Source organism: Oryctolagus cuniculus, chromosome 15 (assembly GCF_051225735.1).
Source record: "Oryctolagus cuniculus isolate XC-2025 breed Fujian yellow rabbit chromosome 15, ASM5122573v1, whole genome shotgun sequence".
NCBI classification, from domain to species: domain Eukaryota; kingdom Metazoa; phylum Chordata; class Mammalia; order Lagomorpha; family Leporidae; genus Oryctolagus; species Oryctolagus cuniculus.
In genome coordinates, this window is record NC_142881.1 from 22,355,025 (window position 1) to 22,499,203 (window position 144,179).

At 38.7% G+C, this 144,179-nt stretch overlaps 1 long non-coding RNA gene across 4 annotated transcripts; it reads left to right on the forward strand.

The window, feature by feature from the left end:
• Positions 1 to 9,421: 9,421 nt before the first annotated feature.
• On the forward strand, positions 9,422 to 68,721 carry LOC127484242 (uncharacterized). 4 transcript variants are annotated; one of them, XR_011382713.2, is made up of 4 exons: positions 9,422 to 9,810; positions 13,850 to 13,960; positions 61,407 to 61,519; positions 68,637 to 68,721. It is a non-coding gene; the product is annotated as an uncharacterized LOC127484242 (long non-coding RNA). The 4 variants fall into 4 exon arrangements; XR_016221175.1 differs by lacking the exon at positions 68,637 to 68,721 and adding an exon at positions 64,760 to 64,917 and having other exon boundaries at positions 9,424 to 9,810; XR_016221177.1 differs by lacking the exons at positions 61,407 to 61,519; positions 68,637 to 68,721 and adding an exon at positions 31,210 to 31,276 and having other exon boundaries at positions 9,425 to 9,810.
• The last annotated feature ends 75,458 nt before the right edge of the window (positions 68,722 to 144,179 follow it).

Sequence of the window (144,179 nt, forward strand, 5' to 3'; positions counted from 1 at the left end):
GCACATTTCTTTCCTTCCCTCATCTGTATAATCATTTTCTGTTACAGAACCCTCATCTACACATACTTCCCTCAACTATCATTATATGTAGAACTGCAGTATGTCTAATCAAACATACTTGCTACATCCAATTATTTAAGTCTTTATTCACAACTCCCAAGAGGTGTTACTGACTCAACTTGCATCAAAGCTCAATGGATAGGTCAACCTGCTAAGGCCACAATGAAAGTGACACTTGGAAGTACCAACAGTGTTTAACTAAAAAAATTAAATGGACAAGTTAAATCCTGGTTGTAGTGGAATCTATGCTATATGTTGTCAAGTAGCCCATTTCACAGCAATATTTCATGAACTCTAGTGTTTTGATAATTGTGTATCCATCATTGCCAGCCCATCTTAATAAAGCCAACACTATGTGCAAGTGAAGGCTGTATGTGTCCCCTCACTTGTTGGAAAAGGCAACAACTAGGTTTTCTAATGTGTTTTCCTTTCTTTTGCATGGCATTTCATCACATAGTTAAGCCTTTGAGGAAGAAGCCCCTTTTGGCACAAAAGGGATTCATTTTCTGTACCAATTTTCTGGAGTCAGAAAGGCTTATATCTAAGACATGACAGAAGGGGAGATAAGTCAGTGTGCCAAGTGGAAAGCTGGAACTGTGCCTGCAAGCCAAACAGCAGGAAACAAGGCTCTGTAGTGCAGAATAAGGGAGGGTTTTTATAAATACACACCCAGGATCTAGTCTTTTTCATAATTTACCATCAGTAAAACTCAAAACCAAGTTATTTAACATTGCAGAGGCCATATTCACTTTAGAAATAGTAATCCAGATTTTCAGGATAATTTCAGTAATACCCATAATATTTTGATTTCCTCACTTGTACTATCCAGTACCTCAACAGAAACTGATACTTACATTTGGCTTTTAAATGCATTTAACAAAAACCTTTTCTGGCTAATTGCCAAGAAACATGGGAAGGATGGTCACTCTTTAGTTGAACAGTAGCAATATTAGGGATAGTATTTCTGTTTGCATGCACACACAAACTAGATTTTTCCACTGATTGTAGTGACAAAGATTTTGAGAGCCAGAGTTAAAGGAGGAGAGGCAAAACGAGAGAGTCTATCTTCTGGTTCACACCCCAAATGACCACAGTGGTCAGGATCAAGCGGAAGCCTGTAATCCCACTTAGGTTTCCCACATGGGTGTAGGAGCCCAAACACTCAGGTCATCCTTATCTGCTTTCCCAGGCACATTAGCAGAGAACTGGATCAGAAACAGAGCATCCAGTGGCAGTTTAACTTGCTCTGTCACAATGCTGGCCTCTAAAATATTGCTTTGTCATGACATTTCTATTTCCATTTTAATCTTTCTACCTCTACTATAAAGATTTTATAAATTCTGTCCATGTAAGCCCAGCCTACAATTTGTTTTTCACCATTATGTTTAATAAAAGCCTTTATTAAGTAGCTCAATATTTGTCAAGGCAAAACAATAGTAAAACACGCATTTACTGACTTGTTCATTTTCTCAGTGAACAATTTTTTGAGCTCAGAGTATCTTGCACTGGGGAGGATGCATACAAATGCAACCTCCATTCTTAGGGAGCTCACACAGGACGGCTTACCAGTATGGATTCCCAGGAATGGAGCCTGTTCCTTTACACATGTTGTGTTTGTATCGCCAGAATATGAAATATCAAGTGATTTAGTATTTAATCATTGCTTGATGTGTCTACTCCATGCCATATGAAAACTTATTGCAAGAAAGGCCATGGAGGAGGGATGCTATGTGTGTATCCAAGTCTTCATAACACCTGCTTTGAAAATAGTCTTGTTCTAATGAGTTTCAGGTTGTTCAAAGCCACGCATACACTACCCCCTCTATGACAGATCTGAGGAAACTCCCAAGTCTGGACTCCTGAGGTGGGGTTTAGTGCCAGCACACAAGACAACGCCAAGGATTCAGTGCCATCAACAATGTGAGCACATCTCTTCACAGAATGTTTAATTGTCCCTTCTGGCTGCAATGCAGAATGATAAATCCAGGAAGAGGGAAGATGTTTGCTTTAGTTGAATCAACTCAAGTTCTGCTATATTAAGAGGCTTGTCTGAGTCAAAATTAGCAAGTGAAACTTGATCAATAAATATTTCAACAGAATGTGAGCTAGCATTATGTGTTAACTGCTTTGAAACTTATCTAAATGTTGCTTTCATCATGGGGTGATTTGCTTTATTGGTTCTTTTTCCCAGTTTATAGATGGGTTTTAGTCCATCTTTACCAGATTTTTTACTTTGGGGGGATCAAGGTGTTTAGTTTATGTACATTACTGTTGTGATTAAAAATTGGAGATACTCCTGGAGTTGAATTAATTGAGGATGCTGAGCTCACCGTGGGCATCACCTCAACCAATTTGAGTCATTCACTTTTCTTCTAGTTGAGTCCCGAGTCACAGCACTCCATAGCACTTTTACTAGGTTTGCGATCATTGAGGACAACAGTAGTCTTATTCATTATCATTGCATGTGTTCAGTTAGTGTGCTTAAGGAAGACGTCTCAAATATTTCCATTTCAACGCCACACATTTAAGGGCAGAAAAGTATTTGTAACTTATAGCCTGTGTGCATTGAAATTTGATTCTGACTTTAGCCTTCCCAGTTGTTTCACTCTTTGTTGTCTTCAGACAACAGCATGTTTTCAGTCATCCTATGAAGCTTTGAGGGAAAGTATTGGAGCACACCTAATTTTCTACCAGGAATATTGGGGAAAATAAAGACAAATCTGGTTTAAGACAAAAAAATAAAAAGACTATGAAGGCGGTATGACCTTCTCCTGCTCACTGTCCTATGATTCTCTACCAAATACAGACAAGATTCCTGTCAGAGGATTCTCCCTTCTGCTGTTTACTCCATAGAAACAGCATTGACTTTTCTGTCTGGACGCAACTGCACTGAAATTTGTCTTCTGAGGCAAGATGTTCCAACCAAAGGGACAAAAAAATTGATTCTGGCATACTCAGCCCCAAACTTGACTGTTTCCCCATTTCTCATTTTCTAAAATTCAAATTCTTCTGAACTTGGAAGATAATCCTAAAAACCCTGAGGTCAAGTACATTGAAACGTTAACCCCAAGACTGCCTTCAGAGGTATGGATAGCCCATCTTCCTTGCAAGCTAAGATAAATGTTGATCTATAAGACAAGGACAAACCTAGTATTTAAGACAAGACACTTGAATAAGGCCTTGCTCCAAACCAATTCGGATGACACTTTGAGGTAACTCAAATCCAAGTTCAATATCTACAGTTTGGCATTGGGGAGATTTTTCATGGAATAAAGTTTCTTAACTAAGTAACATCTATCTGCTAACAGATGAGTGATAAGTAAACCAGAGTTAACAAAAGATGCAACAGGAAATTAAACCATTGATGGTAGACCAAGACTCACTCTTCACTGCTTTATACCCCTGGTGTTTTCCACCCCAAAGCTTGTGCTTATGCTGAGACCCATCTATGGAAACCCCTGATATTCAGGTCCTATTGCACATGTGCCCACACCTACCCATTTTTAATGGAATGAACTCAGACTTCCTAATTTCCTACATCTTATCTCACAGGAATATTCATTCAACCAATATCCACCCATTCTCACCTTTATACCAGCCATGTTAGCCAGTGGCTGTACTTGTATCAAACAAAGGTATAAAGTTCCGACAGTCTACTCTCCAACTGTGTCTTGTGTGTGTATAACACATGAAGACATTCCATTATTCACTTAAGTATATTTACACAAACCTAAGTGTATTACATTTACATATACACATAGGATTTTTGGACAGGGAGAGTTACAGTGAGACAGAAAGGTCTTCCTTCCGTTGGTCGACCCCCAAAACGGCTGCTATGACCGGCGTGCTGCACCAATCTGAAGCTAGGAGCCAGGTGCCTCCTCCTGGTCTCCCGCACAGGTGCAGGCACCCAAGCACTTGGGCCGTCCTCCACTGCCCTCCAGGGCCACAGCAGAGAGCTAGACTGGAGGGGGGCAACCAGGACTAGAACCTGGCGCCCATATGGGATGCTGGCACCGCAGGCAGATGATTAGCCAAGTGAGCCACGGTGCCAGCCCAGCATAGGCTATGTTGTTAGGAACATACTTTGAACAGAACTGACCATGAAATCAGATTTGTACTACTGCTAGTCTGTTCCGGTACTTTCATGAACTTCAGTTTTCTCCACTGAAAGATGTTTACCACCTCATGGTGAGCACCAAATTCAAGCATGTGAATAGCTTGATCTGTGTGTAAGATAAAGAATCAGTAACTAGATGCTAAAAATCTGATTTTTAGCAAGCTCAGTTTTGCAATCTGACACTCAATTCACTGTTTTATCAAGATTACTTCAGCTTGTAATAATCCTAGGTATTACCATCTGCCTTTCATTTCTTTGAGGGTTGTTCTCAAAGACCATGCACACAAGAACCCAGTGTTCATAGTGAGACTTATTTAAGGAATATCTGTTCTCAGCTGGATCAGTCTCATGGTGGAAGAGTTCTGTATGGATGTATGACAATGTCAGATTATTCATGAAGTCAGAGAGTTCTTTGAAATTACTATCTTCTGCCTTAAAATACTTCCATCATTCAAGTCCTCTCTATAGATTTGTCTTCCATGACACCAAACATTATAGATAGATGTTACCTGTGGTCTGGGGATTCATAACAGGCAGTAATTACAGGTTAAGAAAATAAAACCAGAAGAAGTCGTTTTAAAGTTCTGAACAGATACAGTCAAAGGTTGGAACTAAACTAATTGCTTTCCTGATAAAGGTTTCAACAGTGGTTCTGAGATCTTTTATTTTAATGAGTATTTGCCAAGATTAGAGGTTTCTTACGCTACTGCCATCTAGTTAACATGGAAAAAGGCTGAGGAGACTAAAACTAACAGCCTCAGGATTTGTTAAATCCAGTAGGGATAGAATACCAAGAATTACATTGCATTGCACAGGTAACTTGTTTGCCCTTCTCCAAGGCTACACCCAAGGGACCTTATTTTATGCATGGTGCAGAGACTCCAAGTGGATGAAATTTTCTCTATCAAGTTTCCTAATGAGAGGTGAAGCTTTCTGATCTCAATATCTGAGCTTCTACATATAATTCCACTTAGCCAGCAACTAATGAATCTCTACGACTTTCAGAAATGAAATTTAGGCCCTGTCAAGAGTTAATGAGTCAACCATTAAAAGGTGTTATCAAAAGCTCATTGCATCCTTTTCTATTGGGGAGTTAGGATGTGGATATTCAAAATGTTACTTTGTGTCACAGGCAGTAAGCATAGGCATGAACTGTGGAAACTAGTCCCCATATCAGTGGTTTTGACAGAAAGAGAAGCCTTCTAAAAGAACATCACATCATCCAGACCTAGTAGATGGTATCTGTTACTGTAAAATCTTGAAAGCTTAACAGTTTTAAAGTTGTTGTACTACCCAACACGTCCACAGTTTTTCTACGCCAAAGTTGGAGTCTAATTACACGCCCCTTGGAAATGGCCTGGTTTTAGTGACACTTTATAACCAATAGAATGTGAGAACTGACGAGTATGTCTCCTGAGGATAGGTGATAAAAGCTGTGACAGCTGCTGCCATAGCCCTCTCACCAGGCAAATATATCTGGAACCCTGTTCTGTATAAAATCGTGCTTACAACAGCTGCTAGGACCACATGGACAGACCATACAAAGACATGATGACTTGCAGAGGCAGAGCCAACTCATCCCGACTTGTCAGCTCATATACCCAAACTTACAAATACAGAAACTTTCAAGATGGCTTCAGTTCCAGCTGCCACTTGTTCTTAATTGTGAAAGGAAAGCTTACCTTAGACACAAAAGCTCTGAGAATGATTGCTGCACCTGCCATTAAGTATGGGGATTTCACAGAAAACAAAGTTATGGGGTCACTCGGGTTGTAGAAGAGGGCTTATTATGAGAGATGAGTCAAGAAAACTGGAAAGCCTCCTGATGGCAGACTCCAGAGACCTTGAGTGTGTGCTTTTAATGCTTAGCTTTTTTTGTTCATGTAAACCTCTGGGTTTCTTCAAAATGTCAGAGTAGCGGGAGAGCATAAAGGCAAGAAGTGCTGACCAGTAGTACGGTAAAAGCCCTCAAAGCAGAGAAGTGGTAGAAATAGATACAGAGATCATAGCCACACTTTTCAGGTGGGCCAAGGGCTCATGCCTTAGTCTCAATTCCTTACCCCTGCCTCCTCCACACCTAGAGTAGTTTATGAATACTGTAGCACATAGTGGGCTCCAGCAGCTATTTACAGGCGTGAAGTCATGCGTCGATAGAAGCATTTTGATTGAAACCAGGAACTTATTTGACTTTATTTCAAAAACTTACCCAGCATGTAAAAGTTGGCTAAACTCCAAGGGGCTAATTTCTATTAAAATTGGAATAATATCTGCCCCATTAGATTTCTGCAGGCACTGCATCTTAATTTTAAACTTCTCCCTTGTCAAGTGTAACAATTCTCTGGGCTTCTGTTACTCTGAACAGATTATTTGAAATGTAGTTGGCTGAATTATTTTCTGAATACTGACCAGTAGACTGATATTCCCATCTGAAATGGCCATAGACAATTCAGAAGTCAGCATTAAATAACATCTGTCCTTGTTCTAGACATCCCTTGCTTTCCACTGGTATATTTTCCCAAGTTTTCTGGGAAGAGGTTTTAACCAAAGCTAAACTTTGATGATAAACTAGTTCTTAGAGATCAGGTGAAAAGTATATACATTGCAAACTGTCAGGCACCACTTCTGCTCCCCACCCTCAAAAACATCTAACTCCTCCAACCAAACTTTGGTTTCGGTTACCCTATTGCTGGTTCTGTCTGAGTGCTTTAATAACTGGAAGGTTTTACTGTAAAATGTATACGTGTCATGAATTTAAAAGTCAGGCCCATACTTATCATCCTCGGTGCACCAACAGCCATGCTACAGCTCAAGAACACTTAAGCATGGTGCTAAGATACCACATTGAATATTTTAAGCTCCTGTTTGTAAACCATCTCTATTTCCTAACAGAAAAACATAGGCAACTTCCTTAGAATCACAGAGAATTCTAATCACAAGGGACACAGGACTCCAAGGTATTGACTTGGATGTTGTTTAAAGAAAAAGCTACTTAACAGTTTAGTCTTTCAAGATCTTAGTGCATATGGATTCAAAACAAAAGATAAGAGGGTGTAATTGCTATCGTTTTCTCCTGCTGAGGACGTCTTAAACTTGGAAATGGATACCCAGCTTCTCAAAGTTCCCTTAGTGAGCCTTCCTCAGTGATATCTCTGGTCAAGCATAACCCTTAGAAACTATTACAAAATCAATCTCAATTAAGATCCCAACCTAGATAACAGTTTCCCTTCTAGCCAGAATGAAACTTGTACTATGGCCAGCGCCTCGGCTCAATAGGCTAATCCTCCACCTAGCGGCGCCGGCACACCGGGTTCTAGTCCCGGTCGGGGCGCCAGATTCTGTCCCGGTTGCCCCTCTTCCAGGCCAGCTCTCTGCTGTGGCCAGGGAGTGCAGTGGAGGATGGCCCAAGTGCTTGGGCCCTGCACCCCATTGGAGACCAGGAGAAGCACCTGGCTCCTGGCTTCAGATCAGCGCCGGGTGCAGCGCGCCAGCCATGGCGGCCATTGGAGGGTGAACCAACAGCAAAAAGGAAGACCTTTCTCTTTATCCACTCTGTCAAAAAAAAAAAAAAAAGGCAACTTGTACTCAGTGTTGGCTTGATACATTCTTTCAAACAAGGAAGAGCAAACAAGTTGTAGTCATTGCAGAAGCAGCTGTCTCAGGTCATTGGGGTGCAGAGTTTCTAAGACTTCTTTTTTTTAAGTAGTTTCTTCCTTTTCTCTTGCTTCCCTCCCCCCACCCTTTTCCTCCCACCCCTCCCTTTCCCACCCTCCCCTCCATTCCTCCTTCCCACTTCGTTTTTTGCAGCTTGATCCGATTTACACTTGGCAGATCTGGAGATAGCTGGGACAGAGCCCAGATTTACTGACAGTGACTCGAAGAATTATAAGCTGATGGAAAAACACGAGCCAAACTCTAACCTGCACAAAAGGAGACAAGGTTTGACGCTACCTAAGACACCACCTGCTCCTGTGGACACAGCTCTACTGCTCTTCTGCTTTTCTGGCCATTATCTATGTGCCCCTGTTGTCAGCGGCCTCTGGCTAGGTACTGGTTCATCTCCTTACTAACACAAAGAAATTCAAAGTCGAGATGGAGATAAAAATCACCAAAGAACCAAGATTTACTAAAAGCCAAAGACCAGCAGCACACAAAAGTAAAGACAGACAAACTCCACAGAAAGAGAAAAATCTCACTCAACAAGACGCTGGCTTTCCTTTTATATGATCTGGGGCACAGGGCGTGGTGTTTGGGATGGGGCTTAATTGAATATTCAAAAGGGTGGGGTTTGGGGTGGGGCTTCATTATCACCTGTCTCCTTAACCTGTTTTGGAAATCTCAGAAGGGTCACAACATCAGGGGTATGATGAGATTTTGGTGTTGGTTATTATAATTACATTATAATGAGATAACAAGAACTACAGGTCATGTGGAGAAACAACCAGCAGCTGTAGTAGATAGTTTTAGTAGGCACCGCTTCTTTTTTTTTATATTTATATTTCATTTTATTTAATGAACATATATTTCCAAAGTACAGCTTATGGATTACAGTAGCTTCCCCCCCTCATAACTTCCCTCCCTCCCACAACACTCCCCTCTCCCACTTCCTCTCCCCTTCCATTCACATCAAGATTAATTTTCAATTATCTTTATATACAGAAGATCAATTTAGCATATATTAAGTAAAGATTTCAACAGTTTGCACCCACACAGAAACACAAAGTGTAAAATACTATTTGAATACTGGTTATAGCATTAATTAAACACCTAAGAGTAACTGTGTATTAATTACAGAGTTCAACCAATAGTTTTAAGTAGAACATAAAAAATACTAAAAGGGTAAAGTATTAAGTTCTTTTTTTTTCTTTTTTTTTGTTATATAGTTCTTTTTTTATTTAATAAATGTGAATTTACAAAGTGCAACTTTTGTATTGTTGCGGCTCCCCCCCCACCTCCCTCCCTCCCTCCCTCCCGTCGCCCTCCCCTCTCCCACTCCCTCTCCCACTCCCATCCCACCCTTCATTGAGTTTCATTTTCAATTACCTTCATATACTGAAGATCAACTTAGTATATACTAAGCAAGGATTACAACAGGCTGCACTCACACAACCGCACAAGGTATAGGGTATTGTTCGACTAGTAGTGTTGTTTTTAAGTTTCATAGTAGAACACATTAAGGACAGAGATCCTACGTGGGGAGCATGTACCCAGTGACTCCTGTTGTTGATTTAACAATTGGCACACTTATTTATGACGTCAGCAATCACCTGAGACTCTTGCTATGAGCTGTCTAGGCTATGGAAGCCCCTTGAGTTCACTGACTCTGAACTTGTTTAGTCAAGGCCATATCACAGTGGAGGTTCCCTCCTCCCTTCAGAGAAAGGCGCCTCTCTCCTTGATGGCCTGTTCCTTCTGCTGGGGTCTTGTTCACCAGGATCTTTCATTTAGATTGTTTTTAGGCACCGCTTCTTAAGGACGACACCTGGCCCCTGAGGTTTGCACGGGAGTGGGTGGAGCTTGGGCAATGCCCACGCGGCTGCGGCCCGGGGCACACTGTGTGCAGTACAGGTACTGGCAATCCTCAGCTCGTGTTTGAAGCTACCTCCCTACTTACATCAGAGATTCTGCTGCAGGTAAGTCCCAAGTATAAGAAACTGTCAGCTACAAATGTGTACTTGACATGAAACAAGTAAAATAATTTTTCCACTCAAACCCCTTCAGAAATCCATCCTGTAAAAGCTGGCTAAAAGGCCCCTCCATTGTAATAGAAAGATTGGAAAATTGATGCTTACTAATTGTAAGAAAATATTTAAGTGCAGTTCAGGGCAAATACTGAGCAAAGAGAGCCATTTAATAACTACCTTTGGTGAATTTTATTTATGCTAAGTAGCTAATATAAAATAGAGCCTCACCAGAATGCTAGAAACAATTATTTTAAAAGCATGGGTTTTTTTTTTGTTGTTTTTGTTTTTTTTTTCTTTTTACGTAGAGTTATAGACAGTGAGAGAGAGAGACAGAGAGGTCTTCCTTCCATTGGTTCATTCCCCAAGTGGCCGCTACGGCCGGCGCTGCACCGATCCGGAGCCAAGAGCCAGGTGCTTCCTCCTGGTCTCCCATGTGGGTACAGGGGCCCAAGCACTTGGGCCATCCTCCACTGCCTTCTCAGGCCACAGCAGAGAGCTGGACTGGAAGAGGAGCAACCGGGACAGAACCCGGTGCCCATATGGGATGCCGGTACTGCAGGCAGAGGATTAACCAAGTGAGCCACGGTGCCGGCCCCTAGAAGCATGGTATTTCTTAAACACAAGAAAGAGGAACTTTAATAGGTGAGAAAGAGACACCCTGGAGTGGCAGAACTGGAAATGGAATGAGCTGCTTATACTTCAGTACCATCACAGCACCTGTATTACATCAACTGCCGTACAGAACATGGAAGTCTCTGGAAAAGCTGTACAACTGGTTTCTGGAGAACAGTGAGAAAAATCAAACACTGGAGGCCATTTGACCTGTGAAGGAAGGAGATGGTACTGTGTGTTCTACAGATCCACAACCTTGGGTCACTTCACACTCCTGGGGTGTGTGTTTGTTGAAACTCATGTAGAAAACTCCAGGCTCCTGCAGGCTTGTTGGTTTAATTTGTTAAGAGGCTGCAGCTGAGATAATGGCAGGCAACTGCAAGACGGATCCTGTGGCAGAGAGAGCCACAGTGGGGCAATCCCCAAATGTATGCACGAACTCCTCTCATATCTATGGCTGATGCCAATGTTTCACGTCTCCCAAGGGCCCTGCAGGCTGCAATGATGGAGTAAAGGAAAGTCTGGAGTAGAAATTTCAATGGGTCACCATGGGAGAAGAAAGTTTGTAGTTTGAATTCTACCAGGTTAGCCAGGTATAGTAATCATCACCCTGTGCTTTTTATTGGAACTCTAGAAGGGCCAAGCCTTAGGAGTAAAAGCTAGGTCCCACAACTAAGGTTTCACATCGAAAATCTTAAGGAAAAAAAAACTAAAAAAATAGTCAACTGAATACTGCACAGGTTCAATGTGCTTACCCAGTACGCTAAGTGTTTACTGGAGTGGAAATGAATACTCTTCGGAGGAAGGAAACTGAGGTAAAGTGTACTATGGAGCATTCGTTCATTGTGTCCAGTAAACAAAGTTCACCAACTATGTGAAGAAACAGGACAACATTAGCCAAGATTAAGAGAAAAAGCAGTCAGCAGAAAAAGTGCCCGTGTGTCCCAGGTGGGATTAGAGAGCTGAAGAAGTAATCTCAAAGTGAAACTCAACATGTAACACGTTATTTTAAGAAACAAATGGAAATGATAGAATTGCAAGGTAAAATTAATTAATTCAGAAATAGTCATAACCATCAATTGGAGAAGTAAAATAAAGTAGTAATAAAAATACCAATAGAGGTGCCAGCGCCGTGGCTCACTTGGTTAATCCTCCACCTGCGGCACAGGCATCCCATATGGGTGGCTGGGTTCTAGTCCCAGTTGCTCCTCTTCCAGTCCAGCTCTCTGCTGTGGCCTGGGAAGGTGATGGAGGATGACCCAAGTGCTTGGGCACCTGCACCCCCATGGGAAACCAAGAGGAAGCACCTGGCTCCTGGCCTCGGATCGGTGCAGCGCCGGCCGTAGCAGCCATTTGGGGGGTGAACCAAGGGAAGGTAGACTTTTTTCTCTCTCTCTCTCTCTCACGGTCTAACTCTGCCTGTCAAATAAAAAAAATAGAAATAACAATTTGTAAAAAGTGAAAAGACAATGAGCAGGGCATGAGTGATATGTGAACAATACCCAGTGTTTCAGCAGAGGTGTAACAGGACTCCTAAGAGCAGATGACAGAAAAAAAACTGGTGGCTTATTTATTTGTGGCTGTGATAATTGTCACTAATATTTACTGAAAATTTACCACCTTCTAGGCATTATGTTAAGCCCTTACATTACAAATCATCAATGTAGTTACCTTAACTCTATCACTTAAGTATTAGTAAACAACTGATTTTGTGTATGTGTAAATAGAACTCAAAGATCTTAACTGTCTTTCCTAAGTTCCCAAAGTGTTAGAGAAATCCAAATGCGGCCCCATAGATCTTAAATCGTTCTGATACCTACATGACTACTCCCAGCACATCTTACCTTTCACCTCTAGGTGTTCCATGAAATTTTTCGAATATTCTAAATCTGCCTCCCTCCTGTTTTGATAGAGATGTTCTATATCCTCTTCTAACGAACAGGAGAAAATGTTCCAGACATGATCATACCATAGTCATGTTTTCCATATTGAAAAAGGAGAGGGGTAATGTTTCTAAAACAGGTAATACAAGCCAGTGGAAGCAATTCTCTCTGATTTATTGAAAACTTGCTTACAATACGACCAGTGATGTGTTAGAGCCAGTTCTTTATGGCTTGCAAGGATGTGCGTGTGTATTTTCCAGACCTGTGTTCAGTGACCCCAAGCTGGTAGCCTGAAGTTGGTGTGGAAGAGGACACGACAGAGATTAACAAACCCCATAAATCAGCGCTTTACCCTCCCCACCAGCACACCAGAGAGAATTGATAAACATTTGCCAGCATACTGCTGACATGTACCAACATGCCACGGAACCCTATTTCAGTGGCTTAAAATAAGACTTTATTCCCTAACAAAACCACTTGAGAAAGGTAAACTCAGTCTAGTTGCGATGCATGAATCTGGGGCATGCGATTTCATCAGTTTATTTTCTCTCTATATGCAGGCTTAACTTCTGTCTGCATTGCCCCATTCTCAGTCTCTTCCTTTATAATGAAAAGATGACTACAGAAATTATAGACAGGAAAAAGGGCATGTGCCTTTCTTAGTCTTCCAGATCACATCTTAAGACTGGTTTTTATCAGCTCCGATTTATTTCTCCCTCCACCTGTGCATGCAATTTTGTGGTCAAAGGAAAGAGTTAGGCTTCTTTTCAGAACTGGATGTGGTACTATCTCTACAGTGTGGCATTAGAGAAGCTATGGTTCATTAGAGAGGAAATAAGTGCATTTTTTAACAAGGGAATGGATTCTAACTTGTGTGGCTAAAATAATAACATATATATTCTAAACTCCTAAGCTACATGGATATTCCAGGTTAAACTATGGTGTACAATTGTAATCACACAATAATTCTCAAACCAATGCGTGCACTAAGGATGCTGATGACTTTCTATGATTATGGAGTTCTTTTGTTCTTGCTATGCATGTAATTATTTTAAGTTTACCAAAGGCCTTTGTCAGGAAATTAGTACCTTCCTTGCCAGTGAACTATTTCCCTAGGATTCCAACTGAATTCCTTAGCACCTAATCTTGTCTACAGTTGCTTAAGATAACTCACTGTGCCCCCTAACACTGTCCCCTAGCAGTGAGAATGAATGGCATTGCCCTGGTTAAAAGATTTAAAAAAAAAAAAAAGAAGGGGGAGAGTGTTAGAAATGTTATTTTTCTGATGTTGCTAGAGCATTAAAAGAAAAAGAAAAACCATGAGTTTAATCTTCTGTGGGTTTTTCAAGTGATCAGGGATTTAGCATAAGAAATATTAAATGGAATCTGAGACCTTGAGAAGAATGTGATTCTATGTTTTAGTCTTATTTAAAATGAATGAGGCTGCCAGTTTCCATTTCAGCAACTATATTTTATAAAGCTGTGCTTTGCAGGCTGATGGCTGATCCTGCTGCATACAAGGATTACTGGAGAGGTGTGCTGTTCAGCTTTCGGATCCTGGGAGAAGCCCCTGGAGACACAACTAAGCAGACAAGCAGAGACAGGTAAAACTCTGGCTTTCAACTTATTTTCCTCTTTTTCACTTTCCCCTGTTCTTTGAACAGGTTTATATCCCCATCAAAAAATGCTTCCTTCTATCTTGGATGTGGTTTCCCTATCCTTGTGCCCAAAGTAAAGCTGGTCTACACATTTCCAGATCGGTGTAGGTGGAAAAGGGACTCTGTTGGTAACCACTGGTCACACCTCACAGTTAACAGAAAGGTTTGCATGTGCTCTGTGCTGCATCAAGAGATCCCATTTTCATGCAAGTATATAATGTACTTACAGAAAAGATTTATTTCTTCACTGGAAACACAAAATGATGGAGAGAAAAGGATCTTCTATCAAGTAGTTCACTCCTGGATTCACTGTAGCAGTCAGGGCTGGGTTGAGCCAAAGCCAGGATCCCGAGCTCCCACACAGGGAGCAGCCGAGTCTCCCACACAGGGGACAGGGACTCAAGTACTTGGCCAGCTTCCATTGCCTTCCCAGGCACATTAGCAAGACACTGGATTGGAAGCGGAACATCCAGGACTAGAACCAGCCTCTGAAGTGGGATGCCAGTTTTACAGGTGGAGGTTTAACCTGCTGTGCCACACCACCAGCCTCAGGGCAGTTTGATTTGTCTCAGGCCTTGTCTTTATTACTTTTTAGAGCACCCTCATGCATCTCTGTCCTTCTTATCTTCAAGTCACCTTCTCAACTCTCTATTACTCTAAATCCCATCTTTATGACTATCTCATTTGTTCATATGATCCCCATGTCCCATCAGAATTTCTTATTCACCCAAGTAACTATTGATCTTATATTAAGATCCACCTTATATCATATCCCCACTGTCCCAAACTATTTCCTCCATGTTTACTTGGCTCACCATTGAAGCTGTGTAGTACACATCAGCCACATAATCCAGTTCAATACATAACCATGAAACTACTTGTGTTCTTGTGTATTTTTTATTTTTATTTTTTACATGTTTATATTTAAAGCAGCTTTAACATTCCTAGAGCACCATGGCCACAGTTTTGTACTCCTCATATATCTAAGTTCATAGCAAAACTTGTTGCTGCAATGATCCCAACTCTCTCTTCAACTCCATAAGTAGTACCTAGGCTACCATATTTCTCCTAGCACTAATTTATTAATTTTCAGACTTAAGTGTGCTTCAGTATTATCTACAGGATTTGAAAAAAGAAAAAGACACTCTTAGAATCTACTTCTGAGTTTATAATTTAGAAGGTGTTAGATAGATTCAGATATCTTGTTTTTATGTTTATAAGAGCAATCCACATTATTCTGAGGCAGGTGATACAAAACCAAACTCTGAAAACTGTTGGTGAGGAAGTTTTGAATGATTGTTTCCAAAGCTTTTCCGAGGCATGAGATAATGCTATGGGCAGAAAAAAAAGGCATCTCACACAAGCAAAGCGTCCCCAACATTCATAGCCTTGACAAAAAGATCCTCTGCCTGAAGATGCTGAGTGGCCCTGGTTTCTCTGACAAGTTATTTTTCCAGGTTGAGGATTCAGCAGTGGAAAGCCATGCACATGTGTGTTGACAAGCTCTATGAGACCCTGAGGGTTTGCAAAGGACATCCATCAGCTAGTATACAAGGCTACTCATTTACCTAACAAACCATGTAGTAAGATTCTCTCATGTTTTATTTCTTACCAGTTGTTGTTAAATGAACAGAAAAGCATGTGATCCTACCCACAGTCCAGCTTTTGTGAATGATCAGGGGTCATCTCCTGTAGCACCTTCCTCATGCTGATCCTGCAAATGGTTCAGCTGGGAAGCCTGGAGAAGAGATGTTTCAGTGGCTCATCCCGTGCAAACCAGCACCGCAGTGAGGAGTTTTCACGTGAGGCTCCAGTACCTGGGGTAGGGAAGCACATGAGAAGCAGCTACAGCAGAACGACACAATAAGCCCTGTTCCATTTGAGGTTAAGGGAGTGGAGGTTCTAGCACCTAATCCATACAAAATAATGGCAACTAAATTTATTAAACCCTTTGCTTAAAGTTTTCACTCCATGCCTATTCTCACTTGAGCTTCCCAGTAATGTTAAATTGTTCATTTGAAAGATGAAAAAAGCATACTTCATACAAAGTAAATGATTTGCTTGATATTTCAGAGTTTGTAGGTGACAAAAAGCAGGTTTTAAGCAGGAAGGCTGATTTCAGAGATTACTCTGAACCACTAAAACCGTGTGCTACTACTTCACATGTTCGGGTTATCAGCTTAAACTCTACACAAGTATTGGGGTATAAGGTTATACCCCAATAAGCCCATTGTACTTTGAAAATGTGTTGAGCCTACTGAACATGATAGCTGAGCAACACAGTACACTGTAGAGTGTCAATTGCTCGTCATGTTGTGGCTGACTAGGAGCTGCAGCTCACTGCCACTGCTCTGCCTCACAAGACAGAATCATACTGAATACCATAGCCCAGATGAAGATCAAAATTTGAAGTATAGTGTCTACTGAAAGCATATTGCTTTAGTATCATTGTAAGGTTGAGAAATTATAAGTTCATTTTTAAAGAATTATTATTTGAAATGTGGAGTCAGAGAGAGAATTTTCCATCTACTAGTTTACTCCCTGAATGGCTATAATAGCCAGGGCTGGACCAAGAGGAAGCCAGGAGCCTGGAACTCCATCCATGTCTCCCGAGTAGGTGGCAGGGACACAAGTACTTGGGCCATATTTTGCTGCTTTTCCAGGCACATTAACAGGAACCTGGATTAGAATTGGACCAGCCAGGCCTCGAACCTGCACTCTTGTGGATCCTGGCATAACAGGCAGTGATATAACCTGCTTCACCAAAATGCAAAGCCCTGTAATTGAATTTTTTAAGTTGTCATTTCTGAATATCATGTAAGATGAACCTGCAGTTCAATTTCAAATACACATACAAGAGGCAAGTTAAAATTAAGGGCTTGCAGTGTTTTTAGGTAATACAAAATATGTATTTACCAAATAGCGTATAACATTTACTTTTAACCTACTGTAATTATATGGGACTGCAGAGTAGTACATGAAATCCTTCACTTTTAAATATTAGATGAAAAATTTCCATGATGAATAGGAAAATATGTTTTTGGCTGCTAGCCTGAATTAAGTGAATCATATTCACATATTTTATAGTAAATAGCATTTGTGCTAAAAATAATATGAAATTACCTATTCTACCATTCTCTGATATCTTATCTATACAATGGTTCTAGGAGTAGGAAATCAAACCATATATTTAAAAAGTGCCTTCAACTCTACAGAATTTTAAATTATTAAATTTTCTTGTGAAAAAATTATTGTACTAAAATTTAGCAACTGCTAATATGATTGAAGATATGGGAATCATATACATAAAAACAGACCTGAGATTCCTTTGCAAAGAATAAGACATAAGAATATATTTCCAACTCATTAGGAGAAGTAGGGAATAGGACTTTAGAAAAACAAAACTTCAGGATGGACTGTTACCAGAGAACTGCAAGGATAAGGCCACTGAAATTTTAATATTGACTATCCATTCAAGAAAATTTAGTAAACCAGAAGCTGGGATTCTGGGACTAGGACTTTTTTGGGATGCACTATTTACATGGGAAAAAAAGTCAAAGGGAGACTTTTTTTCATGCAACTGTAGTGTTTTGGAAAAGGGAAAAGGACTAGCTTCTATCAGTGGAAAGTTTGGAGGGCTGTCTTTTTATGCATGGAGGGAAACATTTCTCAGATCTGTCACACTTAGCATCAATTTGCCATCACTGAAGACATTGAAAGAGAAACTAGAACACCCAGAGGGGTTCCTGAAAGAGGGCTGTGCACACTGGAAAGTGGGGTGATAAGCACGGGTTCTTGAACCTGCTTACTTATCAGAATCATCTGGAAAATACTGAGACTTGAAAACATGAGACAGTCTGAGTCTCTTGCTGTGAAGAGAGCCTGAGAACTTGTGGTTGGGGCACGTAACCCTAGCTACTCTGCTACCGCCACCTGCCAGGACACCCACTGGACTGAGATCTCCTACGGGCTCATTCAGATTTATGATTATCTAAAATAGTTTTGAAAATATGGACCTTGTATGGAGCACACAAACTGTGTGAAAGACTGTGCCATTTGCATTTCATTATTTATGTTTTCAGATGTGTGTTGCATCCCATGGGTCTGATTCTCTTTTATAAATGACTAAAATTATATTTTGTGAGGTATTGTAGTGATGAAGTAGAAAATCCACAACACATCCTCCCCAATCCACATTTCCTTGCAGTCAAGAAGAGAGTCCCTGGTGGAATAATGGCATCTGGAATGCAGAAGGGAGGTGCCTCAGGAAGGTAGTACCACCTGTGCCAATTTTATAAGCTAGAATACCACAGACAGCATTTCATCGCCAGGCTCCCAAACCACCATGACTACTGAAGTGCCTCCTGTAGTACATGACTTAAAATAACTCAAGGAGCAGGAATAATGGGGTAGGGGGTTACAAGAACAAAATTGGGGAAAAACTATTTTCCAAATGGAATATTTGTCTTATTAAAGCCTTGGGCTCCTGCCAATCTTGAGCGCATAACTACACATAAAGCCAAACAGAAATTCCTCAAAAGAAGCTGGTTGAACAGGAGAAGATAGGAAATATAAAGCAAATGTGGTAATACAATCAGTCAGTATGACTGGTTTCTGACATGGGACAGTGCCCAGGGTATTAATAGCTTAAATTTCTGATCCTGCTGACCTGAAGAAAGATACAGCAGGCACATCGTTTATTTTTTCTTCCAGGATAGGATAAGAAAGAAAGTCATTTTTTTCCAATTCAAAGCAGCCTACATGTTGCTAAATTAAAATCATTTCTGGATAAGGTATACGTCACTCAGGTCTTCAATCTCTTCCTTCATTAGCAACAAATCAATATCCAGCACAGTTGCTTGCAGCTTTTTAAATATCAAACACAGATGCTAGTGGATGCTGTCAGTAAGGCCAGTGAGGCAGGTACTATATTACCAGAACCATAAAAAGCCAGGGCAAGAGCCAATTATTGCATTGCAAGAGAGGGAGAGGGAGATGGAGGAAGAATATAATAGAATAAAATAGCCTTCTGGCTATAAAATAATACTATTGGGGTGGGAGTTTAGCACAGTAGACAAGTTCCCAGTTGAGACTCTCACAACCCATAGTGGAGTACCAACTTTCCAGTTCTTGTTCTGCTGTGGATCCCAGCTTCTTGCAAATGCATACCCTTGGGGGCAGCAGGTGGTGGCTCTAGGACTTGGGTCTATTCATATGGAAGACCCAGATAAAATCCCCAGCTCCTGGCTTTGGCCTGACCCAGCACTGGCTGTTGTTGACATTTAGACTGTCAACCAGCAGATGGGAGGTGGATCTCTTTCAGCCTTCAAGATAAATAAAAATAACTAAACAGATTATTTTTTAGAAATAAAACAATTATTGACACTGGAGATAGGGAACTTTCTGGAAATAACAATAGGGAACTTGTATTTTACAATTTTGCTCATTCAAGTATTTTGTGTTCTTCTGCAACAAGACAATAAATACCATAGGTGACTTCTGTGATGTGATACAGTAGTTCTTTCTGTAACTATGAGTTGGTATAGACATACTCTGATACAAAATATCTGAACTATCAAGAAGAAACACTTCAAATCTTGTCAATAAATGTAAAGTCTATGGTTTAGAAGAAATTAGAAGGGAGACCAAGAAAGAGGCACGTGAGCATAGTTGTTTATAGAGAATGGAGAGAACAAGCATAAATACGGGCATGTGTATTGTGTTTATATATGGTATGGAGGCATACTAAATGTGTTAATATGATTTTAGTTCTCTGCAATCCTAACTAAGAAAAGCCTGGTCTACGTGAGTGTGTAAAAGAAACTGGACATCCATGTGCGTGAGTGGTTCTTCACTCTTATCCCTCACTGTTTGAGCTTACACTATGATTGTAACTTGTATCCCAAATTAATTGAATTTTCATTTATTTTTAAAAAAGATTATCTCACTAAGTATAAATCAGAGCAGTACAATACATTATTATATGAATGTTATAAAAATATACTATGCAAAAATACAAGGAAAAAGGCAATGAGAGTTAATTATTATTACCTTGTAAACTTCATTCTTTAAATAGTTTATCATTCAGAATAAAATAGAATATGGGAACCCAACTAAAGCAAGCCATTTGTCTGTCTAGTAGCAAGAGTCAAGGTCACTCAGTGTTACTCTTTTTACCTATATCTCTTTGTTCTTCCTGTTCAGGACCCCAGAAAATAGCCTGCAGATGGTAGCCTGCAGAAATTGAAAGAAATCAGAAGTGATTTTTTTGAAACAAATATTTTATATAAACCATGTTTTCTAGGATAAAGACAAGCAGATAAAATGGATTACACTGGAAAGATTTTAAGATAGATAAAAAGATAAGCAAGGAGCAATGTTTTGAAAGACAAGCTGTAAATTGGCAGGCAGGTATTCTGGACTTCCTCAAGCTCCTGGGTTTACGAATAATTGTACCACTAATTGCCACATAAGTCAGAGCAGTCAGGACAAAGAGCTACAGCAATAATTTAGAACCAATAGCAAGGATTTATGAAAATGAGATTTGTGCTTGAAAATCCTTCTAGAAAGTCTGAAGTATGAATACATTGCTAAAATCCAGCACCTCACAAGATTCCCTGATTGTATAAATTCAAGGAATACAGATAAGAAGTAAAAGGGGATACATTTTCTCTTTCAATTGCAGAAGCTACCTCAGTATTAAAGAATACATTCTTAATTCTAAAAATAGTGATCTTTCTAGATAGGTCAAAGTAGTTAAATTAATAAAATATGTATTTTAATTCATCCATGGCTAAGATGGGAATTGGGTCTCAATCAAGTTTAGATTTAATAATATATGGTCATCCTGCTTCCATCAGACATTGTTGTTGGTAACTTTCCCCAAATTTTGGTTTTCCAGTGTTGATATTTTTCATAACAAATGGGCCTATACAGGATTCATTGACTGACACTGGGTTTGGAATTAACTAAATGGTTTAGAATCAAAGGCAATTGTCCTTGTCTTAAGCCAAGTCTTGGCTGAAATCACCATTGTTTTAATCTAAGGTTTTTTAGAGGTGCCAAAGATACCAGCTGTTACGTTGGTCAATTCTCAACTGTCAAGATATAACCTGGAATTTGAGTAAATAATTTCCCATGAGCCAAAAATTTCAATTTCCTGGCAATGTGCCCGCCTATGGCTACACACAGTAATTTCTGCAAATACTGAGTCATGATTCTGTAACTTCAAAATAGAAACTCACATTCATTGTGCATTTGTGGTGGACCAGACACAAACAAAAGGAATTCAAAGCGAAAGATGACATAGCTAAATATGACGTTGTCCATAGGTTGCTTACAGTCTGCTAAGGAGCAGTAGCTATGGGGAGGAGGGGATTGCCATCTTATGTAATAACTGCATATTCAATTATGCAGTTTGAATATTTGAATGAGTAAAATTGGTATAGTATAATTCTATTCTATTCCAAAATGGATGCTCCAGGATGCATGATGTATAAGGACTTCAGTGATAGAAAAAGTAGCCTATAGAAATACTAGTTTCAATACTTCACACGGTGGAGTACTTATTTGTGCTAGTAACTATGCTAAGTTATTTCCATACATTATTACATTTTAAATCTGAAACAAATTTATCAGGTAGAGGTCATTACTATTTTCATTTTACTGATAAGTTAAAGGGCAGTTTAGTGCCACTAAGTGGGAGCCAAACATTAAGAATTGGGCTACACGTTTTCTATCGAATATGATAGGCTCTTCTCCCAGTGATGATGCGGGGTTGGGGTGGAGACTGGAACAACTGGAAGCACCTGTGCTTAGTAGGGACTGGAACAAGAACTCAGCAAAGCAAGCAAGTGTAAATCCTCTAGAGTCAAGAAGAGATCAGATCAGAAAACATTGAGTGCCATAGTAAGATGCCTGGGCTTTTAAGTGGAAAGCAATTAAAGAAGACATTTAATAGAGAGATGCAATGTTCAGATTTGCATTTGAGTGAACATATCCCAGCAGAACTGAGGATAAGTAGATTAGAGATAGATGAAACTAGCGATAGAGTTGGGACAGCAATGGCAGTGTAATGTAGAGTGAAAGCAGGACATAACTATGTAAAAGTAGAGTTGTGGGACATTTTGAAGAACTCTGCCAAGATGATAAGTGAGATCAGGAATCTCTGATGCCTCTGTGGAGTCACAGGTAACTAAATAGGTTGTATCACTTATTGACATATTGCATACAGTAAGAAGTTGGGAAGTTTTGGTATGTATTTTTTTGTTGTGTTGTGTTTGTTTTTGTCCATGTAAACTTGGAGGGATTCTTAGGCAGACATGAAAACATGCATTGGCTTATGTGGGTCTAGGATTCAGCCGAGAGGGGACCCAGAATACACTGTGATACATCTTTGAAAGAGTCGCCTTGGTGGCAAAGTGAAGAGGGAATTAAATCAAAATAGCAGGGTTTGATTTAGATACCACAAATGTTGTGTTATTACATTATAAATGTCAGGATACAGTACCAGAATATTTACTGATAAGCCTGCTTGCATTTTGACTAACAGTGATGATAATACACATGGGATTTAGATAAAATAAACAATGTCCACTATGCTAGATTGATTTTTTAATGGCTTCCATTTACCGAATTCTTGAAATGTGACTCTGTAACTCCTCAATTACCTTCAACGAATGAAGAATGTTTCTTCAACCTTTGAATCTGGAGTACCTTTGAATCATATGGCCCAATAGAATGTACAAGTTCTAAGCCTTGATCACAAGAGGGCTTGCATGCTTCTACTTTCTCTGTTTCTTGGAATTCACAACTGTCAGGGTAAGAAACCAACCCTAGTGGTAGGCATTTGGCCTGTTGTAGTCCTGCTTCAAAGAGCCTGGGTTTGGTATCTGTCTTCACTACTGACTAGCTTCTTCCTAATGGAGACCCTGGGGGCAGCAGTGGTAGCTCAAATGATTGGATTGTCTCATTCATGTAGGATACCTGGGTTGAGTGATCTGGCAGATGGGAGCTGGTGCACTTTCCACTCTAGCACTCTATCACTCTATTTCTCTGTGCCCCTCAAAAAAAATGAGCTTACCAATTAAAAAATTAACAAGCACTAACCTGCTGGAACATGAAAAGTAACTTGAAGAGAAGCTCCACTTTTTTTTACCCAAGGCCTTCCAGAACAACAAACACCAGATACCACATGCAGAACTGGGTCCTGTGGAACTTCTCACTAACCAGTAGAGTCATCAGCAAAATTTTGTTGTTTCAATAAGCTGTATTTTGAAACATCTTGCTAACAATAGCCAAAAGCATCCTTTTAAACTTCAGATTATTTTTTAAAGTTGCTGTAGGAATGCAAAGAAAAAATAAGATCTGAAAATATTTCCGTAATATTAGGTGTACAATTAAATGAAAATTTGACATTTGTGTTTTACTATGCATATAGTTATTTAAGTATGCCATTTATACTTATGTGGTTTAAGCCATGTAGAGGAAAATAATATCACCATCAAAAAGGGAGCTTTTATCCACAGTCTGATTCACTTGTCATTTAGCCAGGGTGATAACAGTGCAGGCTCCTGGAGCAGGCAGGTAGAAAGCTAAATCACACTCTACACCCTCATTATATCATGACTCTGGGCAAGAATCCTTGCTCCCCATTTTCCTCTAAGCTCATGTAATTTTTTCTTTCAAAACATTTGGACAACTTTTTAAAGAAGAACAAATATATTCAGATACACTTTCATCCAAATAGAGAAAGATTCCATCCTGCATCCTCAATATTCTATCCTTCCAAAACTTACCTTTTTAAAGATTCTCACGGAAGTTATTAGATTCGCTACACTGGGATGTCTTTGAGGAAGAATCATGAAAGCAGGACTCAGGATTTCAGTCACTGCACAGCTTTAGGTTCTATGTTTTAGATCCATTTGGGCACATCTGACTAACTTGGAAAGGACTGTTTATTTATTTATTTTTTCAATAAAAGATCTGTGGCATAGTGGGTTGAACTGCTGCCTGTAGCACCAGCATCCTATATGGACACTGATTCCAGTCTCGGCTACTTCACTTCCAATCCAGCTCTCTGCTAATATGCCTGGGAAAACAGCAGAGGATGGCCCAAGTACTTGGGCCCCTGAACCCACATGGGAGACCTGAAAGAAGCTCCTGGTTCTTGGCTTTGGCCTGGTACAGCTCTGGCTATTGTAGTCATTTGAGGAGTGAACCAGAGAATGGAAGATTCTCTCTCTCTCTCTCTCTCTCTCTGCCTGTGCCTCTCTGTAATTCCACCTTTCAAATAAATAAATATTTTTAAAAGAGATTTTCAAATTCAAATCAGTTTGCCAGGCTTTCTAGGCTGAGCTCAGCTGACCTATCCAATATGTATTTGAACTGCACTGAACTGTTACTGTCATATGAGCATGATCTATTCTTCATCACTACTCAGCCGGAACTGCAGAGTCTAGATCATTGATTCCTGGAACCTCACTTTCTGATGGAGGCCCCAGCCTGTCGAGATGGACAACCCCCTGTGATGAGGACACAGAGGGAATACTCTCCTCTACTCATGTCACCATCATTCTATTGAACTGTCAGATTCCAGTCTCTCTGGGCTTGAGAATACTGTGTATTTCCTCATCTGCCTTTGTAATCCCAAGTCTGAATGATGCATTTCATAGTGGTAAGCACAAATATACAGGGTCTTGGCACTCACAGGGCTTGTTCCTGTTTGTAAGATAGGATTAACTTGCCTGAAGGACATTTTTGTGTTGCCAGAGGGAATGGCAAACTCCCACAGATGCTAGCCTTAACACAATTTCATGTGTCCAAGAACAGAAGTGAAGCCTTATCATTGAACTTCTACATTATAAGCAGGTACAACTGATTTGATCAAAAGCCCAAGATTTTACTATGCAATTCATATCTAAATCTGTTTTTTCTTATTCAAAAACATTTATCTGACAAATTAAAATTGTACATATTAAGAGGGAATTACCACATCCAAATTTTTACAAAGTCATTGTTCTTCACAAGGCAAAATGGCAGGTAATATCAAGTCTTAATAATTATTTTCAGAAATTAGAGAACTTGTACACTGAGGATGGGAATTTTATAGGGTATGGCTGCCTTGGAAAGCAGCTGCGAAGTTCCTCAAACAGTTAAACATGGAGCTACCATATGATCCAACAACTCTTTCACTAAATATATACCCAAGAAAATTAAAAATTAATGTGTACACAAAAACTTGTACATAAATGTTCACAAAAGCATTCTCCATAAAAGTACAAATCTACAGCAACACAAATGTCCATCAGCTGATGAATGGCTAAATAAAATGTGGGATATACATGTGATGAAATTTTATTTGGCAATAAAAACATGATGGGCTGATACATGCTACAATATGAATGAACCTTGAAAACATTAAGTGAAAATGAGAAGATATAAAAGGCCACATATAATATATACATGTGAAACACATATTTGTATGAACATACAATATTATATACATGAATATACATAAAATATCAATAATAGGAATATCTCTAGCCAGAAGTACATTACTGGGAAAGAGTGCAGAAAGAGCAGATTTGTTTGATGGCTAAGGAATGCAGAGCGTCTTTTCTTTGAACAATGAAAATATTCTGAAATTAATTATGAAGGATGCTTCATTGTGTGAATATATTAAAAGCCACTGCATTATACATTTCAAAGTGCATAATTTGAAAGTGTATAATTGTACAGTATATGTGCAATGTCTGCATAAACCTATTTTTGAAAATAAGGAAACAAAAGGAGTCTTAAATTTTCAGATTATTCACTGCAGTTTTCCCAAAAATATTGAAATGTCCTACAGAATTACCCTGATGGATATAATCAGATTAAGTTTATAAAACCTGTTACTCTTGCACAAAGCAAGGCCCTGCAGTGTGAGGAATGAGTGGATTACATTGCCACCTGGGATCCAGCAGGGTCTCTTTTTCTCAGAGAAATTCCATAAATCTGTCAGTCTTTGTCCCCACAGGACTTTCTGGAGTGCAGTAATACGCTGCTCCAGGAAGGTTTCTTACAACTACCTCTCTGGGAGTGAGCCTTTGATGGCTGCCCATCCACCTTTAATGACTCTTGATAGAGAATTAGAGAATTCAGCAAATACACAGACAACCCTAAGATCTAGGAAGACCCCACCACTGGCAAAACTGTGCTACCTGCAGCTTTTAGTGCTTTTTTAAAAGAATGATGTTTGGTTGCTGTACCCCCAGAGGATGGTGTCTCTTCCTCATCTAAATTTGCAGACTTAAAAAAAGGCTATGGACCTCAGGAAAGACGATGTGTGTGATCAGGCTGGGGAAGCCACAGTATGGAGAGAGTCTGGGCCTAAGGGAGGTGCTGTCACAACCCAGCCCATTCTGCTCACAGAGATTTAAATCTGTCCATCATTTCATTCCTATGGAAATGAATAGATATTTAAGGCTGTATGTTTCCAAGGAAAGTTTGGCTCCAGTTAATACTGAGTTTTAAATAGCAAACCTTGGCTTTGGTGCTTTATTGGAAATATCTCCAATTATTTTAATATCATTTGTATTTTGAGCTGTCATGTGCTAGTAATGTGAAGAATACAAAATATAAAGACCTTGCATGCTTCAGGAAACTCTTCAACACAGATACAGTTAAATCTATGGATCCAGATCCATGGTGTATGTAGATCATCACTGCCTAGTATCGTGGTGCACTTAGCAGTCACTGATCACCAGAGAAAGTTCCCACGTTCTCTTCTCCAGTATCAAGCACATGTTCTTAACTTTTTGGGTATCCTTCTTACATAAAACCACCAGCTTTGTACTGTACTCTGACATCTATGTGGGAAGAGGATGAGCAAGAGAGAGAGTATCAAAGGAATAGGGAAACTAAAGTTGTTTGGAGGTATACTAAGAAAATCGGAACTTAGAGTCCAATAAGCTGAACAGTAAAGCATCTTGAAGTCATCTTGAACTTTGCATCATCCCTTAGTAGAGGGATAATATAGAAATAGCCACTTTTTCCTATAATTCTCATTTGTTTGATTTGAGAAATGGCCATCAAGATTGTATCACTGACAGTCTGGCCATGAAGATGAAGAAATATAAGATAGAGGAAAACATTGCAGATACAGGGCAGCCAATCAGAATAGCAACATGCATTCCTCAGTTCAGCTTTGTGTTGATCCTAACCAGGGGTATGATTCCTCAAGTGTGTGGTACCCTATCAGTGACTGTTTTCCTACACAGAACAGAAGTCGCCCTCCATTCCCACAGTTGTAAACCATAGAGTGATGAAGGCATGCTCTGAGCATCCCAAAGTGTGAATCATCACACCACTTTCTGCTCTCTTGTCATTTTCAGTGGGATTCAGGCAGTTGACCATCTTGGAACAGATTTCAGTTGTAAAGCTAAATTATATGAAATATGTATCCTAGAGTATTTGCAACTGCCTGTGAAGGAAATTTGGGAAAGTGGATTGGGAAACTGGAATGAAGTAGTTAAATCCTGCCAATTCGCATATTCCATGCTTCTAGAGAATACAAACTTTTTTTTTTTTTTTTTTTGTGGACAGGCAGAGTGGACAGTGAGAGAGAGAGAGAGACAGAGAGAAAGGTCTTCCTTTGCCGTTGGTTCACCCTCCAATGGCCACCGCGGCTGGCACACTGCGCTTATCTGAAGCCAGGAGCCAGGTGCTTCTCCTGGTCTCCCATGTGGGTGCAGGGCCCAAGCACTTGGGCCATCCTCCACTGCACTCCTGGGCCAGAGCAGAGAGCTGGACTGGAATAGGGGCAACCGGGACAGGATCCGGCACCCCGACCAAGACTAGAATCCGGTGTGCCGGCGCTGCAGGCGGAGGATTAGCCTATTGAGCCAAGGCACTAGAGAATACAAACTTCTTAAAGGATTAATACATGAATGATAATAACATAAAAACAAAATGGTTTTATCCCCTGTAAGACTTGTGCTATTATTAACTGCATTTCCATAAAAAAGACCAATCTGTTCCATGCAAATAGCATTCAGCTGTCCAAATGCACATGAACATATCATCCCCTTGTCCCACTGAAAGAGCCATGCCAAAATATGGCATAAATTGGGGTAGACAGAGAAACTTGTTAGACATCCCCATAAGGTTTGATTACTTGGGCAGTGTATCTCTACCATCAGTTAAGAGTGTAACATGCTGCAAGAACATACCCTGGTTTAGGATGGCTATATCTGAACCTAATTTTAAGATGCAAATACAGTTTTCTATCAGCAGATAACATGATTTATTATAAAATTTGCAAGTGATGTCTTTGAGATCCGGAGGCACATCTCAAAGATGCTGTCTCTGTGATCATGAGTCTGTCTCTCCTATCAGTCAGTTTGCAATTTCCTTCAGTTTTTCCTTTTTCCAACTTAACTTTCCTATTCTTGTTTACCTTACTCCTACTAACTGAAAAAAAACCCTGAAATAATATGGTAAAAACTACATGCCTTTACAGTGACTTTCACTTAAGCAGAAGGAATCACTATGACAGCACCTGAGTTTTTTTATGAGCATCCACTCAAAGAGGTAGTGATGGTCTGGAGAATTTTATTAACAGAGATCCTGAAGCAGCATCTAAGTTCAGAGCAGGAAGTACATGGCAGTGAGGAAGGTACAAAGATCACTCTCTGTGGCTACTGTATTACAACTTTAAGCTACATGTGAAAGGATCTTCTAATAGATTCCTCCGTTTCATCAGAGGGAAATATGAGAGCCACATGTTGTCATGGCTGCCACAGATGGAACACTTAAAAGGGTTGTTCACAAGCTTTCAAACCAAAAGAATTCTACTTCAAGGCAAGAGCTCAGTTTGCCGTCATCAGAATTTATTCAATCATAGCACAAATCTTATCCTCAAAAAACAAAATTGTATTCTGTACCTTTCTTCTGCCACCCCTTAAAAAGCAGCCTTCTTTTAAGATGTGGGTCCAAGGGCTTTCTGCTTCAGTGTGAATCATAGGAGGAAATGTATGATATTAAGGACGTTTTCCATGTGTGTTAAACCTGCCTGGAGCGATGTATTGAGGAAAACCTTAAGAGTGTGTGTGTTGTCCTGCCTTAATCAATGGATTATCAGCATCTACCTTAGGAAAAAAATGGGGAGTGGGAAAACTGATGTCTTATATTTTTGATTGATGTGTAGTGAGACATCCAGAACTGCTTTTTACGAATTGTCTGACCTTGGTCATGTGACTGGGCTATGATCCGGGCTAGAAGACTATTTACTAAAATGCATAGGAATGAAGAGTATTTGGTGTTCTGTTAAACTTGATTTGAGCATAATTTCAGACTTATAAAAAGTTGTAAGACTTGCCCAATGAAGTTTCACATATACTTCACACACATTTCTCAGATGTAACATATTCACTCTTATGTTTTTTTTTTTTATTATTGTTTGCAGTAATCTAAGGATTTCTCTCTCTCACTTGCTTTCTCTTTAGGCCTTCTTCCTCCCTACTTTCTCTTTCTTTCTTTCATGTCTATCTGCATGTCTATCAATATCTACACACACATGCACATTACATTTATTGGATAAACTTAGTCACATTTTTACAAAATGTATCACCAAACTTACAAACGTTGTCATTTCTGGGAATCAATGGTAAGTTTAATAGGGCTTCCCTGCCCAAATGAATTGTGCTACTATACATATATATATATATATATATATAAAAGGAAATTAGAAATCTTAATAAAAGATTAAAAATATAAATTCTGTATTGTTCGAGAACATGGGAGGATATTTTTAGAGAATGTGGGAGGTTATTGTAATTTTTCTAAAGGAAAACAAAATGAACTGGGATTTAAAGGATGAGTAGGCATTGATTAGGAGGTGGTTGAGAGGGAATACAAGAGTGGGCCACAAGGATGACACTACATCTGAGAGATTCTGATGGATGTAAGAGGCATAAAGCAGACTGAGGTTTGTCACAGCAAGCAAAAGCAAAGTGTAGAATGTGACAGATATATAAAAAGTAATTTATGTTGTTATTAAGGATCAAAATTTTTTAAGTTATTCTACCTGGAAAAGGGGAATGATATCATTGGAACACCCTTTTATAGAATAAACTGTTGCCCAATTCTAGAATAAAAAATAAAGACAATTAAGATCATCAGAATAAAAATTAGCAGAGACATAATCTTATTTTGTGTAAGGCATTGAGTTTAGTGGTAAAATAGAAAGCTATTTTTAGTGGGGTGAATCTGGATTGAGGAGACCAGGTCAGAAGTTCTTGCCTCAGGCCAAGCTTTTACTGGATCATGGGTGATAGGTATTCTGTAATACAAAATTTAATGTTGAGTTTCTTATATGCCAAATCCTGTGTTAGGGGATGAAAATGAAAAGGGGTGTGTAGATACAAATGATATTTAAGAAATGAATTGATCATCTATGTTGACATATTGGATATAAAATAAAGAGGGACTATTTTCAAAGTATCAGTTAAGTGTCAGACTTGTGGAAAAAGAAATATAACGCTTTTAGAGTTTCCACATTCAGGAGGAAACTCCAGTACTTGGACTGGACAATTAGTAAATTTGTGAAGACCTTGAAATATATTTTGGTAAATGTCACAAGCCCAACTAGTCAAGTGAGTCTAGAGCTTTGAGAAGAGGACCAAGTTGGAGACACAGGGCAGTTTGTAAGTGATCTGCAAATAGGTGGCATGCAATGTGATAGGTGTAATGAATTCTTCTGAGATGAGAGAGTAGAAGGAGGTTAAGGATTGAGTTCCTACTGATCCTTATCCTCAAGTATTTAATGGCTGGTTTGAGAAGAATGAACTTGGCAAGAGATATACAGTAAGTAAACATAACAGCATGACTTGTGGAACTATGGTTTTTAATGAAGCCAGGACTTCCAATAGTGTCAAATAATTATAATATGGCACATAAGCAGAGCAATTAACTATTCATTGGACTGTTGACATGGAACCCATGGTTTTAACAAAAATGTTTTGCTTAGAGTGATGGGACTGTAGCTAAAATGTGGTTTGCTGGGAAGGGGCAGGTTAAAACATCAGGGAGATTTTCTAGTGAAGTTGACTACAAAGAGAAAAGAGGAAGATTAGACCCTGGATAATTTCTCAAAGGAAATATGTAACTGCCCTCTGGGTCTAAGACTAAGGTTTTTCTTTTCTTTCCTTTAGATTCCATGCTTCAGCAAACCACACAGGTGCAAATCTCAGGTCTTCACAGGAGGTATCCTCAGAGGTCAGTTAAGAGAATCCATTCTAGTTCTGAAACACAAAATGATCATCTCACATAAACAAATTTCTCAGCGAATAAGTGCCTAGGTTGCTGTTGGAAGGGTTCCCAGGATGGGACGATAACATTTGACAACCACCATAGGGATTTTATCTTTATTAACCAAAGTGCAGCTCTGGGGGATGTCTCAATATGAATAAATGATGTTTTTGCTAATGCAGCCAGTATTCAAAAGTAACAAATCCACTGCTTTACATGGCAAGCAATAGTGACAGTTTTGTTTTCCTAAATAATCTGTCTCATTAACTGAAGCTATCTACTTTCTTAGCATTACCTCACTTAATGCTGCCACTTGGATAAACACAAACTGCCTGAAACATATATATTCTTTATGATCCCCAAACTCTGCTCCTCTATGGCTCCTTTTGTTTTTATTGAGTGCATTTTATGGTGGTAAAAGGGTACAGACTGAACCATCACTTTCTGGTGGCTGTAATTTAGCCTTTAACAAGCAAAGCTCCCAAGTCCCAGAGAAGTGTAATAGCTCAGGAGCGGATGCTGGGGGCGCCAATGAGGTTGACTTTGGTAAAAGCTGATCGCTACTCAGACATGAAAATGAGGCTGCAAAAGCATTCTCCAATGTGTACGTGAGAAGGAACAAAAATGGAATGCTAGACGTAGATAATTGGAAAATTTTTAGCTAAAACAGAGGCAGCTGATGTCATGGTAATAATCAAATAGCAATCATAATATTGGTAACAGCTCTCATTCATCAAGTACCACAAAGTATGGTATCTTGTACGATGCTAAGCACTTCTCAAGCTCAACTCATTCTGTCATTACCTTATGAACTGCACAAACCTCTTAGTCTTTAAGATCTAGTTTATAAATACGAAAATTTAAAAATAAGGATGAAAATCACAAAGCAATTTCAAGTCATAGAGATGGATTTTAATTTGGAGTCTATTGATTAACCTCTTAACTATTATGTTCATTGTTCAACTAGTAGTAAGGATCCTTCCATACATGGCTGCAAAGTAACTAGATTGTTCCATGTATCTTTTGATTATTAAACAGTGGTTGGTTATAACCCTGTAAATTTTGGTTTATATTATTTGAAATATCACTTTCCATAGAGTTATATTTTTTTCTATGGCTGATACATGCATTCATGTGTCTGTACTGAAAATTTTACAGTCTTTTTCTGCCAGAAATTCAGGTATGCATTGGTCCTGCGTGAGCATTGTGTTAATATGTCAAATAGAAACTTCAGATTCATGTGATAGTCTTACAAATGTGAGTCACAAGTCATTTGTTGTCCAGCGATGAGTAAGACTTTTTCAGGTTCTTTTCAAAAGCTCTTTCTATGCAAATACTATCACAAGCACTGGTTATTTCAGCAGCAATTAAAATAGGGATGATTTCATCAACTTGGAAGAGAGGGAAGATGAATATCGGAAGTAAATTAACCAAGGTTATTAATAATCTGATAAGAAAATTTCAAGAGGTTAGCCTAAATTTATCAGCTTTTAGTTACTTCATATGAACTCATGACATAAGTGGAAGGCACAGTCAGTATGGGACAAAGGATGAAGATGAAAAGTATTAATTAGCTGAAATCTTAAGGAAAAAGTATGCTCTATACCTTTTGAATGAATAATTATGTCCTTTGAATTTCTTCTAAGGATAAAATTGGAGATTTGTGTGGAGATATAAGAATGTTTATCACAGAATTGTTCATAATATTGGGAAAATTTCAAAATAAGTTTCTATTAATAGGTACAATGGAATATGATAAAGCTATTTAAATGGCGTTATATAAATCTATTTGCTGAAGTTTAAATATGTTCATAGTTTTTAAAAATTGCAGTTTTGTATAACTCCATTTGGAAAGAAAAAACTGTAGAAATAAAATATATATAATTTTGGGTATCAAACTTTATAGAGCTTATTTTTTGACAGCTGGTTTATGAATACTTTTTATTTTATTCTTCATGCTTACCTTGAGCTTTTGATTTCCCATAATATCCATGATAATTATACAATAATACAATTTAAGAGAATGAAGTATATATTAATGATGGGTTTAAATGTTTAAATTATTTTTCTGAGTTGGATTTTGCTAGAATTACTGCTTACAACTGGCTAATAAATATGAAAACCTAGTATTATATGATTCTATCCTTTCCAACTGACAACCACTTAGTCAAGCTAATTTTCTGCTTTTGGAATTAAACTATGATCATTTGAATAATTCACAAATCAGTTTTTTGTGCTTCCCTGCTGGGATCATGTAACCACCAGTGGGCTGACCAGAATGTGGAGAAAACAGATAATGCCTTCCTTTGGATGGATTGTCATCTTAATTCTCATTGTGAATCATTTTGCATCCACTCAAGTCTCCTCCTGACACAGTTAATGCTAAAGCACTCCTTTTGTGGGGTTCTGATTACACAATGTATTACCCTTTAAGTCTATTCCTCCATCAAATATGACCTGGTCACTTCGAGAAGCTGTGACTCACTGAGCAACTAATTGCTCAGATAGAACTTCCTACCAGAATAGAGACAAGTCCCAGAGCCCTATGAATGGTTGTTTTCTGTCTCTTTCTCTGTGAGTGAAGTCGTGGCTGAGAGTCATAACTGAACATGCACTGGCTTATATGAAGAATACAAATTCTAAATATGGAATGAGTGATGTAAAAAATGCTACATGACAACCAATTAACCATTTACATATAAAACCATGCATTTACTCAATTTGTATTGAATTTTAATGTGTCGTGCTGAACAGAATTGACTTTAGAAGGCTAAATGCCATGGATGAACCTGTAGATCAACCTCAAAATCAATCATCCTCAAATGGTGGAAAGGGTATAACCTTTAGAAACTCCTTCTCACCCTTCTTACTTTCTCTGTCTCTTTCTAGCTTTCTACTTTATAATTCTCCCATATTCAAATTAGAAAAAAAATATAGGTTAGGGCATTTATTGCTCCTGTCCTGGACTTGACTTACGCTATTTATGCAACTTTTGTAGACTATTTCTTATTTAGATCTAAGTATCAAATATTGCTTCCTAAAAACATTGCTTGATTAGCTTGCCTCTAACATGCAGGTAGGGATGCTTACTTTTTAGAGGTGTAGGATCTCTTTTTTTCATTTTTTTAAAAGGATTATTTATTTATTTATTTGAAAGGCAGAGTGACAGAAAGAGGTGAGATGGAGATAATATTCTTCCAACTACTGCCTCACTCCCCAAATATTCCCAATAAGGAGGAGTGGGCCAGGCTAAAACCAGGAACCAGGAACTCCATCCTGGTCTCGAACAAGGATGGCAGAGGCCCAATTACTTGGTCTATCACCTGCATAATAAAAGAACAGCAAATCACAGGAAAATAAGATGGAAATTTTGAATCTTATTAAGCACCTTGTAATGAAACCTTTTATCATCTTGGTTCAGCAACAAGATGTTTGTCTTAGCAAATGTATGACTTCCTTTATTTCTTTTTTGATTTTTTAATTTTCAATTTTTTAACATCTATAAGGTGAACAAATGTCATATGTTTCATACATACAGGGTTAGGAGCATAGTGATACTTCCCACCCTACCATCTCTCCTGCCCACACTCCCACCTACTCTCTTTTCTCCTTTCTGATTCTTTCTTTTAATGTTGAAAATGATATACTTTCATTTTATTTTATAATCTTAGGCTTAAGCCTCCACTAAATAAAGCGGAAGTCATATTATCCGTGTTTGCAGATGATATAATGTTGTACATGGAAAAACGTAAACTCTCCACCAAAATCTGAATTGATAAACCAATTCAGTAAAGTTGCAGGTTAAAAAATAAACATAAAAACAATAGTATCTTTTTTGTATGCTAATGATGAACTTACAGAAATAAAAAAAGAAATCCCATTCATAATAGCCACACAAAAATCAAAATATTTAGGAATAAATTTAACCAAAGAAGTGAAAGATGTCTACAATGAAAATTATCAAACGATGATGAAAGAAATCACCAAGGACACAAAATATGGAAAGATGTTCTTGCTCATGGATAGGAAGAATCAATATCATTAAAATTTCTGTACTACCTAAAGCAGTCTGCAGACTCAATGCAATACCTATCAAGATACCAATGACTTTCTTTACAGAATTAGTAAAAGCAATTCTAAAATGCATATGGAATCACAGTAGACCCAGAACAGACAAAGTGATCTTGAACAAGAAAAATCAAGCTGGAGACATCATAATACCTGACTTCAAATCATACTACAAAGCTATAGTAATTAAAACAGCATGGTACTGGCATAAAAACTGATAAATAAATCAGTGGAACAGAGCAGAGAGCCCAGAAACTAATCCACATACATTACAGCCAACTGATTTTTGACAAAAATGCTCAGATCATACAATGGAGTAAAGGTAATATCTTCAACAAATGGTGCAGGAAAAACTGGATATGTATATATAGAAGAATGATATTAGACTCATCATTATATACAAAAATCAACTCAAGATGGAACAATTACCGAAATTTAAGATATGGCACAAAGAAGATGCTGTTAAGAAATGCAAAGGAAACACTCCAAGACATTGGTGTAGGAGACCACTTCATGGACAAGAACCCCAAATCACAGACAACAAAAGCAAAACTAAATAAATGAGACAATTTCAAACTCAGAAGCTTTTGCACAGCAAAGGAAACAGTAGAGTGAAGAGACAGCAAACAGAATGGGGAAAAAAATGTTTGCAATCTACCTGACAAAGGATTGATGTCCTGTATATATCAACACCTTTAAAAATGCAACAATAACAACGAACAGAATCCAGTTGAGAAAAGGGCAAAGAACTTCAACAGAGTTCTTAAATGAATTAAAATTTACTATATATGGGTGAAATGGTCACTTTTACATTCAAGTATATTGTTAATAACCATTGTCTATATCACCACTAGGCTCCATTTTACTTTTTTGCTTTACTTTGCTTTGCACTTCTTATTCATGAAGTATTAAGCCTTCTTACTGTAATGCATATTTAAAATAGGTTGTCTCAAAAACTAAAAGAAAAGAAAACAGAGAGAATGAAGGCATGTAGAAGGGAGAAAAGAGGAGGGAAGAAAGGAATATAATTACATTCATAGACTTGTATCTACAAATCACATTAAATCTGTTCAAAACTAATTAAAATAAAAACTAAATAGAATATAATCAAAAATAAATTTACTTTAAAACATCATAGGATAATATCTTTGTGACATTAAGTTTGCCATTACTTTTCAAAATGAGCTATAAACAGAAGGTGTTAATACACTGGGCTATATTAAAATCATTTTGTTAATCAAAAAGGACATTTGGAAAGTAAAGGGAAATTTTTAGTTAAATAGTACTGAGTCAATTTTCTGTGTTGATACATCTATCTATATATTTATGTGCTTATATATCCATCTATAGATAGAGATATAGTTATAACCTTGACCCAGTTTTCAATGTACATGAAAAAATTAAATGTAATGAATCAGAAGTTAAAGTTTTGTTTTGTTTTGTTTTGCTTTTTAATCATGTTCTATTTTTTTAACTTTTATTTAATGAATATAAATTTCCAAAGTACGGCTTATGGATTACAATGGCTTCCCCCCCATAATGTGCCTCCCACCCGCAACCCTCCCCTTTCCCACTCCCTCTCCCTTTCCAATCACATCAAGATTCATTTTCGATTCTCTTTATATACAGAAGATCAGTTTAGCATACATTAAGTAAAGATTTCAACAGTTTGCTCCCACACAGAAACATAAAGTGAAAAATAATAGATGATTTTTTAAATGATGATGAAATCAGATCAGACCTATTGTCATGCTTAGTCCCAGTGAGAGTCAAGTTGGGAATTGATCATTTCTTCTTATTTTTTTTTTACAGAAGATCAGTTTAGTATACATTAAGTAAAGATTTCAACAGTTTGCACCCCCATAGAAACACACAGTGAAATATACTGTTTGAGTACTTGTTATAGCATTAAGTCTCAATGTACAGCACATTAAGGACAGAGATCCTACATGAGGAGTAAGTGCACAGTGACTCCTGTTGTTGACTTTACAAATTGACACTCCTGTTTATGGCATCAGTAATCTCCCTATGCTCCAGTCATGAGTTTCCAAGGCTATGGAAGCCCCTTAAGTTCTCCGACTCTTATCTTGTTTAGACAAGGTCATAGTCAAAGTGGAGGTTCTCTCCTCCCTTCAGAGAAAGGTACCTCCTTCTTTGGATACCTGTTCTTTCCACTGGGATCTCACTCACAGAGATCTTTCATTTAGGTTGTTGTTTTTTTTTTTTTTTTTTTTTTTTTTTGCCAGAGTGTCTTGGCTTTCCATGCCTGAAATACTCTCATGGGCTTTTCAGCCAGATCGGAATGCCTTTAGGGCTGATTCTGAGGCCACAGTGCTGTGTAGGACATCTGCCATTCTATGAGTCTGCTGAGTATCTCACTTCCCATGTTGGATCACTCTCCCCTTTATTTATTCTATCGGTTAGTATTAGCAGGTACTAGACTTGTTTATGTGCTCCCTTTGACTCTTAGTCCTTTCATTATGATCAATTGTGAACTGAAATTGATCACTTGGACTAGTGAGATGGCATTGGTACATGCCACCTTGATGGGATTGAATTGGAGTCCCCTGGTATGTTTCTAACTCTACCATTTGGGGCAAGTCAGCTTGAGCATGTCCCAAATTGTACATCTCTTCCCTCTCTTATTCCCACTCTTATGTTTAACAGGGATCAAATTTCAGTTAAATTTCAACACTTAAGAATAACTGTGTATTAATTACAGAATTAAACCAGTCATATTAAATAGAACAGACAAAAAAACTACTAAGAGAGATAATGAATTAAGTTGTTCATTAACAGTGAGGGCTATGCTGATCAAGTCACCGCTTCTCATAGTGTCCGTTTCACGTCAGGAGGTTTCCTTTTTGGTGTTCAGTCAGGTGTCACCGATCAGGGAGAACATATGGTATTTGTCCCTTTGGGACTGGCTTATTTCACTCAGCATGATGTGTTCCAGATTCCTCCATGTTGTTGCAAATGACTGGATTTCGTTGTTTCTTACTGCTGTATAGTATTCTACAGAGTACATAATCCATAATTTCTTTATCCAGTCTACCGTGGATGGGCATTTAGGTTGGTTCCAGGTCTTGGCTATTGTGAATTGTGCTGCAATAAACATTAGGGTGCAGACCGCTGTTTTGTTTGTCAATTTAAATTCCTTTGGGTAAATTCCAAGGAGTGGGATGGCTGGGTCGAACGGAAGGGTTATATTCAGTTTTCTGAGGAATCTCCAGACTGACTTCCACAGTGGCTTGACCAGTTTGCATTCCCACCAACAGTGGGTTAGTGTCCCTTTTTCCCCACATCCTTGCCAGCATCTGTTGTTGGTAGATTTCTGTATGTGAGCCATTCTAACCGGGGTGAGGTGAAACCTCATTGTGCTTTTGATTTGCATTTCCCTGATTGCTAGTGACCTTGAACATTTTTTCATGTGCCTGTTGGCCATTTGGATTTCCTCTTTTGAAAAATATCTATTGAGGTCCTTGGCCCATCTCTGAAGTGGGTTGTTTGTTTTGATGTTGTGGAGTTTCTTGATCTTTTTGTAGATTCTGGTTATTAACCCTTTATCAGTTGCATAGTTTGCAAATATTTTTTCCCATTCTGGCGGATGTCTCTTCACTCTCCTGACTGTTTCTTTTGCAGTACAGAAATTTCTCAATCTGATGCAATCCCAAATGTTAATTTTGGCTTTGACTGCCTGTGCTTCTGGGGTGTTTTCTAAGAAGTCATTGCCGGTACCTATATCTTGCAGGGTTTTTCCAATGCTCTCTAATAATTTGATGGTGTCAGCTAGTAGATTTAAGTCTTTAATCCATGTTGAGTGGATTTTTGTGTAAGGTGTAAGGTAGGGGTCTTGTTTCATGATTCTGCACATGGAAATCCAGTTTTCCCAGCACCATTTATTGAATAGACTGTCCTTGCTCCAGGAATTGGTTTTAGATCCTTGATCAAATATAAGTTGGCTGTAGATGTTAGGGTTGATTTCTGGTGTTTCTATTCTGTTCCATTGGTCTATCCATCCGTTTCTGTACCAGTACCATGCTGTTTCGATTAAAACTGCCCTGTAGTATGTCCTGAAATCTGGTATTGTGATGCCTCCGGCTTTGTTTTTGTTGTACAAGATTGCTTTAGCTATTCGAGGTCTCTTGTGCCTCCATATGAATTTCAGCATCATTTTTTCTAGATCTGCGAAGAATGTCTTCGGTATCTTGATTGGGATTGCATTGAATGTATAAATTGATTTTGGGAGAATGGACATTTTGATGATGTTGATTCTTCCAATCCATGAGCATGGAAGATTTTTCCATTTTTTGGTATCCTCTTCTATTTCTTTCTTTAAGGTTTTGTAATTCTCATCGTAGAGATCTTTAACGTCCTTGGTTAAGTTTATTCCAAGGTATTTGATTGTTTTTGTAGCTTTTGTGAATGGGATTGATCTTAGCAGTTCTTTCTCAGCCATGGCATTGCTTGTGTATACAAAGGCTGTTGATTTTTCTGCATTGATTTTATATCCTGCCACTTTGCCAAACTCCTCTCTGAGTTCCAATAGTCTCTTAATGGAGTTCTTTGGATCTTCTAAGTAAAGAATCATATCGTCTGCAAAGAGGGATATTTTGACTCCTTCCTTCTCAATTTGTATTCCTTTAATTTCTTTTTCTTGTCTGATGGCTCTGGCTAAAACTTCCAGAACTATGTTAAATAGCAGTGGTGAGAGTGGGCATCCCTGCCTGGTACCAGATCTCAGTGGAAATGCTTCCAACTTTTCCCCATTCAATAGGATGCTGGCCGTGGGTTTTTCATAAATTGCTTTGATTATATTGAGGAATGTTCCTTCTATACCCAGTTTGCTTAGAGTTTTCATCATGAAAGGGTGTTGAATTTTATCGAATGATTTCTCTGCATCTATTGAGATAATCATATGGTTTTTCTTCTGCAGTCTGTTAATGTGGTGAATCACATTCATTGATTTGCGAATGTTGAACCATCCCTGCATACCAGGGATGAATCCGACTTGGTCTGGGTGGATGATTTTCCTGATGTGTTGTTGTATTCTATTGGCGAGAATTTTATTGAGGATTTTTGCATCTATGTTCATCAGGGATATTGGTCTATAATTTTCTTTCAGTGCTGCATATTTCTCTGGCTTAGGGATTAAGGTGATGCTGGCTTCATAGAAAGAATTTGGGAGGACTCCCTCTTTTTCGATTGTTCTGAATAGTTTGAGAAGAAATGGAATTAGTTCTTTAAATGTCTGGTAGAATTCAGCAGTGAATCCATCTGGTCCTGGGCTTTTCTTTGTTGGAAGGGCCTTTATTACTGTTTTAATTTCTGTCTCAGTTATGGGTCTATTTAGGTTTTCTATGTCTTCCTGGTTCAATTTAGGTAGATTGCATGTGTCCAGGAATCTATCCATTTCTGATAGATTTTCTTGTTTGCTGGCATACAACTCTTTTTAGTAATTTCTGATGATTCTTTTATTTCTGTGGTGTCTGTTGTTACGTTTCCTTTTTCATCTCTGATTTTATTGATTTGGGTCTTTTCTTTTTTTAGTTATTTGGGCCAATGGGGTGTCAATTTTGTTTATTTTTTCAAAAAAACAGCTCTTCACTTGGCCTATTTTTTGTAATGTTTTTTTGGATTCAATCCTGTTTATTTCTTCTCTGATTTTAATTATTTCTCTTCTCCTACTAGATTTGGGTCTGCTTTGCTGCAGTTTTTCTAGGTCCTTGAGATGCGCTGAAAGCTCATTTATTTGGTGTCTTTCCAATTTCTTGGTATAGGCCCCTATTGCTATAAACTTGCCTCTCAATACTGCTTTTGCTGTATCCCATAAGTTTTGATATGTTGTGTTGTTTATCCTCATTTACTTCCAGAAAGTTTCTGAATTCTCTTTTGATTTCTTGAATGACCCAGTGTTCATTCAGGAGCATGTTGTTCAGTCTCCATGTGTTTGCATACTTTCTGGGGTATCCTGAGTTGCTAATTTCCATTCATTCTGCTGTGGTCTGAGAAGCTGCATGGTATGATTCTAATTCTTTTAAATTTGCTGAGACTTGCTTTATGACCTAGTATGTGATTAATCCTAGAGAAGGTTCCATGCACTGCTGAGAAGAATGTAAAGTCTTTAGATGTAGGATTGAAAGTTCTGTAGATATCTGTTAGATCCATTTGGGCAATAGTGTCGATTAAATCTGCTGTTTCCTTGTTGATCTTCTGTCCGGATGATCTATCTTTTCTGAGAGTGGAGTATTGAAGTCCCCCAGTACTATTGTATTGGAATCTAAGTCTCCCTTTAAGTCCCTTAACATATCTTTTAAATAGACCAGTGCCCTGTAATTAGGTGCATATACATTTATAATAGTTATATCTTCCTGTTGAATTGATCCCTTAATCATTATATAGTGCCCCTCTTTGTCTCTCTTAACAGTTTTTGTATTAAAGTTTATTTTGTCTGATATTAATATGGCTACACCTGCTTTTTTTGTTTTTTGTTGGCATGGAATATCTTTTTCCAACCTTTCACTTTCAGTCTGCATGCCTCTTTGTTAGAGAGATGTGTTTCTTGTAGGCAACAAATAGTTGGGTGTTGTTCCTTAAACCAGTCAGCCAATCAGTGTCTTTTAACTGAAGAGTTAAGTCCATTCACGTTTAATGTGACTATTGATACATAGTGACTTTGCCCTGCCATTTGCCAAAGATAAGTTCTAATATATGCTTTGAGCTTCTCATGCTCTTTTACTGGTAGGTGTTCTTCCTTTCCCTTCTTTCATATTGATGGCCGTGTTTCTGTGTTTCTGAGTGTAGCACATCTTTAAGTATCTTTTGCAGGGCCGGACGAGTGGCGGCAAAGTCTTTCAATTTCTGTTTGCTATGAAAGGTCTTTATTTCACCTTCATTCACAAATGAGAGCTTAGCAGGATATAATATTCTGGGCTGGCAATTTTTCTCTCTTAGCACCTGTGCTATGTCTCGCCATTCCCTCCTAGCCTGTAGTGTTTCTGATGAGAAGTCTGCTGTGAGTCTGATTGGAGATCCTCTGAGAGTAATCTGACGTTTCTCTCTTGCACATTTTAGGATCTTTTCTTTATGTTTCACTGTGGTGAGTTTAATCACAACGTGTCGTGGTGAGGATCTCTTTTGGTCATGTTTACTGGGGGTTCTATGAGCTTCCTGTACTAGGATGTCTCTGTCCTTCTCCAAACCTGGAAAGTTCTCTGCTAGTATCTCACTAAAAAGGCCTTCTAATCCTTTCTCTCTCTCCATGCCTTCAGGAACTCCTAGAACCCGAATGTTGGTTTTTTTAATAGTATCCTGTAGATTCCCCACAATATTTTTTAGATTTCTAATTTCCTCTTCTTTTCTTTGGTTTGACTGTATCCTTTCCTGTTCTCTGTCTTCTAAGTCCAATATTCTCTCTTCTGCTTCACCCATTCTGTTTTTAAGGCTCTCAAATGTGTTTGTCACTTGATCTATTGAGCTCTTCATTTCATTTTGATTTCTCTTCACTATCACACTTTCCTGTTCTACTAGTTTCTGAGTTTCATTTTGATTCTTCCTTAAAATTTCATTTTCAGGAGAGAGATTTTCAATCCTGTGCAATAAGGATTTCTGTAGTTCAAGGATTTGCTTTTGAAAACTTCTAAATGTTCTTATAAATTTTTTGAAATCCGTATCTTGCATTTCTTCTATCTCATCATCTTCATAATCTTGGCTTGGGGTGTTCTGTTTATTTGGAGGCGTCATAGTGTCATCGTTGATCTTGTTCCCTCAATTTCTGTGTTTATTGCTTGGCATGGTTAATTCTTTTTCCCTCACTGTGAGGTGTTTTTTTTTATATACTATGTCTGTGTTAAGTGGACTGCCTGCTGTTGGAGGAGCCTTGGAGGCTTGAGATGGGTGTGGCCTGAGAGCTCTGCTTGGTTCTTCAGGGTTACAGGTATGCAAAGGTGACACCCTCAGGTTATGCGTGGTAAATCTCTATTTATTTATTTATTCATTTATTTTATTTTATTTTATTTTATCTTATTTTATTTTATTTTTTATTCAGGAGGTAAGTAATATTGCAAGGCTGAGCAGAATGGATGGTATTTAGCTTCCGATCTCTGGCTTCTACCCAAAGAGTCTGTGCAGGCTTGGTTTCTCCTGCGGACTCCCACTGGGTTGCCTAGGCTACTGAATTGTAGCCTTAACTCTCCCCTTTATTATGTATATCCCAGCTCTTTGTGTCTTGCTTGCCTTTGCAAGGTTGGCGGAGAGAGGAACTTGTCTGTACCAGTATGCCCCCACCTTTTTTTTTTTTTTTTTTCCCTTCTCTCCTGTAGTCTGTTGAACTTTCCCGCTTCAAAGCCTGCTTCCCTCTAAAATTCTGTCTGCCGTTTCCCCACCAATGTCTCCGGTTACTGAGCTCACCTCCGCTTCCAGTGCTGATGTGTGGACTCGGAGCCCTGGGCGTCCCTCCTCTCCCCGCTGGTGTCTGTGTCACATCGACTCCCCTTCCCGCACTGGCGCTCAGACTCTGCAGCTCCCGCCATTCGGCTTCCGCGCGGTGGGCGACCCTGCTCTCCCAGTAGGTCCTCTGAATCACTGCCACTAGCTCCGGAAGAGTTTCCTCTGCAATTTTTTTCCTGATCCTTTTTCTGAGGCTACTGTAACTCCGCTTTTATTAAACTAAATTTTCCCGGACTATCGGTGTGCACCCTCACTATTCCGCCATCTTGGCTCTGCCCCCAATCATCAGAAGTTAAAGTTAAAAACAGAACTCCTCATGTGAGACACTTAGCCTAATCATTAAGATGCCAGCTAAGACATCTACATCCTGTATCAGAGTATCTGTGTTTAGTACCTGGCTCCAACTCCTGACTCCAGCTTCCAGTTATTGCAGACTATGTGAGGCACCACGGATGGCTCAGGTGGTTGGGTTCCCACCACCCTCAAGGGAGTCCTGGCTTGAGTGCCAGGCTCCAACGCACAGTGCCCGCATTGGCCCAGCCCTGGATGACTGTTGTGTGCATCTGCCTATATGTCTTTCTCTCTTTTTGCTTCTCAAATAAACAAACATAATTTTTAAAAGAATACCAAAAATTATATCAACTCAATAAAGAAGAATGTTTTTATCTGAAGAAGACAAAGATTAACTAAACATAAAACATGAAGCACTAACCACAGGATGAAATATTAATTATATGTACTTAATTAAAATATAGAACTTATTTTTATCCAACAACCATATAAATGGGAAGAAAAAGAAAACTACAGATATGGAGAAAATACTGGCAACAAGTATATTTATTTGAATAAGGAACACAGAATTTGTGAATAGCTCATTAAAATTAATGATCAAGAGACTAAGACACAATAAAAAGCTGATAAGATAATTGAATCATCACTTCACAGAAGATGACATGACATCCCAACCGCAGGCAATGCTGTTAGTTAAAGACTTCCCTCTTTTGTCTCCCTAGCAGGTATGGTTCGTGACAACAGGCTCGTGTTTCACTATTTGCTAGTGTAACAAATTGGAGTATGTGCTATAATCACAAAATATGCTGTACCTATTATTGACAACTCAAGTGCAGTGAAATGATATCTTGAAAAAAAATATAGCAAAGTTGAATGTCTACACTCTTTGTGCAGGTGGATCAACTCTAAATCCGCCTGGGTAGCAGAAAATGATGCCTTCCAGGTATCACCTGATTTCTATATCCCTTACAACCCCTAGTGACCATAATTTTATTTCTAGTTTTCAGCCCACGTCTGTTCAACCTACATATTAAATTTGTCTTCTCTGGAATACAGCGATTCCACATCAGAACGATGGTAATTCAAGGGCTCCAGTCATTACCAACATCTGGTAATAAACCTGTAGCTTCTCCTTTTGAAACTCTAGATCAGTTTGCAAGAGTTTCTTGTCCCTTGGCTAAGCCAGAATAATGTCCTGACACAGCATGAGAAGTCACAGAATATGACCTTCCTCCTTCAACCTCCCAATAAAATTAAGGGATGAAAATCCCTGAGAGGGGAAGGATGTTGTAGGTAGGGAAACAGGGATTAGACAAGGAGTCAGAGAAAATATGTCAGCACACCCTTACCAAGGCTGTTTCTAAAACTCCTTCCATGAATGGCAACCCAAAATCCTTATTGTAGCAATACCATAGTCCAGAACAGGTACCAACTAAAATTACCCAGCATGGCTGCTGACCATGCCCTATAATTGCATATAGCCTATTATAATACCATTATATGATAACCATGGCTGACTCTCCAGTCCCATTATGTACTTGACATCATAACACTTCTGACACTTCCTCAAGAAGCCAGAAATTGGATAGTCATCAAAGTCCTGGAAGTCTCCACGCTTCCCTGGAAAAATCTGCCCAAAGAACTATGCCTCCAAATCACATAAATGCATGACTCTGAAACTTGTGAGTTGCCACTCATCCTGGAGCAAACCCATCCTCCTTGAGTGTGTACTTTCTCTTTGCTAACAGATTATATTCCTCTGCTAAATTTTAAAAAAATGCTATGACAAATAATTATATATAATAAAAGGACAGGTTTGTTAGTTAACTTTGATAAGTAAATGAAAAATACTGTGAAATTATACACACATCAAAATTACTTAATATATTAAAGACACAAGATTGTATATAGATGATGATGAATAACTGCAATGCTTACTCACTGCTAATGTGGGTGTAAATTGGCAAAAACACAACTTAAAATGTTTAGACTGCCATTAACCATTTCTATTTCCACATGGAATGAGCTAAGAAGTCACCACTCTATCAAAGCAAGTAAAAAGCGGAACAAAATGAAAAATCAACAACTCCTGTTGGATCAGGAGAAAGGTAAGGGCAAAAGAGTAAACCTTCTTTGATCCCTTCCCCCTAACATGAAAGACATACAGGCAAAGAACTCAAGGAAACGCAGAACCAATGCTTAGTAGAGCTCACAGAGTGAAACCACCACTAGAACAAATACCCAGGTAGTAAAACCTGAACTGTACTTGACAAATTGCCAAATTGCTGGGGGCCCTGGACAGAGAAGGCTGAGAGTTAAAAATTCAGGAGAGAGACCCAGTCATAACTGCCCTTCCTCCACAGGTTCTTGAATTTTAGTTCCAGGAGCTCTAGCAGGTTGTCACAGTAAATATCACAAGGAAATCTCCTTTGCTTCCATCGCAGGAAGGAGCAAGATACCATTCTGAAATACAATAGGACACGTTTTATGGGTAGCTCGACTTGCTAGGATATTATCAGAGCCAAACTGACCAATGGGGAGGGAAGTCTCCGTCGCTCTAGTCTTTCACATGGGAAAAGGCAAATAGCCAACGAAAGCCCAATCTAACCTGCCACATGGGAGAAGGCAAATTTACAGCTTGAGTCCTTTCCCACTATCCTGTCCCACTGAAGGAGACGGATAACTGAGAAACACTTGTGAAGTTCACAGTAGAGAGGCATAAACACACTAATAGACTGACCTAATCATAGACTATAAAATCCTCCCCTTCCCACATGTTTTGCCACTGTATTACTAAGAGCCTATTTAAAGAAGTTTCTTTTTCATGATATATCATGTCCTGCTATGAAGAAAAATACAAAACAAAGTGAAAGGCAAGAGCAGAATTTGAATAGGCAGAGCAATCATCAGGAAGAGAAGTGGTTGAGATGTTGGAATGATCAGACCAAGAATTCAAAACTGCTATGATTAACATGCTATGGGGTTTCATGGACAAAGTGGACAATGTACAAGAATGAGAAATGTAGGCAAAAAGATAGAAATCATTAAAAAACATTTAAAAAAATATTAGAGATTGAAAACACTGAAAAAGAGATAAAAATTGCCTTTTCTGGTCTTACTAGTAGCTCGGGGATGTCTGAGGAAACAGTCTCAGAGTTTGAGGATAATACACCAATAGAAATTTCCAAAACTGAACAGCAAAGAGAACAGAGACTGAACAAACAGTTATAATATACCAGGACTATAAGACATTAGAATGGCAAAACACAGTGTAATAAAATCAATGCAGAAAAGAAAAAGAAACAAAAAAAATTTGAAACAATATATGTGAAACTTTCCTCCAGGTAACATCAAGCACCAAACCACACATCCAGAAACGAGGGGAACATCAAATGATATAAATGCCAAAACGTTTATTGAGATAATCATATGGTTTTTCTTCTGCAGTCTATTAATGTGGTGTATCACATTGATTATTTTGTGCACATTGAACCATCCCTGCATACTAGGGATAAATCCCACTTGGTCTGGGTGGATGATCTTTCTGATGTGTTGTTGCATTCTACTGGCCAGGATTTTATTGAGGATTTTTGCATCTATGTTCACCAGGGATATTGGTCTGTAATTCTCTTTCAATGCTGCATCTTTTTCCAGCTGAGGAATTAAGGTGATGTTGGCTTCATAGAAAGAATTTGGGAGGATTCCCTCTTTTTCGATTGTTCTGAATAGTTTGAGAAGAATTGGAGTCAGTTCTTCTTTAAATGTCTGGTAGAATTCAGCAGTGAATCCATCTGGTCCTGGGCTTTTCTTTGTTGGGAGGGCCTTTATTACCATTTCCATTTCTGTCTCAGTTATGGGTCTATTTAGGTTTTCTATGTCTTCCTGGTTCAATTTAGGTAGGTTGCATGTGTCCAGGAATCTACCCATTTCTGATAGGTTTCCCTGTTTGCTGGCATACAACTCTTTTTAGTAATTTCTGATGATTCTTTTATTTCTGTGGTGTCTGTTGTTACGTTTCCTTTTTCATCTCTGATTTTATTGATTTGGGTCTTTTCTTTTTTTAGTTATTTGGGCCAATGGGGTGTCAATCTTGTTTATTTTTTCAAAAAAACCAGCTCCTCGGTTGACTGATTTTTTGTAAATTTTTTTTTTGATTCAATCCTGTTGATTTCTTCTCTGATTTTAATTATTTCTCTTCTCCTACTAGATTTGGGTGTGCTTTGCTGCAGATTTTCTAGATCCTTGAGATGCATTGAAAGCTCATCTATTTGGTGCTTTTCCAATTTGTTGATGTAGGCACCTATTGATATAAACTTTCCTTTTAACACTGCTTTTGCTGTATCCCATAAGTTTTGGTATGTTGTACTGTTATCCTCATTTACTTCCAGAAACTTTTTGATTTCTCTTTTGATTTCTTCTATGACCCAGTGTTCATTCAGGAGCATGTTGTTCAGTCTCCATGTGTTTGCATATGCTCAAGGGATTCCTGAGTTGCTAATTTCCAACTTCATTCCACTGTGGTCTGAGAAGCTACATCGTATGATTCTAATTCTTTTGAATTTGTTGAGACTTGCTTTATGGCCTAGTATGTGGTCAATCCTAGAGAAGGTTCCATGTACTGCTGAGAAGAATGTAAAATCTTTAGCTGTAGGATGAAAAGTTCTGTATATATCTGTTAGATCCATTTGGGCTATAGTGTCATTTAAATCTACTGTATCCTTGTTGATCTTCTGTCCTGTTGATCTATTTCTGAGAGCGGGGTATTGAAGTCCCCCAGTACTATTGTATTATTGTCTAAGTCTCCCTTTAAGTCCTTTAACAAATCTTTTAAATAAACCGGTGCCCTGTAATTAGGTGCATATACATTGATAATTGTTATATCTTCCTGTTTAATTGATCCCTTAATCATTATATAGTGCCCCTCTTTGTCTCTCCTAACAGTTTTTGTGGTAAAGTTTATGTTGTCCAATATTAAGATGGCTACGCCTGCTCTTTTTTCATTTCTGTTGGCATGGTATATCTTTTTCCAGCCTTTCACTTTCAGTCTATATGCATCTTGGTTGGAAAGATGTGTTTCTTGTAAGCAGCAAATAGATGGGTTTTGTTCCTTAACCCAATCAGCCAATTGGTGTCTTTTAACTGGACAGTTCAGCCATTAACGTTCAATGTGACTAATGATAAGTGGTAACTTTGCCCTGCCATTTGCCAAAGATAATTTCTAATATATGTTTTTAAATTCCTGTGATTTTTCCTGTGAGGTTTCCTTCGTTTGATTATCTCAATAGACGCAGAGAAAGCATCTGATAAAATACAACACACTTTCATGATGAAAACTCTAAGCAAACTCGGTATAGAAGGAACATTCCTCAATACAATCAAAGCAATTTATGAAAAACCCACGGCCAACATCCTATTGAATGGGGAAAAGTTGGAAGCATTTCCACTGAGATCTGGTACCAGACAGGGATGCCAACTCTCACCACTGCTATTCAATATAGTTGTGGAAGTTTTAGCCAGAGCCATTAGGCAAGAAAAAGAAATTAAAGGAATACAAATTGAGAAGCAAGAACTAAAACAATCCCTCTTTGCAGATGATATGATTCTTTATTTAGGGAATCCAAAGAACTCTACTAAGAGACTATTGGAACTCATAGAAGAGTTTGGCAAAGTAGCAGGATATAAAATCGATGCACAAAAATCAAAGCCTTTGTATACACAGGCAATGCCATGGCTGAGGAAGAACTGCTAAGATCAATCCCTTTCACAATAGCTACAAAAACAATCAAATACCTTGGAATAAACTTAACCAAGGATGTTAAAGATCTCTACAATGAAAATTACAAAGCCTTAAAGAAAGAAATAGAACAGCATACCAAAAATGTAATACTTTATCCATTTTAGTATTTTTTTTTTGTTCTTAACATTGGTTGAACTCTGTAATTAACACACAATTATCCTTAGGTGTTTAAATATTAACTGAAAAGTGATCCCGGTTAGGAATTTGGAAAACATTATGTTGAGTGAAATAAGCCAATCCCAAAAGGAAAAATACCACTTGTTCTCCTTGATAGGTGACAACTAACTGAGCACCAAAAAGGAAACCTGTTAAAGTGAAATGAACACTATGAGAAACGGTGACTTGATCAGCCCTCACCCTGACTGTTGATAGCAGCTTAATATGTTATCCCTCTTAGTATTTTTTTGTTTGTTCTACTTAATACTTTTGGTTGAATATTGTAATCAATACACAATTCTTCTCAAGTGCTGAAACTTAACTGAAAAATGATCACTGTTAAATATAAGAGTGGGCATAAGAGAGGGAAGAGATGTGCAATTCGGGACATGCTCAAGCTGACTTGCCCCAAACGATAGAGTTAGAAACATACCAGGGGATTCCAATTCAATCCCATCAAGGTGGCATGTACCAATGCCATCTCACTAGTCCCAGTGATCAATTTCTGTTCACAATTGATCATAATGATGGGACTAAGAACCAAAGAGAGCACATAAACAAGAATAGTGTCTGCAAATACTAGCTGATAGAATCAAAAAGGGAGAGAATGATCCAACATGGGAAGTGAGATACACAGCAGACCCATAGAATGGCAAATGTCCTAAACAGCACTCTGGCCTCAGAATCAGCCCTTAAGGCATGTGGATCTGGCTGAAAAGCCCATGAGAGTATTTCAGGCATGGGAAGCCAAGACACTCTGGGGAAAAAAAAAAACTAAATGAAAGATCTCCGTGAGTGAGATCCCAGTGGAAAGAATGGGTCATCAAAGAAGGAGGTACCTTTCTCTGAAGGGAGGAAGGAACTTCCACTTTGACCATGGCCTTGTCTAAATATGATCAAAGTCAGTGAACTCAGGGGGCTTCCATAGCCTTGGCAGCTCATGACAAGAGCCTAGGGTGATTACTGATGCCATAAACAAGAGTGTCAATTTGTTAAGTCAACAACAGGAGTCACTGTGCACTTACTCCTCATGTAGGATCTCTGTCCTTAGTGTGCTGTACATTGAGATTTAATGCTATAACTAGTACTCAAACAGTATTTTTCACTTTATGTTTCTGTGTGGGAGCAAACTGTTGAAATCTTTACTTAATGTATGCTAAACTGATCTTCTGTATATAAAGAGAATCAAAATTGAATCTTGATGTCAATGGAAGGGTAGAGGGAGTGGATAAGGGGAGGGTTGCGGGTTGGAGGACGTTATGGGGGGGAAGCCATTGTAATCCATATTCTGTATTTTGGAAATTTATATTCATTAAATAATAGTTGAAAAAAAATGGAAAAATCTTCCACGCTCATGGATTGAAAGAATCAATATCATCAAAATGTCCATTATCCCAAAATCAATTTATACATTCAATGCAATCCCAATCAAGATACCAAGACCTTCTTCTCAGATCTGGAAAAAATGATGCTGAAATTCATATGCAGACACAAGAGAACTTGAATAGCTAAAGCAATCTTGTACAAAAAAAACGAAGCCAGAGGCATCACAATACCAGATTTCAGGACATACTACAGGGCAGTTGTAATCGAAACAGCATGGTACTGGTACAGAAACAGATGCATAGACCAATGGAACAGAATAGAAACACCGGAAATGAATCCAAACATCTATAGCCAACTCCTATTTAATTAAGGATCCAAAACCAATCCCTGGAGTAAGGACAGTCTATTCAATAAATGGTGCTGGGAAAACTGGATTTCCATGTGCAGAATCATGAAGCAAGACCCCTACCTTTCACCTTACACAAAAATCCACTCAACATGGATTAAAGACTTAAATCTACTAGCTGACACCATCAAATTATTAGAGAGCATTAGAAAAACCCTGCAAGATATAGGTACCGGCAATGACTTCTTGGAAAACACCCCAGAAGCACAGGCAGTCAAAGCCAAAATTAACATTTGGGATTGCATCAGATTGAGAAGTTTCGGTACTGCAAAAGAAACAGGAGAGTGAAGAGGCAACCAACAGAATGGGAAAAAATATTTGCAAACTATGCAACAGATAAAGGGTTGATAACCAGAATCTACAAAGAAATCAGGAAACTCCACAACATCAAAACAAACAACCCACTTCAGAGATGGGCCAAGGACCTCAATAGACATTTATCAAAAGAGGAAATCCAAATCGCCAACAAGCACGTGAAAAAATGTTCAAGATCATTAGCAATCAGGGAAATGCAAATCAAAACCACAATGAGGTTTCACCTCACCCCAGTTAGAATGGCTCACATTCAGAAATCTACCAACAATAGATGTTGGAGAGGATGTGGGGAAAAAGGGACACTAACCCACTGTTGGAGGGAATGCAAACTGGTTAAGCCACTATGGAAGTCAGTCTGGAGATTCCTCAGAAACCTGAGTGTAACCCTACCATACAACCCAGCCATCCCACTCCTTGGAATTTACCCAAAGGAAATTAAATTGGCAAACAAAAAAGCGGTCTGCACCTTAATGTTTATTACAGCTCAATTCACAATATCTAAGACCTGGAACCAACCCAAATGCTCGTCAACAGTAGACTGGATAAAGAAATTATGGGACATATACTCTGTAGAATACTATACAGCAGTCAAAAACAAAACCCAGTCATTTGCAACAAGATGGAGGAATCTGAAAAACATCATGCTGAGTGAAATAAGCCAGTCTCAAATGGACAAATATCATATCATCTCCCTGATTGGTGACAACTAACTGAGTACCAAAGGGGAAACCTGTTGAAGTGAAATGGACACTATGAGAAACAGTGACTTGATCAGCTCTTGTCCTGACTGTTGATATACAATGTAATACTTTAACCAATTTAGTCTTTTTTTTGGTCTAGTACTATTGGTTGAACTCTGTAATTAACACACAATTATTCTTAGGTGTTTAAATTTTAACTTAAAAGTCATCCCTGTTAAATATAAGAGTGGGCATAAGAGAGGGAAGAGATGTGCAATTCGGGACATGCTCAAGCTGACTTGCCCCAAACGATAGAGTTAGAAACATACCAGGGGATTCCAATTCAATCCCATCAAGGTGGCATGTACCAATGCCATCTCACTAGTCCCAGTGATCAATTTCTGTTCACAATTGATCATAATGATAGGACTAAGAACCAAAGAGAGCACATAAACAAGACTAGTGTCTGTAAATACTAACTGATAGAATAAAAAAGGGAGAGAACGATCCAACATGAGAAGTGAGATACACAGCAGACCCATAGAATGGCAGATGTCCTAAACAGCACTCTGGCCTCAGAATCAGCCCTCAAGACATGCAGATCCGGCTGAAAAGCCAATGAGAGTATTTCAGGCATGGGAAGCCAAGACACTTTGGAAAAAAAAAAAAAAAAAAAAAAAAACCTAAATGAAAGATCTCCATGAGTGAGATCCCAGTGGAAAGAACGGGTCATCAAAGAAGGAGGTACCTTTCTCTGAAGGGAGGAAGGAACTTCCACTTTGACCATGGCCTTGTCTAAAAATTATCAGAGTCAGTGAACTCAGGGGGCTTCCATAGCCTTGGCAGCTCATGATAAGAGCCTAGGGTGATTACTGATGCCATGAACAAGAGTGTCAATTTGTTAAGTCAACAACAGGAGTCATTGTGCACTTACTCCTCATGTAGGATCTTTGTCCTTAGTGTGCTGTACATTGAGATTTAATGCTATAACGAGTACTCAAACAGTATTTTTCACTTTGTGTTTCTATGTGGGAGCAAACTGTTGAAATCTTTGCTTAATATATGCTAAAGTGATCTTCTGTATATAAAGAGAATTGAAAATGAATCTTGATGTGAATGGAAGGGGAGAGGGAGCGGGAAAGGGGCGGGTTGTGGGTGGGAGGGAAGTTATGGGGGGGGGAAGCCATTGTAATCCATATTCTGTATTTTGGAAATTTATATTCATTAAATAAATGTTAAAAAAAAGAAATAAAATCAGAATACAGCTCTGCTAAAATGTTGACGTTGTATAAGGAAAATAAAAATGTTAATTTAAAAAAATGCCAAACGAATAACACCTAACCATATCATTTTCAAAGATAAAGGAAAATCCTTGAAAGATGCCAGAGATAGAAAATATATTGCAATTGGTGTAGCAGATTAAGTCACTGCCTGTGAGGGCATCATCACATGTGGGTGTTGATTTATGTTCAACCGCTCCACTTCCAATCCACCTCCCTGCTAATGTGCCTGGGAAAGCAGCAGAAGATGGCCCAAGTGCTTGGGCTGCTGCACCCACATGGGAGATGTGGAAGAAAATCCTGGCAAATTGCTTCTGCCCAGTCAAGCCCTGGTAGTTGCAGCCATTTGGGGAGTGGACCAGTGGACAGAAGATCTCTCTCTCTCTTTCTCTCTTTCTCTCTCTCTCTCTCTCTGCAACTCTGCTTTCAAATAATAGATACATCCTTACAAAGAAATATATTCTTACAGATAGATGGACAAATTTGAGAATTGAAACTTTTTCAGAATATGTAGAAACAGTAAGATAGTGGAGTGAAATATTTAAGAGAAAAAGAAATCTATCAACCTAGAACTTGGTACCCTGTAAAATTAAATAAAAAACAAAAATTGAGACAATTTGCTGACAATAGACTTGTGTGCAATAATTGATAAAGCTTTAGGGAGAAGGAAAATAACTACTGAAAAACTTACATCTGTGAAAAGAAAGATAAAGACTGGGTATGCTCATGCCTGAGTATGCTGGTTTGGTTATATATTAAGTGAAACTGACAGAAATTCGATGATTTTTAACACCCCCTGTCTTGTCTGTTGAGGAACAGTGTTTTCTTCTTGTTGCTATTTGTCTAACTCTTTACTTAGTGAAGGGTTAGTCTTACAAGAATAAAGTTAACTGAAAATTGATCTTTGTAAATAATAATAATGGGAATAGGAGAGAGAGGAGGAGGAAGTGTAGGAACAAGGGTGTGTGGAAGGGCAAGGTGGAAAGTATCACTGTGTTTCTGAATTTGTACATATAAAATTTGTATACCTTAAATAACATTTTAAACAAAGAAAAAAAGATGTTTTTGCATGATCAGAGAGGGCAAGAGAGAAAGTAAATTATACCAGTGGTAAAAGGGACAGCAAGGAAGAATTAGAGTTACTTTATTATTGTTATTCAAGGATGTATTTATTTTAAAGGCAGAGATACACAGAGAGGAGGAGAGACTGAGATTTTCTATCCACTGATGGCCACAGTGCCTGGAGCTGGGCTGATCTGAAGCCAGAAGCCTGGAGCTTCTGGGACTCCCATGCAGGTGCAGGGCCTTGGGCCACCTTCTGTGCTTTCCCAGGCCACCACAGAGAGCTGGAACAGAAGTAGGGCAGCCGAGACTTGAATCGGTGTTCATACGGGATGCCGGCGCTGCAGATGGAGGCTTAGCCTTCTATGCCACAGTGCTGCCCCAGAATTACTTTATTATTAAGTACTCACACAACTCATGAAGTGGTATAATATTATTTGAAAGTGGATCTGGTAGAGTTAGAATCATACCAGAGGATTCCAATTCAATCCCATCAAGGTGGCATGTACCAATGCCATCTCACTAGTCCCAGTGATCAATTTCTGTTCACAATTGATCATAATGATGGGACTAAGAACCAAAGGGATCACATAAACAAGAATAGTGTCTGCAAATACTAGCTGATAGAATCAAAAAGGGAGAGAATGATCCAACATGGGAAGTGAGATACACAGCAGACCCATAGAATGGCAAATGTCCTAAACAGCACTCTGGCCTCAGAATCAGCCCTTAAGGCATGTGGATCTGGCTGAAAAGCCCATGAGAGTATTTCAGGCATGGAAAGCCAAGACACTCTGGGGAAAAAAAAAACTAAATGAAAGATCTCCGTGAGTGAGATCCCAGTGGAAAGAATGGGTCATCAAAGAAGGAGGTACCTTTCTCTGAAGGGAGGAAGGAACTTCCACTTTGACCATGGCCTTGTCTAAATATGATCAAAGTCAGTGAACTCAGGGGGCTTCCATAGCCTTGGCAGCTCATGACAAGAGCCTAGGGTGATTACTGATGCCATGAACAAGAGTGTCAATTTGTTAAGTCAACAACAGGAGTCACTGTGCACTTACTCCTCATGTAGGATCTCTGTCCTTAGTGTGCTGTACATTGTGATTTAATGCTATAACTAGTACTCAAACAGTATTTTTCACTTTATGTTTCTGTGTTGGAGCAAACTGTTGAAATCTTTACTTAATGTATGCTAAAGTGATCTTCTGTATATAAAGAGAATTGAAAATGAATCTTGATGTGAATGAAAGGAGAGAGGGAGTGGGAAAGGGGAGGGTTGTGGGTGGGAGGGATGTTATGGGGGAGAAGCCATTGTAATCCATAAGCTGTACTTTGGAAATTTATATTCATTAAATAAAAGTTTAAACAAACAAACAAAAAAAAACTTAAGACATAAAAAAAAAGAAAGTGGACCTGGGACTGGCATTGTAGTTTAATGAGTTGAGCTGCCACCTGCAATGCTAGCATCCTATGTGGGCACTAGTTGGAACCCTGGCTAAGACAATTCTGATCCAGCTCCCTGCTAATGCACCTGGGAAAGTAGCAGAGGATGCCCAAGTCCTTGAGGCCCTGCACCCATGTAGGAGACCCAGATGAAGCTCCTGGCTCCTAACTTTGGCCTGGCCCATCTCCAGCCATTGTAGCCATTTGAGGAGTGAACCAGCAGATAGAAGATCTCTCTGTTTTGTAACTCTGCCTTTCAAGTAAATAAAATAAGTCTTTTAAAATAGAACTGGACCTGGATTAGTTATAAACTTCATTATACAAATCATTAAAACGTATTTTTGAGGTAAACCTTGCTATACTAAGTAAGGAGAGAAAATGGAATCATAAATACCCTATTAGAATCACAAAGGAAAAAAAAAGAAATGGAAGCCAAAAAAAGAAAAAAGAACAAAGACAAGAAATGGAAAACAGTGATAAACATGACAGATAGAATTCATCTATTCAACAGTCACTTTGAACCTCAGTGATCTGGAAGCATCAATTAAAAGACAGAGATTCTCAAAGTGAATAAAAACCAAGACCAACTGTGTTGTCCACAAAACCAAAATTAAATATAAAGACACATAGATTATAAGTAAATGGATAGAGAAAAATATACCATGCTAACAGTAATCAAAACAAAGCAAAACAAAGCATGAATTGCTGTACTAACTTCAGACAGAAGAGATTTCAAACCAAGGAAAGCTTTTAGGGACAAAGTAGGGCATTGTATCATGGTAAGGGTATAAGTTCTCTAAAAATACAGCATCTTTAGTGCCTTTAACAACAAAATGTCAAACCACATGAAGCAAGGGCAAATGAAATACAAGCAACAATAGATGGATCCATTATCTCAGTTGGAGACCTCAATACTCCTTTATCAGAAATAAAAAGATGGAGTATGCAAAACTGCCGTAAGGATACAGTTTATCTAAAAAAAAATCAGTCAATGGAATATAATGGCATTTATAAATTTTTTTTAAAACTACAACATAGCACATATTCTTCACTTGCACACATGAAACACTAAATGAGATGTACCACATTCTGGGCCACAACACACACTTTTTAACAAATTTAAAAGAAAATAAATCATATAAAATCTACTCTCAGACCACAGTAAAATTAAACTAGAGAATCAGTATCAAAAATGAAACTTGAAAATTGTAATATACGTGCAGATTAAGCAACACACTTGTAAATAACACATGCTCCAAAGATTAAATGTCAAGAGAAATTGTAAAATATTTTAACTGAAAATGAAGCTAGAACTTACCAATATTTGTAGGATACAGTGAAAGTAATATGTAGGAAAATTTATAGCAGTGAATGCATATATTATAAAATAAGAAAAATCAAAACTGAATTTTCTAAGATTCCACTTTAGGAAACTAAAAATAGAAGAGCAGAGAAAGTGCCAAGTAAACAGAAGAAACGAAATAACAGTTAGAGATCAATGAAGTTGAAAATAGGAAATTAATAGGGTAAAATTTAAAAATCAAAAGCTGGCTGTTTCAGAAGATAAAGTCAATAGACATCTAATCAGGTGCTAAGGTGTCGGCATTTGTGTCCCTTCAAAACTGGTATGTTGAAATCAAATTCCCAGTATGTTATTAAGAAGTAGAATCTGGGTGGTGACTATATCTTGTGGTTGGAGACCTTACAAAGGGGATTATTACCTTATTAAAAACACTTGAGAGGGACTGGCATTTTGGTACAGCAGGTAAAGCAACCACCTGCCACACTGGTATCCCATATAGGCACCTGTGGATGTCCTGCCTTCTCCACTTCCAATCCAGATAATGGCCTGGCACAACAAGGAAAGATGGCCCAAGTGACTGGGATCCTGCCACCCACATAGGAGACCAGAATAAAGCTCCTGGCTGGCTTTAGCCTGGCCCAATGCTGGCTATTGTGACCATCTGAGAACTACATCAGTAGATGGAAGATCAATCTCACTGTCTCTCCTCCTCTCTGTCTCTGTAACTCAGAATTTCAAATATATCTTTTTTAAAAGACTTGAGAGAGCCTTTCTTCATTCTGCCATCTAAGGACAAATAGAAAACACCAGCTGTGAGGAACAGGTCCTCAGTGAGCACCAAAGGTCCTGCCATCCTGATCTTGGACATCCTGTCCTCTGGAAGTAAGAGCAATAATTTTCTGATATTAATCAATTGTCCAGGCTAGAATATGTTGTGTAGCAGTTGGAATGAGCTAAGAAACCAAGCTAAGAAAAAAAAAAGAATGAAACACAAATCACTAAAATCATAACTGAAGGAGGGGCCAGTACTGTGGAATAGTAGGCTAAGCCTCTGCCTGTGGCATCAGCATCCCATATGAGCACCAGTTCGAGTCCCAGCTGCTCCACTTTTAATTCAGCTCCCTGATAATGGCCTGGAAAAGCAGTGGAAGATAGCCCAAGAAGCTTGGGCCCCTGCACCCACGTGGGAGACCCAGAAGAATCTCCTGGCATCAGATCAGCCCAGCTTCGGCCCTTGAGGCCTTTTGGGGAATGAACCAGCAGATGGAAGAGCTCTCTGTCTGTCTGCAACTCTGCCTCTCAAATAAATAAATAAATAAATAAATCTTAAAAAAAAAAAAAGTCAAAGATCAAGATGTTGGCAGGTTTGGATTCTGGTGAGGCTATTCTCCTGGGCTCACAGCTGTCTTTTTGTTGTACCCTTTTGTGGCCTTTTCCCTTTGAGCATGCATCGTTGGTATCTTTCACATGTACAAATCTCTCTCTCTTATGTTCATAGCTGGATTGGCTTAGTGCCTACCCTAATGGCTTGGTGTTAATATGGTTACAGTCTGTAATACTATGAGTGAGGACCCCAACCTATGAAAAGCAAAGCAAGTATCTTTGGGGGTGAAACAGATCATGGTGACTGTATGGAAGATTTAGAGAACTTCAGTAGTATAAATAAGACCATAGCAGAGTTGACCATTTTTTTCTTTTTTTTATATCTAGGTATCTGGTTACCCCCAAAAAAGTTGAATTTCTCAAATCTTTCTGTTGCTAAATGCAAAATCAAGGCAATCATATATGGAATAGGTATATGTAGTACATTTAAGTGGTGACCTTCATTTATCAAGACATTCTATCCTCCTTCTTTTGTATTTGACTTTGGATGAGATAAGGATGTGGCTATGAACTGTTTTGGACCATAAAGATAGCAGCTGCACTCATGATAATTAGTTTTCTGTTGCTAGTGACAAAATCCTACATATTGGGCAAATTATATTAAAAATTTATTTTGGCTCCCAGTTCTGGAGGTGCAAAGATGAGGGGCCACATCCTGTGATGGCCTTCTTGCTGGCAGAGTCCTGAGGAGGTTCAGGTCTCACCCACCAGAGAACGGGAGCCTCCATGTGCTGTGCCTCTTCTGATCTTATTTCAAAGCCATTAGGATTCAACCACGAGTCTCCTCCCTAATGACCTCATCCTCATCACTTCCCAAAGACCCCCGCTTCTAAGACATCATAGTTGGATTAATTTTACACACTTTATAAGCATTAATTTTTTAAAATTTTTTAAATTTTTTAAATTTACCAATTCAAAAGGCAAAGAGGTGTGTGTTGCGGGGGAGTGTTGCAGAAAGAGATCTTCCATCTGCTGGTTCTCTCTCCAAATGGCCACACAGCCAAATCTCGGCCAGAAACCAGGAACTCCATTCTGGGCTCCCACATTGGTAGCAGGGACACAAGTACTTGGGCCATCCTCTGCTGCTTTCACATGCATATTGGCAGGCAGCTGGATCCAAAGAAGACCTGCTGGAGCTCCAACTGGCACTATGATATGGGATACCAACTTCACAAACAGAGGCTTAACTCACTGAAATACAACACTGGCCCAGTGAGTATTATATTTCAAGACATGAAGCTTTGAGGAATACATTCAAACCATATCCAAACCTCAGCAGGGGATAAATAATAAATGGAAAAGTAAAACAATAAATACCTGGGTTCTGGAGACTGTGAAACTTTACATTGCAGCCCTGGACTGCTAAATCCAAAATGGGAGATGAGGGGCCAGCATAGTGGCACAGTGGGTTAAGCTGCTGCCTGGGACACCAGCATCTACTATAAGGCACTGGTTCGAGTCCTCACTGTTCCACTGTCAATCCATCTCATGACTGATGCACTTAGAAAAGCAGCAGAAGATGGTCCAAGTACTTGGGCCCTTGAATGCCCATGGGAGACCCGGATGGAGTTTTTGGCTCCTGATTTGGCCTGGTCGAGCCCCAGCTATTGCAGCCATATTGGAGTTAACCAGTGGATGGAAGATATCTCTCTTTCTGACTTTAAAATAAATAAATAAATAAATAAATTTTTTTTTAAAAAAAAGCTAGATGACAGAGAAATGTATTTTTATATGTAAAATAATAATGAGTGGGTTTTTGGGATTTTGTTTTTTGTTTTACTTTTTTGGGGGGTGTAGGATGTAACTATCCTATAAGAGCCCAACCTACAGCTCAAGCAGAAGAGAGAGAAATCTCGTCTAGTTTAAGCTGGTAATGAGAAGTTCCTATATCAAAGCTAGTACCCATGAGTAGAATGCCTGAATAAAGTTGACCTAGCAAGAGTTTCCTAGTAGGAAGACTAGAGATAGGAAAAATGCATTTTATTATTTTTATTTTAATTTCAGATGTTCTATGTGTTAAGAAACTGGAAATTTTTCTACAAGAAATAAGATCTGATTAGAAATGTCTTGACCATCATTATCTGGGTTTACATGTCTAACATCTGAATGTTCAGATTTAGAACATGGTCCTCTCTCCAACAGGTCTGCCATTTAGTAATCTGGCCAACCATAGCCTGAGATTTTTCTGCCCATAATTCACTGAGTGGACATATGAAGAAAATCCAGAATAAGATGGTTCCAGGCCAGAAAAATCTGTAAGTATCCATAAGGATCATAAGAGCTCTCTGCATTTCTTTTCCTTTAATTATTTTTCTCTTCATTTTCTCTGTATCAGTTTTTTCATCAACTTTTCTTTTTCTTTTACTTTCTCTTATGATTCTCTCTGTTTCATTATCTGCCTCTGCCTCTGTCTTATCCTGCCAGAGACTGAAGTTCATGTGTTTCCTAACTGAAATCTCTCTGCTTCTCTTCCTGTGGAGAGTGTCCTGAGCCGGACTCTGTTTCTGTATTCAAATTTAAACCTTGAAGTGTAGGGAAATAAGGCCACAATCAGAGAGAAAGGAAAGAAAGCGAACCCCCATCACTAGCCTTGAACAGTGGCTGTTCCCAGTTATCGTGAAGCAGCTGTGCACGGTTATCTTGTCTAGGGGGGGAAGATGTCCTAAGCTCTGCTTCTGTAACTCCAGTCATAAATCTGTCCTATAAATCTACCGCAGTATCTCTTTTGTAAACATACCAACCCAACTGCCCATTGGCAGTGTGGTCCTAAGTCATGTAGGCTGCAATCTAAGCCCACCAATAGGGTATGATGCTGATGAACCTATAAATAATGTAAGAAACTTGGGTTTGATGCTCAGTTCTCAGGAAATGATTCCCACTGAGCCGGCTGGTGTTAAAAATCTGCTTTCCATCTTCCGCTGTCTCTGGTGCCTGTTTGAAAGGGGGCTTTTCCATCCCAGGTTTCCGTAACAGAAGATCAGCTGAACCCCCATTTCCACCATGAATCTTTCCCCCTATTCTTCAGCTAACCGTATCCTCTCCTTTTCTGAAAACCTGTCCCTCTGGGAGTCTATCCTGTACGCACCCCACCCCAGCATTGCAAACCTGGTATGTGCACCTCAATATGTGCCTCTGTAAGTGCGTGTGTGACACATGTGCCCAGAAATTAGTGGATGATTATTCAGTGTTTGCTGCTGTGTCCCATGGGGGCTGGTGAGAAGTTTAAAACGGGAAAACCAGAAACACTTCCTCAACAGGCCTCTTCTCTGACCTGCCTCCTGTGCTTTACCAGAGCATTCACTGTACTCGCTTTCTCAGTTTTAAACGACCCACCTCGTCTTCTCTCGGCTGTCTGTCTGATTCTCTGACTTCCTTCCTCTGCTGACAGGTGGTCACTTATTTTCCTCCCATCCCTCTTTGAAAGAGCCAAAGTCTCCTCAGATAGTTCTCCCTTCCTCTGTCTACCTCTCGCCTCCTTTTTCCTCTTTGCATCTCTTCTTTTTCTTTGTCTTTTTTGTCTTCTTTCCTCTACCACCCACCCACACACTCTGAGTAATTCAAGTTTTATTTAGAATGGATAAAAATAAAATTGCTTCAGGGCTCAGACCATGTAGGCCAAGCATTGCCTGGAGACAATGTTTACAGCTGAGTGATAAATTGGGATTATTATCAAGGGGTTGACAGCCTGTTAACTAAATCAGGACTGGAAATATTGCCATAAAAATTGCTGACTTAGGAAAGTAGATGCTTAATGGCTCTTGTATAAAAAACAAGTTGGTCAACAGCAACCAACAAAATGAGAATGTGGTCATTTTGAGGATGGAGTTGTGATAAAGTTAGGGCTGTCAAAATAGACTTTTTCTTCTGAAAAGTAGGACAAGGATTGGCTGGGAATTCAGGCACAAAGTTTGCACAATGGGGTCTGAGAACTAATTCTTATTAAAGTAGAGGCTTAGGAATCTTTCTAAAGCTATAAGATGCCCTGCCTTGATCTATTGGGACCATTATAAAAGATTGGGAATATGCACAGAGAGTAGGGCATGGAATTTATTTCTTATAAATGAACATAGTTCCCCCTCCCCAATAAATAAAGAGAAGTCACTTAATAGCTTCAGTGAATCAAGTTAAAGCTCCTACTGTGCTCATGTACAAACTACATTTCTAGGCTCCCTGGCAATTATGTTTAACCATATCTGACCAAAGAAATGTAGGTGGAAGTCATATATACACACCCAATCCTGTTCCATCAAACCCATGTATACTTCCGTCCTCTATGCACTTCCCTTATCTTTGTCTGGCTGGAAAACACTTTGATATGCCAAGTCTGAAGATAAAAAAGACTGGTATCCTACATCACTCCTTGAGGGAGAGTCATACCGTCCAGAGAAGTACAAACACCTGTGGAGACACTGCCCCATCACAACTACCAAGAAAGCCTCAGTCGGGCTATAGATTAAGAGAAAGTCATTTTTATGAGGAAAATAAATGATGGATAACAACTAGTCTGCAGTTGGTTGACCAGGATGAACCGGGCTGACGTTATTCTTGTTTTGCTATTCCCTATGTTTTTTGTTTGTTTTGCTGAGAGTCCTCACTATTCTTGGAAAATAATTGCCATTGGCAGTCTGTGTGATTTGGGTTGGTTACCTCTAATTCTCTACAAATCTAGAAATGACACATAGGCCTAGATAATCAGCTATTCAATATCTAAGGGTCCTAGTTAGATACAACCTCAAAACCTATGTATGTCCTAACTAAAGTGAAACTTGAGATTCACCAGAGTTAATAAGTGTCTCTAACATGTGTGTGTAGCTACAAGAACATCATCCTGATCTTATGGTCTCCAAGAAGAGAAACTTTCCTTGAGAATTAAGTCAACATAGTAGTAAGCAAAACTGGTTCAGACAGCTTCCTGATGGTGACTTTTTTTAATATCCACATCCAGCTGTTCCTAAAATAAGGTAGCATTGAACTTTCTATGTATGGAAGGCAATAAGTTCCATTTTCCCTTAAAGTCCAAGCTGAGTTTATAAGAATCAGACTGGGGCCAGCTTTGTGGAATAGCACATAAAGCTGCTGTCTGCAATACCTGCATCCCATATGGATACTGATTGAGACCAGCTGCTCCACTTCCAATCCAGCTCCCTGCTAATGTGCTTGGGAAAAGCAGAAGATGGTCCTGCCACCCACATGGGAGACCCAGAGGAAGCTCCTAACTCCTGGCCCAGCCCCAGCTGTTATGGCTATTTGGCAAGTGAACCAGCAGATGGGAGCGCTACTCTCCCTCTCTCTCTTCCTCTCTCTCTCCCTCTCTCTCTTTCTCTCTCTCCCTCCCTCCCTCCCTATCTCTCTCTTACTCTCTCTTCCTCTCTCTTTGTAACTTTGACTTTCAAATAAATAAATAAGTCTTTTTAAAAGAAATTAAAAAAACAAGAATCAGACATAAAGAATTGTTTTGAACACTTACCTGAGATCCTTTGACTCTACATCTGCAGGTTGGGCAAAGTGGCCTTAGTTGAAGATGAAAACGTGAAGAGAAGATACATGAGTCAGAGAATCTCCCTGTCAGGACATCATTCAAAGGACCATGTAATACTGAGTAATAGAGGACACTTAATAAATGTTTCTGATGGATCCTCTACATACCCTACACCATGTAAATAATATTGACTATAACTCCTTGATTTCTATGTAAACTCAATCATACAAGTAACTCCCTTATAACTACTATGAAAATATTCCTCATCCAAATGAGATATTAGTGTGAAAGAGGAAGTTATTAATTAAACCAAAATAACAGGCATCAACTGGAACTTTCCTGGGCAAAGGAGGGCATGTTTTTCTTACATACAAATTTTTTATAAACTTTCATATAAATTTATTTATTCAAATCTTAAGAATATTCAGTTTTGGTTTCTGCTCCCTAGCAAACAGACAACTATGAGTATGGAAGTATAGGTATAGAAAAAAAGCATTATACAGTATTTTTATTCCTTATAAGATAGACAGTAACTTGTGAATGTATGTAGAAAACTGAATTTTCATGAGGACAATAGTTCTCGTAAAATTGTCAGTCAAGGTATCATCTTTAAGAAATAATTATTTCTCAGTGCACAATATGTTGAAACTGGTGCATCTAATGCATCATTTATCTCTTTCCTCACTTCCTCCTTCCTTCCATCCTCCCTTCTTCCTTTCCTGTCTTCTCCCTTCCCCCTTCTTCCTTCCCATCCTTGCTTTCTTCTTCCTTTCTTTGTTCTACACTCCCTACCTACCCACCCACCCACCTTCCTTCCTAACTCCTTTCCTGTCTCCTGTCTTTCTTCCCTTCATCCACGGATTAAATATTCATTGACTCTTTAACATCCCATTCATTGCGCTGAGACATCCATCATGGAAACTTAAGGACAAAAAGAGAGATAAACACAGAAAATTGAAGGGAAAAAACAGAGAACACCAGGGAGGTCTTCAAAGAAGGGGAAATGAACAGATTTGTTACATTTAAAGAAAAAGCCATGTTCATGACGTCTCATATTGCATGAAATAGGAAGTACTCAAGGAGAGAAATAGAATGCATATCTATCTTAAGAGGCCTGAGACTGAGATTTTGCCTTTGAATCTGTAACCAAGTCAGTAGAGAGATTTTTATGCATATGAGGGATATGGTTCTGAAAATAATATGATATTTGGAATAACATAATTCTGGTGCTCATGAAAATGTTAATATTTCTGGGCCCCTAATTTTTCTGGGCATTGGTAAATGAACTTACATGTTTTAACTCTACAATACACTTATTATTAACTCCATTTTATATAAGAGGAGAACAAGACACTAAGATATGTGAAAAGTATTCAAGTTCATAAAGATTTCGAGTACTGTTGCCGGGATTCCAATCTAGGCTCTCCTATTTCAAAACTGGACAGAGAATCATAAATTATAAAACCTCCCTGTAATAAATAACCCCTCATCTAATGGGAATAAATTTGAGAAATATGAGGGGAAAATTTAGGACAAAACTCTGAAGTGGCAGAGTCTTGATTTTTTTCCTTTTTTTATCTTGTGGCAAAATGGTTGCAGAATACAGGAAAAGGAAGGAATTAGGAGTACTTTGTACTTTTTGAGGTATAAAAATTAGAATATTTGTTGGAGGGGTTTTGAAAAAGAAATGAAAAACCCAAACTGATAGAGCAGGGACTAGCAGTACTCTGAAACAGGAGTAAGCCAGGAAGCAGGTTGGCTTGCAAAAACTCCATAGGTTCAAACAGTAGACAAGCAGATTTAATGGATCAGAATAAGAGTATTAATCACTGTGCAGCAAACAGATGGACTATAATCATAACCAGTCCTCTATTCCCAAAGACCACAAGTGATATGATAGGCCTTGGTAGCAGCTACGCGCTCAGTGAGTTGCACTGCAGCTGAAGCACCTGGTGCCGAGGGCCTTGTACGTTTTATAGAAAGCAGTAAACAGGGAGCCCCCAGTCTACAGAGTGTAGGAGCCTACATAACTAGCACCAGATATGACTCTGGGTTAGTGGACCCACTGGTATTCCTGCATACACAGGAAGAATGGGCAAAGACGCAGCTGTGATGCATAGCCTCTCCTACCAGCTAACGATGACCAAGCTGAACTGAGGAGCCATATGAAACCCTCATTTTTAAGAAAAGATAATAATACTTTCAACATGTGTAAGAATGTGTTCAATTTCAGATATTATTGGCATATCTAGTGAGCACTTGTGTCCCAGAGCCATGAGAGGAGATGAGGTCAAGGGCAGGCATGTGAAAATTATCAGCAAGTACAGTTACATCCTTAGTTAAGGAAAAATCTAATGGGACTGTGTTTCTTCTTACTCTCCTAAATACACAAGGAAATGAATTTCAGTTTCTCATCTCCATGTATTTCTATTTACCCAACTCACACAGCATTGGCATTCACTAACATTAGTAATTATCTGGCAGAACAATGTATGAAACAAAAAATATGCCTTTTAGGTGAAATGCTTCCCGCAGGTCGTTCTGCTCCAGGATCTCAGTTCCTGCTCCAGTTTTCATCTGGACTGTTCTTTAGGTCCCATGGGTGTACCACCTTTTGCAGCTCATTTTTTTCTGTCCATGTTTCACTGATTTGGAAGGTTTTAAAGACAAGGGCTGCTAAGTAAACGTCATTGTGTTCCCAACTGCTCCTAGCAAACTGCCTTGCCCAGTATCAGCACTAAATAAAGGCCTTCACTTCGACACAAGCTGGCAAAGGCATAATGCATATTTTATGTTTGTGTCGATGTTCCAAAAGAGGAAAACACATCAAAGTAACAGCTTTTAGAGATTTGTTTGTTTATTTGAAAGACAAAGAGAGAGAGAAGAGACCTTCCACCCCTCATTCACTCCCCAAATGGCCACAGCAGCCAGATCTGGGCCAGACGGAAGTCAGAAGTCAGGAACTCCAGTCCAGTCTCTCACATGGGTGACAGGGGCCCAAGCATTTGAGCCATCTGCTGCTGTTTTTCCAGGACATCATCATGGAGCTGGACTGGAAGTGGAGCAGCAGAACCTTGATATGCTCTGATAGGGAATGCCAGCACCATGCGGTAGCTTAGCCGGCTGCACCACAACACGGCCCACTCAAAGTAATCGTCTGTATTTGAGCACGTAGTATGTCTCCATCACAAAAGTCACCTCATTGTATATATTATCTCACTTAATAATACTTAATTGTAACAGACCAGAAAGACTAGCTATTTAATCTTCTTTACACATGATAAAACTGAGCCTCAGAGAAAATATACTGTTTGCTGAGAAATATAAAAGTACCCAATAGCAAAGCTGTGTTTTATATCCTTGTATGCCTGATTGCAAAATCTGTGTTAAGCACAAGTATAGCCTATTTACCTTTTTTATGCTGCATTTTTCTTATAGAAAGACATAATTCTTGCCATCTTTATTTATGGAATCTGGACCTCAGGGACAAGCCTATGTGTTAGCAAGCTAGCAGGTGTCTGAACCATAGCCACTGAGCAAGCCGCTGGGGCAGCCAAATATTAAAAACTGGCAAGCTCCACAGGGCTCAGTGAAGTCTGTGACTGCATTCCAAGTGCTCCTTCTGTCCAGTTCACCCCTCACAGCAAGATACTGCTGTGTCTAGTCTCCCAAGAACAGAAGTCTGGAGAATGGTGAGGAAGCGCCACTGTTTCTCCCTCCTCATGATATTAGGAAGAGCAGGGAGTTGTCTATCTCATAACTCCAATCAGGACAGCATTACTGGTAAAAGAAAATATTATTCCATCCACCAATTCCTCTTAACCCTCTATCAATGGAAGAACATTTTCTTTGTATTTTTCTAAAAACTTTTGTTTTTTATTTGTTTGAAATAGAGATGGTCATGCATGAACAGCTGGACTACAAAAGAAGCACTATAGGTTGACGTCTACTCTGTCTCCTGTTTTGTTCACACAACTGTGAGTTGAAAATATCATATTATACTATATTCTTCAATCTTTCATTGACACTGTCTGACAATTTATAAGACTTTCACAAACTCAGTTTGTTGGAATCATCATAGCAATTTAAGTGAGAGCGATGCTGGAAAGGGAAATGCAGCCGTTTTCTGTCCTACCCACACCATAGACTCAGTATATGCCACACTAAATAGAGATATGGACATGCTGATGAATATTTGGTGACGAATGAAGAGGAAGACCCTTGAACCCCCTTTCACAGCCTATTATTCCCACAGTGGAAGGTCTTGTACATTCAAGATACAGAATCTGAACTTCAAAAAATGTCCAAAGTTGTCTATGCATGTCCCACCTAGTTCAAGATTGATGTATGATGATTTTGGTGTTGAGAATTTCTCTGTAATCTTAAGTAGACTTTTCCTGTGCCAGAAAAAAATTTTTGAGCTTGCTCAAATTTGACTCCAGGCCCAAACTCCACCATTTCCCACAGGATTAACTTAGTTGTCCTTTTTTAATGCATCTCTACAAGAGGAACACATTGCAGCCAAAAGAGTGTACCAACAGCTATTAAATACCTCTGCCTTCCAAAATGCCATACTCTGCTTAGTTGACTTCTAGTTTTACAATGTCCTTTCCTACCTTTTAATCCAGGCATGAAGTTATCATATAAGGTCTTTATTTTTTTAGTTAACTAATCTATTTGAAAGAGTAATAGAAGAGGAGAGACAGAGAGAGAAAGAAAGCTTGCATCTGCTGGTTCATTCCCCAGATGCCCACAGCCCCCAAGTCTGGGCCATTCCAAAGCCAGGAGCCAGAAACTCCTTCCCACTGGCCCAGGTAGGTGGCAGAGACTCAAGTACTTGAGTCACTGTCTGCTGCCTCCCAGCACATTAGCAGGAAACTGGATCAGTAGCCATGACTTCAACCAGACACTCCGATATGTGATGTGGTTATCCCAAGTGGCTGCTCAACCTACTATGTCACAACATCTGCCTCAGATCTTTTATTTTATTTTTTATTACTTATTTTAAAAGCAGAAAGAGAAACAGAGAGACAGATACAGAAAGGCAGATTCATCCTATAAGATCTATCTTAGAGTGTTCCCTTTTAAATGTCTACTGTATAACTCATACCAGTTTCTCCTTTGAATTTGAAACACCTATCATATACATAGTCATCTTGGTGATTAATCATGAACAGGATTTTGACTTCATTAACAGGTATTCATGCTTTCCTGTCCTACTAATGTTGCCTGCTTCTTCATTGAGGGAGGGATTATTTTAACTTTTTGTTGCCTGCAATTTACAGGTTGGTTCCTTGTATGTATTAAGAATTTGATAAGTATATGTTGATTAATGCATTAAAATTAAAAATGAGAATAATGTATATTGGTACTGTGATTGATGTAGCACAGAACTAGTGCCCCAGATAGTTAATAATGATTGTGTCCAGTTGTTGGTTCCTCATTATATGACATGGTCACCAGGGATTATCTGAATTTATAGTTGCAATAATTAAATTTGTGACAAAACAAAAGGAGGGAGGAGTTAAGTGGGTTATCCAAAGATAAAGATCCACTAAAAAGAGAGAACTGAGCCTCACCCTCAAGTCTTCTGAATCCAAAACACACATTGACTTGATTAACCTGTGATACTTGTAAATGTGGGAGTTCCTCAACAAATGAATTTTTTTGTTGGTCATTGTGTTTCCCCCAAGATGTCCCAGAGGAAGCCTACCCTCAGCTCAGAATCCTGGAACATAGCTGTATCTGAATAGAAGATTTCTAACCCAGTTTACTTCTGTCATATCTACAGTGGGAAAAAGTGATATCAGATGTATCTATTTTTATGCCTGTTCCCACTAGATTAGCCCCAAATCCCCTTTCCATAATTATACATATGTCTTTCTTGCAAAATATGCAAATACTCAAAAACTTGAGTAGAATTTCATCTTCCATGGCAGCTCCCTTCTAGCCATAATAGGCCAGCTGGCAAATTTCTCCAGAGAATGCTTAAAACATATATTTTTATCTGTAATAGAAATGCTACTTGTCCTAGTATTCCCTTGAAGAGAGGGAGAGGGAGAGGGAGAGGGAGAGGGAGAGGGAGAGGGAGAGGGAGAGGGAGAGGGAGAGGGAGAGGGAGAGGGAGAGAGCTATTTAGTGTGACTATGCTTTTAAAATGTATGGCACTTCTCCCCCTCCAAACAAATTTTCAAACTTTGAGGACTTTTTGGGTCCTAGGTCCAAATTTTTCTTTCTCTCTTTTTTAAATCACTTGCAAATATTTCTGTAGTCTTAAATTATTTGGAATTCAGGGTCCTATTTTAAAAACAAAGAAAAAAGAGAGAGGGAGGAAGAAAGGAAGGAAGGGAGGGAGGAAGGGAAGGAAGGAGGGAGGGGTGAGGAAAAGAAAGAGAAGCACATTTTCTTGGAATGTTTTGCTCTGGCGGGTCACAGGCTAGTCCCTTGTTAACTAATGTAGCTCTGCAGACCCCAGCAGAGTAGTTTTGTGATCCAGCTCCATGACTGAATACAGTCCTAGCAAAAAAGAATTCATAGTCAAAGACCCCTTTGCAAGAATAAACTGGGAAAAGCTGTTTCCATGTCCTATCAATCCACTAATTCTACTCACCATCTTGAAATGGAGGAAAGAGGAAATTTTCCTGACTCCAAGAAATAACAGAGGGAAGAAGAAAGACTAAAGAGAGTTGCATTTCTCTGCAGTCACTAGAAAGCCTGTCAGTCCTTTACGTGCATTTCCCTTTGTGACTTAACAGTCAGCCTTACATATATTTCTATTTTTTAATTAATTAAGGTATTGAAAGGCAGAGTTATAGAAAGAGGAGGGGGGAGAAAGAGAGAGAGGGAGAGAGTCCATTCACTGCTCTCCAAATGGCCCCAACTGCCAGGAATGTTCCAGGCTTGAGCAAGGAACCTGGAATTCCATCTGGGTCTCCTACATGAATGGCAGGGGCCCAAGCACTCCACTGTCTTCCTCCACTGTCTTCACAGGAGCATTAGCAGGGAGCTGGAAGAAGAGCAGTGAGGACTCAAAGCAGTGCTCGTGTGGGATTCTGGCATCACAGGCAGTAGCTTAACCTGCTGTACCACAGTGCTGGCCCCGGTCTCCTTCTCTTGAATACTGTTTCTTACTCCTGTGTGTCTCGACATGCTCTTACCATCCACATTTCAACTCAGTTACTGCTTTAACCATCCATTAGCCATCCATGCAATCATTCAGCACGTCTCTCACTAACTCTATGTTGGGCATTATCCAAGACACTGTGGGTAGAGCAGGGAACAGGACCAAAGTGTCATCTTACACATTGTATTTCAATAGGAGGAAGTCAAAGATCACATAAACAAATACATGTGCTAGTGCATGCTTAAGCAACAAATGAAAGAAAGACAATAGGGGATTATTTTGTTTAGGTTGCTAAGGAAGATTGGAGCTGAAAATGGAAGAAAATGGGGGCCGGCGCCGTGGCTCACTAGGCTAATCCTCCGCCTTGCGGCGCCGGCACACCGGGTTCTAGTCCCGGTCAGGGCGCCGGATTCTGTCCCGGTTGCCCTTCTTCCAGGCCAGCTCTCTGCTGTGGCCAGGGAGTGCAGTGGAGGATGGCCCAAGTGCTTGGGCCCTGCACCCCATGGGAGACCAGGAAAAGCACCTGGCTCCTGGCTCCTGCCATCGGATCAGCGCGGTGCGCCGGCCGCAGACCGGCCACGGCAGCCATTGGAGGGTGAACCAACGGCAAAGGAAGACCTTTCTCTCTGTCTCTCTCACTGTCCACTCTGCCTGTCAAAAAATTTAAAAAAAAAAAAAAATGGAAGAAAATGAGACCATGAGGCGGGCCAACCAGTATTTGGAAGGAAAGTTGTCTTGGCAAAGGGTACAGCAATTTCTAAATACATTGGGATGATGGCAAATTTGATGGGCTTGAGAAAAACCCAAAGGTCAGGGTGGTTAGAGGGGAGTGCTTGCTGGAGATGCGGTGAGGTTAAAGAAATAATTGGGGTTAGATTATAAGGAAGGGTATAGGCCATGGCTAGGGCTTTGGACTTTACCCTAACTGCAGGAAGAAACCATTGGCAGCTCTGAGGAGAGGTGTGATCCAGTGTGACCTAGAGCTTGAAGGGTTGCTGAGAGGCAAATAGACTGACTGTGGGGTGGACAAGATCAGTGTGGCAGTAACTCAGTGCACAGGGTGAGAGCGGACCCACAACCCAGAGTAACAGAGGTAGAGGTTGTATTGTGAGCTAAGCACATTTGAAAGTTGGTCTCCGCAACAATCATGATATACATATGAGAATTAGGAGTAATTTTCAAAAATTAAGAAATTTATAATGGAAAAATGAAATTACCTTTCACTCACAAAAGAGCAGAGATGATTTGGGGTGACAACCAAAATTTCAGTTTTGAAACTATTAAATTTAAGATGCCAATCAGATGTGTAAGTGCAGAATATCCCCTTGATTTCTCAGAATATAAATGTCATACCATTAAATATTTTTATATAACAAAGACAAGTTTGAAACAAATGACATTTCCCTATGACCCTCAAATGCACGGTCTTCTCCAGAACTTTCTAAACCTGCCCGTTCATGAGATACAACGGAAGACATTCTTGTACTTCTGTGTCAACACTTTTGTCTCTATTTGTGTCCCTAACCCTGCCATAATATGTTTCAGTAGTATACAAATCAACGGTAAACTCAATGCTTCTCTAGAAAGACTCAAGAGACTCAACATACAATTTTACTGCTGGCTGAGATTTAATTCAGTAAGTAAGCAGATCAATAAGAGGAAAAAATCAGTATCTAGTATCTCAGTTCATGTATGGGCTTCTTTTTGGTGTTATTCTTTGCTTGTTTGTTGAAGGGAAGAGCCACAGACAATTAAAGAGAGCTTCTATCTGCTGGTTTACTCTCTCAAATTCCCACAAAAACCAGTGCTTGGGCCAGGCCCAAACCAGTGGCCAGATAGGCAATGTACATATTACACATTGATGAGAGGACTCAAGACATCACCTACTGTCTCTCAGGGTGTGCATTAGTGGGAAGTTGGGTCATACTCAGAAACCAAACTAGAAACCAGCCATTTCAATATGGCACACAGTTATCCTAAGCAGTGGCTCAATGGCTCTACTACAATGCCCACACTTGTGTATAGACTTTGTGTTTTCCCTAAAGGGACCACTAGTATGAGGTTCTCCCCCTAGCCCTGAAATACAGTAACCTGTATGCACTTATGTCCGTGGAAGCCCATTTGAAACTCAGAGACCAGGATTTTATCAGGGGCTGGGAACAGACACAATGACCAGTCTTAGCTGTGAAAACTCTAGAGTCCTAGAAGGAAATCAGGTAATCAGTGCCTCAGGCAAGCAAGCATTCTTGCCACTTAGAGAACTTTACAAAATCCAATGATTTTGACATCATTCAAGGGTCAGTCATAAGGAAATCCTTCTATAGGTCAGACTTCTATAATAGCTGTTCTTTTGCCATGACAGATCAGTTTTTTATTCATTTTCCTCCATCCAATTACAGATTCTGGGACAGACACCCTAGAACATATTCTGATATCATGAGATATGGACTATGTACTGGCAACAAATAGATTTTTTTGTTTGGTTAGTTGGTTTTGATTTAGAGCTGATTCAGATAATCATCCACGTTTGGGGATCACAGATTGAAGCCACATAGGCTTTATCACAGCTGAGTCCACCTGAAGCAAAAGTCCCATTGAATGAACAGCAAAGCATGGAAGAGGTGGACAGTTATGTAGCTGAGCCTAGGCAATCACCTCATCACTGTTTTTCTTCATTTGTAAAATAATGGGGAGTAGGTTAAGTGATCTCTATTATCTCTTCATTTCTATTCTCTGTTGTAGCTCAGAGAAAGCAGTATAGGGTGAAAAGATACTGGCTTTGAAGCCAGTACCCTTCCCCTGTCCCTCATCCAATTTCTCCTTGAAATCCAAAAAGTAAAACCCATGCTATTCTTTCTTTGTCTGCACTTGAGGAATGCCTTGACTGAGGCGTGCTGCAAGATCAAAAGAAGCCTTTAACAGATTAATTCTCTACATGTCACAGATGACAAGACAATTTTACAGTGGAAGGAGGAAAAGTAGTTGTTTTGTAGGAACGAAAGACTGAGATTAAAACTTGAAGATCTTCAAGGATCATTTGGGGAATTTTCAAGACAAGTTTACAGTAAGACCACTCTACAGACAAATCTTAAATTTCTGGTTGGGGGAAGGGCTCTTTATTCTATTTCTGTCAATGATTTCCTGTAGTCTTTATGAGAAAACCAAGACTGTCAGAAAAGAAGTAATCAAGATGAAATAAGACACTAGAGGGCCGGCGCCGCGGCTCACTAGGCTAATCCTCCGCCTAGCGGCGCCGGCACACCGGGTTCTAGTCCCGGTCGGGGCGCCGGATTCTGTCCCGGTTGCCCCTCTTCCAGGCCAGCCCTCTGCTGTGGCCCGGGAGTGCAGTGGAGGATGGCCCAGGTGCTTGGGCCCTGCACCCCATGGGAGACCAGGAAAAGCACCTGGCTCCTGGCTCCTGCCATCGGATCAGCGCGGTGCGCTGGCCGCAGCGCGCCAGCCGCGGCGGCCATTGGAGGGTGAACCAACGGCAAAGGAAGACCTTTCTCTCTGTCTCTCTCTCTCTCACTGTCCACTCTGCCTGTCACAAAAAAAAAAAAAAAAAAAAAAAAAAAAAAAAAAAAGAAATAAGACACTAGAGTTTGTCACCCTGTCATAGAATTAGGTCACAATGGCTCTTTTATAGCAAGGGTTACTAAAAGGTTCATTGGGCCCAATTCCCCCAGCCACTAAAGACTAGATCAGGACTAATAAAATTATAACACCTGCCATGCATTAAACCTCTGCTGATGGAGAAAACTTGCCAATACTATAACAACAATTTCTTTTTTTTTTTTTCAATTTTTCTAACTTATATAAGGTGAAAAAATTTCATGTGCTTCATATACACAGATATAGGAGCAAAATGATACTTCCCACTCTATCCTTCCTCCCACCCACACTGCAACCCACCCTCCTCCTTCCTTATTCTTTCATTTAATTATTACAAAGACATACTTTCAGTTTATTTTATAATCATAAGATTGACCCTTCATTAAGTAAAGAATTCAACAAACAGTAGTAAGAGAAAATCTCTGTTCCTCAACAGCAGGAACAAGGCTGATATACAACAGTCAAATCTCAAAATGTCAATTTTGTTCACATATATTATATTTTTGTACTTTGTTACCCACTACAGGTCAGGAAAAACATATTCTCTTAATGTTTTGGGACTGACTTATTTCACTAAGTATAATGGTTTCCAGTGCCATCCATTTTTGTTGTGAAAGACAGCATTTCATTCTTTTTTATAGCTTGGTAATATTTCAGGGTTTATATATACCACACTTTATTTATCCAGTCATCAGTTGACAGACATCTGGGTTGATTCCATATCTTTGCTATTGTGAATTGGGCAGCAATGAACATGGGGGGTACAGAGAACTCTTTCATATGCTGATTTCATTTCCTTTGGGTAAATCCCCAGGGGTGGGATGGCTGGATTATACGGCAGATCTATTCTCAAATTTCTGAAGAATCTCCATACGGTCTTCTACAATGGCTATCTAGTTAACATTCCCAGCAACAGTGGATTATGGTACCTTTTTCCCACATCCTCACCAGCATTTATTATTTGTTGATTTTTGTATGACAGCCATTCTACCCGGGATGAGGAGAAACTTCATTGTGGTTTTGATTTGCATTTCCCTGATGGCTAGCAATCCTGAACAATTTTTCATGTGTCTGTTGTCCTTTGAATTTCCTCTATTGAAAAATGCCTTTTCCAAGTCATTTATACATTTCTTAATGATTGTTTTGTTGCTGTTGAGTTTCTTGAGCTCTGTATATATTCTGGATATTAATCCTTTATAAGTTTCATGGTTTGCAAATATTATTTTCTCATTCTGTCAGTTGTCTCTTCAGTTTGCTAAGAGTTTCCTTTGAAATGCAGAAGATTCTTAGCATGGCTTAATCCCATTTGTCTGTTTTTGCTTTGTTTGCCAGTGCTTCTGGGGTCTTTTCCAAGAAGTCTTTGCCTATGCTAATGTCTTTCAGAGTTTCCCCAGTGTTCTCATCTAGTAATTTGATGTAATCAGATCATAGACTTAGATCCTTGATAAATTTTGAGTTGATTTTTTATAAAGTGTAAGGTAGGGATTTTGCTTCCTACCTGTGCATGTGGGGATACCATTTTCCCAGTCCCATTTGTTGAAGACATGGTCCTTTCTCCAGGAATTGATTTTAGCTCTTTTGTCAAAGATTAGTTGATTATAGATGGATTGATTTCTGGGATTTCTATTATGTTCCATTCTACATGTCTATTTTTTTGTGCCAATATCAGGCTTTTTTATTCTAACTTCTCTGTAGTATATCTTGAAATCTGAAATTGTGATGCCTTTGGCTTTGTTTTCATTGTGTAAGATTGCTTTGGCCATATGGGGTCTCTTGTGTTTCCATATGAATTTTATGGTTGTTTATTTTCTAGATCTGAGAAGAAAAATGTCATTGTTATTTTGGTTGGGATTGCCTTGAATCTGTAAATTGTTATGGGTAGTATGGAACTTTTGATGATATTAGTTCTTCCAATCCTTGAACATGGAAGATTTTTCCATTTTTTGTGTCTTCTACTTCTTTAATGTTCTGTAATATTCATTATAGAGATCTTTCACCCCATTGGTTAAATCAAGGTATTTAAATTTTTTTGTAACTATAATGAATGGGACTGATCTTACAAGTTCTTTCTCGGCCATGGCATTGTCTGTGTATACAAAGGCTGTTGATTTTTGTGTGTTAATTTTATACCCTACAACTTTATCAAATACTCTTATGAGTTCCAACACTTTCTTTGTGGAGTCTTTTCGTGCCCCTATATATAGAATCATGCCATCTGAAAATAGGGATAATTTGACTTTCTCCTTTCTAATTTGTATCCCTTTGATTTTGTTTTCTTGCCTAGTTGCTCTGGCTAAAACTTCTAGGACGATATTTAAAGCAGTGTTGAGGATGGGCATCCTTGTCTGGTTCTGGATCTCAGTGGAAATGCTTCCACCGTTTCTTCATTCAATAGTTTGCCGGTTGTGGTTTTGTTGTATATCGCCTTGATTGTGCTAAGGAATGTTCCCTCTATACCCAATTTCTTTAAGGTTTTTATATATGCCTCTCATTCTCTTATTCTTCATCTCTTCTGCTATCTGAATTTATCTTGCTTCTGAGATTTTTCTTATCAATATAAAATAATATGTTCTCCCTTGTGCTGTCATCACCAATCCATGCCTCTATTATTCTTAACAAAGTCTTCAAAAGTGTTATTTAAACATGATACCATCTAAAATTTATTACCACATGTTTAACTGTTAGATCTACTCCAAAATGAGATTTCTTCCCAAGTATTTCCATAAAGAGTACTCTCATCAAGTACACCAATAACCTCTGTGTTGCTTGATTCACTACAAACTTAACATTTTTACCTTACTCAGTATTTGACTACATTCAGCAGAGCTGGTTGTTATATCTAGCTTCTGTGATACTACATTCACCCAATCTTTGTTAAACCTCAGGGGCTATTTCCCTTCTGATATTTGCATGTGCAGGTACATGTGGGCTTGAATTTGTAAGGAGAAAAATACTATACATGATTGTAAATACTTAATTTTGGGGCTCAATGAATTTTTATACAGCTCACAATTGTGTAACTACCACCCAGATAAAGATATACTGCTTTCTAGAAGGCTGCTTTCTGCCATTTCCAAGTTAGTGCACTCCTGCCCAAAGAAATAAATGCTATTCTGACTTCTATAAACATAGTTTTCAGGGGTCCCAGCAGCAGCAAGAGATGGCAAAGTCCATTGCATGCCCGTGTGTGAGACTAAGGAACATTTTTTCTAATATCCTCTTGACCAAATCAAGTAAAATAGACAAAACTAGATTAAATGAGCAGGGTAGGAGAACTCACTAGTTGAAAAGAGCTGCAAAACTACATTGTGAAGCATGATTCCCACTTCTGCTGAAACTGAGTAGGGATAGAAAATATGCCTGTGTATGGTCTCCCCATTTCCACCATTCCCATTGTGAATCAGGTTACATCATGTGATGGCTCAAGCCAGCTTTGTTCACTTACTGGTCTCCAGAACCTAGGCCATTGACTATGACAGCCTCGATAAGTATTTTGTTGAAGGACTGAGTAACAAAACAAGTGATATGTACTTAAACCCAGGTTTCATAATTCCTGTTTGGTGACTTAGAAAACTGCTCTCATCAAGTCTGTGACTGATCTCCCTTTTTCTTTTACCAGTACAAATGTAACATTGGCATCTTACTTTGCCTTTGATCATGTTTGTTACAGTTGGTCATTATTATTTCTAGCGTCTGTGATATTATACTTACCCAATGTTTCTTACATATCACAATTTCCCCTCAGTTATGTGTGTAACAGGAGTATTATAGATGCACAGAAAAAGGAACCTGAGTTAGAGTTCCAGAGTAAGAACATGGATTGTTATTACAAACAGATTGATCCAAGATGACAATCTGTTCCCTATCCTCTATTCCAGGCAAGGGAATGATCTGTATCCTTTTGCCCTTCTCACATCCTCTGTACTGTTTGGTAGTTTTCTGAGGGAGAAATTGTTTATCATACCTTTTTTATTCAATTGTGTTCACTGATAATAATAACAGGTTATATTCATTGAATGACTACAATATGGCAGACACTATGCTACAGACCTTTATTAAATTCTCAACTATCTTTATGTAATTATAGTGTTTTTATTTCCACTCACAGGCAAAGAATGGGAGACTCAGCAAAACTAAGCCATGTTTTCAAGGTATCAGAGAAAATTTGCGACAAACTGGGGCTCAGTCTAAGACTGTGAGTCCAAGCTCATCATCTTTAGTCTGTGCCATCTCAGTGCCAATAAATGTTTCTTTGGAATAGTAGGGTGGAAAATTTCATGGATTTGATATACAAATGACAGATTATATACAACATTCAGTGTCCTCTCATTCAACATTCAAATTTTGCGACTTTTCTCCAGTACAGCTGGTAAGCACTTGCCTAGTTATTTTTGTTACACCTCCAGTAATCAGTGTGATAACATCTTAACCAGAAAACCTATGCCACTTGTAATTTATAAAATGTACTTCCTAATCTGCAGTGAGTGAAGGACAGAATTCTAAAGGGATGACTTCCCCACTCCCTGTATTTCAACACAGTGCCTGTGTCTTCCGATTGAGAGAAGCCAATTGATGTCAGAATTTCCCATGATCTCTTCTCAGATTAGCAATTCCTTTTTCAGAAGGAGCAGAGAATGAGAGAATTGGTGAAATAGAAGTTCATTTTTATACATGCATGTGCGTTTGTGCATGTTTGTGAGCCTCAGGGGAGAGCAAATGAAAATCTTGTCAGGCAATCAAGAAGCAGGAGGAGTAGCTCTTCCATCCCCACTCCAGCAGACACTCACACACCATCATTCGCAGAGGAGTGGGGCTTTTCCTTGCAACAAAGCTGTGGTCAGGAATGGCAACTAGGCTGGCACCGCAGCTCACTAGGCTAATCCTTTGCCTGCAGCGCCAGCACACCAGGTTCTAGTCCCGGTTGGGGCGCTGGATTCTGTCCCGGTCACTCCTCTTCCAGTCCAGCTCTCTGCTGTGGCCCAGGAAGGCAGTGGAGGATGGCCCAAGTGCTTGGGCCTTATACCCCCATGGAAGACCAGGAGGAAGCACCTGGCTCCTGGCTTCAGATTGGCGCAGCACACTGGTGGTAGTAGCCATTTGGGGGGTGAACCAATAGAAAAGGAAGACCTTTCTCTCTGTCTCTCTTTCTCAATAACTCTGCCTGTCAAAAAATAAAAATAAAAAAATAAAAAGAATGGTAACTAAATAAGGGGGCAGGGTGAGAAGAGGAGTGTTATTTCTTTAGATCTGTTTTACAATACGTTTTCTCTGTGGTAGATCATAGAAGAAAATAGTTTATTGTTTTTTTCCTCTATGGACAGAGAAAACTGAAGAATATAATTATATTCTTGTTTAGGAGTTTGTAAAACACAGTAGAGGTGGGGAATCTTCTTTTCTGTCAAGAGTTATTTGGACACTTATAACATCATTACAGGGCCAAATGAAATTATCAGTGTAAACAATGGTCTGCTATAGATTTATTGAATATCTAGTCTCACCTGCATTTGCCTTGGCAGGGCCAATCCAAATGATTTTGCAGACCTTATATAGCCCATGGGCAAGACGCTCCCCGCCCCTGCACATGGTAAATACAACAACAAAAGCAAAGTAAATATTAAACATAAATAGCAACAATCTGCTTTCCCATATAGAACTTTTTATTAGCCTGTGAAACTAGTGATTGAGAGAAAACAGGCCTTCACTTAGAGTTGTGCAAGTTGTCTACTGTGTAAGTCCAGAAGATACAGACCTTTCATCTTCTTGTTTTCATCAATGTGTCTAGCTGTTTTTCCAACTTCTTGACAGAAGGAAATATAGTTTCTTAAGGAATAAATGCCTTTTTATCCTTAATTCACCAAAATTCACTCTTCACAGATGTTAAGAAAATATCACCAAATATCTCAAAAATGTTCTTCACTGGTATTGTGAGAATTCTGCAAACCAAGTCATAGGGCTTTTAAGGCAATAAGCTGAGTTGTATTCCTTCAGGGTTTTTTAAAGACATAAAATTGGTGTTCCAAGAAACATTAAATTCAATTGCTCTTAGATAGTCCAATGCCTTCAACTGGAGACATTTTTTTTTCCTTCTTTAGAACTTAATAAAACCAATCAGCAAACAAATGGGTTTCATCTTTGACCTGGGACAATGAGCCATGCCAAGCATCAGGGTTCTTTTTCCCAAAGTAGTGGGACTTGTGGACTTCATTGCTTTTAGGAGTCCAGTTACTTATGAATTTATAGAAGTAGCCTGCTGCAATTATTAGATGATGGGCTGATAGATGGCATGGCTTAGATGTAGCTTTGACTTTGGCACGTCGGTGGCTTCTATCTACTCTTGTCTCCTTACATGGAAAACTGTAGTTCACCTAGATGTAAGAGTTAATAGGCTACTGACTCTCAATTTCAAACCCATTCCTCCTTACTATTTTATGATATTAGGGCTGAAGCCCTGGGTACCACATTTTGTTTTAACCAACAACTATAGACTCTGTGCATAGGGGGCACTAGAGGAAAACTGGAAAGCTGGAGGAGGAGGAAAGAATTGGCTCTTCCCATTTGCTTCCTGTTCCTGTTGTATGTCAGTTCGGGCTTTCTGTGTGTTCTCGTGGTATCAGCATGGCAACAGTTCTCCATCCCAGGACAGCTGTGCATTCCAGAACCAGCAGTGCATTCCAGGTTGTCCTGCCTGGTGCCAACTCAAGGACTCCACACCAGCCAATGCTCCTTTGTGCAGAGGTCTGGTTTTAGCCTCACAGAGGTGTCCTCAGGGCTAAATTTTGTCTCTGCAGGGGTCCTTCAACAGACCTTCAGATTTTAACAAATACACCCGTTTCCCTGTTTTTCTCCCAACCCCAAAGGTGGCAGCTACATTTGGCAGTTGTTATCTTTGTGTTACCTTGGTGCCCCTTTTGCTTGTGTTTAAATACTTCTATGTTCTTTCTAATTTCTTCATATTAAATGTATCTATTAGAGTCTCTTAAGTACTAGTTCTTCATTGGCTCCTGCTTGACGCAGAAAAATACACTAGCTAAGCTCGATGCATGTATTTCTTGTGTATCCTGTGTGTTCTTCCATATCTACGTTCTTTGTTTGGTGTTTGTTTTGTCATGTAGGTTGGTTTTTTCCTACATAGTTTACACATCTGCCTTTGGCCTGAAGAGTAAACATCGATTCCATTTCTACAGATCAGACTTATAGGCTCTTTATATCACTCTTCCCCCCTTCCTTTTCTTTTTCTTATTGAAGCACACTATTCTCTTGCACTAGCAGTAGCTTGTTTGCTTATGCTAAAAACATGTTTCCAAAAATATTTCACTTTTCTCTTAGTATTAGTGGAAAAGATAAGCAAACCACAGCCCTCCCTGAAACTCAGGATGGAAGGAGTAGGAGGAGAAGTAGGAAAAGTGACAAATAAAATCATGCATTCTGCAGGCACCTGTCTGAGCGCCTCCTGATGTTCCAGGGAAGATATGGAGCTCAGTGGTGCCATATCCCCAAAGCTTTCGTGAGAAGGCAGAAATTCAGTGTCAAATGTCCTGAATGTAAATGCTTACACTATTTGAGAAAGAATATTAAATAGTGTCCTTGATGAAAGTGTGAAGTACAAATAATTATTGTGCATCAGATCTTGCCTGTGGTTACCAAAATTTCTTCAAAGTTTCCAAAGCCTGTTTGTGTCAGCCAGATGTTTATGCATACCCACAGGAGAAGTTTGTTTCTTCAAAGAATAGTGGAGAATAGTGATTGTAGGAAAAAATAATCTTATTTTTTTAAAAAGATTTATTTATTTATTAGAAAGGCAGATTTACAGAGAGGCAGAGGCAGAGACAGAGAGGTCTTCCATCTGCTAGTTCACTCCCGAAATGACACCAAAGGTGGGAGCTGGCCAATCTGAAGCCAGGAGCCAGGAGCCAGGAGCTTCCTCTGGTCTCCCGCTTGGGTGCAGGGGCCCAAGGACTTGGGCCATCCTCCACTCCTTTCCCAGGCCATAGCAGAGAGCTGGATGGGAAGTGGAGCAACCTGGACTTGAATTGACATCCATGCGGGTTGCCGGCACTGCAGGCGACGGCTTTACCCACTATGTCACAGCACCGGCCCCTAATCTCCTCATTTTATATTTTAAATTACCCAAACATAATTGACATATCTCTCCAAATTCTATACTCACAGCAGTGGTTGCAGATTGCAGACTCATGAATGGTGTAGCAGTCAGCTGCAGAGGGCTGCTGCTGTTCTCAGAGGGACCTCTAACAAGTTTTCGAGAATATCCATGAAAACATTTTTCTGTAGCATAAAAATCTGGACCTTTCCAATGGCAGTGATTTGAATGCACCTTGGATTAATGATATCCTTACATATGACATGATGGTGGATTGCAAATATAGTGCTTACATTGAGAAGATTCTAGTTTTGGTTTGAATTTAATTTATCAACAATCATTAATTTAATGGTACTGTATCATCCCTGGCTGATTGATTAACTCTGAAGACTGCTTTTCTCCCTCTTCATTTTTCAAGCTATTTCAGTTCCGCTAATTTCTTTCCCCATTTTGCCAGATTTCTACCTGTCAGTGTATAAGGGGACTTAAAAATTTCACGAAAAATGTATATGAAAAAAGGTACATAGATTTGAAAATCTCTTCCACAAAAATAAACATATTTTAATTGTTTTTTTAAAACTTTTGTGCTTCCCCTATATTACTGAATTTTCACTACAAACTTACCTAGATAATCTTGCTAATATCTTCCACCGATATCCTTAAAAATAATAAAGTATTATTTTTCTTTACCTCCTTCAGTAAACTCTTTGTATAATTGGCATCTATAATTCCATATTTTTGTTTCCTTCTCAAAATTTAAGCAAGGCTTTTCCATTGTCTTTTCTGAAAACTTTATATTTTTAATGCTCATTCATAAGACTATTTCTCTTTTGCTACACCCTTTTCCTATAACATTTTATTGCATTTTAATCTTTGATTTTAGTCTATGCAGTGATAGATCCTTAAATTATACATTTGGATTCTACCTCTTCCTACATGACTGTTGGACATCTTCAGATGGCTGTCTAGTAGGCATGTCTGCTACCTCAAAGTCACAAAAATTGACCCTATTGTCTTTTTTTTAACAATTTTTCCTTTTGCCCATTGATTTTTTTATCTCTTACTGTTAAGATTTTTTAATTTTTAATTTTTTAAAGCTTTTATTTAATGAATGCAATTTTCATAGGTACAACTTTAGGAATGTAGTGGATTTTCCACCCATACCTACCCTCCCTCCCCCACTCTTGTCCCACCTCCCACTCCCTCTCCCATTCCATTCTTCTTTAAGATTCATTTTTGATTAGCTTTATATGCAGAAGACCAACTCTATACTAAGTAAAGACTTCATAACACACAATGTAAAAAGCGTTGTTTGAGAACAAGTTTTACAGTTAATTCTCATAGTAAACTCATTAAGGACAGAGTTCTACAGGGGGAGCAGGTGCACAGTGACTTCTGTTGTTAATTTAACAATTAACACTCTTATTTATCACCCGAGGCTCTTCCCATGAGCTGCCAAGGCTATGGAAACCTTTTGTGACCACAAACTCCATTAGTATTTAGACAAGGCCATAAGCAAAGTGGAAGCTCTCTTCTCTCTTCAGAGAACAGTACATCCTTCTTTGATGGTCCCTTCTTTCCACTGGGGTTCTGTTAGATTCCTAAACTTGGGTATCCAACTTAATTTCTCTCCTTCTTTTTCTCCTATAGATAGCCAGTAAAATGGTCTTTTCTATCCTTACCTCTTAGTATTTCTCAAGTCTCTAATTTCTCCCCATTCTAGACATGGCTATCATTTTAATTGAGATAATAACTCCTTTCACCTATATTCCTTGCATCTTGTGATACAACCTATATATTGCATCTTGTGAAGAAGTACTTCTGGCTCAAGTTCTACTTTAAATCAACTTATTCTCCATACTGTAGCCAAATAAATTTCTATGGAATCACAACTTTAACCCATACTCATGCATTGACTTGGCTTATAAGGTTTTTGTTCTCTGTCCTATGATGGACTATACAGTCTTTTTCCCCCTGTATTTTCCTTTACTTCCTCACTGCTTTGTTCAACGGCATTGTCTTCATTTCAGTGAATGTGCCTTGTCCTTGATACTCACATATTAACTCATCAGAAAGCCATTCCTGACTTTATCCTGCAACATGTTTTATATTCCCTTCTGTATTTCCTTTTTTTACTTATTGGAGTTGAAATTATTGATTTGCTGGTTTTTTAGTTAGACAGGAAGAATATAAAGATCATAAGCTATGTAGAAACTTAAGTTAGCCCATATAGATTATACAAAGCTATATGTTAGACATTTTCTAAAGATTGACTGAACTCATGGGGGGAAAATAATTAAGATTGATTATTAATGTCTACTTTGAATCAGAGAGTAATAGGCATATTTTTTCATCATGTGTATCACTTTACACATGATCATTCTCTATGCAGCATTATCTCATTTTTTTCAAATGAGAAAAATAAGATTGTTAAATTATGATAGTGGGATACATAATAAATGATGAAGAGTGGTGTTCATTTTCTTAAAAGATTTTTTTTTTTTATTTACTTGAAAAGCAGAGTTATATAGAGAGGAGGAATGGGGGAGAGAGAGAGAAAGAGAGAGAGAGAGAAATCTTCCATCCATTGACTTACTCCCCAGATGTCCACAATGGCTGGAGTTAGGCCATGCTGAAGCCAGAAGCATGAAGCTTCTTGCATGTCTCCCACATGGGTGGCAGGGGCCCATGTACTTGGGCCATCTTCTGTTGTTTTACCAGGTGCATTAGCAGGGGGCTGGATTGGAAGTGAACAGCCAGGACTTGAACCAGCACCCGTAAAGGATGCCAGTATCACAGAGGCTTAACTTGCTACACCACAATGCCAGCCCCAACTTGATGTTCTTTAATCAGAAGCCCATATAGTTTCCAGAAACATGATTATCATTCAATATTTACAGAATTAAACAGATTAATGTTAGTAACTGATATACATCCAGCTCAATGTCAGATATTATAAGAAAAAAGGCATTGTTCCTAACCCCAAGAAAGTCTTGTGAATGTGACAAAATATTTGAAGTAATAGACTGGACTATATTCTGCATCCTGATTATCAGGATAAACCCAGTAACAGAAAGGAAGAGGAGGCATTTAGAAACTGCAAGGCTGTGATAATGGTAATGTGCAGGCACATGCTGTGTAATCTCTTGGGCAGAGTTAATTATTCTTCATTAAGATAAATCTCATTCTGTTTAAGAAAAACCAATTACCTCACATCCACTGGGCCCTACAGTTTCCAGCATCCCTGTAGTTCTCTACAGTGACTTTGCCTTTGTCTTTGGAGTTGCAGTTAAATAGAATTATCCCCTTTCCCCTGAACAAAGGACCAAAGAAAGTACTAGAAAGACCTTTCATTCAAATTCAGCAAGGTACACATAGGATTCTTATTTAGCACTTAATAGCTTCAAATTTTGTGTACCTGACATACTTCCTTTGAGTCTTACTTCATCTGTGAAATTGAGGATAAAACCTACTCCCTAGGATATTTAGAAGATTACATGAAATAATAACTTCTAATGGCATGAAATAGATGACCATAAAATAGTGAGAACCACGACCGTATTGACAATGATGATGATGTCAATGATAATAATGACAACGGGATATGCATGCTGCTTCTGCCAGTGACCTTGGTTAAAATGTAGACTCACGTGCTAGTATTGTGGCATAGCAGGTAAAGCCACCACTTGCAATACAGCATCTCGTATAGGTGCTTATTGTAGATGAGATCACTCAAAGGGACTAAATAGAAGAAAATCCAAAAAAGGCTCCCAAGTGTATAAACATTGAACTTGGAAAAAAATTAGCATAAAGAAATAGCACATTTAGAAGTCAGCTCTGAATGATGAGAGGGCCAGTAAGTGAAAATTGTTTATGAGAGCCTTCTGAAGTTTTATGGAAGAAAGAGAAGTTCAATGCTGCAAAGTATGAATGCAGGGTCAAGTGCTGAAACCCATAAGTGATAGGATTTCCTATTAAAATGTTATCCATAGCCTTCATTAGAGCAAGAGCAGACACTGTGCTGAATCTTTATGTACAGTTGCATTTAATTTATAATCAACTGATTACACAGGTAATGCAATCCTAATTTTACAGATGAAGAAACAGTAGCTAATCCAACTCACAATCATGCAACTAGTTTTGGATAAAGCTCTCATTCATTCAGACCTAGGAAAGCTGATGCTAAAACCTGCACTATGAGTAACTAAGCTCTACTGTGCCACCCACTGACACATTTAATTATTTTTCAATTCAACACATCTCTGAACAGTTCAGAGGGTTTTTTTTTTTGTCCTCTAATTTTCATAAACACAAATGCTAATTCTCCAATGTTATTCTCAAGCACCATCAGGACTGAGAACGTATGTTGATACATGCTGCCCCACGTTTTTATCCCAAGCCAAGGTACCCCAATGTGTCCTGTAAATTTCATTCAATAAATGATATTGAAAAGAATTGGGCATTTAGAGTGTTAGAGTAAATACAGACCAGACAGACTGTCTTCCAATGACATAAGTAACAGATCAAAGAACAGTGTGACTATTAGCTATGCTTCCTGCTTTGAAGTATTAGATCATTGTACTTCCCTAAGATTTGTGTGTGAAATTTCCAAGGTTGTAAGAATAGGACACACACTGATCTTGATCCATCCATAATGGGTTAATAATGCATAGTCCATACTTAATGCATGAGAAAGCAAACCACAGAAATTGCACAAAAGAGGTCAGACTTGCATCTCTGGTGGGCAGTTCCTTTGGAGCCTATAGCCTAGGACAAGCTATTGTGGAAGAAAAATGCTTTTCATCTTCCTGCTAATAAATAAATCACCAGTTGTTTTATATTTTAAAACATCTGAACAGTACTCTAGGGCTTCTTAAAGGCTCATTCTCTGTTTCCATTGGTGTGAAAGCCATTCTTTTAATTGTGTACATAATCACCTGCATAAGCAATGACATGGGTTTTGCATCATTCTGAAAAGTTGCCTCACATATATCTTTTGCATAAGGCTGGCTGCTATGGTGCAGTCAGAAGAGAAATAAATCTAACCATCTTGGTAACAGCCTGAGCAACCAAAAGTGGGCAACATAGATGTCTTTGAGAAAATGCAATCTTGGATTCTTTGACAGTATAATTATTACATTCTATCAGCTTATTCGACTTTTTCATAAAAATCACTTACTACTTCACAAAGATATTATTTTGCATCAAATATCACTTGGAGAAATATTAATATTTTAGGAACTTCTATATTAAAAATGGTTAATGCACTAAGTATGTAAGATGCACTAACCTGAGAATCCTCCCATCTGGAAAGTTTTTCTCTCCCAGCTTTCTTGAAGTATAATAAGTACATAAAAACTGAACATGAAGTGTACAATTTGATGAGTTTATATGTATGTGTGTGTGTGTGTAATGTTCATTTTACCATCACAATGATCTATCTAGTAAATGTTTATCTCCTCTAAAAGCTGGATACCTCACTCCCAATGTATCAGAAACAGCAAGGGGGGTTGGATTAAAAAGCTACCATCTGCTCTTTGGTGATCAAATAATCAATAACTCAATTAAAAATGATTTTAACATCAGCGATTATGAAATTGAAAAAATTTTCTTCAAAAATGAACTTATATGTTATTTTATGCTATTTTTAAACAAATCTACAGCTTTCTCTTATAAACACTTTTCTCTTTGTGTTGAAGTACATGAGCACTGGAAAAATAAATATTTATATTTTCAGTTAACTTTTAAAATGCATTTACCAAAAGTAAAATTCACCCTGTGAGTTTTGATGAACACATTTAGTTTTGTAACCACCATCATAATCAAAATACAGAGCAATTCTTTAACTCTCTCCCCAAATTTGTGCTACCCCATTTATAGTCAGGCTTTACCTCCATTCACAGCTCCAGGAAACCAGTGATATGTTTTCTATTTCTGCAGTTTTGCTTTTCACACTATTGTATACTAATCCCTGTTTCTGACTGATGAATAGTAGTCCATTGTATGGAATATCACAGTTTGTGTTTCCTGAAAAATCATTCGTGATAGCATAATGATCATGATTATATTGGTGTCTGACATTGTGTTAATAATTCCTATGTGTCAGAAATTGGTCTAGCTCTGTCAACATACTGCTTCCTTTAATTTCCTCATCATATGTGATAAGCAATACCCTTATCCCACTTTAGAGAATAGCAAAAGTAGATGAAGAATATTAAGATTCTTCTCTAAGATCACACAATTTGTAGATGCCAAAGCCGATATTTGAATCTGGGTAGTCTGACACCAGAACACAGCATAGTATCCACTGCCATCAGCTGCTTCCCAGCTATGAATTAATGATCATTTGCCCTTGGACTCCGTGGCAAATAGTTCAATTCATTTTCAATGAATAAGATAGGCTAAGGAAAATGAGGCTAACAGATATTATGAAATTTGCTCTAAATCACTTTGACAATATTACCTAATTTTCAACTAAACTATGAACTCTGGTTCTTGTACCTTTAAGGTTATTTGATTTTTATCGTTTTCTATATTTCAATTTTTTATTATTTCCTCCTATGACATCACATTTCCAATTCATCTCAGCATGCACAGAGCCTTTTGGAGTTGAAATTACTTGTTGGGCTTTGGTACAAATCGTCTTCCAGGCTTTAAGATAAGATAATAAAATATATTTGGTACAAAAGAGACCCTGTCTCTATCTTGATTTATCTCTGCCTGTGAGAAATTGAAGGGATAAAAGGAAAAAAAAAAAAAAAACAGCTGTCCTGAATCCAGCTGCATGTAGCTTATATATAGAAATAAATATGTGTGTGTGTGTGTATTCATTTTAATTCTGGGTCATTACTCAAGAGGTTAAATCTTTGTTCAGAATAGAGATAAAAATAAATTTTGATGCTGGATTGCATACATTATCACCTTATCATGGACACTGTAGAACACTGGAAGCAACAACCTCCAATAGAGACATCTAAAGGGAGAATGTGATTGTATTTTTCATTTGTAGTAATAATGATGTACTCAGCTTACATCTTTAAGTCATTAAGCACGTTAAAGAAGCATGTCTTCACTATTTTACATGTTTTAATTAACCCTCACATTATTTAGGACATAAACAGTATGTCGATTTTATTGAGGCACAGCACAGAGCAAGCAAATTGAAGGTATTAAGGTCAAAGTCATGACATACTAGAAATAATAACATTTCACAGTAGAGACAGATCTGTGAAAAGAAAGACCAGGAAACAATCCAGTAAACTCCATAGCCTGAGATTTCAAAAACATTTCACCCTTGAACATTCCAGAAGTCCTTCAAAATATTAATTTCTCAGTTTCCACATAAGAAACATGCTTGTATCTTGAACACTCCCTATTCTGAACAAATTGAGTTTGAATTTGAAACATGAAGGAATCTATGAAGTCTGGAAGGTGCCTGCCTTTTCTGAAAAAACCTGAACATTCTGTACTAGAAACTACGCCAGAGGACAAAAGGAATTTTTTTTTTCTTTTTAAGATTTATTTATTTATTTGAAAGTCACTGAAAGAAAAGGCCACCACAAAACACACCAAACACCTGAGTAAGGGAGAAGGTTTGTTGTCGAGTGGGGGAAACCCGACAGGGAACCTCCCCCTGCACAGAGAGAACAGCAGCCTGTACTGGCAGAACAGGTCTTCTACAGCTTTGCAGAGGTAAGAAAGTGGGAGTGGCAAATCCCATTAGGGTGGGGTTGGAGCTGACACTTGTGATTGGGCCCTCTGGTCACCTGACTTCTAGTAAGCCAGGCTGGGTTTAGGAAGATAGCACCAGTTTACTAACAGTCACAGTTACAGAGAGAGAGAGAGAGGCAGAGAGAGAGAGAGAGGCAGAGAGAGAGAGAGAGAGGGCTTCCATCCACTGGTTCACTCCCCAATTGGCCACAACAGCCATAGCTGTGCCAACCCAAAGCCAAGAGCCAGGAGCTTCCTCTGGGTCTCCCATGCTGGTGCAGGGGCCCTAGGACTTGGGTCATCTTATACTGCTTTCCCATAGCATAGCAGAGAGCTGGATGAGAAGTGGAGCAGCTCGGACTACAACCTGCATCCATATAGGATGTTGGCACTGCAGGCGTTGGCTTTACCTGCTACGCCACAGCACCGGCCCCAAAAGGTATTTTTTAAAGTGGGATAATGACAAAACCAACCTTGAAATGGAGCAGAATGGGATTATGGGATCATTTCTAGGCCTTCAGACTAGTGGTATATATTAACTACTTGTGTTATGACCTTTATCTGAATATAAGCAGTTTTTGGGTCTTGTTTTGGTTTTGGTTTTGGTTTGTTTTGCAGATAAGCAAAACAGTGCAGAATGGGCTAGCTTGTCATGAAAGCAGTGAATTTAAAGACTACTGCATCCAGTGGGTTATTTGGCCAGATGCAAAGCAAGGTTCCCTCCACTTCTGAGACTAATGTGGAAGCTAGTTTCAACTTTTCTCTAACAGTTTTATTGTGGTAAATTTGACATATATAAACTGTTCACATCAATTTAAGTGTTTTTGTTTTCTTTTATCATTTTAAATCTACAATAGTGTTAATACAAGGGTATTTCAAAATGTTCATGGAAAAATAAAACTAAGAGGTAAAAGTATAAAATATAGACTTTATTTCTAACAATAAGATTCACCAATTTCCAGACACTTTTTTAAGTGATAATGGGAGAAGTCATATTAGTGAAATGGTGCAGTCTTAGCTATGGCATGATCTATACCTTGGACACCATCCTAAGCACTAGCCCCCACTGCCATTGCTGGAAGCCAGGAGACCACATGGCATAACCACTGGTGTCAGCTCCACCCCCATCCTCATGGGATTCGATGCTCCTACTTCCCTGCCCTCCCACAGGCAAAGTTTTAAGAGGACCTATTCCTGAACATGTGGCTCTCTCTCTCTCTCCATCTCCTGATCTCTCTCCCTCTTGGTCTCTGTCTCTCTCTTTCTCAATCTCTCTCCCCCTTGTTCTCTCTCACTTTCTTGATCCTTCTCTTACGTTCTCCTCTCTCTCTCTTTCCCTCCTCGCCCCTTCCCTCTGGTTTGTTGGGTTTCTCCCAATAAACCCTTCCCTTTACTCTGATGTTTGGTGTGTTTTGTGGCAGCCTTACAAGTCAAATGGGTAGTGGCAGTCAGGGTGGTCCCCTGGTAGAAATTTGGAATAGAGAGAGAGGTTAATTAACCTGATGGGCTGGTGGGCGCCCAGGTGTGGCCAGGTAGGGGCGTCACACAGGGGTGTGGCAAAGGTATCAGGTAGGGCATGAGGTCACACAGGGGCATGGCGAAGGCGTGGTCTTCTAGCTCACAAGCCTAATGGATTTTAACCAATATGCCTGCCTACTTCCCTTTCAACTCTTTGTTACCATTCTTTGAGGAAATGCTTCAGGATCTTGAAAATTCTGTTCTTTTCTACTGGTGATCTAGGTATAGTATTTTTGCAATTTGTTGAGCTGAAAGTTTGCTCACTTTAATTTTTTAGTCAGAATTGTATTGGGGGAACCAGTTGAGAGGCCAGTGGTGTAGTTATTATTTCTCTATTGTTGACTCACTTCAGCTATAGTATGTACAAGATTATTTTTTACCTCACAAATTGATGTGGATGATCTTCCACTGTAGCCTTGATCTTTAACATTAATTCATCCCTTTTAATGGATTTATCAATTGTTAAAATGTTAATTTCTTTCTGGGCATTGTCCCTATAACATTTTTGTAAAGTGTCAAATTAGTTCACAATTCTTATTTTTCCTAGTGCTCAGATTAGATCCTGTTCAGACATGTGATACAAGTTAGTACATGTTTATTTAGATGCAAACAAATTGAAGTCTAAACATAGTTCCTTAATAATGTTATTTTTGTCAAAATTTTGAAAACTCTTTGTATATTCATATTATTGGGCAACAATTCTCCAGAAAGTTATCATCTTACAAAACTGAAATTTTGCACCCTTTAAATAATAACCTTAATTTCCCCTTCCTACTAACATTTGTAACCACAGTTCTAGATTCTGTTTTCTTGAATTTGGTTGCTTTAGATACTTTATGGTGGAACTGCATAATTTTATAAATAATTTATTTCACTTAGTACAACTCCAAATTTCATCCATGTTGTAGCATATAGCATACTTTTATTTATTTTTATGGCAGAATTCTATTCTAATACTGTATACACACACACACACACACATATACACCACATTTTGTTTATCTGTTTATCCACAGAAGAAATTCTGGGCCTCTTCTTCCTCTTGGCCACTCTGAATAATGCTACATATATGGATGTGCAAATATTTCTTTTTGAGATCCTACTGTCAATTATTTTGAATATGTTCCCAGAAGTGGGTTGGTTATATCATTTGGTATTTCTATTTTTAATTTTTTTGAGGAATCATAATACAGCTTATCATAGAACCTACATAATTTTTCATTCCCATCAGTAGTGTATAGGGTTCCCTCTAACCAAGATTCTTTTAGCACTTGCTATTTTATAATTTTAATATCCATTCTGAAGGGTAGTTTAAATTTTTATAATTAGAAAATGTGTGAATTAAAAACAATGATGATTTTTATTCCATTCCTAATTATAAATCTGATCTTTTAAACTAATTTCACCTCTCCTTACAAATTTTTAGACATTAAATTAGAAAAATAATAGTGCATATCATAAAAGCAAACATTTTAAATTTGTTCATATATGTGTGATGAGATTTGTGATACACTCAACTATATGTAATATCTTTAATGCAGTTAAATATATAGATACTTATATAAATAACTACAACTACATGAAGAGTCTTTTAAAGACTTATGAAAAATGCATGTTATTAAAAGACTATACATGGATTTCAAAATTTTTGCACCAGAATAGCTCATCTTTTATTTCCAATTTTCAATGAACTTTCTGAAGTACCCTTCTATAACCAGTTATATTGGGAGCAATCTAAATATAGATATTACATGTGATAGATGATTGATTATATGTGTTTTAATTTGCATATATAATAAGATTTGCTAAGTGGCAATATGGTAATTTACTTGGTAAGCATCCCTGTATATGTCCCATTTTTTTCTCTGTTTTACTGACCTACTTCACTGGAATCCTCTATTATATTACCTTTTTGCCTAGGGTCCTGGTCTGAGGGCCTACACTGGGAAACCTGACTACAGTAAATATCTAATCACTTATTTAGATATAATACTAAAGTTTGAATTAGGGGAAGCATATTTGATGAACCTAGTATAGTTTTTGGTTGTTATCTTTGTGATGTTAATTATTTCATTCTTACATGCATCAAAGAGTTGAGGAATGGCTCATAATTCTATCTCAGCCACCATCTCCTCTCATAGAGGATGAATAATAGATACAAATGGAGCATCAGGCAATCAGGGGTTGAGAATCTCAGGCCTGAGTGAGACAGGATTCGGTATATGGGCATTTTCTGCACGTCTATTAGCAAGCATTAGGTCTGTGCTTGACTATCTTATTTTTTCCTCGGGATTTTCTCTTCTAGTAATCAGAAGACAAGCAGTGGTGAAAACAACAGTGTTAGAGTGTGCAATTAATACTGTGCAAGTGTACGGAGTATTTGACTTTAGTGAGGCTGATTTCTGGAAATTAGTGTTTAGAAGGTGGGTTTTCCTATTGGCCTGGCCTACTTTTAATACCTCGGTCTTCTGAAAATGAGTAGGAGATAAATGGCTACCAGTCAAAATGCACTATGGATATGAGGGTGTAGCCTCAATTTTGTCTTATTTTTTATTTTATTTATTTATTTATTTGACAGGAAGAGTTAGTGAGAGAGAGAGACAGAGAGAAAGGTCTTCCTTCTGTTGGTTCATCCCCCAAATGGCCACTGCGGCCGGCGCTGCACTGATCCGAAGCCAGGAGCCGCGTGCTTCCTCCTGGCCTCCCAGGCGGGTGCAGGGCCCAAGCACTTGGGCCATCCTCCACTGCCTTCCTGGGCCACAGCAGAGAGCTGGCCTGGAAGAGGAGCAGCCGGGACAGAACCGGCGCCCCAACTGGAACTAGAACCCGGAGTACCAGCGCTGCAGGCGGAAGATTAGCCTAGTGAGCCATGGCGCCAGCCTCAATTTTGTCTTCTAAAATCCCTCCTTGTGTTGATTTCTGCCTGTTCTAGTCTATCTCAGTAATCTTCTAGATACTATGCCTGAAGAAACAAACATAGAAAAAGAAGTATGCTCAACCTCTGCATTATAGCAACCTCTGCATGACTCAAGGTAAAAACCAAAGCCTCTGCCACTAAGTAATCCCTTCACTTCACCTAAATGCAGGCCAAATTCACTCTTCTCTCCTACTTCTTTCCACTGCGTTCTCTATCTGGTTGTGCCAAAAGAACTAACATTTTCTGTTAAACTCCATTGCTTTCACCCTTGTTTGAATGCAAGCTCTTAGAGGGCTGGAGTCAAACTCTTTTCTTCTTTCCTTCTCTGAGAAGGAAATGCTGGGTGTACTGCCTCATCGCCTTCCTGTCATGGGGACTCATCAGAAGCTTCATGGATTGACTGTGAAATATCCAATTTCCTAACTCATTCAGAATCTACATAATAGAAAACACTAAGACATGTACCTATTCTCCTTCTGGCCTTCCTATGGAGAGTTTTGCATTAAGCAACTACATGGTCAAACTCAGAACTTAGCATTAGGCCACTTGCATGAAAAGTTTATTAGCATCAATTTATTAATTCTTGGTCAGTGTATTAACCTGATTTTACTGAAGAAGAAGCCAAGACTTATCTATGATGTTAATAAACATTCCTATCAATAAAGATTCCTATCACATGGGGCTTTGTGAAAATTATTAAGATAATATACATAAAATACTGAGCTCTAGTCTAGCTCCTAAGGCCTTGACAAGTAACATTAATTTTTTGTCAGTTCCATGATGGTTTCTATTCTCAACATACAAATTAAGAGTCTTATAATCCAAATACTTCAAGGTTGCATAAAACTCACTCCAGATCATGTGGTGCAACTTAAAAAAAAAAAAAAATGAACAGTCCTGGATAGATCAATCAGCCTTTCAATGGTCAGGGCTAAAAGTCAGATTGTATACCTCCCAGTTCTATACATACTATCTCATAAATGAAACCAAAGTAATTTAAATCTTGATCATTTATCATGTTGATGGACCACAGAAAGCAAATTGAATATTCGCAGTAGGTCTGGCTCAAATCTGTCACTACTGTCAAAAAAAATCAATAAATGAAATAAAAGATTACCAAGAATTTTTAGTAGGAAGCCTGAGAATGTCTTGTCTCAGTTGATCTTGGATCACTGAATTAAGCTTTAGAGGGCAATTTGCAGAGATTCTTGTAAAATAAGATGAAAGTAAGCATCCTTTCTCTCTCTCTCTCTCTCTCTTTTTTTTTTTTTTTTTTTTTTTTTTGAGTGTTGCGTTGAATCATCACCTAGTTACCTAGAAGGGGGTTTGGAAAATCAACTGCAAGCTAGAAGAGATCCACAAGCCTAACTCTGGCTTACAGTTAGAAATAGAATCTTAATTCAGACATAAATGAGGAAGGAGTTACAGAGATGGAATCAACTGATAGCTGGGTGTTTAGCTCTGAGAGAAGCAACCTCTCTGTGATCATCAGTGGTGCAGTCAATATTCTGGATCAACTCTTTAGGAAAGAAAGATAACCACTGGCATTGAAAGGTATGCTTCCATGTGCCTATGAGCAATGTAAATCACAGGAGGAGAGTCTACACATGAATTTACTGACCAGAGGATTACTGGGCTATAAGGGGTGCCAATCCAGAGACTGAGATTTTATAATACGATAGGAAAAGCATACAAATATTACATGAAATTAAGGACACATTTAAGAGAATCTGCATTCTCACCAACACTTAGATTCCTTAATGATAGTAGCTGGTTTTAGTCTATCTATATCGTCCCTGTGAACAACACAGATTTTCCCACAGATGAATTTCTTATATCCTATCCTTGCATCTAAATATTTATTTTATAGCATCTTTTTAATACAAGTATAAATTTCAACAGGATTTTGCCATACCATATTAATGCATGATTGTGAGTGAAGAGGGCATTCAAGGTAACTGTTTATAATTGAATTGTAGGGTTAATGAATAAAAATAGTATGAAAGAAGCCTGGGCATATTATGAGTGTGATAACAGGCCAGGGTTTTGATAAACTGACCTACAAAATTGAAACTCAAGATGGATGTGGGTAAATTCCTTTTTTGACCAGTCACTTAACTCAGAGGCACACACAGCAATTCTCATCTCAGAGTTCAAGTCCAGCTTTCATTTGACATGGACTTTCATGAGCAACCTTTGGGATAAGTTCATACTGTGTACATCCTCTTAGGTCAAACATAGAGTAGGGAACTCTGCAAGCATTGAAAGGTGCAGTCAGTTCAATACCAGATATATATTCCATTTGAAGAGTCTAATTTTTGAAACTTGATGGTGAATCTACGTTATCAGGAACACTAAACACTATCTTCCGTAAAATACACCAGACAGTTTTCTGCTTTGCATGTCTCCTGTTGGCAATCCCACAACATCCTATTCTGCTAAGTTACCATCTCTTCACATGGACAAACAGTCCTTTTCTTGTTTCACGAACACTTGACTTCTTTCTGGGATGTATAATCAGAAGAGGCAAGTCAGTGTTCACACTGGGTGGAATTTGCTATATCTTTTCCTAGACCTCTCAATGTTCTTTGTTATACCAACTTATTTTTCTCCTTCTTAATACATATTACTCCAATAATTCATTTTGTTACTACTTTGTCAACTACCCATATCAGCCACTATAATATAAACTCCACTAAGGAGTGAGGTATAATAAATTATTTAGTACTGTTTCCCAGAGCCTTGCACAGGGTTTGAGTCAGTGCTAATAACACATAATATTTCATAATTAAAGAATGAACAAATAAATATGAAAATAAGTAAATGGATGAAATACTGTCAAAACTTTTCATTATGGTCTTTGAGGTACAATTCATTCAATTATGCCCAGAAACCATCAAAATAAATTCCTGTCATCCCATGAAGAAAAAAGAAAACAAAATTGGAAGGCAGGAATTTAGCCTAGAAGTTAAGATGCTATATGGGACATCTGTGTCCCACATTGGAGTGGCTGGGTTCATTTCTTGGCTCTAGCATCTTACCAATGCAAACCCTAGGAGGCAGTGGTGATGGCTCAAGTCATTGGGTTCCTGTCGCCTTCCTGGGGGACTGGGATTGCGTTCTCATCTCCTGGCTTTAGTCCTGGCCGAGACCCAGCTGTATCTGGGGAGAGAACTAGAAGATAGGACCTTGCTCTCTTGCCCTCAGCTTCTTAAGTAGATAAATAAATAAGATAAACTAAAAGGAGGTATTAAAAGCACTATTTACTTCATATTTTTCTCTCTTCTTCCTCATCCTCCTCTACCACCATTTCAAGTATCATTTCATGTAAGAAATTGCTCATAACACAAAATGTTTGCTTGTAGGAGTCAAGTAAGCGACTTTATGCCTCTAAATCGGGAAGGAGTAAAGTTTAATCAGTCTGAAATCTTTCAAGAAATTTATGTAGATATAGAAAGCACTTCAGCACTTTTACCTCTCTTTAGCAGTCTGAGGAACAGGAAGGTCAATTCCAACGGACTTCACAATTGAATCCTCTCCTTTTTGTTGTCAGAAGCCCCCAAACCCCTTTTCTGTGGGTGATGGTGCAGTGCCTGCCACAGGTATCTCTCTGAGAGACTCAGCACCATTGAAAGCATTGTGGGAGTAATGTATGTTGTGCCTATTTTTAGAGAAACGGGCAGTACAATCCATGGGCAGGCCATGAAACCAAATCCATCCCAAACTGTCAATTCAAATTCTAAGGCAATTTTTCAACAGCAGAGAAAAATTTTGTTTAAATTACTGTACCAAAGTACCCTTCATCTGAATTGCCTCCCAAACTGAGAAAAAGAACTAGGAAGAGCTAGGTGTGATTACAGAACAGTGTCTTTTTTATGGTCAGTGTGTGCAGGAAGTTTAGTAAGGAAGCCCCTTTCTAGGGAGAATAAGAGACAAGATGGGTGATGTGTGGACGGATGCCCCACCCCCCGGTACGGTGAATGCTTAGTGGTCTGACAGTCAGCAGCTTGGTGACATCTGGCAGAGGTGGGAATTGAGACCAGTCACACTGATGGGCACTGACTGGAGGGTAGTCCTTCTTATTCCGATGGAGTAGCCTAAATGACTAAAGATTGTGTGATGCTTTTAAACTATATACATAGAAACTTAACCTGAAATGCAATTTTCACTCTATTCAAGAATACCACAAAGAACTTGGGAGATTTTCATGGCAACAAAAAAAGCAGTGTTGTGGTAGCCACATAAAGTACCACAGAATTGTTTTATTCAGTTGATTGCTACATGTATTTGTTCAACAGGGAAACATGAATAATTTTACCCTGAGTGTAAAAACTGTCTGGTGTATTTTACGGAAGATAGTAATCTTGGCAATTTTGTGAAGTGTTCTGTTTTTTTTTTTTTTTTTTTTTTCAAGAATACAGATTCAGGGACTGGCATGATGCAGCAGTCAGGCTACCACTTGCAACACCAGTATCCAACATCAGAGCACTGGTCAAGTCTCAACTGCTCAGTCTTGGATGCAGCTCCTTGCTAGTGTGTCTGGGAAAGCAGGAGGTGGGGGCCCTGCCACCCACATGGGAGATCTGGGTGGAGTGTCCAGTGTCCCGGCTCCAGCCTTGCCCAAGCTCAGCCACTCCACCAATGCAGCCATTTGGGGAAATAATCAATATGGAAGATATCTCTCTTTCTCTCTCTCCCCCCACTCCTACCCCATCTCCCTCTCTCTTCCTCTCTTCCTCCCTCCCTTCCTCCTTGTTGCTCTCCCTTTCAAATAAATATTTTTAAAATCACAGATTCAGAAAATTGAAAATGGAAAGAAAACTATTTTAATAACCACATATGTATTTAAGATATTAAATTCCTTTTTAACTCTTCCCTAGAGGCAACTTAAGGCCTAAATAGTTTCATTGATGATTTCTACTTAACATTTAAAGAAAGAATAATAGTACAATAATTTTTTCTCTCAGAAAATAGACTCAAATGCTTTCCAACTCATTTTCATAAAATAACATTACCTGATATCAAAACCTAATGAGTGAAAGAAAAAAAAATTGCAGAACTATACAGATTTAAAAAAAGTTTAAATGCATAGCAAACAAACCACAGAAAAAAGTAAATAGTCACATGAACCATTTGATGTTCTTCTCTTCCTCTTTCATTTCATTCTCATATCTATGTAATGGGTGTGGGGAGCAACTGGGAGCAACTCGGACTAGACTAAGTTACTGGAATTAAGACTTATTCTATGCATCTGCTTTCCCACAATATGGCGCTGAGAAGGGAAACAGCTTCTACACAGCTGCCTCCAGTTCAACCAATAAACTGTAGGACCTGCTCCTGATTGGAGGAGAGCAGCGTACTCGGCGTGTGGGTAGCAGAGTTGGGATTGGTGGAAGAGGACTATAAAGGAGGAGAGAGACAACATGCACCAGGAACATCTAAGGGGAACATCTATCTGAAGGAACACCTGTGCAGCCCCCGAGAGAGCCGGCCGGCGGTGTGCCGCTCCCCCGCGGAAGTGGGGAAAGTGGCCAGGGGGAACCGCCCTTCCACGGAAGTAGAAGGGATGGTAGCCAACCCGGGAAGAACCAGCAGCAAACCCGGGGAGGGCCGAGCAGACGAAAGAACAGCGCAGGGTCCTGTGTCGTTCCTCCATGAAGAGGGGGAGCGACAATGGGCATTATGATCTGCCCCAGCTTCCTTATAAAAAAATGGAGGCACACAGAGTGTCACAATTATTTGCCCCAAATTAGATGACTTGCAGGAGAAAGAGCTGGGTTTTGAATTCATGCAGTTTTTTTTTTAACTTTTATTTAATGAATTTAAATTTCCAAAGTACGACTTATGGATTACAATGGCTTCCCCCCCATACCGTCCCTCCCACCCACAACCCTCCCCTTTCCCACTCCCTCTCCCCTTCCATTCACATCAAAATTTATTTTCGATTATCTTAATATACAGAAGATCAGCTTAGTATACATTAAGTAAGGATTTCAACAGTTTGTTCCCACACAGAAACATAAAGTGAAAAATAATAGATGATTTTTTAAATGATGATGAAATCAGATCAGACCTATTGTCATGTTTAATCCCAGTGAGAGTCAAGTTGGGAATTGATAATTTCTTTTTTTTTTTTTTAACAGAGGATCAGTTTAGTATGCATTAAGTAAAGATTTCAATAGTTTGCACCCCCATAGAAACACAAAGTGAAATATATTGTTTGAGTACTCGTTATAGCATTAAATCTCAATGCACAGCACATTAAGGACAGAGATCCTACATGAGGAGTAAGTGCACAGTGACTCCTGTTGTTGACTTTACAAATTGACACTCCTGTCTATGGCATCAGTAATCTCCCTATGCTCCAGTCATGAGTTTCCAAGGCTATGGAAGCCCTCTGAGTTCTCCGACTCTTATCTTGTTTAGACAAGGTCATAGTCAAAGTGGAGGTTCTCTCCTCCCTTCAGAGAAATGTACCTCCTTCTTTGAAGACCTGTTCTTTCCACTGGGATCTCACTCACAGAGATCTTTTGCCAGAGTGTCTTGGCTTTCCATGCCTGAAATACTCTCATGGGCTTTTCAGCCAGATCCGAATGCCTTTAGGGCTGATTCTGAGGCCAGAGTGCTGTTTAGGACATCTGCCATTCTATGAGTCTGCTGAGTATCTCACTTCCCATGTTGGATCACTCTCCCCTTTATTTATTCTATCGGTTAGTGTTAGCAGGTACTAGACTTGTTTATGTGCTCCCTTTGACTCTTAGTCCTTTCATTATGATCAATTGTGAACTGAAATTGATCACTTGGAATAGTGAGATGGCATTGGTACATGCCACCTTGATGGGATTGAATTGGAATCCCCTGGTATGCAGGGCCCAAGGACTTGGGCCATCCTCCACTGCCTTCCCGGGCCACAGCAGAGAGCTGGCCTGGAAGAGGGGCAACCGGGACAGAATCTGGTGCCCCGACCGGGACTAGAACCCGGTGTGCCGGCACCGCAAGGCGGAGGATTAGCCTCGTGAGCCGCGGCGCCGGCCATAATCCATTTTTTAAAATGATTGTCGTTTTATTTCAAAGAAGGGAGAGTGGGAAAGTGGCTGATAGAAAGAGATCTTCCATCTGCTGGTTTCCTTTCCAAATGCCCCCAGCAGCCAGGGGCAGACCACGCCAAAACTAGAAATCAGGAACTCAGTCGGTGGTCACCAGTATGGGTGGCAGAAACCCAAACACTTGAGTGATCATCTTCTGTCTCCCAGAGTGCATATTAGCAAGAGGCTAGGATCAGAAGTAGGGTAGCTGGGATTCAAGCCAGGCACACTAATAGGCGATGTGGGTGCCCCAAGTGGTAACTTAAACCTCTGCTCTAATCACTTGCTCCTCAGTGAGTCATTGTGTGGAGTGCACGGGATCTATGCTGAGCAAATTAACTGGATAGAAAATTGGAATAAAAATGGAAAAGAAGACAAGACTGAAGTGGCTGGGTGCACGCTGCTTTTTGCCAGCCACTGAGTATCCAAGGAAGGAGGTTGTTGTCTACCTTTGCTTACCTTCTAACCTGCCTTTGCATTTTCATCACACCCAGAACATACTGCTCTCATTTCACTAAATACTGGTAAACATTTATTAAGCATTTATTACAAAATCGTAGTGTTTCAAATGTTTCGTTTAATCTTCATGGCAGTAGCTTTTGTTTAAGGTGAGTGCCTGCAAATTATTCAAGGCACACAGCAAAGACTGTGCAGCGCCATCACTTTTTTAATGCCAGAATGTCCACATTTTCTACCTTCCACCACACTGCAATGTGTTTGGAGCTTGATGTATATATAATATTTAATATATAAATAGAGAAAGCAGACTGTAAGTTCTTTGACATATTTTTTTTTTTTTCGTTTTGTAGCACCAGTGCCTAAGTAACACTTCAGGGTAAATGGTGGATGACCAGTACCTCTTGTGAATATAACTAAAAAACTGGTGAAAGAATAATTAACTAAATAATTAAGTAATCAGGCAACAAGAAGTGTGCAGAATACTATTGAGACGTGGATGAAATGTGTTTAGAAACAAATGCAGCCTTCCAGCCAGGAGACACAGATATATATGTGTTTCATTTAAATAACATTAACTTGCTTGTATTGAAAGTGTCTACTACTTTAATATTGGTGATGGAATCACAGATGTTTGCCTATGTCCAAACTTATCAAATTTTATATGTTAAATATGTACAAGCTTTTCTTCATTAACCATGTCTCACTAAAATTCTCATGACTGTTCAAGTTCGTGATTTCAATTCTGTTGGATAAGAACCCAAAAGTTAGATTGCTGGATCATATGTTGGTTCTATTTTTAATTTTTGAACAACTTCTGTACTGTTTTACATAGAGGCTATACCATTTTGCATTCCTATCAACAATGTAGCAATATCAAGGAAATGAAAATAAAAGCCATGATGAGATATCACTTCTCAACTCTTAGGATGGATATTATCCAAAACCCACATAAAAACTAGTATTGGCAAGGATATGGACAAATTAAAGTCCTAATATTTCCATCTTCATGTGTTAAGAATTCTTCAGTGCTTTGTAATTCTGGCTCTCAGCAACCACTCACTTTTTAAGCATAAATTTAAAAAATAATTTTGTACCACGCATTTGCCAGACTGCTCCACTTCATTGCTTCATGAAGATTTGCCTGCCATCTGGGATCATTTCCATTTAACCTAAAGAAATTCTTTTTGCATTCTGGCATTGAACACTTTAATCTATTATTTTCATGAAGTTAACTTTATTACGGTTTCATTTTCTCTCCCACAATATAGAATTTTAGATTTCATTTTTTTAAATAATCATCCTATAGGTTCCATTTCATTGTCTTTTCTTCCTGATAAAATGTCAAATGTCATTCTTATTTTTGTTCTGTGAAATGTAGTATGTCTATCTTTCTCCTGCCGGTTTTATGACTTGTTCTTTGTTTATGATTTACGTTGCTATAACAATCTTTGAAGGTTGCTGGGAGATACTTAGACCTTTGGGTTGATGTCATTCTTTACTTTTGGTGCTTTTCCCATTGTATCTTCTAAGTATCTGCATGTGCAACTCTTAGTCAAAGAATTGACTTATTGTATTTAATCCCATATGTATCTAATGGCCTGCTTTATTTTATTATCTCTCTATATTTGACTTTCAGTTTAGATCATTTCTATTTACCTATGTTTGAGTTCAACTATCTTTCTGCTTCAGCATCATTTTGATGCTAAGCCTTTCTAATGAATTTTCTTCTAAAGATTTAATTATTTTATTTATTTGAAAGGCAGTTATAGGGAGAGGGAGAGAACAGCAGAGACAGAGGAGAGAGAGAGAGATTGATTGATTGATTTTCCATTCAGTGGTTTAGGTTTACTCTCCAAATGGCTACAACAGCCAGGGTTGGGCCAGGCTGAAGCCAAGAGCCTGAAACTGTCTGGGTCTCCACCATGGGTATCAGGGGCCCAAGGACTTGGGCTATTTTCTCCACAGGCACTTTTGAAAACTTCCATTTTTTTCTACCTAAATTCCTCATATACTCACCAGTATCTACCTCTTGCCCCAAATTCTTTTCCATGTAGGCAATATGTACCTATCAGACCCTTGCCTGCTTACTTCAGTGTACAGGTTGGTTGTAAGTCAGATTTAAAAATCTACCTCTTAATTATGAGTTGTATTTTCATGCTTCATTTCCTGTCCTACATCCTATTTTACTATATGGCAAAGATTGTTATCAAATATTACAGAATGAAGTGGAAGCCATGAGCTTCTTCCAGTTCTCCAACATGGGTGCAGGGGCCCCTGGACTTGGGCCATCATCCGCTGCTTTCCCAGGCACTTTAGTGGTGAGTTTGATTGGAAGTGGAGCAGCCAGGACTAGAATAGGCACCAATATGGAATGTCGAATCTGCAGGGCAGGGCTTGACCCCACTGAGCCACAACACTGGCCCCAACAAGATTTTTCATATGTAAATGCTCATTTGCTACCATATTTCTTCTCTCATTCAATCACATAAAAGACCCACCGAACAAGGTTTTTGAACAAGAGCAATACTGGTCTGCTCCCTGTTATACCATCACAAAACACACCGAACACCGGAGTAAGGGAAAGCATTTATTGGGGAAGACCCAGCCGACCGGAGGGAAGGGGCGAAGAGGGAAAAAGAGAGAAGGAGACTATAAGAGAGAGACAGAGAGAAGAGAGACAAAAAGAGGAGAGGAGAACAGAGAGGGGCCAAGAGAGCAGGAGAGAAGAACCAAGAAAGCCACGTGTTGTGTTCGGGAACAGGTCCTTTTAAAGCTTTGCCCCAGGCCGGCGCCGCGGCTCACTAGGCTAATCCTCCGCCTTGCGGCGCCGGCACACCGGGTTCTAGTCCCAGTCGGGGCGCAGGATTCTGTCCCGGTTGCCCCTCTTCCAGGCCAGCTCTCTGCTGTGGCCAGGGAGTGCAGTGGAGGATGCCCCAAGTGCTTGGGCCCTGCACCCCATGGGAGACCAGGAGAAGCACCTGGCTCCTGCCATCGGATCAGCGCGGTGTGCTGGCCACGGCGACCACTGTCCACTCTGCCTGTAAAAAAAAAAAAAAAAAGCTTTGCCCCAGGGCAGGCAGGGAAGCAGGAACAGCAAATCCCATTAGGATGGGGGTGGAACTTGACAACAGCGCTTGGGCCCTGTAGCCACCTGGCTTCCAGCAATGGCAGCGGGGGCTAGGGCCTAGAATGTAAATCAGGGTATAGATCGCACCATACATAAAACTGCGCCACTTTCCTAACACTCCCAACACTTGTTTGTACATTTCTTCCCTCATCCATCCACAAAAAATTTGCATTGTCTTCAGCCCCCTTTTCTATTTTTTTATAAGACTTATTTATTTATTTGAAGTCAGAGTTACAGAGAAAGAGAAGGAGAGCCGTGGGGTGGTGGGAGATCTTCCATCTTCTGGTGCACTCTAAAACTTCCAGTGCACTCTAAATGTGGCCCCACAGCCAGGGCTGGGCCAGAGCAGACTGAGCCAGAAGATTCCTCCGGGCCTCCCACATGGGTGCAGGGCTCCAAGGACTCGGGCCATCTTCCACTGCTTTCCCAGGGAAGTAGATCACAAGTAGAGCAGCCAGGACTCTCACACCTGAACTGGCATATGGGATGCCAGCACTGCAGGCAGCGGCTTAACCCACTGTGCCACAGCGCGAGGCAGGGAGGTGAAAGAATTCAGGAATCGGGTTTGGATTGGGTGATTTATAGGGTCCCTTATAGCACCGAGGTCTTTTGACAAACAATATGACTAAATGAAAGTTTCCCCACTGAATCCTTGCCTCTAGGGAAAGGCACATGTATTTTCAAAGTTTAGCCAATGAAGGGGAAGCTTATCTCTTATCAGCAATGTTGTTTTTGCCAAGCTATTCTTTCTTCCCATAAATATAGTTGGCAAGCAACTGGTGAATCTATCATGTCTTGGGACTTGGTAAAGGCAGGAAATATTGACCATTTCTAAATACATTTTTTTTTTTTTGACAGGCAGAGTGGACAGTGAGAGAGAGAGAGACAGAGAGAAAGGCCTTCCTTTTGCCGTTGGTTCACCCTCCAATGGCCGCCGCGGCTGGTGCATCGCGCTGATCTGAAGCCAGGAGCCAGGTGCTTCTCCTGGTCTCCCATGGGGTGCAGGGCCCAAGGACCTGGGCCATCCTCCACTGCCCTCCCGGGCCATAGCAGAGAGCTGGCCTGGAAGAGGGGCAACCAGGACAGAATGCAGCGCCCTGACCAGGACTAGAAGCTGGTGTGCTGGCGCCCCAAGGCAGAGGATTAGCCTATTGAGCCATGGCGCCGGCTCTAAATACATTTTAATAAATTCTTCAGTTACTTTATAATTCACTTGCATGTCTAATTTTTACAGACTGTGATGTACAAGTCAGGTATTTCTGTTATAATTAATAGATACTAATTGTATAATCTGATCAGGAAATAAATTTACCTAAGGATATTGAATAACTCACCTAACTTCCTAGAGAATTAAAACAGTCATGCTTGTATAACATGTAACTGAAGATAAATGGATGAAATCATGCCCTATGGCCCATGAGGCTATCATTGCATATAGATGTTAATGGTAAGTGAACTGTTACCACTGATACCACTTCTGCCTCTCGCGTTGGGAGTGGCTTTTTCAGCAGTTGCTCTTAACAAAACAGACTCCACCCTGTTCTGATGTCCCTTCTCTCCTACCAGCTATAGAACTAATAGTTAGCATAGACTAGGTCACATCTCTGCCTTCTAGCTATCCGACAGTTGAGAGACGATAATCTGGCATTTTCGCCTCTTATTGGGAAGGGAATTCTGTCTTCTACCAATACTTATGAGCTGGGAAGTTCCCCAGACACAGAAAGGGAGTTCAGATACTTACCATACGTGTGCTTGGAAAGGCTGAGTTGAGTTTATAAATGGCAGGACTGGGAATCCTTGCTGAGAGGCTAGGCTACGCTTAACTATGATTTTGGATCTCCTTCAGGTATCTCTCAGGGATAAAAGGTGGTATACTATTAGCACATCTTCATAAGAAGCCATTGAGAGGTGACCCTGAGTCTCATTTTCCTCTCGAATCTATCGAACTTCTTCTTTGTGCTAACCATTGATGTAGGCAAATGAGACCCAGTGGTAAGGGCAAGAGACACATGCCAGCACTGACAGAAATTATAGTCTAAGGATAAAGTTGTTCATTTATAAAACATGTAAGTACAGAAGTATCTAAGTATCTTAAAAGTGTTATGAGCAAGTGTAATTAGGGATATGACTGGGACAAGCTGATCCAAAAATGATTCTGTGGGTAAGGAATTACTGAACAAATATGTAAACAGTAAAGAGAAGATAACTAGATAAAGGGGTGGATGAGAATACCAAATGAAAATTATTCATGGCAGCGGAAAAGCATCTGCAGAGGTCAAGAAGGGGTTGGGTATGGATCCTCTGAGACAAATGAGAAAAGACCAATTGTCAGATTCTACAGAGTTTTAGATTCTACAGTTTCAAGATGCAAGAGGAGATGGAATAAAAGACGGCATTTTACAGAGCATATTAAAGACATGTACTTTTACCATAGAAATTATGAGAAGTCATTAAGGGGCTTTAAAGCGATGAGCTCGGCCTGCGGCACGGCTCACTAGGCTAATCCTCCGCCTGCGGCACCAGCACCCCAGGTTCTAGTCCCGCTTGGGGCACCGGATTCTGTCCCAGTTGTTCCTCTTCCAGTCCAGCTCTCTGCTGTGGCCCGGGAGTGCAGTGGAGGATGGCCCAAGTGCTTGGGCCCTGCACCCGCATGGGAGACCAGGAGGAAGCACCTGGCTCCTCGCTTCGGATCAGAGCAGCACGCCGGCCATAGTGGCCATTTGTGGGGGGTGAACCAACGGAAGGAAGACCTTTCTCTCTGTCTCTCTCACTGTGTAACTCTGCCTGGCAAAAAAAGAAAAAAAAAAAAAAAAAAAGACGAGCTTACCATTTCTTATCTTATTTGTGTTGGGAAATGGTAACTCAAATCACGATGATAAGACTGGGCTAGAGAGTGTGGCCACAGAACACCAGCTAGGAGCTTGTGGGACTCATCCAGTTGAGAAAGAATGAGGATTTGTCTGGAACAGTGGCTATGAAAATGGATATAACCACGTATCCATCCCCAGCTGAAGCTGAGGATGATAATGTAGATGTAGGAAATGGGAAAGGGCTGTCACCAGCTTTGCATTTCCTGAAGCCCAAGATATTGCTGCATTAAATCTGTTAATGGAACCTAGTTAGATCATAAATTGCCAATTTCACTCTTTGCTGCTATTTAACATGAACATTTGGCATATAAGGTAAAATACGGTTAGAGTCTAGATTTTTTCCCTAGCAAAACTAGAAACATCTACATGATCCAGTAAAATTAATAGCCTCTTTTTATATCACTATTTTAAAAGCCATCTTTTACATGTATTAAGTGAAATAAGCCATCTACTGACTAAATATTTTTCTAATCCACAATTACTCAATTAAATATTATTAGCTTTAAAATAAGAAACCTGACAAATAATACATTTCTTTTAATAAATATGGCAGTTTCCACTTAAATTATTTATAGTGTGGAGGAGAAAATTTAGTTCGACAAAGAAACTCTGGGATTTATTTTTATATCCTCTCCCCTGTTGCATAAGTCCAGCAGAATAGATATTTTACCAAGACAAGGAGCAAGACTGATTATTTGCTTTATTTGCTATGGGGTATGGATACGTGTATTTGTGTTAATTTGCATGCAGGCATGTGGGGTGTGTGTGTGCCCATATCAGCATATAGACTGTGACTTGTCATAAACAAAAATGTATCTCACCAGTAGGTGGGCCTCAAGTTGAGTAATTGCACAAGCGTCCCATTGACCACGAGTTATGATAATCACTTTTCTATATGACCTGGTTCTTTCTCATTCTGACCCCTACCCCAAAATATCCCTTTCCAGTCTCTACTTCAGGACCTGAAATATCAATGTGCTATTTAAAATATTCCTTAGGAAGACATCACAAGAAATTTGGAGCACCTCTTACATGCTGAATGGAAACATAACTACCAAATCTTTTGTTCTTGCCACCGGTGGAAAATAAATCACAGGGGCACGGAAGGTTCGAGGAATGACATAAAAAAATCATAACTGTGTTGGCCTTATGGCAGTTCGAGGAGCTATGATGAACAAATTCGAGTATCTGGCATTTGTTAGTGTGATAATGGTTGTAGGAACAGGCAACCAAAACAATCTTCTATTTCACAGATTTGCTGGCAGTAGCCCTGTCTCCTCTGTTGATATTATTCCCAAAGATTATCATGGCTCATCCTTTGAGAAACAGATTTCTGATCCCTTAGAAGACAATCATTCTCAAAGTATGGTCCCCAGGGTAGCTGCATAAGTATCCTAGGGAGTAGCATTTGGTACACATATTTTTGAGTAAAATATATTTTACTTGGTATATCAGGGAAACCAGAAGAAGGGGTCAGAATACATAGAAAAAGTCTGGTATCTCTGTACTATTATGTCTATTCCCCCCCAACCCCAACTCCCCCTAGCTCTGCCCTGGGAGCTCCAAATCCATTTCCTTTAGAAGCTTATTATCACCCTCAGTCAGCAACAGGCCTCAGACTCTTTCCCAGTTTATTTTAACTAAAATCATCTGACAAATCATTGTCCAAATAAAAGGGAATCTGCTGCTCAACTGTCAAGGTGAAGCAATTTCCCTACCTCGTTCCATTTTCCTTTTTTCCTCCCTTAGATTTTATACTACCTAAAAGCAGCAACCATGTCTGCCTTACTCACCCCTGAATTTCAAACAGTGTGTCTCGCACAAAGTCCTGGGAATAATATATTGAAAAAGGGATTGAATCAATGTGAAGTTGATAATTAAAAATCATCACCCACCTGTGGAAGTGACTGGATTCTGTGGCTCTGTCAAATTCTTTGTCAACAAATTTATGGGGAGGTGAGCTCTGTAGGGATGAAATCAGTCCAGGTAATGAGGGAGTAGGGAGCACGCGGCAAATGCAAGACAAAACACGGTGATCAGCCAATGCAGAATAACATACATATTGGGGGATTATGAAGTCCGAGGTCAGATAAATGCAGCCTGAGTTTGTGGATAACTTTGTAAGATACAGAGGAAGTTGGGCCCATACCTTTTGAGTGGAAGAATTACATGATTTTTAATTTTGTCTAATTCTTATAAAACACCATCTCTCTCTGTATATATGTATGTGTGTGTGCATGTGTGTGTGTATTTATATATATACACACATATATACGCATACACACACACATACACATCAAACAATTTTAATTTGTACTCCCCCCCAAATACCCTGTTGGTAGGAGCTCATATGTTTTTCAAAAATAAGAGAACTGTGGCTCAGAGAGGCTGTGTAAGTTTCCTAGGGTCAGGGAGGAAATGAGTGACAGCTCACATCTGTCCTAGATACCATGACTCCAAGGCCAGTGCATGTAACTGAGGGATTAATTAGGCAGCAGTGTGCGAGGACGCACAATTTTCAGAAAGGATGGTGATAGGGTCCTAAGTCTGCCCTCTCTTTTCTGAAGGGTGGGAGCTAAGAAATTCTCAGTAAGTGAAGATCCCATAGGCAAATACTCAGAAATATCCACGGTTCTGTCTACTCTGACCTGAGTGCCAGGGAGTCTGAGGAAGAGAGCAAATCCAGGCAACTTTCTGAGTTCTCAGCACAGCACCTCTCTTCTCAGGACTGTGAATTGAGTGCCAGAAAAATCATAGCAGGGGCAGCCGTCAAGGTGAAAAATGAACATTCCGTGCCTGAAAGGAAGCAAGTGCTGCCTTGTCACTCCAAGCGGTCCCTAATGATTTTCCTGGCTGAGTTTACCTCCTCCATGGGGTTTCTTGATTCTCTGTGGAGCCTGCCATTGGGAAGGCAGGGAAGGGTATGTTGAGGGAAGGACATGGGGGAGGGGGGAAGGAGGGAAGAAAGGAAAATGGACCATGTGCAAAACGGCAAGTGCGCCAGTGAAGGGATCCAGGTGTTTACAAACGCACAGATGCAGGGAGGCAAATGTGGCAAGCAGACTTCTCTCTGGAGCCCTGTGGGAAGCCCCCCACATCAACAGGATTGTAGAGGAGTCTTGGAGGCCCCAGTGTGACAGCTGTCACTTGGATTTACAAAAGGAAAGAGGTGGCCAAAGGAAGAAATTGGATCTTGCCTCTGGATTCCCTCTGGTGGAGCCTTGGCTTCTGTTACAGCTGAGTGGGCTGCTTGCTCTCCGTGTTCCCAGAGGCACTGGCCAATCACTGCTTCTTGTTTCCGTGGTATATATCTTTCTTTCTGTCAGAAGAGTCCCTGTTCTGAAGATACGTGTGGTCCTTACCACTAACAATCGCTTTCATGAGATAGGTTGTGTAAATGGAGAATATTGGCTGCTACTTACTTGCATTTCAAGGGTGGAATCAGAATATTCATAGAAGCACTGAAAACAATTGGAGTCACACAATTAGTTTTAGGTATATTTGTCATTTATCATTGTATTTTTATGAATGAAGCTCTGATTTGAATTATTTTTAAATGTTTTCATTAGTCCTAATCATGAACCTTTAAGAGAATGTTATGTTTTCTGTAAAAAGAAAATAAAAATAAAACAGATAAACAATTACAAGAATTAAAGAGAAGAGGGGATCCAAGATCATGCAGCTCACCCATGACAAAATTGTGATTGAGAATCTAGTGGATCTATTTCTGAAATTTTAACCCTGTCTGCTACAGAACTCCATACTGAAACCTCAGTAAGCAAAATATTCAGAGTATAGCATAGCAAAAAGGCTATGCTTTAAATCAGGAAAACTGGGTATATTTTATAGGTCCCAATTCCTGATTCTAAGTTGTTGAATGGTTTTTATTTTTAATTTTTTTCTTCCATGATTGATGTGTTTATCAATATGATATGATTACTTCTATTCAGAAAACAGCACATATAGCAAAAATTGTTATGTAAGAATTCCCAACATATGAGTTAATGAAAATTTTAAGTACTTTTTTCATATTTTTCTCTTCATACACAAAGAACTGAGTGCTATCTCCATAGCCCAGGTTTTCCATTTCATGTGACAGAGTCACGAAGCCTGCGGAGCACAGAGTCACCAGACAAGGAAATAACTCAAATGAGTGGAAACTGGACTTCCTTGGCCTCCATAGTATAATCATAATGATGTCATGCTGAGGATCACAGGATTTCTCGTTGCATTTCAGTGGAAGAGAAGAGCAGAAGAATATCTACCGGACATAGCAGACGGGCCATGGACAGAGTACCAGGAGGCCAAAGATCAAACACATCCACTGCCTCCTGGAGTGACATTGGCAGGGAGGTTTCTATGCTCTTGGCCTCAGTGAAGTCAAATATAAAGAAAATAGTTTGTTTAATTCACATTTACATCTATTTAACTTTCAGATATAATTACCAGCAAACTTAAATCCTCATTTGAAAAAGGCTTATTAAATACATCTGAATATGTATAAATGTAAAACAAAAATTACTCAAACCCCCTAGGAATTTCCACTTCATTTGTAAGCATTACAGATTGGTATGGGAACTCTAGGAACAATAATTACTGGCTAGTAAGGAAAGAGACTCCACTAATAATGTCAATTCTGAGACAATCTGAGCTCTTTGATGCAGTACATTCTTACATGATCAGGCAGCATAGACTTCTCTTGGCAGAACAGCCTGACGACAATAGAGCTCAATTGTTTTAACAAATTATATTCTGAACATTGTCATGTTATTAACAAATTAAAGATAAGAATCCCTGAGTAGAAACCCAGGATGTTACATAGACCAGAGAATCTTAGCAGCCGTGTTGCCCTTTGGGGTGTCAGGATCCCAGAACATGACATAACAGGAAATTAAGGGTGTTGGAACACAAAAAGAACAGTTGCATTGCAAGAAGCCTTGCTTTCACCAAGGAGATTTAGATGAACACAACCATTTGTTTGGGTTTAAAGGAAAATTCAATTATGTCAGAACCTATGTAAAAAATTGAAACACTTTAAACAGTTGAAGGTTATGAGCAAGGAATTTTTGATCAGACATTGAGGTGGGGAATAGGTATCCTATTGGATCAAGGGAGTTAGAGACCTTATCCTCAAATCAAAGCTTTCTTGAGGGTATTGAGGCACAGCACTTGGCAAGTTTGGGGTAAATATAACCTCTGGTAGAAGTTAAGGCCCAAGATATTGTTGGAACGCTAAAATTTGTTATATGAAGATTCATGGTAGTGCAAATTGTCCAGCAATTTCATAAATTTACCTTCCTAATCCATTGTAAAGTCAGGATAAGGAAATTCATAGTCCAGCAATTGTATCTTGAAGAGTATCCCTAGGGAAATGTGCTCACATATGTACACAGAGATATTTATGACAGTATCCAATTTAAAAAAAAAAAACTCAAAGCAATATCAATTTACATGAATAGTAGATTGAATAAATAATTGTAGTGCAGTGGTACAATGGAATACTATTCATCACTGAAAACATAAACGAGCATTGCTTAAGGTCATGTTCCCCAGAAATCAGACTCTGAGTCATACATTGCACACAGTCTATTTATCAGAGATTACTCTGAGGGACAAAACCTATAAAGAAATAAAGCAGAATTTGGCAGAAAGAGATGTTCTTCAGTGATACAATCAGAACAAAATCTTCTGCTAATTCTAGGTAGAGCTCTGAAATCAGGACAGCTTTCCAAAGTCATTCAAACTCCAGGGAAGGGGCTACGCCTTTGCAACTTCAGCTTCCTGGCATTGGACAGTTGCTTCATTGAAGGTATAGCTTGGGGCAAGGCAGTTCCTTTTGACCAAGGGTAACTTCGAGAAAAGAAAATGTTTGGAGAAGGTTTTATTGAGAGCAATCAGCCAACATACCCAGTTGCCAAAGGAATGATTAGCTAAATTTGGAGAGTCTATCAAGAAACAATGACAGCATTCCACACTCCCAGATTAGGCATGCATAACAGTCTGATTTTATTTCCTAACATAATGTGGACTGCAAAAAGTAAGCTGCATTAGAATATATAAAACCGCTATGTGAGCCAGGCATTTGGCACAGAGGTTGTGATGTCACTTGGGACACTCACACAGCATTTTGGTGTATCCGGCATTGACTTGTGATTCTGCTTCTAACTCCAGCTTCCTGATAAATGCTCACCCTGGGAAGCAGCAGTGAGGACTCAAAATAGTTGTATCCCTGACATACTGACCTGGGAGACCTGAGTTGAGTTCCAAGTTCCTGGTTTTGGCCTTGCCCAGTCTAGTTATTGTGAGTTTTGGGGAGGGGCGGAATCAGTAAATGGAAGGTCCCTCCCTCTCTCTCTCTCTCTCCCTTTAAAATAAATAAAAAGTAAATAAATAAATAAACTGCCTTATAATGCATGTATGACATTTTAAAAACATGTAAAATAATAATCTGTTTCAGACATCCAAAACAAGTAATAAACATGTAAATTTGCATAATAATGAAATCAACAAAATCAGTATAATACTTTTTAAAAATATATATATTTATTTATTTTGAAAGAGTTACAGAAAGAGAGGGAGAGACACAGAAAGATAGAGAAACAGAGAGATCTTCCATCCACTGATATACTCCACAGATGGCCACAACAACCAGTGCTGGGCCAAGCCAAAACCATGAGTTTCATCCAGGTCTTCCACATGAGTGGCAGGGGCCCAAACTCTTGGGGTCATCTTCTAATGCTTTCCTCAGGGCCTTAGCAGGGAGCTGGATCAGGAGTGGAGTGGCTGAGTCATGAGCCTATGACCATATGGAATTCTGATGTTGCAGGTGGTAGCTTTACATGCTATTTCACAACAGAAAATCCAGTAGTTACTTCTTAGTATGCAGAGCCATATGTAGGTGTTCTCTTTCTAGGTTCCAAGTAGTACATTTAGTGCTCATATTATTTTTATAAATGTTTATACATTTGTATGATTTTTAATTTTATATGTCAACTTGACTAAGCTAAAGATGCCCTAATTACTGGTAAAACATTATTTCCGGTTGTGTCTGTGTTGGTGTTTTTGGAAAGATTAGTAGTTGAATTGGTATGCTTGGTGAAGAAGATCATTCTCACCAGTATGGAAGAGCAGCAACTAATTCATTAAGGTCACCAATGGAACAAAAATTTGGAGGAAGGGTGAATTCATTCTCTTTCTGTTTTGGGATATTCATCTTCTCTTGTCCTTAAAATTGCATCTCCTGATTCTGGGCCTTTGGACTCGAACTGAATTATATCACCAGCTTTTCTGTTCTCCAGCTTACAGATGGTAGATTGTGTTATAATTACTAAATAATATTTATAAATTCTTTCATCAATTCAGATATGTAGATATATAAACAGGTATAGCTAATATTTAATGATCTTAACCTGTAAGACAATGCTCCTTCTAAGTGCTAAAAGAAAATAAGAGAAATACAAAGTGTTTCCCTTGCTCTCTTGTTCACAAAGGATTTAGTTTAGTTAGGAATGCAAAATTTAAAAACAAGTTATAAAATTTATGAACAGGAATCCTTGTATAAAGTGAAGATGCAGGTTTAAGCAATAGTCCATATATAGGGGGGTCTCTCCAGAACTCTGCTAATTATGGATATGAAGCAGGAGCACAGGAAAAATAAAACCCTCTTTGAATCCTTCATTTTTCCTTGCAGGATACAGAAGAATCCATTAACTTGACAAGTGCCCCCATTTGGGCCTGTTATTTCTAGCATTTCTTACAATGGCCTGAAATCCTGCACCAGGAATGATTTCCATTCAGTGCTGTGTACTTTGTCTAAGTACCACAATGCTCTTCTTGGAGGTCTATCAGTGGCAGAAGCTGTATGAATAAGTCATCATGATGTCTTGTGGTAGGTAGTATTTGTAGCTATTTTTCTACCCAAAGAACTTTTTCTATAAGAACATATGGGATCAGACAAAAGTATGTCTTTCTCTGCACAGGAAACTCAAGAGATTTATTGTAGGAGGGTTCAATGTCCTTGATAATCATTTTTAAAGGATTGAATAGAAGGGATTTACTGCCCTCTGTGGGGAGTGGCTCCAGTACCAGAAAGGTTGTATAAGTTCTGGTATCCATCAGGTTCAACTCTCAGCAAGTAAGGGCTTTGCTTTAAAAAATCGCTGGTTGCTTTTGAGAATTTCTGTACTCTCCTTGTCATAGGTATCTCTAATCTCTATGATCTATTGTGCTTGCTGATGAATTGTTTATGTAGAAAATTCATGGGATAATATTGAAAGTGATCATGTCTAGGGGTCTTCCTGTGAATGTGAAGGGAAGACCTTCTTTTCTGTACTGAACCTACTTCATTTGCAATTCAAAGAAGACTTAAATTTTCCTGTTTCTCAGTAGTTTCATCCTCAGGATGTCTCAGAAACTACTGAGCATGTCTAAGGTGCTCTCCTCAAGACTTCCTTTTCATAGTTTCAAACCCAGCCCTGTACTCTGTTGTCATCCGTACAGCATGACAAGCTATTTGATTTTGAGTTAGAGTTCACATATGTATCCATATTTTTATTTTCATTGTATAGCATTACTTTAAAGAAAAGATGTTTAGATGAGGAAATTGAGGCCAAGAGAAAATCCCTGAGGTCACACATTGGCCATTGAAAAACCAAATGCAGAACAAGGAAGCCTGGCTTCAAGCGTACTTGACTAGATTTTTAGTACACCCCTGGAACTACCATTCATTATTACATTAATGTGAACCAAGAGACACCTCAGCTATCATCAAGTTTGGGGTACCCAAAGGATGTTGAGTAGATCATTCATCTGTGAGGATGTTATTAATGGTTGTCAGCCAGAAATAAACGATGCCATCAAAATAAACTTGACTAAACTCAGTGAAATAAACTCAAGCAGGTTTCTGTATCACAGAACTTTTTGGGCTTTCAGGGTATTTACGATCATCCTTTGAGTGCAAAGATAAGATATATTGAATACATTTTTCCTCAAATTTGTTCCATCACAGAATTCTTTCAGCTATCACTCTGTCTCGCCAGATGCATTTTGGGAAATATTGATCTGAGCCAGATTCACTAATATGTAAGACAGGAAACTATAGCATGGGATGATTTAGCCAAGGTTACTCCACATGTTACTGAGTGACACCAGAGATGGACAGGGAGTGCTCATTAGATAGAATTTGCCTAAATAATGCTGAAAAGTATGCCTCCATTTTTATAGCCTGTTTAATGCTAATGAGAAAAAGCGAGCCATCAACAATAATAAATAAGGAGTAATGAGCAAGGCATATGACTTTGTCATACTTTTAAAGATGTCCATCTTCATTAAATGCCAGGCAGAAAAACCTGAAGCAGATTATGGCAGCAACAATATTACTCTTGTGTTAAACACCTCTTAGACATCTGGAATGCAAAAGAGTAGCCTAACATTACCAGCATGCTTATCCTCTCAACATGTAAATTATTCAAAAATAAGTATGTTGCTGTAAAAGTATGCTTCCCTTGCTCAAGATTGTCAAAGGAGGCTAGGATCTTAGAGCTCTCTTAATCCAAATTGTAGTCATTTTTCATATATGGAAACTGAGACACAGCAAGTAGCAAGATCAAATGCTATTTAATTGTAACAACTATGATGTGAGATTCGGTCTCCACATTTCCACAGCAAAGGGCTTCCAAAGTTGGTTTTTTTTTTTTTTTTGGGTTTATTTATTTATTTGAAAGGCAGAGTTGCTGACAGTGGGGATTAGGGGGGAGGGAGAGAGGAAAGGAGAAAGAGAGAGAGAGAGAATAAATCTTTCATCCGCTGGTTCACTCCCCAAATGGTTGCAATGGCCAGAGCTGGGGCAAGCTGAAGCCAGGAGCCCGGAACTCTAATCAGGTCTCCCTCAAAGGTAGCAGTGGCCAAGACTTCTTCTACCTTCTGCTGCCTTCCCAGCTTACTCTGCTGTGCCACACCATTGACTCCAGGGCTTCCAATCTCACATGAGTGTGGGAAACAAGCCCAAATTACTGGACATGGTCGTAGTGTACTCTGGTTTAAATATTCACTTGTTTTGTCCATGAAAAAGAATGATTTTCATAGTGGGTAAAGCCACCACCTGCAGTGCTGGCATCCCATATGGGCACTGGTTGGTGTCCTGGCTGCTCCACACAGATCCAGCTCTCTGCTATGGCCTGGGAAAGCAGTAGAAGATGGCCCAGGTCCTCAGGCCCCTGCAACTGCATGGGAGACCCGGAAGAAGCTCCTGTCTCCTGGCTTCAGATCAGCGCTGCTCCGGCCATTGCGGCCATCTGGGGAGTGAACCAGCGGATGGAAGACCTCTTTCTCTCTGCCTCTCCTTTCTGTCTGTGTAACTCTGACTTTCAAATAAATAAATAAATCTTAAAAAAAGAAAAAGAATGATTCTAAAATGAGACAACTTGTCATGCCCTGGCAGCCAGGGTCCCTGTTCCGCTGAGCTGTGAAATGAAGACTGGCTTCCACCTGTGGTTAGGGTGATAGGTGAAAGGCCGCAGCTTAGTGCAAGCAACATTCATTAGCCACAAATCCTTGTTCAAGGAACATTTCCTTGAGGATCTTTCTTACCCCTTTCTGGGACAGTAGCAGCACTTCTCATCTCATCTGTAAATGTCTTCCTGGTTTCAAAGCCTAACTAAGAGCAGCAATCAGACCAAATATGAAAATAGTATGGAACAAAAGAAAGGCAGATGGCAGAGTTAGTTCTTCCTCATAATATATATTGGAGGGTGATATTGAGGTGTACTTTATTATTCTGATTTTTGACTATAGGAAAAAGAAAGATTTAAGAATATTGCTCCTCAGCCACTTGAACATTTGTCTTTTGGTAGGCTTGGTGTCATCATAATGGTTCATATCAAAATAAGAACCACATTAGCTCCATCAGCTTTGCAATAACTGGCTGCAGGTAACTTATCACACTGTGGTTCTACATCTCATGGAAAACCAGCAATACAATGCAGCATGAATTGCATCTACTTCACAAAAGATTTTTTCTACTTTTTAGAGCTGAACAACTCAGTTACATTTTTATTAGGTGTATGTTCTCAATGATTATAAATGATTATATATACATATATATATATATATGATGTCATGCTGAGACAGAAAACTGCTTGTACATAATTAAGCACAATGTTTATAGATTGTCACAAACAGCTGGCCCCCAAATGAAGAACTGGACTGTTACTATCACCAGCAGGCTTTCCTTGTGTTCTCTTTCAGTCACTGGGCCATATCAGAGAAATGCTACCCTGACTTCTCAATTAATTTTGACTGTTTTTGAGCTATGAGTGCTCTTTTGTGGTTGGCTTCTTTTGTTCAACATTTGGTACATGCAGTTCATCAATATTGTATGTAGTTGTAAGTTGTTCATTCTCTGTGCTCTAAAGGATTTCACTGTTACGCTTTCAAATGTTGATTAGCATTTGAGTAATTTCTAGCTCTTGGCTGTTAGAAGCAATGCCGTTGTGACCATTATATTACATAGCCCACAAATTATGCATATATGCATTTATTTTAAATAACATAGAAATGTTGGGTCATCTGAAATATATACATGCTCAATCTTTTATAGATACTGCTAAATGGTTTTCCAAAGTGGTTGCACCAATATACTCCCACCAGTAGTACAAATATTATAGGAGTTTGATGATTCTTCATCTTTTACAACACGATATCTTTAACTTTATTAGTTTGCCTATTTTATTGCAGACATTGTAGTATTTCATTGTATTTTTAGTTTTTCCTTTCTATTAATGTTTTCTTTGACTCATTTCATCCATATTTTATAGTTTTCAGCATATCAGTCATTTTCTTTCTCAGCTAAATTTATACTCAGGTATTTAATTATTTTGTTGTTCTTACAACAAATGAGTTTGCTTTCTTGACTTCTTTTTTCAGATATTATGAATTTACTATATGGAAACACTACTAATTTTTATATATAAATTTGGTTATCTTGCAACTTTGCTGAATTTTTCCATCAGTCTAAACAGTTTTTTGGTGGAGTCTTTAGGGTTTTCTGTATGTATCATCATGTCATCTTCAAATAGACACTATACTGTGCAAGCATGTACTTTAAATATTTTTCCAATTCTTCCTCAAGGGAATTCATGGTACTTTAGCCCACTGAATGTGCAGAGCACTAAGGAGAATATTCAGACATTTTTTAATTTTACCAGATGCAGGGTCTCAATACACATTTTTCCTCTTGACACAGAATGCCAGTATGGAAGACCAAAGCAGTGATTGAGATGGTTTTAGTTCTCATTCCATTTCAATGTGCCCAGCTGCTCCAAAGATCTATTCTTTGGCTATTTCCCCAACTCCTGAATGTATGACTGAAATGGATGTACTTGCCAACTGATGTGCTTCCACAGGGGCTCTGTGACACACGAGATGAGAGTCATTCAAAAGGGAAGCCTAAGGAGAAGACCATGGGATTTTCTCTCCACTGAGTGCAGTAACAAGAAGCAGCGATGTATTCCTTAAGGAATTAGAGATCTGTATCACTACTAAAAACGAGAGATTCGTGGGTGGTGATACTCATCAATACTCATTCAACTTGCTATTTTCCCTGTGAATATATTGGATGGATTTTGGACAACAGCTGTTGACAATATTGATCCTAATTAGCTGGTAAATCCAAATTTAGATTTACTGGAGTAAATAAGCACAGATCTTGACACTAAGTAGTGAGTCATTGATCTAACTGATGCTTTTTTTCTTCCTATCAATTTGCAAGAACCACCAAAGAGCAGTTTGATTTTACTAGTAGATGGATTGAATTCACAGAATCAAATGTGGTCTATGTTACCTTAAAAATCCAAAAAGGATCCGAAGCAGAGCATTTATTTTATCCTGGTAGATGTTGCAAGGTGTAGCCCCTGGTCTTTGATTTTTGGGACACTTTGAGCACCTCTGTATCTATCATTCTCCATGTCTGTTCACTGGCAATTTACTATAGATTTGCATCAAGTGTTAGTCCTGGAGTTACTGTTGGTTGTCAAGGTAATCTGTCTAAAAACATTTGTATTAGAGTTACTGTTGGTAATCTGACTGAAGGACAAGCAACCAGAGCAAACAGGATGTAGAGGTATTTCCACAACTGTCCATCACTGTGTCTAATTGTGAACAACTCCCATGAGAAGTGTTTGCTGTCAATCTTTTGTCTTCCAGATTTCATGTAAGATCCTATATTGGTCATCTCAATCTAGAACAATGTGGAAAGGGACTTGAGAAATTCATTAGCCCAATTGTCAAGGCATAATCCAATAAACTGATTTTACTCTTACGCAATCAGCTGTTAGGAGAGGTCTACTAAAGTTGTATATTATAATTGTGGATTTTGGGAGCCAGCATTGTGGCATAGTAGGTAAAGCCTCTGCCTGTGACATCAGCATCCCCCATATGGGTGCCAGTTCATGTCCTGGCTGCTCCACTTTCAATCGTACTCCCTGTTCATGGCTTGGGAAAATCAGTGAAAGATTACCCATATACTTGGATGCTGCCACCCATGTGGGAGACTAGGAGAAACTCCTGGCTTTGGCTCAGCCCATCACTGGTTGTTGCAGCCATCTAGAGAGTGAACCAGTGGATGGAAGATCTCTCTCTCTCTTTCTCTCTCCGCCCCTTATCTCTATAACTCTGCCTTTCAAAATAAATAAATAAATCTTTAAAAAAATAATAATTGTGGATTTTCCACTATTCCTTTTAGTTCTATCTAGTGTTGCTTCATTGATTCTAAAACTGTTATTGAGTAAAGTAGGCTTTGGTATCTTTATTTTGGAGTCATCATTTATCACTATGAGATTTCCCTCTTTGTCATTAGTAATCATTCTTACATTAAAATGTACTTTTTCAGAAATTTCTTTGCTGACACTACCTATTTTGGGTGCCAATTAAGAAAAATGTAAAGGGGATAGCTTTTTATAATTCATATATACAGTTTTAAGGACACAAGGATACTTCCCAACCTACCCTGTCTCCCTCTTTTGTTTCCAATCACTCTCCTCTTCCCTTTCTAATTTTTCTTTTAATTTTTGCAATGATATGCCTTCAATCTAGTTTATAATCATAAGCTAAAGCTCCACTAAATAATGAATTTAACAAGTACTAAGTAGAAAAACCACTGTTACTCAGGAGTATAGACAAAGGCAGAGGTGCTGACTCAGTAATTAGATTCTACCTAACTGGGAGATCTAGACTGAGTTCCTGGTACCCAGCTTCAACACTGGCCCAGATCCAACCCTCTGGGGAATGAGCTAACAGGAATAAGCCCTCCATCTCTATCTGTCCCTCTCTCTGTGTCTCTCAAATAAATAAATAATAACTTCCGGTAGGCTTCTCATTTATATAATTCCTATGAAAATTATGATCAAACAACTTTAGATTTGTATCTTTAGTTCAGAAGGATCTCTGCTCCCTTCCTTTAGTAATAAACGTATCCATCTCAGTACCTTGACTCTTCTATTCCAGGATACCATAGTAACGGTGAAATGAGAAAGTCCGCTTAATTGAATGGATGAATTTTCTGTGGTCACACCTGTCTTACAAACACAATGTTCCAAGGTTGCGAGTATTCTCCTCACTAACACAGTTAGCAATTTCTTAGTGAATAAAGTATTTTCTGAGCCTTTAGAGAGAAGGTAGCTGGAGTGTGGGTGTGCAGCTTGCACATGATAAATCCATTCCCATTCCTATCTCCTTGTTGTTTCTAAAATGCTTTCTTTTTTTCTGGTGGAAATTAAAAAGTGACACATTTGTGTCCTTTCCCATAAATCCACCTATATACCTCTTTTCTAGAATCTTTTGTTATTGATTTTCTAATCACAGTCCTTCAGGGCCTCTGAGGAAACAAGTAAGTCATTTGCCACTCTCCAGTATCCCACGGGTTGCTTCTTTTTTTCCATCACACCAAGTGTGTTGCTTTAGGCTTTACCTACTGAAAGCATTTCTCTTATTTACTGTCTTTCAAGGCTGCCCATGGGTAGGATGCAGTACACTATTAATCTATTGCCTTAGAACAGCTTACACAGATAGCCCATTTGTGGACTAGGCCTACATATATATTTCCTCCTGTGTCAGGCTGTCATGTGAAATCCCTCAGGAGCTATGGTTGCATAGAGGCAGTACTTGTGCAACAATAATGGGTCATGTGGGAGTCCAAGCCCTTTGTTCTCATACCTGGTCCTGCTGAGGACTGATTCTTGATACACACCTGGCCGTGGATACACCTTGTTAGTGTCCCTGCCTGATATTCTGATTGTATGTATGAAATCTCAGCTCATGAAACACCAATTGCATATTCACTTACTATCCCATGGTCAGTTGCTTGGTCTTTACATAGTACAACAGCTCACATGAAACTGCTATGAAATCAGTAAATTCTGTGCTAGAATCATGGCTTTTCTCCAGAACCTTAGGGGTCACCACTGCTTATTTTAACCTCTCAAGGTGTGTAATATTGTTTCTTTACCTGTCCAATATAGATAAACTATTATGATATCACCTGGATCAAATGGTTCAAGAAGAAGGAATACTTCTACCACAGCCCAAAACTAATGTAAACTCTCTCTTCCTCTGGCCTTTATGCAAAACTGAAATCTCTCAACATCATCTCAGTGAAAGATAGTAGGATTCCTAGGTGCAGTATGTCCAAACCAAACTGACCTAGTAAGTTCTGTGTTTCTTTTTATTGATAAGAGGCAAAGTGCAATAACTTGCCACCTACCTTACAGGGATATCTTGTTGTGGTCCAAACCACTTGAGCCCTAAATCATCAAGATGGCAGAGCCATAAATCATTGTAGGATTTATCACCTATGCTCTGGAGTACATGAGTCATACTAGGTTGCTAAAGCACCTGATAATTTTTGTCTACTATGTCTAAGGTTACTAATACAGATGACCACCTTCAACATATTTGGAATGGTCAGATGATCCAGGTCCTTTCATACTGTACTGCAACAAAGTAGGAGAATAACATAGCTTATAGAATGAGTGTTTACTGTTGTTTGTCTCATTGAATATCACCCTCTTCTGATAGCTTCTCTTGATGACTTTTGGATATAACACATTAATCAGATGTTAAGCTGATCAGTTCTAGAAAAAAAATTATATCTGCTGCAGAAACTGCATGTGAGTGGTATATTAGTTGGTTTGCAGTTATTGATTAATATCTATTCTGACCCATCCAGTTTTGGGGTATTATATAAGAGAATTAAAGAAGTAAGTAACTAGGATCACAGACTTTTATCCTTTGTATAAAAAAAGATATGCTAATCTCTGCCTTTGCAATTGCCTTACTTTTGATTTAATAAATCCAAAGCAGGTGTTTTCATAGGTTTTCACCTTTCCTATAATAATAGCTCTTACTTCAGCATATCAAAGACCCAATGTGAGGTTTCTGCCCATTTTTAATTGTGTTCATTACTATTATGCATTTGGGAAGCAGAGCCTGATAAATAACTACCTGTTGCAGTTAATGCCAGAAATCTATGATTTACTTGACCTTAATATCCTCTCACTTTATCTAGAATCCCTACCAATGTTTTGGTTCTCCTAATAATTATCTGAAGCTGTCATATGAACTCAGTATTGTAATCAGTATCTCCTGAATGATTTCAGGTTTCCCAGCATTATAAGTAGACATTTATGAACCAGTGAAATAACTCATTAAGACATAGACCTAGACCTGGATTCTATTTATTAGTTGGACTCCAGATCCTCTATTGGAAAGAGCCTGCATTAAACAAATCTCTCCAAAGAAACAGAACCTACAGGATGTCCAAAATCTGCAGGGTGAGCCAACACACTAGAAACCCAAGCTGGAGACACAGGAACACAGGAAGAGCTGAAGTTGCAGTTTAAGTCTGAAAGCCTTCTGCTGGCAAAAATTCCTTCTTGCCCCAAGGAGGTCAATCTTTTGTTCTATTTAAGCCTTAATCTGATTAGAGAAAGCATTATACAGAGCAATCTGCATTACTCAAAGTCTCCCAATTTAAATGTTAATCTCATCCGAAAACACTCACAGAAACATCCAGAATGATGTTAGACCACAAAGCTGGGCATCTTTTCTCAGCAAAACTAACAAAAAAAAAATTAACCCTCACTGAGCATTAGGACATTTTGCTTCCTCTTGTGTTTGTTAGAACAACTCTTACATGGAACAGGTCTTAGAAGACCTGGGCACTCTGTTTTCTCTTATGTGTAACAATTCGAAGAACATTCTTTTGGGGAGTACACATTGTTGCTTTGATTCCTGTGCTATTGTAGGAGTTTGTTTTTGTTTTCTCAAGCTTGTGTTTGTTCTCTTTCAAATAATATGTTCTGTGTCTGAGAACTGACTCAGATCTGGAAAATAGGCATGACATCTCGCCTCTTATTGGTATGGTTGATACCAGATTTGTTAATGCATTGTCTATCACTTAGTACATGTCGAGTAGACATATGGCCATTCTTTGTTGTCTACTCAGCTGTCCAAGTTTCTTGAACCCAAGAAAACACAATCTGTTAGTTTTCTTTACAAATCCTTACTAATCAAATCACACTGAATGTCTTATCATAATTATTCCTCTCTTCCCTCATCTCATTTATGCCAGGGTGTATGGTATCCTTATATCATACCCTGTTTTCATCTTGATCCACACAGGATTATCTGTGGCCAAGCTGCTTACAAATGTCACACCTTTCCCACCAACACATCTCTTATCTTATTGGGGGAAATTTCTTTTGAGTCCTCTTGAGGAGCATAGCTCAATGATGATTTTTCAGGTCTTATAAGCTAGGTGCATTCTAACATTCTCGATTGACTGAGCATTTTTATCTCTACCTATACACTTTGCCAAAGTAGTCTGGCATCTGTGTTTCACCTAATGGGAGCCAAAATATTTTTCAGCATTCTAACAGCCATCCTTGAATCATGTTAGGAACCAGCTCTCAGAATTCCAACCCTATTAATAAGTCATGAGTTTCCAGAGTGAGACTCTGTATAAAAGATGTACTACCAAAGGCATCATGTTCAGGTACTGCCTTTTTATGTTTTTTGAGTCTTCCTAAATATATAATCTCTAAATATAATTCTCTCTCCTTAGGTGACATAGCACTTTCCCAAAGAGGAAGACTTGATCTTGGTAGTTATTCTCATATTCAGAGGGAAACCTCTGTATAAATCTGTCTTTTGGATGTCCCTGCCTACTCTTCAGTCATAATAATGGCTGAAATCTCTTTAGCGGGCAAGTACATTACATGTCCAGGCACAGAGACTACAGGGGAATATGGAGAACCAATGTCTGTAATCAAGTCAAGCAAACACCTCCATCACAAGTCTACGTGTTCCACTTCTTCCCTTCTTCACTATGCTTTTGCTGTCTGGCTGCTGGTAAGGGACACTTTGAATGGTGCTGTGTCAACCACTAGGATTTCAAATGCAAGTATCTTCTTAAATTGTTAACTAGTGCTTCAGTTATGCTCAGTAGCAATCACTTATTTTCATTGCCTTTATTTTTACTATTTCCCCATATATCGCACATCTCAGAAATACTATACAACCTCTTCCATCTGTAGCTCACTGAAATCCAACAGAAATAAGCATCTTACCAGTTGTAATACAATAGCAAACCAATCTCTGTGACCGCTGGGTCTCTGATTTCTAATTGGCAAGTGGGTGTTCAATGCTAGGAACCTGTTCTTCAAAGTGCCAACCATCCTGGGTCACATTTGTAAAAACATATATAGAGTTAGAAAGTAAACTCGTAAGTGAGTGGTGAAAGGTACATTCCTGAAAGAGAAGAAACCAAAGTAGGACTGAATTTCAGATGTGCCTCATTAGTCCTCAGTCTAATTGTACTAGAAGATCTAGAATCTGAACTCTTTTTTTTTTTTTTTTTTTTTTTTTTGACAGGCAGAGTGGACAGTGAGAGAGAGACAGAGAGAAAGGTCTTCCTTTTTGCCGTTGGTTCACCCTCCAATGGCCGCCACGGCTGGCGCGCTGCGGCCGGCGCACCGCGCTGATCTGATGGCAGGAGCCAGGTACTTATCCTGGTCTCCCATGGGGTGCAGGGCCCAAGGACTTGGGCCATCCTCCACTGCACTCCCTGGCCACAGCAGAGAGCTGGCCTGGAAGAGGGGCAACCGGGACAGAATCCGGCGCCCCGACCGGGACTAGAACCCGGTGTGCCAGCACTGCAAGGCGAAGGATTAGCCTAGTGAGCCACGGCGCCGGCCTAGAATCTGAACTCTTCAGTGTTTTCCTCATATTGATAAAAGAAAGCTAGGCCTTTGTATCATGTTACCAAGTTTTTACTTGCTGTGAACTAGTATAGGATAGAATGAATTATATAGGCCTCAGGGATTTCTGGATCTTCATAAAAGCAATGTGCCTCTACTACCTATGGGTGTGCTTTTAAGAGTGGAAACACTGAACAGCAGAGATTATTGAAGCTGGCATGTGATTGCAGAGACCATAAGGGAATCCAAGTCAGTCTGGGAAGATCACCAGTCTTCTGCTTTACCTTCATAGTTTTTACAAGACTCCATGAAACATTACAGACCATATGATTATTTTCATAGCAATGTCTAGGGATTTGCATGGCATTAAACATTTTTCCCATCCATTATGTCTCTTCTACTCATAACATCCAAGTGGAATAGAAAGAAGAGATATCAGCTCTTCTGAACGATGATGAAACATTGTACAAGGTCTGAAAAATTTATTGATTATTATGAATAGGCCAGATCATCTGATCCCTTATGCAAGACTCTGATGCTCCCTTTACTGGATGGATCTTAATATGTGACTGAACACTCCCAAACTTCTTCATCTGTCCAAAGAAGCTTTCTCATCTGTGGGTCTTTTTACCTGCCATAAGTCAATATTCAGCAAAATTAGTATTCTGTATTGCACCACATATTGAATAGCAGTTCTTCACTATATTAGAAGACACAGTTGACTCTAAAGAGGATGAGAATCTGTTTTCACATATATAAAATGTTTGTAGTCTGATGGGGATTACTTCTATCCTTATGAAAAAAGCATTGAAGTCTTAATCCCTAGTGCCTGTGAACATGACTTTATTTGGGTATAGGGTCTTTGCAGAGTCAGTTAAAGGATGAGCTCGCACAGTAGATGCAGGTTAAATATGTTCAATATTTTCAGAAGAAAACAGCTGTGCAAAGGCGGACAGAATTTCACGTGATGATAGAAGCAGAGATGAAGCAGCAAGACAAAGAACACTAGGGCTGATGATGTCAATTAGAAGCCTGGATGAAGTAGGAAAGCACTGTGCCTGACAAGTTCAGAGAAAGCATAGCCTTGCCAAAACCTTCATTTCAGACTTCTGGCCTCCAGAACACTGAGAAGAAAAACATCTTTGGCTTTAAGTCTTCCAGAGTGTGGCATTTTGTCATAACATCCTGAGGAAACTACTCCATGTTCCATATAACAGACAAGAACAACACTCATGACAAGATTCAGCATAAAGCTGATTATATATTTGAACTCAGTGAAAAGAAGGCACAGTAGAAGACTCTTTCAAAACCTGATATCTATGAGGTCTAGGTTTTGGCTTTATATATCTCTTTTTTTTTTCTCAAACTTAAGTTCTTCCTGCAAACTATTTGCTCATTCTTCACACCAAACACCAAGTCAGGCAAAAGAAGCAGTTAAATAAGCATTATCTGCTTAATTTCTGTTTTAACTTGAGGGGAGAGATTTACATTATTACTTTTTAACACTAGAGTAAAAGCCAATTTTCCTATATAATTCCTTTTAGAATATTTTAAAAAATAATCCAAAGATGCAAAAAAGACTCTCTACAATTCAGCTGAATTTAATTTCCCCTTGCAAACTTTTAGAGACTGACATTTGATTTGCTAAGTCTCCCTGTTTAACACTGATATACCTGTGCCTTATTGCAAAGAAGAGATAGAATGACAGCGAAACACTGTTAAGATGTTTGCACAAGGGCAACTCATCAGGAAAAAGCCAAATGACCTTAAGGAGATTGAAACCTAAATAGATGTTGGAAATGACTTATGACATTGAAAAACTTCACCAAATTACAGTGCACATAAGAATTGCAACTGAATCACAATTGCTTCCAGAAATTGGAAAGTTCTAGATATATTCAAAATCCTCTCCCTTTAGAGCTTAGGTTTTGCTTCAAAATCAATTGGAGAATACTTATTTCAAATAAAAATTTTATTCAGTCTGTAATGAATTTATAGTCCAGCAGGCAGGGTTTACCAAGAGGAATTTCTTCCTGCAATGTTATATGATTCGTTCATTCACATATCTGAGCTATTTAGAGGAAATTATCCATGAATCATATCATTAGTTTAAAAATTATTGTAATGGTTTTTTACTTTGTCAGTATAATGTTTTTAAATTTTTATTTATTTATTTATTTGAGATGCTGAGAGACAGAAAGGAAAGACAGAGCAAGAGAACTCTGATCTACTGGTTCACTGTTCAAATGCTCAAAACAGCTTGGACTGAGCTGGACTCAAGCCACGAGCTGGGAACTCAATCTCATGTAGGTGGCAGAAACCCTACATCTTGAACCATTCCCTGCTGCCTCCCAGGATCTGCATTAGCAGGAAGCTGGAGTCAGAAATCAGAGCTGGGTATGGAGCCCAGGGACTCTGATGTAGGATACAGGCATCTTAGCTGGTGTCCTAACTGCTAGACCAAATTAGCATCTCTATTGTAATTTTTGAGCACTGATTGTTAGAGCATTAGTTGGAAACCTATATTTCCAAAGCATCTAACTTCATGCTGCTGAAATTAGGGTTTCAGAGATTTTTAATTTTTAACAAGATGCCTAGATACATTTGAAGAGTCAGCCATCTTCTATGCATATTACATGATGTCATTCCCACCAGATTCTCTTACTAGACAGATGATGCACAGTCTGGGTAAAGTGATAGAGGAAAGTGTGTTGAGATCCTGTCTTGAAAGTTACTCTGCACTTTGATTGGTTACCTGGATATTACAACTGAGTTTCTGAGTTCCACATGGTATTTAAGATACCACTCCAAACTCTGTGTGGGCTTTAAATTATTTTCCTGACATTATTTTTGCTATCAGAAAAAAGTAGAAAATCATATTCTGCCTGACCGAGCTCTGCCCATTGTGACCGTTTGGGGAGTGAACCAGTGGATGAATGATCTTTTTCTCTTTCTCTCCCTCTCTCTCTCTCTGTTACTCTGACTTTCAAATAAATAACTAAATATTTTTTAAAAAAGAATTTTTTCCCTTATCTGTACTTTTTAGAGACATTGTTATTTTTCATTTTCTTATAATGTTGTCTAGTATTATGATCAGAATGGTGTTGAACGCTTGTCTCATTGAATGATTTGAGAGAGTATATCCTTCTTTATTTTATTGGAATGATTTCTTTAACAGAACTGATATTATTCATCCCTGTGTGCTTTTTATTCTATGCCAGTGAAGCCATATATACTTGGAATTTTCTTTAGAGAAATTTTTAACTACTCATTTAATTTCTTTAGATGTGAAATATTATAAAAATCAATGTTATTGAATAAATATTTGTTATTCTGAGTACTTTATATAAATCCAGATTTCCATCTGGTAGTTGTTTTTTGTTTTTGTTTTTGTTTTTTTTTTCCTGCCTGATGAATTTCCTGTAATACTTTCTATGCTTGACTGATCATGAGTTCCATCAGCTTTGGATAGATGAAAATGGCCCCATTTTTTATAGAATTTTTTTTTTCATTTGAAGAGTGAACCAGTGGATGGAATATAGAATATTAATTTGGCAGATTTCTTTGCAGTATGTAAAAAATGTTGTTGTTTCCAAGTGGAAGCCTGTCTGATTTTCTTATTTCTTTTGTATATGAGTATAATATTTGTTTTACTTCCAGCTAATCTGAAGAATTTCTCTTTCTTTTTGGTTTTGAATAATTTGATTGAGGTGAGTTTTATTCATATTTCCTGTACTTTTGTGGGATTATAGTTTTCATGAAATTTTGAAAATTTTCCCCATTTTTTCTCCAAATATTTTCTCTCTATTCATTTTCTGTTTGTACATTCTTAGGGATTTCAACAATTTCTTTACCAGACTGTTTGCCTGATACAACTCACTAGTGTCTTAATCGTTTTCAGTCATTTTATTCATCTGTGCATTTTTAGATGGTTTATATGAAAACATATTATAATTTACTATTAATTTGCTCTAATTCCATCTATTATATATTTGTTATTTCATACATTGTAGTTTTCGTCTCTAGAAATTTGACTTGGGTCCTTTATATGTATTTTTTATGGTTCTCCTTCAAACTTTAGCTTCTTGAAAGTATAATATCCTTATAATTGTGGAAATAATATTTATAACTGTCACAATGCCACTGTCTACTAAGTTTATAATTTTTAAAATTATTTTTGGATATATTCTTATTCATTTATTTTTCTCCTCATGGGTTTTTAAAATTGCCTCTCTTTTTCTGTTTTTAAAATTTCATTTTACTTATTTGAAAGGCAGAGTTACAGAGACAGAGGAAGAAATAGAGAGATCTTCCATACACTGGTTCACTCCCCAAATGTTTACAATGCCCACAGCTGGGCCAAGTCAAAGCTAAAAGCCAGAAGTTTCATCTGGGTCTTGCAAGGGCCCAAGCACTTGAGCTGTATTCTACTGATTTCCCTGGCACGTTGGCAGGGAGCTGAATCAGGAGTGGGGCAGCCAGGACAGCAACCAGCACACTATGGGGTGCCAGTGTCACAGGTGGCAGCTTAACCTCTTGCTCTAGAATGCTGGCCCTATTGCTTCTTTTCATGCTTGATAAATTTTGAATTAGGTGCCATGCTTTCTGAATTTTACTTTTTGGTCTGCTGCATGTTTTCAGAGGTTAAAAGAAGCCAAGATACTCTATCACCCTTCCTTGAGTCTACAAGAGTGTTTATGACCCAGTTCTGATAGATGAAACACAAGACTCAATGTGATATGAGGGTTTCCAGAAAGTACTGTACTCCATGATAAAATGGCAAATATAAGGGGAAACCATATTTCCTCCACCCTCATTTTCCTGTTTTGGATTCCCAGGAGGAATCAGTGCTTGAAGGAGGGCATCATGTTGTAAACATAGGGAATGACATCACTATCAAAGAGAGTGTGGTGTAATAGAAAGAACTGAGGTGATTAAGGACAATATTGGGACACTCTATCATGCTTACAAATAGTCAGCATTCAAATTTTCAAATTTACTATAAATGTCACTATAATTTAAGATGTTAATTATTAGCAGTGGTTTGTACTTATTATTTATATTCTAATTTCTCCTAGATTTGTGGGAATGATGTTTGTGTAGAACACATTTTTATAGCACAGTGATGTATTCAAGAATTCTGCAGCAGAGTTCTTTTGTATTCAGAAGAACTGCTGAGTGTTCCTAGGAAGAAAGTGTGATTGACTGTAGATGTAAGAATCTTTAATTTGTTAATTGTCTCACAGGAATGGTATGAATTTTATTACAGATACACATTCTTGAAAATTAGATGTTGAAATTCAAATTATCCTCTAAAAAGATAACTAAGTCTCTCCTATCTTTGAAACCTCTCCATAGCAATCTACTATGATAATTCATACATTGATAGACATCCAGAAAGTTTGAAGATATTTCCAGTAGTTCAGAATGCAATTTAAATATAACTTCTATAAAATCTTTAAAGTAGCTATGATTTTAAAACATAACTATATTATCTCGCTTAGCATAACTCCCAAAAGGCATCTCAAAGCCTTAATCTTTCGTACGCTGTTAGATGATAAGTAAACTGAAGTTTCCTCGGTGCAGTGGCATTCTTAAGGGATCGTGTCGCTCTTCTTATAGCTTCTTTGCCCATTGCCCAGAAAACAGTGTCATCATTTCCGCCCTCTCTCTGTATGTTAGAGTGGAGTTGAATATAGCAGTGCAATGCAGTGACTGTTCCTCCACAAATAATACAAATTTTTGGACCTGCTTTGATGGAAAGCTGGGGTGGCAATAGACAGGAACATTTGTTATGTGAATATAAAGTGAGATGTGAACTCCAACAGAAGTCAGAGAGAAATATGGTGAAAGAAGGCTTAACAAGTACAAAAGGTTGACGTATTTTTAGAATAATGTTAAAGGGGTTCTGTAGGTGAGATTGGGGGCTCAGAAAATCCTGTGAGAATTATTAACTTTGTATTTCAACCCAATGCATGCTGATTAAATTAAAATCAATCCTAATGAAACAGACACACTCATAAACTTCAAGTACTTTATATAACTGGCCTCATACAGTAATTTTCATTTTGTAACTGGTTTAATTCACTTCGCATAATGTTCTCAAGTTTTCATCCACTTGGTAGCATGGCTAGAAATTCCTTCCCTTTTCAGGATATTCCATTGTACATGCATACCATGTGTTGTTTACCCATTCACCCATCAATGTCCATTTGGTTTTCTTCCACATTTTAACTGTGAATAATATTGCTATGAACATGAAGATACAAATATTACTCTGATATCCTACATTCGCAGGGGGGATTGCTGAATCATATGGCAATTCTGTCTTTAATTTTCTTGAAGAACTGACATATTTAGAGTATTTCCCTTAATTTTTTCCATTTCTTTGAGAGTTAAAGAGAGACAGAAAGAGAGAGAGAAAGATGCCATCCATAGACTAATCAAATCCCACAAGGGCAGGGACTGGGCTAGGCCAAAACCAGGAGCTAGTAATTCAATCTAGGTCTCCTACATGGGTAACAGAGATCCAATTAATTGAGCCGTCACCTACTGTCTCCCAAGATGTACATTAGCATTAAGATGGAATGTGGAGTGGACTGGGACTCTAAACCAAGCTCACTAATGTGGGATGTAGGAATCCCAACCGACCTCTTCAACACTAGGCCAAACACCTGCTGCCTGGGACTGCTTTCCACAGCAGCTCTAACACTTCACATTCTTATCAATGGGACACAAACATTCCAATTACCCCTACCACTTAAGTTTTCTGTTATATATAAATTTAATATAAACATAAATATGAATATGTATATATATGTATATACACATAGTAACCATTCTAGTGGATGCAATATGAGAATTCGTTGTTTTCATTCACACTTCTTTCATGACTTGTGACATTGAGCTATTTTCATGGCTTACTGTCCATTTGAGTATCTTTTTTGGAAAACCATCTATTAATGTCCTTTGCCCATCTTTAAGTCAGATTTATTTTATTGTTGCTATTAGTAAGTTTTAGCAGTTCTCTATATATTCTGGATTCAAATCCTGTATGTAATACATGACTTGCAAATATATTTTCCCATTCTATGGGTTGCCTTTTTACTGTGTTGACATAAACAGATTGGAGGGAAAAAAACCACATACATGATTATTTTAATTGATGCAGAAAAAATCATCAAATAAATTCAATACTCTTTCATCATAGGGGCCCTCAACAAAACTAAGTATAGAAGTAAACCATTTTGACACAGTAAAACCATACATGAGAAGCCACAGCAATGTCCTCAATGGTGAAAGAGAGCTTTTCCTCTAAAATCAGGAACAAAACAAGGAATGCTGTTTTTGCCACTTTTATTCAGTATGGTACTAGAAGTTTTAGTTATAATACTTAGGCAAGAAAAAGAAATAAAAGACATCTGCACTGGAAAATAAGAAGTAATTTGTCTCTTTACGGATAGTATGTTCTTATACTTAGAAAACCCTAAAGATTTTACCAACAATTCTGTTGGAGTTAATAAATGAATCAAGTAAAGTAGCTGAATACAAAGTCAACACAAGAAAGTCATTTACATTTCTATAGACTAAGAATGAATAATCTGAAAAGAAATGACAAAAGCAATTTCATTTACAATAGCATCAAAAAATATACTACATGGGAATTAACTTAACCAAGGAGGGGAAATACAATGAAAGCTATAAAGCATTCCTTAAAAAAATTAATGACATAAATACCTGTAAACACAGCAAATGTTCATACTTTTTAATCCCATATTTTTCTCCACATTTTTCCATATAATAGACAAAAATATTCCAAGATTCTAATGCATATAATACAAAATTAACATTTTTTTCTAAACTAATTTTTGAAAGAAAGTTTCATGGTTTGCTTTTGTAAACATATAGGATTTCAACATAATTTTATGGAAATCTGTTGAATCTATTCAGGAATAATTACTGGCAGAAGATTGAAGAACCAACTAGCAGGGTGTTTTATAGATATAACATCAATAGCTGTTTGATTTTTTTTTTTTCAGTTTTTCTTGATATTGGGGAGGAATGGGCAACATGAATAAATAGAAACAAAATGTGAAAAGAAAGTTCTTTTTCTGTCATTTCTCATGTTCATGCATCACACACATGAGTGGAGTTCTGCGCCTTTTCTCCCCAGACTCTGGAGGCCCCCCCCCCTCATTTTCCATGACGTAAGGCCTGTGATTGTAGCTGAGGAGCCTTGTTCCTCCCTAAAGAAGAGGGAACATTCAGAGACCCTTCCTGTATCTTTTCATTAAATTGGTATAGTGTCATTCAAATTATATGTTTCATATGTGTCAAAACATAATCCATCTTATTAGGCAAAAGTTACATTCAGGGGCCACCATTATGGCACAGCAGGTAAAGGCACCCTCTACAATGCCAACATCCAATATGGGCGGCAGTTGATGTCCCAGGTGCTCTACTTCCAATCCAACTCCCTGTTAACGGCCTGGGCTAGCTGCAGAAGATGGCCCAAATGTTTGGGCTGCTGTTACCCACCTAAGAGACCCTAAAAAGATTTAACTACTGGCTTCACCTGGCCCAGGCCTGGCTGTTGCAGCTATCTGAGAAGCAAATCAATTGATGGAAGATCTCTCTCTCTCTCTTTCTGTCTCTCTCTCTGTAACTCTTTCAAGTAAATAAATGATTTTTTAATAAAGAAACTACACATTCATAAATGTCCTGGTTTTAGCTCCCTTTTCTTTGTGGATTTTCTTTTTAGTTTTTATAGAAAATCAACATACTTCAATTAGCCAAAACAAATACTTATATATCCCTATTATGAATGTATTCATTTTGTTTCATAGAATGTCATTCTTTTCTCTATTTCTTCTGCCCATCTTCTGAATTCCTTGTAACTATCAGAGCCATTGTTTTCTGCTTGATTCTCCCCTCCATAAACTTTGCTGTAACCCTAACCCTTCAGAATGGAAATCACTTCATTTTATTCATAATTTTCTTTCATCTTGATTACAGATTTGTAAACACAAAATAGTTTATTCAACTTTTCTTTTCTGAATATTTAGGAATCCAATGTTTGGCAATTACAAATAATGCTGAAATGTTTGCATATGAATTTTGTGTTGGTGGGCACGTATCTCAGAATGAATTCCTAAAAGAGTCGTTTCTGAGACGAAACTCAAATTCATATATAGTTTTATTTGATAGAGGCAACTTTCCTTCCCCAGGCTACACTAACATTCATATTTTTGTCAAGATGGTAGGTAGGAAATTGGTGTCTCAATTTAGCTGTAATTTGCACTTGACCATCTCGTAAATTTAAAAGTCCATTTTAATAACTTCCCAATGAGTAGTTTGTTCACATCTGTTGCTTATTTTTTTGCATCTTTTGCCTACTTTGCTATAGGATTTTTAGTTATTTTCTCAATTTTCAAAAAATTATTTGTATAATAAGCATATTAACCTTTATTTTTGACATATGTTACATTTTATCCTAGTTTTTTTGTTTAGTCCTTGCTTGTAAAGTCTTTGCCATGGAAGATTTTTTTATTTTAAATTTACCTCATGAATTTTGTCAGTCTTTATGGACTAAATCATTTAGAGAGCATTTCCTAAATTCAATTTATAAAGAAATAAGGCTTTTTTTTAGAATATTTCTTAATTTGCTTCTATTTCATATGAAGACTTGATCTGGTATTTTGTATTCTAAAATAATTATGCTTTATTTATTTTAAAGTTTATCTCTGATTGATTCATTTAAATTACCGTATATTTCACACAGAAAATTTCCATTACTAGGGTCTATTTCTTGAATTTCTGCTCTACCCTACCCTACCATGTTGTCATGCCTGCTAATTGTAAGCACCTCAGAGTTTCCATGAAGAACCTCTGTAATATGTTTCCGTATCTAAAAGGATTAACTGTTTCATAACTCTTCCTTTTCATTATTTTCTAAACTTTTTTGCTTGTTTGTTTTTTCCATACAAATATCAAAATAAACTTTCTAACACCATAAAAATGTTGTTAGTACTTCTTTTGGAATCACATAAATTTTAAAGGTTTTGTAGGGAAAATGGAATTTTGAACCCTTCTAGTGTGCTAAGCAAACCAAATCAGTGTCTTTCGTCTTTCAAATTTACATTTTTATCTAAAGGAGATGTATTTCATAGTTTTTTGTATAGGTTTTCAATAAGAACAATGATATTATAAAAGCTGATGCTTGAAATTTCCTTAGGGAAAAAACAATCTTTTATTTGTAATGAAAGATCTTGATGATTGCATTGCATAAAACGCAAAAGTGGGTGCCAGGGTGACTAAATATCAGGTAGATGAGAAAATGCATTACAGATACAAAAGAATTTAGAATTCTTGGGAACAGTACAGAACAAACTGGAAAGAAAGAAAATTGATGGGCAGAGGACAGATGAATCAGAAAAGTGATACAGAGTTGTGCAAGACATAGTATCAAACCCTGTTCCTGCGGAGTTCTCTCAGGAACTCTAAAAATCCCCTAACTCACAAGGAGACTTTGGATTTCGTTTAAGTTGATAGTTGTTAGGGAAGGGTGCACACAAGGAAGCAACAGTATGGTGACTTACAGCAAAAAGTCAAAGCACTGCAGAATCAGACTGATGCAGAATCCGGTGTCCCATGTCACTCACTAGAAATCTTGGATAGCACTTTACATATCCTACTGGGGAAAGAGGTTAAATTGGTTTAAATTAGTTTTAAATCCATTTAACCTGAATATTTAAAGACAGTGAGGTTCTCCTGCGGCATCTGAATAAAAAAATAAACAAGAAAGAAACAGTGTTCTATTTTTACACACTAAAGAAAGAGTTCAAGGATGGCTTTGATGGTTTATTTTACATTGTTCATTTGGGATTAAGGGATACCCAGTGACCCCAGTAAAACATTATTTTGAGGATATCTGTAAGGGCATTTCCAGAAAAGATTGGCATCTGAATCAAAAGATTGAGTAAGGAAGATCTACCCTCTCCCATCGTGGGCAGGCAGCATCCAAAAAGTTGAGGGCTTGGATAGGACAAGAAGACAGAGGAGAAACAAATTCATTGTCTCCTCTGGTGCTATGACGGTCTTCTGCTCCTGCCTTTGGACATTGTAACTCCAGGCTTTACAGCATTTGGTGTTGGACTGAGAGTTACACAGTCAGCTTCCCTCATTCGAGGGCCTTTGGATTTGGACAGAGTCATGTCACCAGTTTCTCTGGTTCTGTAACTTGCTGATGGAATATCATGGGACTGCTCAGTTTCATAATAGTGTGAGTCAATTTCCTTTTTTGGTTTTTTTTGTTTGTTTGTTTGTTTGTTTGTTTGTTTTTTTGACAGGCAGAGTTAGACAGTGAGGGAGAGAGACGGAGAGAAAGGTCTTCCTTCCATTGGTTCACCCCCCAAATGGCCACTACAGCCAGCACTGCGCCAATCCGAAGCCAGGAGCCAGGTGCTTCTCCTGGTCTCCCATGGGGTGCAGGGCCCAGCACTTGAGCCATCCTCCACTGCCTTCCCGGGCCACAGCAGAGAGCTGGCCTGGAAGAAGAGAGACCGGGACAGAATCTGGCACCCCAACCGGGACTAGAACCCGGGGTGCCGGCGCCGCAGGTGGAGGATTAGCCTAGTGAGCCTCAGCGCCGGCCTCAGTTTCCCTTGTATATCTAAAGCTATATTGACTTTTGTCTATATTTTAAATTTTTTATTTATTTTCACTTAAATTGTAAAGCAGAGAGAGAGAGAGAGAGAGAGAGATCTTCCTTCTGCTTGTTCATTCCCTCAAATGCCCAGAACAGTCAGGGCCAGTCCAGGTACAAGCCGGGAGCCTGGAACTCAACCCAGGATCTCTCTTGTGGGTTTCAGGGATCAAAATGCCTGAGCCATCATCTGCTGCCTCCCAACATGTACATTATCAGAAATTGGATTGGAAGTAGAGGAGCTGGGGCTCAAACCAAGGACTCTTCTAGAGATTGAAGATGTCCAAAATAGAGTCTTAAATGCCTGTTCAAATGTCTGTCCCTCTAAATTTCCCATACTCCCACTTACTTCTCCCTCATTGGTTCTATTTCTGAGAACTATGGCTAACGCAATAGTCCATCATCCAGCAATTGAGATATTCTTAGGGGTATGCAGTTAAGTAGACGTGTGACAAGGAATGGTTTCTAAATTGAGAAAGACCAATTTTGCAGTATCATAACTGACAAAAATATGATAGCGGCTAATCATTTTACATATATTAAAATATGCAAATTCATGCATATCCCATGGTGACTATCTGGAATATCTATAATGGATCACCTGTTTTTTGGATTAGAAATTAAAGTTCAGAGGCGCAGACTAAGTTGCCTAGAGTACTAGCTACAGCTAGTAGCCAAATTGGGACTTCTTGCATGTGCTAGTAACTAACCACAATGCTGGGTTATCTCGATCTGTGACCCTTGTGGATAGATGGACCAGTAAAGATGACATTTGAAGAAAGACTATGCAGATTTTACAAAAGGTCGAGGGTGAACTGAACAAAATGTCCAGTGCCTCTCTTTTCTTGCCAAAAAAAAAAAAAAAAAATGAAAGAGCCACAGCCAATAAATAAATCACATGTGTAAGTGACACTTGCTGAAACAGCCCTTTGAATAGCTTCTCTGTTCTAGAATAACCTGATTCACCAGCAGAAGGTCATCAGTTCCTATCTTTTGTCTTGAACAAGAGTTCCTGTCAAAAAATAAAAATAAAAAAATAAAAAAAAGAGTTCCTGTCTTGGAAACTGAAGAAAACAATCAAACCATTTAATAACTTCTGTTTTGTTTGGGAGGAAAAATAGCAGATAATTGCTAATTAATTTTTCACATTTTGCCTGAGTTTGTCATTGTAACTCCAAAGGCACTGTGACAGTATCTTCTAATATATTTGTAATTAATGCATGCTATATAATGTCTCACTGTTTCAATGAATGGTTATTGCTCATTGCCAAGATGCAATAAAAGAAAATTAAAATAACTAAGGAGGCATGATTTATGGCATTTTTCTGAAGTGTGCTTTTAAATAACAGTCAATCAGAGTAGTGCCATCCAAAGCATTTGTGGATTACACATTGTATTAGTAGTAGACGGTTTGGATAAGATGAATCGTGTTAGCAGAGGCTATATAACTTAGATGCATATTTCATAGTGTGAAGAAATGGCTTCCTGGGGGAGACTGTCAGCACATGATTCCTGGGGAGCTTAGGGAAGCCTTATTGGGAATGACTCAGAACATCTATGGAGATGGTGAGAGGGAACCACACCTACTTGACCACTTGGTTGAGGGAACATTGACCTAACACAGAAGGATGACTCCACCAGACTGCTGGTGGTGTATAAAAGCAGGTGTTGCCAGCTTCGACTTCTCTCCTGCTCCTTGGACAGAGTTATGTCTCAAAGAGCCTGTGGTGGATAATTCTCTGTCACTTCCCTAGGGAAATCATGGCTTCACTGGGAGCTGTGTCTAGATTCTTGTATGCAAAATCTTGCTTTGTATGTTGAGGGGGGACAACACAGAAAAGATGAGAGCAGGGTGATAGGTGGTCAAGAAATAAAATTATAGGGCCTAAAGAGAATGCATTTTCTTTGAAGATTTTAAGACATGGAGTAAATGAAAGGCAGGAAACAAAACTCTGAAAGTCGGTGATACAGAAAAGGAGGACAGAGTGGTACCAGTGTGGAAGAGCCATTGATGGGTCTAATGTAGCAGGAACTTGGGTACCTGTATACCTGCACAGCTGTGAGCAAAAATGGGAGTTTAAGCAAAAAAGGGAGTTTTGTGTGTCTAAAAATATTGACAATTCATATGATTGAAGGACAGTACATAATTCACAAGCATTGCAGCTTAGTGAATTGTTGAAACTAAAGCTGTTGAGAAAAAGAGATAGAGGATTAATAGTATTAATAGTAGCTAGTACGATATAACTAGTTAGTTAAACTTTAGGCAAGCTAGAACTCTTGTATCCCTGCAAAATGATGTTGTCTGCTTTTAAATATTTATTTGATACATCCCTCCTCCCCAGGATGTCCTTCACCCTGTTTTTGTGTCCTGTTGGGGTACCACTGCCTTGCTTATAAAAAGAGGTGGACGGGGAAGAGAACTTTCTTTCTACTGTGGACCTCTCATAGAGGTACCACTCACATTTTTTTTCTTTATATCACAGAACACATTGGGATGTGTGGCCTCTTGTATGCTCTTTGGCTATGGAGCTCAGATGGACTCTCCCACTCTCCCACTCTCTTGCTCTTGGATGGAGCTTCCCAATTATAGCATGATTTTGGTTTGTCTTTTCTCTCTAGCTTTTGGCAATTCTTTGACCCACTCATCTCGGGTGTTTCTCTATGTGGGGCATCCAACTGAATGCACCTTTATTCCCTCACTGCCAAATGCACAGTGTTCCAATTTGCACACGATACCAGTCTACACTTCCTATTTTTATGTCTGTGGGAGGCAAGAACCTGGATTGAGAAACTTAACTCACTGCCCACATCGTACCCAGAAGCTCTATTCACCTGTCACCTGTCACCATCCCCCAGAGCTAACCACTACTTTGACTTCTAACAGTGTGTATTGTATTGCCTGTTTTGTTTGTCTTGTAAATGGAATTTTATTTTCTTTTCCATCTGGTTTCTTTCAATTAACACTGTATTTGTAAGATACAGATTGTCCCAATGATAGCATAATTCATATAGCATTCATCCTCATTGCTGCAGTGTATTCTATTTGTGAGTGAGACACAATTGTTTTACACATTCAACTATTAATTAGAATTTACATAATTTCCAGTTTTGCCCATTCAAATTAGAGCCACTGAATTAGCCATTTAGACTAGTGGTTAAGATGTCTGCCTCCCATATCAAATTATCTGAGTTTGATTCCTGGTTTTGTCTCCCAGCTCCAGTTTGCTATTACTATGAACCCGTGGAAGCAGTGGGGATAGATCAGGTAACTGGGTTCAGGTCATGCACACGGGAGTCTTGGACTGAGTTCTAGCTCCCGTCTTTGGCTCTGGCCCAGTAGAGTACTCACTGCAGTAACGAATCAGTGGATGGGATCGCTCTCTGTCTGTCTCTCAGTCTCCATCACTCCTCCTCAGATCAATCAATCAACTAATTTAAAAAAGTGTTTTTTAACATAAAGTCGCTATGCATGTCCCATTTTAGAATTTTTTACACTATTCTATTAGATATAGAACTAAGAATGATACTGTTGCTAGAGAATGTATGTATCCAACTTGAGTAGACAAAGTAGATACTGCCAATTTATCCTCCCACTATAAAATATGTAAGAATTTCACTTGATATTTTAATACAAATTTTATATGTTCCATGTTTTCCAACATTTTAGTGCTTCCAATGTTTGTAGCATTAAATTATTATAGCTTCAATTTACATTTCTGTAAAGATAAATGAATCTGAGCACTTTCTCATACTTTTAGTGAAAAATTGTGTATCTTATTTTGTGAAGTGCCTAATCATATTTTCTATCCATTTTTCTATAAAATATCTGTGTGTTTGTCTTATTGAATTTTAGGTCCTAATGATAAACATGATTACTTCAATATATCACTTGTGTCTTATTAATCCTCAGAATTCCATTTTCTATTTGTTCATTTTAATCAGTGTTCTAAATTTTAATATTGC